At 40.3% G+C, this 114092-nt stretch overlaps 4 protein-coding genes across 12 annotated transcripts in view; 1 reads left to right on the top strand and 3 right to left on the bottom strand.

Moving 5' to 3' along the window:
* The window catches only part of sp3a (sp3a transcription factor), an 8394-nt gene extending 835 nt beyond the window's left edge, over positions 1–7559 (top strand). Inside the window, exons 3-7 of one of the 5 annotated variants that reach the window (XM_083997401.1) lie at positions 167–262; positions 1636–2863; positions 4315–4501; positions 4590–4786; positions 5589–7559. In XM_083997401.1, coding sequence (XP_083853527.1) covers positions 167–262; positions 1636–2863; positions 4315–4501; positions 4590–4786; positions 5589–5878 — 1998 coding nt within the window. In that variant the 3' untranslated portion in view covers positions 5879–7559. Of the gene's footprint in view, positions 1–157; positions 266–1635; positions 2864–4314; positions 4502–4589; positions 4787–5588 lie in introns of all 5 variants that reach the window. The other 4 variants (XM_083997400.1, XM_083997399.1, XM_083997403.1 and 1 more) reach the window with 4 other exon arrangements.
* Positions 7560–42401: 34842 nt separating this feature from the next.
* cdca7a (cell division cycle associated 7a) lies at positions 42402–45752 on the bottom strand. Its single transcript, XM_083997475.1, has 10 exons — positions 45624–45752; positions 44664–44810; positions 44432–44554; positions 44133–44330; positions 43923–44018; positions 43610–43819; positions 43375–43503; positions 43117–43266; positions 42882–43018; positions 42402–42791 (listed from the first exon to the last, which is right to left on the bottom strand). Exons 1-10 carry the CDS (start codon positions 45642–45644, stop codon positions 42758–42760), a joined length of 1245 nt encoding a protein of 414 aa, XP_083853601.1. The 5' UTR covers positions 45645–45752; the 3' UTR covers positions 42402–42757.
* Positions 45753–46493: 741 nt separating this feature from the next.
* map3k20a (mitogen-activated protein kinase kinase kinase 20a) lies at positions 46494–69130 on the bottom strand. Of its 4 annotated transcripts, none has more exons than XM_083996479.1 (20): positions 68977–69130; positions 66914–67103; positions 65880–65967; positions 61626–61727; positions 60651–60716; positions 60508–60536; positions 59717–59854; positions 58113–58199; positions 57017–57091; positions 56814–56920; positions 54520–54655; positions 51031–51075; positions 50912–50942; positions 50657–50796; positions 50484–50546; positions 50303–50392; positions 48219–48329; positions 47984–48058; positions 47678–47825; positions 46494–47498 (listed from the first exon to the last, which is right to left on the bottom strand). In XM_083996479.1, exons 2-20 carry the CDS (start codon positions 67070–67072, stop codon positions 46765–46767), a joined length of 2424 nt encoding a protein of 807 aa, XP_083852605.1. In that variant the 5' UTR covers positions 67073–67103; positions 68977–69130; the 3' UTR covers positions 46494–46764. The 4 variants fall into 4 exon arrangements, with proteins under 4 accessions (XP_083852605.1, XP_083852607.1, XP_083852606.1 ...); XM_083996481.1 differs by having other exon boundaries at positions 66914–67100; positions 68977–69019; XM_083996480.1 differs by lacking the exon at positions 68977–69130 and adding an exon at positions 67831–67967.
* A 584-nt stretch (positions 69131–69714) lies between these two features.
* rapgef4a (Rap guanine nucleotide exchange factor 4a) lies at positions 69715–112342 on the bottom strand (the record flags this gene model as incomplete). Of its 2 annotated transcripts, XM_083996691.1 has the most annotated exons (31): positions 69715–70377; positions 70473–70527; positions 70605–70669; positions 70783–70870; positions 71108–71158; positions 71244–71334; positions 71445–71623; positions 71816–71941; positions 72244–72341; positions 75987–76133; positions 76498–76576; positions 76673–76703; positions 76902–76990; positions 80224–80374; positions 80490–80568; positions 80945–81030; positions 82248–82363; positions 83048–83194; positions 83296–83372; positions 83477–83537; positions 83947–84031; positions 84130–84313; positions 84426–84543; positions 85367–85477; positions 85601–85651; positions 86719–86783; positions 93286–93358; positions 106537–106683; positions 107289–107377; positions 107505–107647; positions 112275–112342. In XM_083996691.1, 31 exons carry the CDS (start codon positions 112340–112342, stop codon positions 70250–70252), a joined length of 3078 nt encoding a protein of 1025 aa, XP_083852817.1. In that variant the 3' UTR covers positions 69715–70249. The 2 variants fall into 2 exon arrangements, with proteins under 2 accessions (XP_083852817.1, XP_083852818.1); XM_083996692.1 differs by lacking the exons at positions 106537–106683; positions 107289–107377; positions 107505–107647; positions 112275–112342 and adding exons at positions 103245–103283; positions 105251–105337 and having other exon boundaries at positions 84426–84547; positions 85371–85477.
* Positions 112343–114092: the final 1750 nt, after the last annotated feature.

Below are 114092 nucleotides of genomic sequence, written 5' to 3'. Positions count from 1 at the left end.
GACTCCTACCAGGATGAGATCATAAGGTGCTGCCTGTGGGGTTCAACACAGGACAAGAAAGTTACACACTCCAACACTTAAGTTTTGTTTTGCAATATGTGGCCCCAGACTAATGGCCACCCACTTTCTTCCTTTTAAATTTGCCCATTGTGGGTAGGACACCCAGCCATCCCCCCTCGACCTGCTAGCAACCACCTGCACTAAGGTTGGGTCACCGGCACCAGAGGTGGACAGAGGTGCTGCTGCTGCTGCTGCTGCTGCTGTGGTAAGTCGGCACCTCTGCTGGATGATCCCACACAGCTGCAGCAAAAGTGACGCCCTCAATCACAGCTGGGCAAAACTGGTGGTGGGGGTGAAGCTAAGCTTGCTTTTTGCTTTCGTGGTATAATTGCAGCCACTGCATTTTGGCATCAACAGCAGAACATAATATTGACATTTTAAATGTTGAAACAGACCCAGTTCAGGCGCCCGTACCTTTATGGCCATGTGACGAGTCCTTCAACATAGTGGCCTCTATCAAATGTTAAGTTAGGGTAAGGGTTATGAATGAAATGTATGTTATGTATACATTTATCACTGGAAAAAATCAGGGTAGCGAGACTTTCCATAGTTGATGTATTTTACCCTGCTGGTATTCTAATGCTTAGAGTTATGTTGATAAAACTGCAACATTTACCACCATATGAACCACAATTGCAACAATGAAAGTTAAGTTGATGTAGGGCAAGGTGAAATCCGACTGTTGTTGTTTTATACGTAACTCAAACTCAAATCAGAATCAGGATTTTAACATCTTGTTATTCATGTTTTTGTCAACAGGATGCTCTTCATAAAACAACACGTATTCTTCACATATGTTCAGACTGCAGTATGTGTTTTGTTTTGGAAATTAAACAAGGAGATCCACTTTAAGGCTTTCAATTTGAATAGTGGAGCTGAGTTTGTGTTGGATAGTTAACAGACACTTAATTACAGCTGTACAGTGTAGTAGAATGGCAGTGATATCTCTACAAGGAAGAAACTCAGAGGTTTCCATCTGTTTATCAACACTATTCCTGGGATGTGTTCACCCAGATGCTGTGGTTAATTTTGACTGATAAGAAACTGTCTTTCAAAATCAAACAAATGCACTGCAAATGCCTGAAAAGTAGATAAATAAAACCTTTATGTGCATTTAGGTATAACATAAACTTCCGCAGGCCATAACATTTCCCCTGTGTATCTGTGTAGCACTTGTGATGCACTGCAGGATGACAGCCAGCTGACTGAGCTGTTGCTGTCAGACATCTGTTGTGACTTGAGGTTTACAACTCTTTATTTGTTATGATTCACAATAAATCAGTGTCAACCTTAAGCAGACTAGAACTAAAAGACAGAAACAATGTAACCATAGGTTCACAGGAAATAAAACAAAATTCTTCATTTCTTCTCCCCTTTAGCTTCTACTGATCCAGTAGCTTTTGCTCATTTTGCTTCTCGCCTCTGAATATTTCTAATGCTGACTGTGTGAGCTGTTCTGTGAATTTAAAAAGCAGGCTTTACAGCAACTAGATGTCTTTGCAACAGCTTTGGATTGCTTAATCTGTTTCCTTAACAACAGGTGGGTTTTATTATGTCACTCATTTTCTTTTCCAGACATCTGATCCATCTGCTCATTATACTGGGACTGATAGATGGGAAGTGCTAACACCCACAACAGCAGCAAAGGATGAATCTGGGATGATACAGATCCAAAGTCAAGGAATATTGACGTCAAATGGACAATACGTTCTTCCTCTGCAGAGCTTACAAAGTCAACCGATCTTCGTGACGTCGGGAACGGCCGCCTCCAATGCCAACACAGTGCCTAACATTCAGTACCAAGTTATCCCTCATATTCAGACAGCAGATGGACAGCTGAGCTTCTCCACATCTGCCGTGGAAGGAGCAACTCTGACTCAGGACGCCACGGGGCAGATTCAGATCTTGCCTGACGGTAGCCAGAGTCTCAGTGTCACATCTGCAAACATCCTTAGTAACAACCAGAACCTCATGTCACAGACTGGTAACGTCCAGCAGATCCAGGGGGTTTCTATCGGCAGCTCCACCTTCAACAACCAGGGTCAGGTTGTTACTAATGTGCCTGTGGGTTTGCCCGGGAACATAACGTTTGTTCCTATTAACAGTGTGGACTTGGACTCGCTGGGCCTTTCCGGAGCTCAGACTATAGCAACAGGGGTCACCGCTGACGGCCAGCTAATTATGGCCAGTCAGCCGGTCGACGGCTCGGAGAGTCAGGTGAAGACAGATGACCACCTCTCACAGACAATATCGGTCAACGACTCGAATGCAAATCCTGAGATCTTTGTGCCGACGTCTTCCTCTCAGCTGCATGTTGCAACAAACGAATCAGGTCTGCTCACGCAAGAGTCTTCGCTGTCGTCGGAACAAGCCGACTCCAGCTCCGGTCTCCACGAGGGCTTCATCCACCAACACCAGGAGCAGAGCATCCAGGTGTCCTCGGCCCAGCCCATCATCCAGCTGCAGCAGGTGCCCGTTCAAACCACCAACGGCCAAGTGATGCAGTCGGGGCAGAGCCTGCAGAACGTGCAGCTGATCAACCCGGGAACCTTCATCATCCAAGCGCAGACGGTCACGCCGTCGGGGCAGATACAGTGGCAGACCTTTCAGGTGCAAGGAGTGCAGAACCTGCAGAACCTCCAGCTGCCCACCACGCCGCCCCAGCAGATCACCCTGGCTCCGGTCCAGACCCTGTCGCTGGGATCCAATCCGGTCAGCATCGCCACAGGACAGATCCCCAACCTTCAGACAGTGACGGTCAACTCGGTGGGCCAGCAGGAAGGAAACACGGACAACCCTGGAGGTAGAGCAGCTCTGTTTTTTAACATCAGAATACACACAGGAGACAGATTGAAAGTCACACAGGTGTTTTCACTCACGGTGAATGTGTGGGGTCATCTTTAACTTGGAACAAACCAGAGTAGAAACGCACATCACACCAGCGAGGGCAGGTGCAGAGTACAAAAAAGGCCAAATAGAAAAAACAAGGATACTCGCAACTCTGCAGGACTCAGCGTATCAATTTATTGTAGTGACGTACGTTTCGAGCAGTGAAGGTGTGCTCTTCGTCAGACGTTGGTCTGACGAAGAGCACACCTTCACTGCTGAGTCCTGCAGAGTTGCGAGTACCCTTGTTTTTTCTGTTTTTTCTATGTCATCTTTAACTTGGACATAGGTTTACTTAATGGTCTTTTTTTCTAACGTTTTCATTTAAAGATCATGCCAATTTGACATGCTGGAGTAGGGTCTGTGTTTAGCATCTTAAAAATATTCTTTCATACTTAGTCATTGCACTAATATGATGAAAGAGAATTTAAATCTGTGCTGCTCAAAGGGGCCCACTTCATCGTGACGTCCCTGGCCCCTGATCAGGTCTATCTGTCAGTCTATCAAATTTATTTGTCTTCTTAAAATTTTTAGTTATTCTCGTTGCAAATTAATTTAGCCTTTTTCAATTTATCAGCTAATAGACCCATTTCACAGATGACATTTTAACATGTCACAGTGAGAAAAGCACAAGTGTAAATAATAAAATAAATGATGCCTGAATTCCATTTATCTGCCTCAGTTTGGGGGTCCTGGTATCGTTCATGCCGGCTCACAGTCACACTGTCACGGCTTAATGAGACACTTGGACAGAGCAGAGCCACTCTTAATGTTGTTAATTACACCTGTGCTTTTCCTACTTTGACAAGTCGGAGTGTGGTGAAAACGGCACATAGTTTAGTTGAGAAAGAAAGGAAAAATGCAAATCAACAGTTGCTTAATTTGCCTGTGCAGCAGTCAAATAACACAGTTTTTTGAATTTACAGTTGCATGAATAGGAGAAGAACAACAAAGCCGTGATCGTGGAAAACCTATTAACAGCACAGACTTATTTGTCTATAGTTGTCATTGTGGTTTTTGTATCTTTAAAGCCACTTCATGTTGAATGTTTGCGTAATTATACCTATCAAAACATCATAATGAAGTTTTTGATAAAAAAAAAAAAAAAGTCCATTCATCTCCCTCTGCCACTCATGTGGACTCACAGGTGCGCAGGGTACTTTTAATTAATTATCAAAATTGTCACTGATACGTTTTCTGTCAATCAGCTAATTATTTTATTACTGTGCTTAATACGAGTCTTACCTGTGAATTGTGCTGCCATGTGTCAGTCACGCACCATTATGAAACACCTCTCACTGTTCGGGCTTTTCGGTGTGTAATTACCTGAAGCTTGTGTTGTTATTAACGTACACATTTCATTTTCAGACATTCAGATAAAGGAAGAGCCAGACACAGGGGACTGGCAGCTCAGCACCGACTCCACCTTGAACACGAGCGACCTGTCCCACCTTCGCGTCCGGCTGGTGGACGAGGACGATCAGTTAGGTCAGGAGGGCAAGAGGCTGCGCAGAGTGGCGTGTACTTGCCCCAACTGTAAAGAGTCGGGAGGGAGGTGAGTGAGCGCTATTGATTGTTTTCTCTTCAAAATCTTCACTCGTACCTACGGAGGAACTCTAACTATCGGTGCATGTCTTTATCAGAGGATCCAGCATGGGGAAAAAGAAGCAGCACATCTGCCACATTGCGGGCTGTGGGAAAGTATACGGAAAGACGTCGCACCTGCGAGCACACCTGCGCTGGCATTCAGGGGAGCGACCTTTTGTCTGCAGCTGGATGTTCTGTGGGAAGAGGTTCACACGCAGCGATGAGCTGCAGAGACACAGGAGAACACACACAGGTGCCCTTTTTTTTTTTTTTTTTGCTCCCTCAGTGTTTGCACATCAGGGAAACATCAGTAAAATGTGTTAATTTGTGCCCCGCAAAGTGTGAGTCATGTAAGAAGTAACTGCATTTGCCCCTCTCTCCCACCCCCCTCCTGGATTTCCATGTAAAATGTCAGGTTACGTTTGAAGACCGTTGTAAAAAATAAAAACATCCAGATTTCACAGACTTGGTGCTAATTTTCCAGTTGAGTTTGTTTAAAACGGTTTGTTCTGCACCGTCATTTGCAAGATTTGTTAACATCAGATTATATAACAAAAACATTTCAAGAGATCACTGGAGTCAGCTGTAGCTTTTTGCTTTTATTTTTATCTGATGGCTCTGTTGAGTCTGGACACAGCCATCTCTCAGCTCACATGATTTGTTTTAAATTTTACACAATATCCCTCAATAATTACAGTCTTTAACCATGAGCTCACACACGCTCTAAACGCATCTATTGTTTTTGTAGGGGAAAGGTCGGCATTCATCTTTGACTGCTGGTCATACAGCAGTTACCAGTGACCAACAGCGCACAGATACAAATAAAAAATATATATCTTGGATTTAAGTGACAGTTTTGCCTCTTTTTTTTTACGTTACATCTTCATTTTCTTTCATTTTATTCTTGAAACAAGCACATTGAACTCTTGTGCCACTGGCTTAAACGTATCTCCCTACTTGTGAAGCATATCCTCCAGATAGATGGCATGTTTTTGACCCGCCCCAGATGTATTCACCGTCAAACTATCTCTCAAACTCTATTTTCTCTCTGGCAGGAGAGAAGAAGTTTGTCTGCCCAGAATGTTCCAAGCGCTTCATGCGGAGCGACCACCTGGCGAAGCACATTAAAACTCATCAGAACAAAAAAGGTGTGAACTCTGGCGGCTCAGTGGTGGCCTCGATGGAATCGGCGGGGTCCTCAGACAGTATCATCACCACGGCAGGCGGGACCACCCTCATCCTCACCAACATCCAGCAGGGCTCCAGCGCCGCCCAGGACATCCTGGCCAATGCAGAGATCCCTCTCCAGCTCGTCACGGTAGCGGCCAGTGAAGTCATGGAGTGATTTACACTCCACTTATGAACTTCTGCAAACTCTCTCATACTGTATACTCCTACCTGCATTTTTATTCAAGTTTTGAAGAAAAACTAAAATTATAAATATATATATATATTTTAACACAGAAATAGTCAGTCCATGTCCGTGCTCAGTTTTCACTGAGGAACAGCTAGCGCTGGAGACTGAAAGAAGATAAAGGAGAAAAAGACATTGCAGTAAACACACAAGGAAATGCCTTATTTTGTACAATATTGTGTAGTTGAAAAATGTAGGATGCCATTTTGTTTTGAATCTACTTATTTGTTAATAATGTGTTTCTCATGGAAAAATTATTGGTAAGTTGAGCGATTCTCTCCTCATCTTTTGTTGATGGTATTCTCTGATGATGTCCATGGTAAGCAAGGTTTGATCCGTATTTACTGTCAGCAAAGACAAAATCTCTCGCCAGAGATCATTTTATCCAGCTGAAGTGATGTTATTGCTTATATCCATGCAAATTTTTTAATGTTATATATATTTTTCACTGTTATACTTGCAGTCAGTCAGTCAGTCACTTTGCAGATTAGCAAGGCCTGCTTCCCCTTTATTTCTAAGAATAACTTTGCTCACACCGACTACATTTTGCAGGTGAAAATGAAAAACAATCAAATTTTTGTATTGTAATTCCTCTTGGACATTTACTGTTGATATGATACACATTATTTGCTTATTAAATATTTTGACTGAACTGCTATTTATATCAGACTTTACATAGAAATTGCATTTGTGATATTAAAAGTCCAAAATATTTCGTAAGGCTCCATTACATGTGGTTCAAACGTGTTTTTGTCAAACCTGTTTTGGAGGACTTCAAAACAAAAAAAAACCTAAACAAAACCGAACTTGTCTTGTAATATGAAGAGAAAAAGCCATTTTTTTGAAGGTAATTGCCAAATTTGACTACAAACTCAGGGTGACTTGTGACTGTGTCATATGAGTGAAGTGAATCACCCCTGTAGCTTCGTGGACCATGGCGGGGTGTTGTGAAGAAATGTAATTTGATGGACCAAAAGCTGGGGTAAATTAAGCTGTCACCATGTTACCTATGCTTGTTGAAATCATACCTTGTATTTTTTCTTTTTGTCTTTTTTTTTTTTTTAAGATAAGGAAAACCCCTGTTGTGGAAACAGCTTTGCAGAATCATTCACCAGTATTTTGCTCCATCAGACCTGTCATGCAGTTGAAAAATCTGTGTCTATTACCAAAAGCGGTACTCTTTTAACAGTACTGTTCTCATCATGTTCATCATGTTTGTTGTTGATCCTTTTGTATAAAAAAAATGTTTTGTATTCTTCCCGAGACACTGCTTTATATGCATTGTCAGTAAATGTACATTGTTTCTGTCTTTGTGTTGATTCTTTTAATTTACCGTATGCTGCATTTGCCTCTTCTTTGTCAATTATGTTTTTTCTTATGTTTTTATTTTTTGTTTTGTTCCTTTTTATTTTACCCCCGTCCCCTCAAATGTTGAGTCGTTACATGGATACACACCGAACGGAGAATTGTTTCCCCCCTCTGCCATGTGGTCCTCTCCAGGAGATTACACTTAGGCCTTCAAGTCAGATAACAAGATGCTTCTCAAACACTCAAACATCGTCTTCTTATTATATACTTAACACTGAAGTTTTATCCTCAATCAAATCTTCTGTAAAAGTATGTCAATATAACATCAATATAAACATTTCTGTTACACTTGAATTTCCTTTGGTTTTTGGTTCTTTTTATTTCAAGATTATTTTCTTTAATATATCTTGGTTGCAACCATGTCTGCTTTTTTAAAGCCAGCCAGATTTTCAAACTAAAACCACTTAATGTAAGACAAGTTTGCATTTTTCCATGCACTTGAAACCTTTTGTTTTCTTTCATATTTGAAGACGTGACATGCAGCCAGGAGCCTCGCTGTCCCCCCACAGGGCTCACACTTTGGGTTAGTAGTCCAGTAGATGTCACTACAGCCAAGGGAGCAGGATGAGAGGTATGTTTGACCCCTTGACCTTCCCCTTATAGCTGTTGCTAAGATTAAGACAGAAGTCACTGAGGCCAACAAGAGGTGTGGACCCTCAATTAACCACAAGTTAATGTCACACAGAAATGTCAGGAACATATTCTGCTGCTGCCGGAGAACAAAGTACAGTCTCATGACTTTGAACAATCCCCACCTAAGAGGAAGCTCCTTGTCTTTATGATCAGGGTAGATGTATATTTGAGTAAAACAGAAGGGAAACTTATTAAATAAGCTGCTCTGTCTTCATTTTCGCACTATCATTTGTTAAAAAGTAGTAATTGTTTAATATTTCTGATATATGAAGCTGATATTATCAACACACGCTTGCTAAATCATTGTCTGTACCTCTTGGGCCAAGTGGGACATTTTACTAATTAGGTATTGTTGCTATTTTTCTGCAAATTAAGGCAGAATGAGGCATTTGAAATGTATTATAGCCTACCTGGTTGTAGAGCCTGTGAACATCATTAAAATGAAGGTCTATGAAAAGATTTATCTGGTGAGGCAGAGTGAAAAGCACATGCTTTTTGACTCTTGGTCCATTTACTGAAAACGAGTCAGGAAATGTGGCCTATAACGTTAAAAAGGACACGTCCGTTTTGTCGTTCCTTTCATTTGCATAATTTAATGAATCCAATTCATTGTAATGCAATACCAAGTGCACCAGGAACATAGAATGACAGTTTGAGTTAATGAAATGTGTTAACGGTATCATCATTTACTTGTATGTTAATTAGTCCAATTAATTTCCCCTGCTCGGTAATCTGAATATTGTAATAATCTTTGCTCCCCTGCAGGAATGAAATCTATGATACACAGACCTCTGGGACAATCTGCATCGAGAATCGTGGTTTTTCCAGTTGTGAAGTGTGGCAGATTTGAGAAATGTGAGCTCCTTGATTTATTATTTTTTTTAGCTTTTAGTGGAGATTCAGGAATGTTTATTCACCAGGACTTTTTTTTTTTTTTTTACTGGATTTATTCCCTGGTTGATTTTTTCTTCTTCTTCTTCTCTTTTTCTTATGACTTGCCTTAAGCCTTTATGATGCAAATCGCACCACAGATGGAAATGTATTGAGAAACGGAGGGCGACTGTCTGGTGTCAGAGCCAGGAGGATAACTTTGTCTTGCTTGACAAAGTGCCATTGCCTCGTAACAGGAAGAGGCATGGATCTTCTGGCCGTTGCAGATAAAAGCTGCCATCAGTGGGCGATCCTCCCGGCAGCTCAGCAGGTTAGAGGAGGGAGAGAGGGAGGGAGAGAGAGAGAGAGGTGGTGTGGCTGCTGAGCATGAATGACACTGTCCACAATGTCATTTCAACTGACCACCTCGATATGAGGCCGACTTTGTCAACAAACTGTTGTGGTGCTGGTAGAAGAAAGAGCCGGACCTTTGACAGCTCTCTCAGTGAATCTGGAGAGATTGCTTCAGTCTGTAGTTTGAAAATTAAAAACACACAGACACTGATGCAAAAAAGTAAGCCTTCTTGTGGCTTTGATTTGCTGAGGTAAAAACATCTCTGCAGCACAGGCTCAATACGAGTTGTTACTTGTGGTTTAAAGATTATTTGAAGCAAATTTTGGGAAAAGAACAGCGAGACACAATTCGACACTTATTTGAGTCTTATTTTGGAGAGTAAAAGGAAAGCTTTTCCAATTACGCTGCTTTAGTATTGTGTTTTTTTGTGACAGACAGGTATCGCGTCAAACGGTGCTCCGAGTTGTTTGTGTGTTTTTATTGTAGCAAATAGCTTTGGTTCTTGTAGCTGGGTTTGAATAGCAGTGTAATTGTACATAGTGCTCAACTTCTCTTCCGATTCATGTGCAAAATGCATAAATACAATAACTTTGCAGAGGGAGAGGAACACTATAATCAAGCAATAACATTTCCGACTGTATGTGTGATAGAATTCAAAATGCTATTGGGATTATGGTTCTTAACCATTGGGAGGTAATGTGAACTGCTGGCAGAAATGACTTATTTCATTATACTCTCCCAAATATACAAAATACTTCAGCGAGAGGGCTGCTTCTTCCCTATCCCTGCCCAATTTTAACTGTTTTCCTCAGTTGTTGAAGGATAGGCCTGCAATTTTGCAAAATGACTATTATTTGCCTTTCTCAAGGAATCAACAACTTGAAAGTACAGTGCAATGAATTGTTGGGTCTCTGCAGCTGCATTCATTTACAATATGTCGTTTCTGTGAGGCATCTCACACAATTTAGAGCATAAAGCCTTTATTTAATTTCTTTTTGGATACAAACTGCAAGCCTCTTCATAAGCGGGAAGCACTTTACCATCCTGCTCAGTATTTTGTTTACAGCAGGGTACTAATGGTGTTTTTCTCTTAAACCAAGAGGACATTTGAAAGTATATTTAAAAAAGTGTCCTGTGTCTCTACATTCCTGACACATTCTTGCCCTTGATCAACTGCAGAAGGCAGACAATAGCGCAGATCATTTTCCCCAGGCAAGGAAACACAGCATGGATCAACTCAATAACCTGATATTCCCTGTCTACTGAATGGGGCCAATTTAGCAAAGGTCAGCACCTTTTTTTTTTTATTCCAGAGACAATTTGGTGACCTCCCTCTGGAGCCACAGCAGGACCAGAGGAGACAAACAGAATCGTCGAGCTGCAAAGTGCTTGTGTTGACATTGCGTTAAGGTTTGGACTTCTCAAGGTGAACAGATACCTGGTGGGGGGAGCGGGAGTGGGGGTGGGGTGGGGTTATTATGCAAACCTGATAGCCACGGCCGGCAGTCGCCTAGTTGTGGGTTTAGTTTGTCGAGCATTTTCGATCGTTCTTTGATGGTGTCAGGGTGGGTGGTTAAAGTCTGAGCTGTACCCTGATTAGAAAAGTGTGGTGCATGTGTGTCGATGTGGCTGCAAATCGTCTTCCATCATCCTTTTATATGCAAAAGCAAAAGTCACAGCTTCAAATTAAACACTCTTGTTTCAGGGAGATTATGGTCTTTACTCTTTAAAGAGCAATCAATCTTTACTATCTTTACTGTAAACCTTTCTCTCAGACTGTTTACCATGTCTGTATGTAGTTTTTTTTTCTGTTCCCCCTCCAGGCCAAAATTGAATCAGCAACAATGAGACACCGCTGTCAAATTTTCCACATTATGTCGTCTTTTGTTCTCAAGGAATGTATTTGTCTTTTTAAGTGAGGAGACAATTGCGTGAGATGATGATATACACGTAGGAGAAGATTAGGATGCATCATCTGGAGCCATTCCTCACAGCAGTCGTAGTTTTCCCACTGTACAAAATAACTCTTTGTCTTTCCTGTGCACCTCAAGGTCAAACGTGACAACAGCTCCAACTTCCTCGGACTCAAGTCGGGAGAAAAAAAACTGAGTCTTCGCACAATATTTTCTTTTGGTGACAAGAGCTGGCCTCCAGTATTACTCAGCCCATTGAAAACGATTTCAGATTTGAAAGGAAGACGTTTTGTATCTGAAAATGTACATTAAACGGTGTCAACAACATCCCGGAGGTCAGACTGGAGTCCCCATGGAGACTGAATCTGGCTGCCGCGCTCGGAGACTCGACACCCCCCTGAGTGGCGGCTCCGTGATGGCTCTCAGTTTCTCTCGTCATGTCGCTGGCAGCTTTGACACAGGTAATATGCATGCAGGCTGACAGTGCCTGGGATGTGCTGCAGAGACAATGATGTACATATCATTTTCCTCCCTGACTGATTGAAGACTGTAATCTGTGCTGGACTTTCTCTCTGATTACACACGTCTCAGGGAGCAAAACAAGGACTCTGAGCTGCCACTGGGCACTGGGCTCATCCAGGGCTTTCAGCCTTCAAGAGGACTGAAGTCCGCCTTTAAGGTGAGCTCAATTTTCGTCCCATTTACACTATTGTTACAAGTGTCGGATAGAATGCATCTGGTAGATAGTGGTCAAACAGTGGCTGTCTGAAGATGACACAGGAACAGAGATGTATCTGGCACCCAAGGTCGTCCTATTCCCATCTTCTCGCACAGTGGCGAATGTTTAGCGCTCCTGTAAAGGCACTCACAAAGAGAGAAACAGAAACACTATCATGAATTTTACATTCACCAGTTTTGTGCTCTCTTAGAAAATGCAAAGTGTCTAGTACAGCTCAATAGGCCAATACTAAACCTGTCCAACACAACCACCCATGAAATACAGCCAGAGAATAGGCAGCAGGTGATTTTCTGTTGTTCTCAAGACAAAGACAGTGTTCAGTTTAATGGTCAAGAAAACCGTCCCGTCAAGGTTTTTGTCGTTCTTCTTCCGTTGCATGTCATGTTAACAAACAGGGCAGTTAGACAGTTAACGTGCTCTTAACCTGCCTGTGTAACCTTGTGAGGTGCACTTGTGTCTTTATGTAAAACCTGAGAGATCTCTCTGTTGACAATAGGTCAATCCTTTACAGAAGGTACCTAGCACATTACAAGGTTGGTCTCGGGGGAGAAGTAATGGGTTCTGGGCAATTGACCAACCTGCCATGCTTTACTGCACCTGCACTGAGTTAGAGCTGTCATCATTACCACTTCCTCTAACGTTCCTCCGCAGCAACCCAGACACTCCCACTTACAGCGATATTTCACTTCGGTGGAACATTTCACTTTTTTTTTTTCTTTTTTTTTTTTATTGCGCGTCCCTCTGTACGCAAGTGGAGGCAGTCTAGCTCTGAGATTGGAAGCAGTGGGGTAACCTCTAACATGCCCTAAAGCATAACGTTTCTAAAATAGCCCCATAGTTACCAGCTATAATTCTGACTTGAACTTTTCAGATTGAGAACCATGCTCGCCAAAAAGACCGAAATCCTACAGATAAAAACTCCCTAAAAAGGTGTCTCCCCATATTTCTCTGTGTCAAAATATGAAGAATGGGAGTTCAGTCATTTGAAGAGCATTTATCTTGTATTTTAGTGGAGTTATCCAAAATGGTTGCAAGATTGAGCAGTCTGAAAATAATTGTTATGCAGCTCTGTAAAAATGAAGTTTGAATGGTTCATTAAAATAGATTTTTTTTTTTTTAAAGGAACAAGCTCCTTCTTGTTAGTTAATCAGGATGTGCCACGAGGACAAACCTTTAATGTAATATTTATTTTCCATCTTTCCTTTACATGAGCACATTCCCTCAGAAAATTGTTTAACAATGAGCACAGCTACACACAGGTCAGGAGTCAGCACTGTGAAGGTCACACACACACATCTCACTGATAACAAAGCCATCTGAGTACTGGTCTAATCAACATCCACCATCTTTTGTCTTTTGTTCTACAACAGTTGAATTAACAGCAGTAATGGTGACGTTCAATAGCATTAGTATACGAAACAAAAAAAATTAGAAGAAGACATCTGATTTCTGACACAGTTCAGATTTTGATGAGAAAATGCTCCTTTTGTTAATTGTGTTAATATTTTCCATCATATCATATGAGTTTCATCAGCAGAGTTTTGCCATTTAATTTTTTTATCTCCAGATTTCCATCTTTTTTTGAGCACTTTGCGTTCAGGTCTGACCTCAGTTTATGTTATAAACTATACAGGTAGTTGAAATTAAAGCTTGGTGTACCTCTCATAATTATAATCCAATATTGGTTTTTATTAATTAAGAATATTTTTCCTTTAGTGCAGATACAATGTTCAGCATTCAGACATGTTAAATGACTAATATCACACATGATGAAGGCCTTGGCAAAGCCTGCCTGTAGCAACTTTGCTGTGACTTGCAGATGTTTTTCCCTCAGTTTTCACTTCCTCCTCCCACACATGTCTTATATCAGTATTTGCCGGATCCAAAACGACCAGCTTTGAAAATGAAGGAGAGGAACTTTACATTGTGCCAGAAAAAGGAATGGAAATTACGGGCAGTGTCAGATAATTGAGCTTGTCGTAAGAGACATGTTAATAACAGACGGAGATGCAGAAGACTTGTCACTCCGTACCCTGGGTGACAGACTCTCTCTGCTGTTGATGAGCTGTTTTAGAGGGGAAATTGTTCCACGCAAACACCATCGTTATTACAAGCTGGCAAGCTGCTCGCTTGTGTACCCAATTCTGCTTGAACTGACAGAATCCAATTGACCGGCACATATTCATGCACTTTATTTTCTTTATTCTCACCAACAATGCAGATAATTACTGCACCAAGTAAAACTGAAAATAGAATTTCACTGTGTCCCAGAAAACAATGCCAGAGCTGTCTCAGCAACATGTCTGCTGAAATTACCGTGACTGGGAGACCTACTGTACGACAAGCAGCAATCCAATATTACTTGTCAACTTAAAACCTACTGAAACCATATTGGCATTCACTTCTTTTATAGAATAGAGCGAAACAACTTGCATTTTTTTCATGCTGTCATTGTCCTCTCTGCAGCAAATCTTTATTCAACAAAGCACTTAGAGTTTTATCAACGTGCTCGTTGTTGTGTTATACGACCCAACCTGTTTTTAATGGGCCTCTGTTTGTCCTGTCCTTCATGTATCCATCTACTATCACTCAGCCTTAGAAGTGACCTGCTCTGTGGTCTGAGGCATAGACATTAAATATAATAAGTCTGAAATTACATTTAAACTTGTAATGTCATTGATCTTTGGATTACATCTCAATCAATGGGAGACTGATCATGTATACAGAAGATTTCAACTTTTGAAACTCCATTAAGAGTTAATTCTTTTTGAATGAGGCACAAACTTGAAATTGTTTTCTTGAAAAGATGGCAGGGTTATCTGGGTCACCTATATATGTATAAAGCACTGTTCACATCAATTCATTTAGCATGGAAGTTAATGTAAACAGTACTCATGCAGAGGAAGAATACAGTCATGTTTTAGTAAAAGGATCCACTTGTAGGTACTGAAATCATATTTAATCCCAGAATGTATTAGTTTTCTGTAAAAAAACAAAAACAAATCATCTCCTGATTAAACTCGCAAGCATGTTTTGCTTTAAGATGCATCAATTTGCATCACTAAAATCAGCCTGTAATGAAACTGTAATTTACAACTTTATGTTTTAATCCAGAGTCAGAGTCGTTGGTTGATTAATTTACTCCTCAAAACTGGCCTTTTTCGTTTCAAGTATTTTTCAAACACAGTGTTTGAACTGCCAAGAAGATCGGCCAGAAAATAATTACCTTGTTTTTTTTCTCGCTTGTTTCTGTAAAACCAACTGATATTTATAGCGGTGCATGTTATTTGTGTTATTTTCATGTTGCAGCTGGATAAAGAGCAGGTTTCAGTACGGCATGGAAATGTATATGAATGAACCCTGACAAGTCTAACTACTAAATGGGCTCATCTGTCTAAAAATGACCAAGCAAAGATGTTGGTGTGGTGTAAAAGGCACATTTGCCCCTAAGTGTTATGTCTGTGTTCCCACCATTAATCCCCTTGGGAGTTAATGCGATCAGCGGAGTAGCAAATGGGACGTTGTCTCTGATGCTCGTGCCCTCAGAGAATAGCGTCCACGGTGGGACGGGTTAGTGTCTCCTAGGAGCCAGATCACATCTGCTGGGTTCACGTCCCTCTGCCACCTCGCATACAATTCATTAATAAGGATCCTTTACTGGGGCTGTGTCAGTGTGGCATGTTTTTTGGGTTTTTTTTACTTTAACTTTGTTGTGAGTGCCCACTCTTTGGAGGATGTGTGGCTGTCATACCAACGTATAGGGACAGTCGGGTGCCGCTGTCCAACAAGTCGTCCGTTATCTGAGGGAAATGTGTCCGTCCAGAGGTGAGGGCGGCTTTGTGCTCTCAACCAGGCCACATCTCAGCCTTTGTGCCAGTAACAAGCTCAGCTCAGGCTCCAGCGAAGCGAGAAATTGTAAACTCTCCGGAGAGGCCCAGTGGAGAGATAAGGGCTTAGTGTTTGCTGGCAATGTGCATGGGGATGAATCTGATACGGCCGAGTCCCACGCCAGAATGGGAGTGATGATACCTCCCCTTCTATGGAGAGTTATGTTTAATCCCCTTTGCCAGTGTATTCACTTGCAAATATTCCTGTCACCATTAATATGTATTAACATCCTTCACACACTGTTCAATACAGATTTATCAGACTCTATTTTTCCCCTTGTGCTCACCATCGTCTCTCTGCTGCTCTTGAACCACAGCTTTTTACAAGGAGAATAGACCTGAATGTGCAGCTGATGTCCAAGCAGCAAACCTTTGCATGGAGATACTGCAGGGTTCAATATAGACTCCACTGAGTCTGCAACTAAAGCACACAGGCGAGACCAAATCCAACATAGTTTATTATTCATTTGTTCAAAAGACATTTTTTCATTTCCTTCCAAAAAAAAAAATCCATTTCACCACCCTGAGGTCTTTCATGACAGAAAGTCATTTGAATCAGAGTGTAATCAGTTTGCATCATGGTGCAAGTCTCAATTCAAGATTGCAAGTAACAGATGTTAAAAATACTTAAATGATATTATATTTGAATAAATTAAGTCTCAAATAAGCAGCTTAGTTGATTTTATATATTTTTCCTTTAGTCAATAACATTTGATATTTTATCCCATTAACCTAATTTTTTCCTTTACACGGAACTTAACATACATTTCTCTTCTATTTACCTGCTGTGCATTACTTTTTCTTTTTCAAACAAGATAAATAAATCAGTTGAACAAATCCTGCAAATTTTGTGTAACAATCATTATTGCAATCATTTTGCATTTAGGCTTAAAAAGGTTGTTAATTCTTTACATATAAGTATCTTATATACAGGTACCTCAACCTCACACTCTGTTTATTTAGATTTTAACATGAAATTTGTCACTGCTGACACTTGACTTCAGTTCTTTCTTTAATTTGACAGTAATTCTCACGTTCAGTACATGATAATCTAACAAGATAAAGAAAGTTGGATGGGATTTGTGTGAGATTTTGTCTGTGTTTGGTGGTTTAATCCAGACAAAGCCCTGAGAAGCTCATTACAGCCTGGTGAGGCCTTAAGCCTGTGCTGCCTGCATTAAAGCAGCCAAGAACTGTCTGTCAGCTTCCTGGCAGAGCCCAAATCAAGCTGTCAATTACTGGACGTGTTTATGGAAATTACATGTTTGTTAACATGCTGGAAAAATGTGCTCTCGGCTCAAGCAGCATGTGTTCGGAGAAACAATTTTGCTCGGAAATCACCTTTCAAATGGATGAAGGTGATCCTCATCAGATCACAGACACGAGAGGCATTTTAACTCTCGCTGTCCTGATACGTGTGAGGAAAAGCCCAGACAGAGAGCGCCTCAACTAACAATCAAAGGTGGAGTCCGTGTGTGACGCTGTGTTTTTGTTTATTAAGTCATTTCACTCAGTCCTAGCTGTCATTCGGCTTCCTGCCATACTCTCAAAGACTCAGAGGCACAGATTTGGTAACAAACAAAGCAGCGAGAAGAAAAGGGGCTTGAGCTCAGCCTCTCATACGTTTGACAGATGTGCAACGCAAACATTACTTTAAACACATTTTAATGAATATACAACAGGCAAATTAACCACTAGAGGGAGCAACACGCAATATGTTTTAATTAAAAACGTCAAATAGAAGGATTTAAGCAATATTTTCATTTTCATTTACATGTATTTTTACGAACTTGTCAAATATTCAACAGTTTCCACCTGAAGAAGGCTTATGGAAGTATAGCTTCACGTTAAATAGATTCGCAGCGCTGCCCTGTAAAATGAAGCTATCTCGACCGTTCAGCGTAATGTCTCCGATGAGATGTTTATGTCAATTTCCCTGTTGATTTTCTCTCACATAAAGGCCTTGATTTCAGCCTCCCAATGATCATGAAATTGAGCCAATCGACATGCATATCTCAGATGTCTGGTGGAGCTCATCTTAGACAAGGTAATTTTGTCAGAGCAATTACCATTGTAATGTATTCCGAAGTCAGGGCATTTTCTGCTGCTTAGGTGAGCCGCTGACAGCATGTTTTGATTTTTAAGCAATTGTGCTTTTCACTCGGAGATCACGCCATGGTCTGCATTTCTCCCTATGTAACAACCCGCCATGATTCCATTATTTCACATTAACATCTAATTACCTCACTCAGACCCGCAGCTATATTGAAAAGCCACTGTGAGTTCTGGGGTTTGACAAAGCTGTAAGTAAAGATGGGGTGTGGAGGGGTGTTTATGAAGAAGAAACTCCAACTGTAAGACATACCCAATTCCCAGTGGACCCGTATTACCTGTCAGGGATGATGACAATGCCCTAGAGAATGTCACTGTGCAGTGAAACTGTCATCACACAATTACTCTCGCCATTACTGGCCCTACATCTCCATGTAATGACTGTGACACACTTTACAATTCAGATTGTATTCTCAGTCATTGGCACTTAAATGCTGCACTCCGTTTTATGAAAAGATAAAGATCTCTGTAATCTGCCAGAGCTCAACCATCCCTTGAAAGCTTGTCAGGCGGCATTTTGTCGCTCACAAGAAGTTGTCATACCCCGTAGCATCTCCCTTTGTTGGGCTGGTGAAAGTGTCTTTTTGAGTGCACTATTGTGTGCTTGTTGATATGTGCTTGCCTATAGAGTCAGACTGTGTTTTGGTCCAGTTATCTACGAGTCATCACGAGAGGATCGTGCAGTGTGGTGTGTATTATTGTGTATGGTTCAAATGAGAATGGAGATCGGCAGAGAACAAGTGAAGATCCCTCAGTCATGGATCATCAAATTAAGATCTGATTGATGCTTGTTTTGTTGTTATCTGACAAACATGATCAGAAATGCTGCGCCCTCAGATTGAGATTTCATCTTTCTGGATTCTTACCTCCTAAAGGACACAGCTACAGGATATTTTGATTATTCAAACAAAAACAAAAAAAAGACACAAAAGTGCATTTGTTGAAGCAACAACGATGTCCAACTTCCCTCAACTGTCTGTGGCCCACTTGAATGTTTTAAAACTGGTCAGAAAAAGGCTAAATAATCTCCAAATACAGTTGGATGGTGCAGTTATCCATCACTCCAACAAGAATAAATAATGCACAAGTTGTGGATTAAAGCAGAAGTAAACGATCCGGTCGTTTTGGCTAACTTCTTGTCAGCCGATGGAGTTAGCAGTCCCCGCCCTCGTCCCTACGTCACCACATTCACGCGCATCCCTTGGCTGCACACACAGAGAGGACCGCCCCTTTATGCCGTTCTCTCTCCTCATTGGATAAAGGTTGTAGGATACAAGGAAAGTTTTCTCCTCGGTTTACAGCAGAGCAGAGTGACTGACAGACCTGTGTTTCAGATCAAACACTCTATATAAGTGATTGCTGTCAGAAGATATAACTATTTAAGACTTATATTAACACAAACATTCCGCTTACTTCTGCTTTAATGCAGTGGTACTCAAAGTGGGGGGCGGGGCCCCTTGGGGGGCCACCAGGGGTTCCTAGGGGGTCCTCAGCAAATTGGAGGGAAGATTACAACAAATGCAAATAACAAAATAAAATCAAATGATTGTATTTTGGGCATGTTATATTATCATAAAATCTAATTTATGATATCGCAACCCCCGACCAGAAGCTAATGCTACTCAGGGGGTCTTGCCATGGAAAAGTTTGGGAACCCCTGGATTAATACACAATATATGCTCAAACATAGACAATACTTGTTAATAGTTCAGTTTGGATCATTATTTTGCCATTAAAGGAACTCTAAAGGCAACATAGAAGTATAACAGGAGCACAATGAAACAAATGAAGGCATTAAAAGAGCAGGTACTCTACACCCAGTACAGAGGACAGTGAAATGAATGAAGCTTTGATTAAAGCAAAGAAAAGCTGAAACAAGTAGAATATGGATCAAGTCTAGCCGTGCACACTATGGTGATTATATACTAGACTTACTGCACGCGGGATAAAGAAAAACTTCACTCTTTCTCTTGTCAGTAGTAAGTTCAGGTTTTCTGGGCAGGATTTTGCCGTCCATGTGATTTCCCAGCTGGAAGTGTCAACAAGACAACAGCGTTTGCCACAGGTTTGCAAGGAGACTGTGGCGGGTGGTCAAGATCGTCGGGGGGGGGGGGGGGGGGGGGGGGGGTTAGGGACCAATGCATGCGCACTTCTGTGTGTGTGTGTGTGTGTGTGTGTGTGTGTGTGTGTGTGTGTGTGTGTGTGTGTGTGTGCACCAATAACGGAGAAAGAGCGCTATGCGGAGGTGAATGAACAGAACGATATTGCATTGGTCGAGCCAAAAGCCGAAAAATCTATTTGTGGCGGACGTAATTTATTTGTGGCGGGCCTCCACAAATGAATGAATGTAATGGGAAACACTGAGACAAATCCTTGTGGCCATTCACAAGTGATTTTACTCACCACCTTGACGATAGTGCCCAGTTTAAATCCATCTATCAACAAATCAGTGTTGTCTTTGTTTGGTAGGATCACGTCATCGTTTGGTTTGTTTTTGACTATAAAGAAAAATGCAGAATACAACCAGACTTCTCCTTTAAGTTTCCGTCACACGCAGCCGCAGGTCTGGGAACAACTGCACCACCAAGTGCAAAAAGCCAAACTGCCAGCCTGTGTGTTAGATAGCAGATTGAGTTTAACAAGCCAGATGGGTTGTAATCGTCTGATCAATCCAATGTTTGTGAGCTTTTATGCCTTTTATTATGGTTTGTTTTCCTTACGTGCTATTTCCTCTGCTGATTGGCCTTCCCTTGGGGAGGGTGCTGTGTCAAAAACACTTTTGCTGCCTGACCAGTGTTACTTCTCTCAGGATGTGGAGTCCCATTGTGTGCTGCCTGAGCTGAGCAGCACCTCCCATGAAAGTGACTGGAGCAGCAGCAGCATTATCTCCCATGCCTGTCGGCCACGCTGCTGCAGTTTCCACTCTTCCCCTTTCATAGCAGTTGTCTGGCACAGTGCTATGTGATTAATGCTGTCCTGCTTTCCTCTGTGCAGGGGTTAGTGAAGAGGAGTTTCTTCTTCACAGCTCTAGGGAGTAAAAAAAACAAACCTGTTTAGACATTTTGAAATGTCATTTGCGTCTGTTAAATTGAATTCTCATGTAGCTGTACGATATTCATGTATCTGCATTGTCAACTTGCCTCCCTTCCTACTTCGAACTTTACTTAGGCAGCAGAGTCTTACACTGCAGGCATTGTTATTTTCGTGCCACATGTAACAGCAGGCCATCTCTCCAATCATAACTTAAGAGTTGGTGCCTTGTGCAGATGTGAAGAGGTTAACTCTTTGCTTTTTGGAGCCGTTGCCTGCTTCTCTTGCTTCTCCTTTACTTTATCACAGTAATTGAGACTCTTTTCACGGCACTTCTGTTTCTTTTCCAAGATATTGTGTAGTAGTGGATAGATCCTCAACACGCTCAATCACAGAGAACTAATTTGACTGTATTGTTTGACAAGTGTTCCTTACAGCTTGGTGTGAGTGAGATGCAATCTAAGAACAATTATGCCATTTTCTGAGAACAGTATGGGGCAGGTAACAACCATTTTAGATTTTCACAGGTTAAATGTAATGACCACACTCAGAGTTTGCGGAGATTTTTTTTATTCATATGTTCAAATGTGACTGCTGTGAAAGTAAAAAAAAAAAAAAAAGAAGCTCTGTAGATTTATATACAGCATAGTTTGCTTCATCTTTACTTCTGAACTTCTGGTTCTGTGGCCTCCTGGCACATAGAAAGAGGATCCAGTCATTTTCGCATATGGTTATAACTTAATTCTCATTCTGCAGCACATCAGGTACCTAATGTTAAAAAATGGCAGGTAAAAGACCCTGAAGGTGCACTGGCATTTGAGAGGTAGTGAAGTAAAAGAGCTCAAGGTTGCGCAGGACTGAAACCCATCTGAGCCACGTCTTTGAAGCCCCTGTTGGACTTTTAAATTTTTATCACTCCCGATATTTGTTCTCCATGGCAAATTAACAGCCCTCCTTGTGCCATTCAGTTTCCTTTCTGAAGACAAGGCTTAAATTTTGTCTAACTGCCTGAATTTACTACTCTTCTATTTTTCACACGACAGAATCAATACCAGGACTGAAGAAGAGAGGATAAAAATTTATGGTATCTTGCAATTTAATGGTTGAAAAGATGCAATTTGAAAGATCATAAATTGTGAAGGAGCTTATGCTTCATTGCACTTGATTCAGTGCTTGCTGTTAGAACTTGATTTGCGAGTGTCTGCAAAGTGTGATTAACGAGGCGATCAATGTGCAGTGCAGCACACTATGGCACTCCTAATGCTCTTCATTAGAATAAATAAAATAAATTGACTGCAGCTCTGTGAAAACTCTGTAATGGTTAAAAATCAAAGAATGTCATCCCCCAAGCCACGATTTAGCTTCTCTCAGCCTGCATCCACCTTGATCACATTATCCTGACAGTCTTGTCTCTGAACCTGCAGGAGCCCTGAGACAAGCTCACGGTGAGGGAAGTAAAAGGAAGTGGTGTGTCGGCGGGGGCCACAGACTATTGCTTAGTTGACTGGTAATCATAAATCGGAGGGCTTTTGTACTGCAAGTGTTGGGAGGTGTGTCTGTGTGTGTGTGTGTGGTGTGGGGAGAGAGGGGGTGCAGTTTGTGAAGTATTAATGCATGAAATAACATTTCAAGCTGATAAACGGTTCGCAGAATGGTCAGTCTGCGCGGATTGCTCTTCCCTCATTCTTTTTCATGAAGGCATATTGTTTGTAATAACATTTACCAGGAGAATTTATTCCACTTCATCTCATGTTTTCTTGCCAGACAGCTTGGTATTGCGGCTGCGGAGGGAGGTGGCATGTCAGACCCAGCTTTAATATTCACTCCTCCTGCCCGTCCTCTTTGGATTATTGTCTTTTCAGATTAGGCCACGTTAGATTGGCCACAATATGAGCTGTCACGTGGTCGCTTTACTTGTGCCTGCAATTGATTTCTCGCTTTGTCTTCCAAGTGGCTGTTAAAATCAATTAACTATAAGTAACTAGGCAACAAAATGCGTTTGTAAACGAGCTGGTATTGATATTTGCATCTTTCTCCATTAAAAGCAAAGTATCCGCTCAAAGGTTTATGTTATGTGTCATGTCCTCTCTTTGTCTACACTGCTCCTGGGAAAATATGAACCAGGCAGCTACAGATCCATGAGCCTGGAGCTGATGAACACTCAGCGTGATGCACAACACCAACAGTAATACTGCATTTGTCAGCTAAAGCTAATATCACATTTATAACATCAGAGCAGCCGCAATAAATATTTGACTGCGTGTACGCTGAATATATTCGTTTCAAATCTGTTTCTGTTGCAGGAGCCGTTTCTCCTGCGTTGCACTCATTGCCATTGACCGATGTGTTTCTTTCCCAGGGAGAAGAGATTCATATTTCAGTTTGTATGCAGCTGCAGCTTTATAGCTCCACTGATGAGATGTGGCTCTGTGCAGGAAGATGATAGGGTTACCTGATGGAGTCGGCACGGCGACCAGCGACCCCACCTGCTCTCGTCTTTGCACCACCTTTGTGCCGCTACTGTAGGGTGAGTCACCTCTCCTGCCACTCAGCCCAACCTTTATTAGCTCTCTGGCCATTAAACATGACCTGAGTGCTCATTTTGCATGGAGACATTTAATTGCGTGCTGCTGAGGCACTAGTCCTAATAGGCTAAGTGCTGGCTCCTACGGTGACTACATGAACTCTATATGAACTGCAAAACTTTCCTCCCTCCTATAACCACCAGCTATTCATTATTGTAATCATCAGAGAAATCAGACGTTCTGATCTAATCATTTCATGTTTGTCAAAATTCACCAGTGAATCAAAGGTAAAAGCAGCATCTCCTTGCAAATATATCTGTAAGAAATTGTGAAATTGTTTACAAAAAAAAAAAACTAACTTAATTGGTTTTTAATTCTGGTTGAATCTAAAATAAGGCAAGGCAAGGCAAGGCAATTTTATTTGTATAGCCCGTTTTTACAAACAGTTTGTCTCAAAGGGCTTTACATGGCATCGTAACAACATCCTCTGTCCTTAGACCCTCACATCGACTGAGGAAAAACTCCATGGAAAACCCTTTTAACAGGGAAAAAATATACAGAAAAAATAACAGAATCTTTGAACATGATCTTTGGAGAAATTATTGCAATTGAAATTTTGTGACTTTTGTGAAATTTAAACTCAGCATTTCAAGTCAGTGTGTCATAGCTTCGAACAGAAATGCATTTAAGTGTATGTGAAGATGGCACCGTATGAAGGTGCACCCACACTGTCAAGTGTGTGTTTCGTCTGCAGAAACCACCGATGTAAAAATGTGTCTTTCAGGTTCAGGTCAGATAACAGACTCAACATGGAGGTTTACAGTGATCTGTTAGAGTTTGTCAACTTTAAATATCCCATTAAATTTTGACCACACACAGGATTAAGACTAAGTTAGCCTTGAGACAGTAGTAAGCAGAACATTGAACAAGCTGATTTTTCATTCTATAACTCTGCATCAAATGTTATGGAAGTTGTATAAAATGTTTTTTATGGAAAATGATTTTTTTTTTTTTTAAGTCAAATGAAATCAGTTTTAAAACTAGAAAATATTATTTGTGTAAATTCACACTTTAGCTCATTAATAAAATCCATCCAGTCTGGTCAGTTTCCACATAAACGGATCAAATATCAAATATCAAATATAGCAACTGGTGCTGTTGAGAAATCATTGTTTTAATCTGTTTTTGTTATATCCCACTCAAAGCAATGACAACAATGACAAAGACAGTATAAACTATGGTATATTATGAACGCTAAACCTAACTCAGTTCTAAAACCTAAAATAATAAATTCATAACAATTTACAGATGAATATTTCTCTCAGCATGATAAACTAGAGCACAAGTAATAAACTCTCTCCTTATTTTACACCTGATTTCATTACAAACCTGTGGTGTTTCCTGGATTAGACCATCCTGTAATATTCGCCTATCCAAGGCGTACCCAAAGTAAATTGAATGCTGTTCTTGAACTGTTTGGAGAATATGGATGGGCTTGGTCTCTTTTGAAAGGTATCACTCTGAAGTTTTTCCCCAAACTGAAATAATCACTATAAGTGCTACTATCATAGAGATATCTAAGTGGGAGCACACTGAATTAGAATGTTTTTATTCTCGCCTGAATTTTTTTGTTGCAATCAGATGCCTGAAGATGAGTGTGGCTGAGAATTTTAGCTGGAAAACACAATGGGACTACAGCATGAAGCCTTACCTGGCCCCAGTTCAAATTTGATAACAATCCTGCTAAAAATGAGTATTTTACACATGTTTTTCTAAGTGTATATCTAGGCGTTTTCCTAAAGTTGCCATTGAGAAACAATACATGCGCCAAAGTGCAGCTTTTGCAAAGTTACGCATGAAAATGGCAGTGCTGCCTTTTCCCAGGGACCGTGAATGCAGCACATCGTTCGTTTCGTAATCTCATTGGCTATTCAATGCTACAGTTTCCATCGGGATCGGTTCCTATTGGCTGAAGCCATTCAGCGCTGTCGGAGGGGATGTTCCTCATGAGACACAGCCACTCCATTCGCTATTGCAGGCGGCAGCCGGGGACAGGGAGCTTGTGATTGGTCGAGTGAGCTGTCAATCGAAAGGTCAGAGGGCAGCGCCATTTTGTAAAGTGAAATAAACATTGTTTTCATGTAAACGCCGGACTTATGAGGAGAAATAAACGGATTTACTGGATATACAATGCGTAATTTCATAAGATGCAGCAGCGGGATGAGGTTATCTACCGGTACAACCGTGTGTTTTGGACTAAATACTTTACTGGATTGGATTTACTGGACTTTTCTGAATGTAACGACACCAAGTTTGTGGGGAAACCCTGTGATCCTGAGCCTGCCCTGACACAAATCGTGAGTTATATCGGCTTTTTACGAACTTTGTTAGCATGTTTATAGTCTGATTCGAGTGTTGCTGTGATGATTATATTTAGGAATGGTCGGCATATCTTTAATCACAAGAGTTTTAGCTTTCCAACGATATGTGGCATGACTATTTCAAGTGACTGGTGACATCCTCTATGACACCTCCCTGATTAAAACCCCCCCGGGGGCCCGCCGGCGGGCCGTCGGTGTGACAAGGGGTTAAAGGGAGAATAGCTGACTGTGAGTCTTGTTGACTGGATGAATGCTCATTGTCCAGGTGGTCAGTTCCTGCTCACTTGTCTTTTCTTATCCAGAGGCTGTTTTAGTCGTCTATAATGGGACGTTCATCTCTTGTTCCTTGTTTGCTTGAGATTTCCGCTGCAACTGTGGGTCAAACCCCAGACATGGTGGCCACTGATATATTCCATGAGAGAGCACTGGATACCCTAAAGTAATTATTGCAGCATCCCCAATTTTTTGTTTTTTTTGTTCTCTTGATGATTTCCCTGGGTATCGCTTTTCAAATGGAGGACAATGCTTGCAATCATTTCTATATTTTTGTTTTCCACCATGAGCCAGAATACTGCTAATAATCCATGAAGGCCCCCTTTTTTTCTGAGAGGTAAACTGTAACCGAGCACAGCCAAATGGGAAGGGTCAGCGCTGAAACAAAACAGATCAAGTTTTTTTTGTTTTGAAACTGTGTTTATGGTAGGCTTCATGTTGCATGGCGTGTTTCCATGAATAATAGACGGCACAATTTATTTCCAAAAATTGCTTCAAGATCATGCTAAATTGCTCACATGAGATAAACAGATGTTGACTTGATGTGGAAATCCTTGTTTTTTTTTTTTTTTAAAGCATCTCGTAATGAAGTTTACGTTTCAAAGTTTTCATTTCACTTGAAAACAGATGCACACAGCTCAGTGTGAGGTACAACAAGCCGGAAAATATTTGGATCCACCTCTCCTCCTCGTGACTGCAGGGTGTCCAGCCTGAGGGAAATCTGATATAAGAGTAACAAGAACGCTAAACAGGAGTTTTTCTCTGAGGCACGTTTTCAGACCGAGTTATTCACTTCAATCAAACAGAAAAGAAAAGAGTTTTATTTTTATAATGTTTTATCAATGTTTTAGGCATTTTTTGTATGTACAAATAGTACGAATTACAATATTTACATAGAAAAGTTGTATGTAGGCTGCAGTCATCCTTGAGCACCGTCATACTCAGTTAGATTCACTCACTGCCTTTTACAGTTGTAAGTCTAATTCTTACTCACATTTTAAGATCTCTTTTATATATATATATATATATATATATATATATATATATATATATATATATATATATATATATATATATATATATAAACAAACAGTCTCACTTTTAGTCAGTCAAAAACTATTGAATAAAAGGTACAGTGCTCAGGGAAATGGCCTATTCGCCATAAACACAAGGGGTTGAAAAAGAAATTGTATATATATGATATAGTATTCATATACAGTAGCTATATACTGTACATATATATATACAGTATATCTTCTTTTTTAAATTTAAAATGTCCACAAATTCAGTATAGATGCCACATTAGCATGTATCTACCTGATAAAGTACACAACATGTTTCAGGTCTTGATTGAGACGACCCCGTCATTGCACACTTTGTACTGCGTATCAGCTCCCACTGTCCTCCTTCGTGCTAAGGACAGAAGCAGCACTGGTCCATTACTTCCTGCTACACAACAGAGGGATGAATATCGTTGTGTAAAATCATTGCTTTGAAACTTTAACAACACACTCCTCATCACGTTGCAGCATAAGGAGCTGGGAGGGGGCACAGGGCAGCCGAGTTGTGAATAGGCCTCATCAGCGAGGGTGAGGGTTCAGATCCTTATATTAGTTATACAGGAGTCACCCTCCCCGACCTAAGGCAAATAAGCCACTTAACGCAATTATTTGCAATCACTAAAGGTGGTATTCATTATAAAAGAATTTTTCTTTCTTGCCTCGACATAATTTCCTATTGTTCGTGTGAAAATGGCAACCAAAAGAGCGTTTGAAGTGTTACCGTAGAGAGAAGGCCATCTTTTTTTCTCTCTCTTTTTTTAAGGACTGCTTCGAAGTCTGAATAAACTTTCAAATTGTGTGATAAAACTGAGCCCTATTGTGCATTGACCCTCGCTGGAGCAGATTGTATTGGGCTGATTTGTAAATATAAGCCTTTGAGAAGGAGCACAATGCTCCATCATGGGTATTTCAGCTGTTATATATTTCATGCTATTGTAAAACCTGGACTGTTTTTATTCACCTTATCAGTGGGCATTGTGCTTGGAGATATTCTCCCTCTTTATCTGATTTCAGGCACCTATAGATGTTAAATCACAGAGAGGGAAGAGTCTGTAATAAGCTGATCCGTCACAGAGGAAGGAGAAGAGGGAGCAGCTTTCCGAGCAGAGAGAGCAGACGAATAATTATTCCAAACTTTCCCTCCAGTGTTTATCTGTACATCTGTCTTTGTTTGATTACAGTTTCAAGAACAGAAGCCTCACTCTCTTTAGCCTCCTATCTGTGTGGGGCGTAATGTGCTATTTGGTAATGCAAACCAAATATCGGACTAATTAGCAGTTCCCTCACGTTGCTATACGTTTTTTCGCTCTGCATATTTCTGCCTTCCAGATAGTAATGCAATTAAGCACAACATTTTTTTTTTCCCTCCACAAAATTGCTTAAGTAGATGTAATTAGGGAGTGAATGTTTTGATGAGGAGAACAGAACTTATATATCCATAAACCTTCAGTCAAGAACATCATACAGCAGCTATAGGAAGTCTGCATTTCTAACTTTGTGTAGTGTCCGTCATTTACAGGTTTTTCTTTTTTTCTTTTACATTTATTCCAACTTTCTTCACATGTATTCATTAAAAGTTCATTTAGTCGCTCTCATTCTGTGCAAAACACTCTAAAGATCAGCTGGAGCTAATAGGAGGCTGAGTCAGTTAAATCAAGAGGTCCTCTCTTGATTTTTGTTACATTAGAATAAAAATCCTTTTTCCGTCTCTTCACTGCTGAGAGGAAAAGTTAATCTGTGTTAAAATTGAAAGCAACTTTATAAGGTCTTATTTAACTTTGGTTAAACTTTGGGAAATATGTATATGTTTTTTGCATAATGTTACATAGGGATAACATTAGGATGGAGATTGTTTTAATGTACCGATGCATATGAGCATCTAAGTGCTGTTTTAAGGCGAACATGAAAACATATGCACCTCTACCTCACGTGTAAAACACCCAAACACAGAGAGCTCTGAAATATTTACATGAAATATTGCATGAAGAGTATTTTCATAACGCAGTTAACCATATTAATGCGTTTCTTGACATTGTTTTCCAAGGGGTTATGTGTCATTTTATATGACACCCCCTGTGAATCAGCCCCTGCTCCCATTAAACGCTGTATACCGAGCCAAGAGTTTGAGAACTTGTGGTGGCATGCGCATCTGTATGAAAACTGGTGGCAGCATGATGCGTCACAATCGCCTCTGATCAGTTACAATGGAAATAAATAATTCATGCTGGAGGAAATGAGTCTAATTAGCAGGCAGTTTGGGTCCTTTGATAAAACCGAGGACTAATTCTATGAAGGGCAGGAAGCTCTGTCATCAGTCAGCCCTGAGCAGATTAGCATCTATTATGAATGAGGGATGAGCACCCTGGTGAAACCAAGTGTGTCCAAGAGACAAACTTAATAACTCCTGCGATGGGACAAACTTCCCCCGCACCCTCCTCCCCCACCTCCTCACCCACCCCGCTCCCCCACCTCCACAGCAACACACATATATCTCCCTCTCCCTCCTCTCGTCAGTCTTAACACACTCCCATCCTGCAGGTCTATTGTGTGCAGGTAGGAGCATGCCTCTGCAAAAGAGAAGAGGGAGCCTCGCCCCTCTGTCCGTCACCCTGACAGCTGTGGAAATACATTCGCTATGCTGCATTAAGGAGCCTCCACAGTATTTAACACCACACTTAAAACACAAAAGGGGGGAATCTGGGGCACCTCTTCTGTGCTCATTGTCCACGTCGTCCATTAAACTCAACCAGCAGCAGTTGGGCAGAACGTCACGTCACTTCATCTCAGTGCGTTGTTCCAGCAACTTCTGCAGAATAAAAAACGAGCAGCGAGGAGATGTAGGTGTCCTGTGTGATGTAGATGTGAAACTTGCAAAGCAAAAAAAAACGATGCCGCGCGTTTCTCTATCTTTCTTAACAAGAACAACACAATTGAGGCCAATTAGAACTGAGTGCAGAGCCGCTGTGACAAGCAAAGGTCCCGGTATCAAGGGGGACACGCGTGGGCGGGGTGGACCTGTCAGCGCTACACTGAGGGAGATAACAATAAATAGCTAATAATGACACTTAATGAGCTTGATTAAGTTGATTTGTTATGGAAAAAGTGCAGCGAATGGTGGATGTAGGTGATGTGATGAGAGATTGATTTTAATAGATAGGAAACTCTGTTGGGGCTCTGCAGCACAATGGAGCTGCCGAGGGAAAATAAGGTACAAAGGGATGCTGAATGGATTCTCATGAGACAGATTTGAGATAATTAGATAAATTTCACACTAACATACATCATTCACTCAAGGACATGATGAACATGTTACACTTCTCGGCATACAGAGGGTTTCATATATTCTCAAGAAATGGCTGGCCTGATTATTTTCAACTTACATGTTTCCAACAAGTGCAATATGTTCATACAGTATATGAATGTCGTTAAATGCTATTATGGGAGCAGTAATGACTGCCAGATAATTATCCCTCCCACTCAGACTTGACGGCTGCTGAATTTCTCTCATTTCACCACATAATTGTCTATGATTGAATCGGGGGGTTTTATATACTTCTCTGTTCTTTCAGGCTGAGTTGACTTTCCACAGTGATGGTGGAGGTTATCACAGGCCCTACAAGTCCCCCCGAATTGCCCTGTAAACAACATGCAATGGTGAACAAAGTTTCCCCTGGCTTTCAATATGCCTCTCCCAATTTTCCTTCGAAAGCGACAGAAAGTCAGATGAAGGGAAGTTTAATTAAGTAAGAACCTGTTGAGGAAGATTTCCAATCATGGTCTTCAGAATGAGTGCATTCAGCGTATTCATCTCCAGGCGATATGCTGTCTCTTTATCCAAGTGTGCGCTGGAGTTCTCTAGAGGGACCCCAGTTAATTGAATACATTAAAGTAGAGCGCCGGAGGCTTTATTTATTTTTCTACTTTAGTCAGGCTTGTTTAAAGGAGACCAACTGCTGATGTTTGGCCCCTTCTAGAGTTTAAATGGTCTCTACACTGGGAGTGGCATGCAGGAGTAGTGGGTTTGAGGAGAGATTTGATGTAATCCACAGCCTTATTTATTCACCATGAACCCCTGAGTGAGCCTAGTTTATGTATTTGGCAGCCATTCAAATGTGCATCTTGGCCCCCAGGCCTGTGTCCCATTATGTATCTATAGGACTCAGAATAGAAACTATGAAGGTTTTATTTTCTTCCATTTAACGTGTACTGCTGCTGCTGCTGCTGAATTCCTTCTCCCTTATAATGTTTCATAACAAGATGGCTAAACTCTCATTACACAAGGCATCGCTATCAGCAGATTCACTAAAAAGTTTTTCTGTTTGGCGAAGAGAGAAATATGAGTTTATATCAGGTCTTTTGACACATACATAGACAAAATGTTGTTTTTGTCTCTGATATTGCCCTTGGACCTACAGTAGGTGACCATTTCATTTAATGAAAAAATATTTTTTACATTTAATATTGTCTGCTTTAAAACCTGTATGGCAACAAGGAAATGTAATTTTGAAAAGTAAAAGCTTATTTGACATCTTGTAAAACTGACAAAAGTGCATTGATCTGTTTATCTGATCCTGAATAACTGGGCCAAATACTTTGGGGGGGAAAAGCTCTTGGAGCCTCATGGTCTCACCAGTTTCAGGTTAGTCCATCTGAGGTGAATGAGGAATTTGAATCTAATTGTTTCAGAGCAAATACATAAGAAGCCATGACTGCAGGACTCTACGTTACATCTTGCACAGTAAAGCCTGAACCTGAACCTGGGTGGGTCAGAGGGAGTGTAGAAATGATGGAGCTGATTCTTTAACAAGCAGCTTGACTAGTGGACCTCGGGGTATTAACGTCATGTGATGTGTGAAATCCAGACGGGGGCTTTCTCCCCAGAGGACACCGAGATCAGATCCCCGGACACTACTCATTAGTCAACATGCTCTTCACCTCCATCGTCGCATTTATCACGACGACACCGAAAACTTACTTGTACAAGCACATTATATGCTCATTAATAACCTGGTACAACATTCATCTTGCTGGAGGAAAATTAATTTCCTTGCTGTGGTGCCCTTGTTCATTTAAACCAATTGTCAAAAACCCTATTCTTTGTTTTGCTGAGTAGGAGTTGCCATATCCCTTCAATCATAGTTAAAAAGGTAATGGGACAAATATTATTTTGTATTATATTTAACTGGCTGGTCATCAAGAAGTGGAAGGTGTTTTGAAAGGTCACAATCTACTTTTTTTTTTTTACTCGTGACAAACAAGAATTTGCAGCATAAAAACGACCAAAACAAAGGTGGCTGTGTTTAAAGGCGTATTTGCTGTTGGAAAGTTATTAAAATTGGCCACAGTTTAATGTAAAAATGTAAAACACTATAATTTGAATTCTGGGATGCCATTTAATAAAAAGGACTAAAGTGAGATTTAAAATGAACAAGGTGATTAAGAGCGACTGTGCTGGACATTTATATAGCAGGACTGCACATAATGAATAAAGATTCATGCTTTAGTCCCAAATTTAAATTTTTGCACAAAATGTGCCTGATGTAGGCAGCTTTTAATCACCTTACTGACAGGAGTAACTGCTTTCATTTAACCTTGACTGAAGATCATGAATTCTAAAGCATTTAATTGGATACATCATTTAACAGAATGAACAGAGCAAATTTCCACCAATTCAAAGGCTCAGATTGACAGACAGTGGCAGTAAGACCCACCACAATTAAAGCTGATCTGTATTCACTGGCCCTGTCACCCATCGCCATTAGTGATGTGACTGTTTGATCATCTCTGCAGAGAAACTTTGCTGAACTTCACCTTGTTTTGAAAGGACTCGACGTTGAATGAAAGACAAAGGTTGAGGAGGGGAAGGGGGCCCTGGAGGATAGTGACACACACACACACACACACTCAGACGTACCTACGTCTTGGACCAAAGCTCCCTCAGATGCACCTTTGGTTTAACGCCACTAACCATCCTTAAAATGGACTTGACAGCACAAAAGAAAACAGTGCAAGTCTCACACCATTATATTTATTATCTCCATCAGTGGCTTAATTGAAATGTTTCAAAATCAGAAAATAACAATGCCATCTTTTCGAGACATTGGAAGTAATGGCTTTGTCTCGTCGCTCTCTGCAGACAATTGCCCCAGTGATGTGAAAAACTGTGTCAAGTGGTACACAGTGAAATGTGCGGCAGACACTTAATTGTTTTCCTGCCTTTGACTTCAGAGAGAACAAATTCAATCTGTGTGCCAGACATTTCCTCTGTGACTAAGCCTAACCAGCCAAAGCATGTTTGGTTAAGCAACCAGCCCCAGGGTTAAATTTCACATTTTGCAATTACAGTTTTTTTTTTAATCCACAAAAATACAATGTGTTATTTAAATGAACATAGCTTTGGGATGTTTCTGGTAACCAGATCCAATATAGTGGCTCTCAAAGTGAGATCTGGGGGAGCCCTGTGGGCCCGTTACAGTGCCCTGGGGGTTCTCCAGAAAAATGAATTGTAGATTAATTTCACTCTATTTCAACTCTTTCAGACAGGGAGAAAAGAGTGTCTGTTTTTGGGTCATCAACAAGACGTCTCTATATGTATCACTGAGGCTTCTCTCTGATGTCCTGTGAAAATAATTGAGGAAAAAAAGAGCATATAGACATAGAGTAGAGGCGCTAATAAGATGCATCTTCATTTCAAGAGGATTTACTCACAGAAACACACAAAACATTACTGATTATTGAGTCTGCAGAACATCACAGGCGACAGCTCGAAAACACGCCTCAGTCCAAATGCTTTCATTTTATCCTCTTGGGAAAAATCCTCTCAAACATTTTGCAACTGGGATGACACACACCGGCCCATTCCAGCTGGAGTTGATCAACACTGACATTTTGGAACAGAAGAAAGGCATGTTAAAGGAAATGCAGATTAGGGAGACCAAATCAAATCCACTCAAGTGTTGTTCATTCTGCCCCACCACAATACAAACCATGTGTGCTGCTTTTAAGTGGTGAAAATAATCTTAAGATTATAGAGTGGTCTCTGGTGCTAATTGTCTAAGAGCTGTTTTTCTTTTGCTCCCATTAATTCTTCCTTTAAGAGCTTTCCCCCGAAATGTTTTAACTGGATTTTGTCAACTGTTAGCTTTGGAGATATTGTTTGATGGCAAATGTAATGAGGGAATCATCATTTCAACATGTGTGGTGAAACGGATCTCGCAAATGTGTGCCGGGACAGCTGTCGTAGCAGATTTGAAATGTTAAGAAGTTTATGCTGCCTCAGAGGAAAAGCACTTAGCGCCTGCTCACTGATGTGTTGTTCTCATGCTCAGTGAGAGTCTGACAACAGGTTTTGAAGAATGAACAGCTTCCATGCAGGATTCAGCGCAGATGCACTCAACTTCATACAAACGCTGCATTTGAAAAGCCTCAGATTCAGCATTATTGGTAATTTTGTCCTCACAATAGCATTATCTCAGAAGCAAACTTGTATGACTCACTTCTGTCTCTTAAAAGCACTTTCAAAGCGCTCCGTGATGTAGCTAGAGTTTATGTGTGGGGTTTGACACTAGAAGGCAGGGGAACCATGGGAAGTTTTCACTGTGCCCACATTAAGTCTGAGATTATCCTGGATGTACAATTTGGTGATGTCATAGCCACTTTGGAGCCAATCACGGTCCAATATGCAGCTTGCATGAGTGCGATGTGGAAACTGGAAACCTAACAGCACACATACACTGACAATGGACTGAGTGAAGCAGAAGAAACCAGCTCAGATTTCTCAAGGAGGAAGGTGTTGGATGTAACGTTAAGATTTTTTTTTTTTCCACGGAAATTGAATCTTGTTTTACATAGCAAAAGAAAAAACATAATAAAACACAAATTATAATTTTAATCAGAGCATTTTATATCACTCAAAGCATGCCTGGAGGGGGTCTTTAAAGTAGCCTCAAATGAATCTCACCAGCAACTCAAAGCGTTCAGCTGTGGCTCGCTGCCTCAGACTCTTTCTCGCCCATAGCTCTGCTGAAAACACCCAACACTCTCACACTGAGTCTCAACTTCAACAAGAGGGCAGCATCCATTGTTGATTTTTTTTTTTTTATGTCGCTGTGGTGCATGTGAACGCTCCCATTCTGACTGAATAGGTCAATCAGTAAAAAAAAAAAAACGGTCAAAACCAGACCATCCACACCATCCATTCATCCTACTTTTCCTCCTGACACCCCCTCGTCTTGCAAACCAGCAGAGGCCATCACTTGTCTGGAGTTAATGGTGACACAGGGTAGATCACCGTGCACAGGTGCTTTCATGACTGATTGATATTGTTGGGTTTAAGGCTATAATATTAAACAAATGGCCCATTCTAAAGGGCCCAGGGGGGTATTTTTGAAATTCCTTGCTGTGAAACAAAAAGTGAGTGTTGCAGCACCTATTGGTTTGTAAGTGGTAACCGCAGAAGTCAGTAAGGACACAGCAGTTGGAGTACAGTAGCCGTCTGAAGGTGAGGGTTTGTAATCTGTAATTATCACTATTTAACCAGTCAGTGATCCAGTCTAAAAACCATTTTAAAAAATCTGCTGTTGTCAAAAGCAGAATTTCATATTGTTATAAAGGAGAATTTACATTTCCAATCAACTCTTTTCATGCTTTTTATTGCTGTGACTCTAATGACTTTCTGACAGCTAAATTGATACAGCACTTCATCATATTGTGACCGGAACAAACTCCTTTATTCTTTATAAACATGTTGTTTTTTTGTATTTTATTATATAAAGCCACAAGTTTGAAAGAAGTGGCCTGGTGCGTGAATGCGGATTGATGTGAGGGTATGTATAATTCATGTGTTACTGATTTGTTTGGACAGAGTTACTCGGTGTATCCACTCCACTGAAAGTCGTCCCATGCTTGTCCATTCGCCTGCAGCCTGGATTCATGGCCGGCAATGAATTGTGTGTTGAAGGGTCTGAAGGAGAGAGTTAATGAAGTAAAAATTAATGAAGCACGTGAGCACCACCATCTCAAGGCTGTAAGCTCCTCCATGCCCCATTTATAATGTATGATCTCAATAAAATCAATCCAATGTACCAGTTCTCACTTAGGGTAAGAATAGATTTACAGATTACAGCCCTGTGTTCCCCTGGTCATAATTACCCCGGCACCCTCTGCCCCACCCCATCCACCCACCGTCCCCCTCCCACAGTCAAAGTGTGAATTTCATCCAATGTCTCTTTTTAAAAGACACATGGTGTATCAAAATCTTCTGACGTTATTAAGACCCCCCGGCTCCTTCTGTTGGTTTCAGAGCTGCTTATTTTTGCTCAGTGTCGCTTTTATTTGATCAACGTGCGGCGAAATGTGAGGCAAAGCTCTGACACTACTTTCTCTTTCTCCTTCACTCACTGAAGACTTGTTGAAAAGTTAAAGCAAGATAATAAAAAAAAAGGTGCATCCCAAGTTGCCTGTATTAGAGCTCCCCCTTCAGGTGTCATTGAGCACCATGTATCAGACACTACAGCGCCATCCCAATGCTTATCAGAAGCATGATGAATAATGAACATCTACTAACCCTAAGCCTTATTTCATTTTATTCTTATAAAAGTTTGTAGCAATCACTACACTGTGTTCTTTCTGACAAGCACATAGAAAATACTTTATGTCCAACACACAATGTAATTAAAATCCCCCCAATTATTCTCACTGTGTTGTTTATTATGCAAAATGTGTAGGAGCGCCCCTGAACATTTTTTTTTGTACTATTATTTACAGCCTGCTGTAGACTAATTATAACCTGTACACTCACTACATATAAAGTGTGCAGGACATTATTTGCATAATTTTAATTTGTTTCTCTTTAATCTCTCCTCTGGTTTTTCGGGGGAGTTGTCCCAGAGCTGAAGTTGTAAACTACGTGAAGCTGCCGTCCACAGTATTTTAAAGATTAAATGTCCACAATTACAGTTTAACACATTTACGAAATGTACGAACCCCAAGGGGATAAGAAGAAGATTTTGTTTTAGATAAACCCATAGAGGCTTGAGACGTGCACATGAAAAACAGAATTGTCAAGTTCAGCTGCCTGATGTGCCTACCCCTCCACCTCCATGAACAATTCTGTATTTATAATGTCATCTTATCACGCTCCCCTTGAAGGCAGCAGCAAGTGCACTTATGCCTTCCTTTGTTAGGGTGAGTTGGCAATTTCCTGTGAGATGGAGCAACTGCAGGCAGCCCTTTTCTTTGATAATGTCCCTGACACCTGGACCAGACTGCTGTTTCCATCACTTTGCAGGCAGGAACAGGAGGAAAGGAACATGTCATAAGCCTCCTGCCACCCAGAGTCACTCACTGTGCATTTAACAGCACTCTCCTCACCACACTTTACAGGATGTAGAGGTCAGAGCCAGAGGGAGATTCATGTGTGGAAAGTTGTCTTGCTGAGCTGCCTCAAAAAAAAAAAAAAAAAAGTAGGAACAATCAATATTTTCACCCCTAACGTTTCCTCTTTTTTTTCAGAATATGCACATATTTGCTGTAATAACTTAGCTTTTCAAGGTGTAGCTACCATATTACACTTAGTACCACCATTGTAAGCTGGTTAATAAGCAACAAGCCTGAAAGGGTGTTTATTACAGAGGCCTGACAGATTGATTCTAAATTATAATTAATCAGTTGATTTTGACCCACAGACTGTGATTGTGCCCTGTGAGTTTCATTTATTCAGCTTTTCTTCTGGCTCTACTACAATCACCGTAGACCTGCAGGACTCTCGAGCAAATTAACAGTCTTCACGCTACCCTGCAGCCATAATGAAAATATCAGTCAATCAAAACCCATATTATGCTGCAAAAAAATCCTACCTCATATCTCCAGACCTGCATGCAAATAAGACTGTGCAGGATAAGCACTCAACCTGTTTCCAGCTTTATGTATCAGTGGAGGGATATTTAAAATGAGCACGTCCACCTGAAGCACCGCTGTGATGAGACCTGCTCCCACGCTGAATGTTGACAGACATGCAGTAAAACAGATAATCTGGACATTAAGATGCTTTGGGGGGAAATCCTGCCTTGATTCCTAGAGGTGTGAGAGCAGGGCGTGCAGGGATGCAGGGCCCATCTGCGACCTGTCTGCAGGTCCGGTGATGTATTGCTGTGGGCTGGACAGCCACAGTCAGGGCTGTGTGTTGCTGCTCAGTGTGCCATGGCACTCAGGGCACTTCAACCCCCAGTCCCTCCTTACAGGTACCCCGCAGCCCGCCACCGTGCGCTACTCATTTACTGCTACACTGGTTTTCATAATTAGCGCCGCAAGGCCTCATTAAATCTGCTCTAATGAATAAATATTGTATTTCATAGCCTGATTACCAGATCAGCTCAATGCTTGAGCGTTGTAAACAATTACTTCCCTAAATATTCATCACCCCAAAGTGGATGATCATTGGTATTTAATACAGGACTAGTATTTTCAAGTGCATCTTTATTATACTAATAATAGTTTTTGAAATGTTCCTTTTGGAGGAAAAGAAGAGGAAGAAAGAGGAGATGTTTTGTTGGATGCTATATTTATGCTGACATAACCTGAAAATTGATACATTAATTGATATTGTATTGTTTCAATAATATGAAATATAAGTTTATACATGCATATGTATGTTATACATATTCTTCTAGGTGCCACTTCAACTGTAATTACTGACTGTCATTAGCTTCTTGTATTTATAATATGTTCCTACTCTTCTGTTTTCCTCACACATTTTACAGATGTATCTAATAAAATGGTTGTTCAGTGAAATTGTCTATGACTGGTAAAAGGAGACCAGGCAGTTTATTTTTTTATTGTTGTTTATTGCTGTGTCTAATATTTCATTTTATTTTTTATTTTATTGTGTTGTCAATAGTTGTGTAATAAACCAACACTAGATTTATAGACTTCATTAGAAAGTTGTAGCAAAGACAAAAGACTAATTATTGGATTTGTAAATCGACACAATTATTTGATTACAAAATCGTATACGAGCCATTGGCCATTCATTCACTGTTGCTTTCATCATCACCACAAATGTGATAAAACAAATACCAATAAATGGCTCAATCCTTTGACTTGAGTCATTTGATGCACTCAGGCCTTATAGTTAGTGACAAATTCAAACCTCACAAACACAGTGAAATTCAAAGAAGCCTGTGTCTCAAGCGAGCAGTAAATGTGCCGCTGTGTGACCACAGGTACATATTTTAAAATGTCTTTATTTGTCTGAATCATCATAGTCAGGGACGTTGTATAGGGGAGAAAGGTGATGATAATTCTAGGGGCCCAGCGCCCAGTAGGGCCCACAAAAAACCCCAGTAGTCTAATCTTTGTATGACTGATTTATTCTGCATAAGTCCCTGACTGATATTCATAGTAATGCTGCATTAGCATCAAAACAAAGTAGGCTAAATAAAAAAATAATACATATGTAGCCTAAGAAAAAAAGTGGAGAGTCAGGGGCCCACTTTGGTATTCTTTCAGGGGCCCAAAATTCCTACCAACGGCCCTGATCATAGTGACTCACTTTGCATTTTCTATATGTGTAAACTTCTGTCCAATCACAGTCAGTCTGAGGTGACCAGCTGACCTGAACTCTACACGACCTAACCTGTAGGTTGTGTATCTTTAGCTAAAGGGTAAATCATGGTTCAGGTTGGTGAATCTGGACGTCAAAGGTTCATTTATCAAAACATGGAATTTACATCTGTACATTTGCTTTGACAAATCTGTTGTTTTTGCTCTCATAAATGGCAGATGTATTCATTTATTTATTCATTTCAGGGGATTTAATACATGTTATACCGTCCCGTCCCTGTGTGACAGTGTTCACATGTGCTGCTTGTAATAGAATTTAAAAGCTAAGTGAAATGCCGGGGCAGGGTTACTTTGTTATCCTTCTTTCTAGCTGGGCATTAGCTTAGTGACTGTACTTTTTCCAATCATTTCCCCAGAACATGAGTTGTCAGTATTTTTTATTTCCATCTGTAAAATGCAGAATGCATCAAATCAAAGCACTGGTGTAGAAAAGGTAAATAAATGTTGGGGTAGCTAGCTAGCCCCAGTTTCTTCCACCCCATTCTGCATCTGTTTGTTTTTTTCTGATAGTGATCTTTGATGAACCCAGAAAGTCATTTAACAGCACTTACCACTGTTTTAAAGGTTTTTTTTTTGTATAATCCTCAAAAGTTCTTCCCATCAGAGAAAATATTCTGTCTACTACACAGTAAAATGAAGATTCAGTGGCTTTTTTCTGGCTTTTTTTCCTGTATCATGTGAAACTGAGTTGTTTTAATCTCCTCTATAAAAAAAAAGCAACACTGAATGAACATCAGCTGTTTTACCATTAACTGACTTTCTCACAACAGTAGTTATTGAGGTTTTTGTGGGTACACATCTTCTTCACACAGCATACCTACATGAAGTTGTATTAATCGGCACTAACACTATGTGAGAAGAAAATCAGTTGCATTTATGAGATCAGATTGTAAATTGTTGTTTAATGAGTAAAATCTGTGTGTCATGTTTACAGAGTCAAGATTATTGGTAAATAAATAAAGTTAAATTCATAGACATTAAAATCAACCCTCTCTTTTCCTATTTCCCACTTATTGCCATAACAAACGTTTGTATCCAAATGTCATCAAGGTCTCTAAAACTTTGTGGGCTGATGAAGTGTTTAATTAGTTAATTAGTTGGACTGACAGGAGAAACAAATTTGAAAACGAATTAATCATTTCTGTTCTGCTTTTCTCATGTAAAAATGTCAAATATTCGATGAATTCTTGACAGTGAAGTTTGTGAATTTTTGAGTTTGGAGAATTGCAAATGTCATTATTTCAGTGCTTTGATATTGCATAAGTTAGTTTCGCCTTGGTTTTAATTATCTTATCTCTTTTTACCTTATTTCTAGCTCCTTTTATTTTTCTAACTTGCTTAAACACATCATTACATCATGTTACATAATACTGCGGTTCTTCCTGGTCTTGATTTATGTTGCCTGATTCTTCTGTTTCTGCTTTTATTTCACATCCTTTTGTAAACCCTTGTTTTAAAAGTTCTTATATTGATAAAGTACTGTATGTATTGTTATTTGACAGATCAATTCATTATGGAAAGAATTGAGTGTTTCATGTGTTGTGTACCTTTAACGCAGCTTGGGGCAGACAGAAATGGCGATTATCATCCCCATAGGCAGCTGGTTGACAACCCAACAGACTACATCAGTCAAAGTTTGAGTCTGTGAAGGAACGCAGACAAACTATAAACAGAGTGGATTTTCCTCACAGTGATAGAAATGTTATTAAACCTCCAGCCTTCACTGTCCTTAAGATCTTCAATCACCAGCAGCATTCAGGATCTCTCCTCCACGTTTCAATAACAGTAATTACAGCTGCCACTGTTCTGGATAGAGTGATGGTCAAGTCAAAGAAAACTGATAACATGATTGTGCAGTGATTAACGCTTTAATGAAAATGTACAGTTAACCCAATAAGCACAAAGCAAAGCATCACCATAACAGATATTCCCCCTCAACGGCTCGGCATCACTCTTCCCGTTGGCAGAGCAGAGCAGCAAGACAACCTCCACCTGTCATTACAGTAAGAACCAATCTCTGCCATTGATTATTTTCTAGAACAGAATCATATAATCAGAGAACATCACGCCGCAGGTCAAACCAAGTACATTTCAAAGACGAACGACGCAGAGGTTAATTTCATGTCATTTCCTGTAGAGCGTCGTCGCACTTCTGAGCAGAAAACGCGAGGCCATAACTCTACGGCCACTTCAACCATTCCTACTTAACAGTGGAAGGCAGAAAATGAGCCAAAGAGACTGAAGCAGAGCGAGAATGTGCTTTAACAGGATAAAATGATTTACAGGTATGAGATTCCCATTAGAGTGTGCTAATTGTTTCCACACCATTAGTGACAGTTATCTAATGAAGGATATTTAACCAGGCGCTGTAGTACATCACAGAACTCCTGGTGGTGGTGGACCCCAGTCTACTGCCCTCTCTACCTGCACCACCTTAGCGGTGGAGATCCAACTCATAGCAAAAGTATTGTATTTTTTTTTTTTACAATTTTCAATAAAAACTACACAACTTGTAAGAACACAAGTTGGGGAAAAGATCCATTGCATCGGACACAAGTGTGCACAACTGTGTGAATACCTATACATTTAAAACAATGTAAAAAACAGTCTTGGACTCAAACAAGCCTGAAATATTTTTTTGCTGCCGAATGATTCAGCTATTAAAAAAAAAGTGATTCTGGTGAATATTTACATCATGGAACAAGGTAATCATCCTAAAATATTTATGACCAAAGGGCTTTTTGGACAAGTAAACAATTCATAAAAAGCTCCAGCTTTGCTCACAGTGTTAATGTTAAGGGCTCAGCCTTTAAGAACAGGCAGTAAAACATGTGGGAGAACTAACGACAGTAAAAAGCTTTAAACTGGAGAGAAGTGGCAGCGTGTACCTCCTCCAGATGTCAGTCAACGCTCAAAAAGTATGTGAAAATTTCACAACTGAGAACAATAAGTATTGTGTTTATGATGCTTGAGGCTCTATGAACAATATTTGAACTGAACACAATGGTCACGGAGCATGTCAGTCGGGTCTTCCTCCACACTTCACTTGTTTTCTTCTTCCAGCTCCTTTTTCAAGCTGCAGAGAGAAAACACAACAACTTCAGTTTGACACAACACAAATAAAAAAACCCAGATTTAAGATTTCTTACAAAAATGCCCCAGTCACCTTTTTAAGTAGGAGTGCACATTGTCAAAGCCGTGGTATTTTGCCAGGTAAACCAACACCCCCGTAGCGCAGCGGCCTTCTCGGGCGCGGCAGAAGCTGCAGTTGCAGATCCCTCGGCATGGCGGACACTGCCACTCCTACCAGGAGCAGAGAGAAGGGGAAGCGAATCAGACTTGTCCATTTTCTATGAATCATCAAACGTCTATACAACCTTGTATGTTTCAGAGGCACTCACCGGATTCAGCAGAGCATCTCGCACCTCCTCTCCGTAGCGGTTACGGAGACAGGGGCCACAGAACTGACCCCTCACCCCCACGCACTCTGGGTTACGGCAGCTTGTTTTGGTGTCGCTTGTTTTCTGGCGGCACTGGTGGCAAGTGCTTCCCTGAGGGAGAGAGAGAGAAAAAAGATAAGTTTTATCATCTTAAGCTTGACAACAAAAATGAAAATCTGTAGAAAATCTCAGCGAGATTCGAGCAAACGCGGGACCTACATTGGAGCTGTCGTAGACTTTGTCCCGCACAGTGTGGCAGATGCGCTGCAGCTCGGCCTCTGTGATGTCCTCTACAGGCCGCACCACATGAGGGATGGCCTTGCTCCAGCTGAAGTGACGGCGACGAGGCTGAACAAGAAATAAGTGCACTTAATTAGAGTGTGATTAATGTCGGCATATTATCAGAATTTACGGCAACTTGCAAGGAAGATGGACCATATGGGAGATGACTTACTGGCTCATAATCTACTTCCTCGAAGTAGCGGCTTTTGCGAACCAGGCTGAACTTGTCCTGCTCCTCTTCCTCCTCCTCCGGGGTCGGGCTGGGGGGCCCGTCCACCAGCGTGCGCGATCGTGTGTGGGGTCGTGACGTGCGCTCTGGGTTTTTCCTGAGGGTTCGCGGGGTTCGCGGGGTTCCCACGGATCGCCGAGCTGCCTGCCGGGGCTGTAGAGTTAAACACAGAGCTCTGGTCAGACACAGTCCACTTTACCGGTGTGTGTGCGCGTGGAAACAGCAAATTCAGTGTTTAGTCTTTAAATGAAATTACCGTGGAGGGAGCTGACATCCCCATCCCCATCCCCATCGCCATCCCTCTTGGGAAGAGTCCAGGTACTTTGTTCAGCTCTGCCATGAGCTTGGCCAGCTATAAATACATAGAAGTGAATTAATGAACAGGTAAAGGATAAATGGACATTTCAGTTTCCATATACATAGTTCTGTCCATATTTCAGAAATAATTATATAGAGCAAATGGTACCATTTCTTTGTTCTCCTTAATATTGAGGGCCCTCTTGTCCATGAAGTTCTCCTCCTCGGAGTCAGAGTCGTGTGCTTTGGGTTGAGGGAACGGCTCAGACGCCGGCCTCTTCTTGCCCTGCTTCTTGGTGGGGAACGTCATGGCAACCTTCAGAGGGATGGACCTGCGGCCGCGTCTCTTAGGTTCAGTGTCTACTTTCTGAAGGAAAACACAATTTACACTTAGAAACTTTTGTGGCATCTAATCCAAGTTATGAAATTTAGTTGTTGTTTTTTTCCCTTCCCTCACTAAAAACTTACCATGGATTTCATCTGCCTGTTGATCTCGCTCTCCTCAAACCCGCTGCGTGTATCCTCCTCTGATGTGGCTTCAAACACCTTTGGTTTCTCTGCCGTCCTCCTCGTCTGTCTTAAGCTGCTCCTCTAAACAGAGACACAGGCATTAGTTGCAGATGGTGCTGCAAAGATCCTACGCATCCACCATCAATTGATGGGATTATAATTATGTCGAGACTTGGTATTTTGTCGTTACCGTATTTGCAAAGCCTCCATCTGAGCCGAAGCTATCGCAGCTGTCATCAGAGGAAGAAGAGGAGGTCTCCATGGGAACCAGCTGGACGCTGCGAAAGCTCCTCAAGCTCATCCTGGTGGATGGAGGTGGATGATGGACCACCAGTTTCTATAAATGATAAAACATCATGAGTCATTTCTACAACCTCCAACAGAAAGTGTTCTCCACTGCATCAGGGAGGTTTCAGTCTTCACTCAACGACCCTCAAACATGAAGGGAGGAGGTTTATAAACTACAGGTACCTGAGGACATTAATCAAGACACGGACACTGGAGTACCTCATCAGGTTGTGTAAGCACCAACTCAACTTAAATGAATGTTGATTTCTTCGGGTGCTCTTGGTTGCTTGGTTTTGAAATGTTTAGATATTGGCTGCTATTAACTATTAATAAGCAATAATCTGAAGATTTTTTCCAACTGATAACTTGGTTGATGAAATGTTAGGAAACAGAAATAGGCAACAGGCAACATGGTCAACTTAACACCAACTTTAGTCACCGCTTGAAAACAGGAAATACTTAAACTAATATAACTGTGATTCTAATAAAAATAAATAAGCATCTTTTTCGTTAATGGATTATTGTAATCGATCAGTAGACTGTGGTTTGAATGTCTACTGACACACCCCTGAGACAAAACAAGCCAGATGTAGGTTAGTGTGTCGTGCATTTTAGATATAATCACTGTTGTATTTCAATGCAACTAACGTTACATGTTTCTTAACTTGATGCAAGTTATATCGAAATAAACAAAACCGATTTAACATTAGTTCACCGACATTGGAAAAGTTAAAACTATAGACTCTTTTATTGTGGTCCTAAGTGGAGTATTTTATTGTCAAGACGACACAACAGTGTCAACACAAAACGTTTGATCCTTGTTGATCTTCCTTTAACATAAATAAATAATAGTTTTTCTTACCTGGGAGCGCGTTGCGGGCATTTTTCTTTTAAAAGTTTTCCTGCACACAGACCAACTCAGTGACTCAGTGCAGCAGCTCTGCAGTGAACAATGCAGGACCTGCAGCTGCACGCAGCACGGGCTCTGTTCATTTCCCGCGCCACCGGAAAGTCCTGGAAGATGCATAAGAAATATAAAGTAGTGTTTCATTTCTGTAGAAAATACAATAGAGCACATCAATCGCGGGAACTCAATTTGCATTTTTGAAATAATGCTCTGTTTATTTAAGCTAACAAACTTTGCAAATATTTAAATTAATAGCACATTTGTGAAATTACGGTAGTGTGTATCTTCCATGTACTCAGGCCGTGGCGCGAATTTTTTATTTCCCGATTTGCATACAAGGCGGGTAAAAAGTTGACTCCTTTCCAACTCCGAGATCAAACTTTAACCCGGAAACTGAGTTGTATTATTAGATTAACGTTCGTCTGTTGCTTGGTTTTAAAAGCAAACAGGACAATATCCGTGAGATTTATGAAACGGATCTAAAACCTCTAAATATCAACATTTCAGCTACACTTTATGTAGGTTATAGTTTATTATGCCTGCCTGGCAACAAAAATGTTAACACAAGTGGTGAGCAGAGTAACAGTACTGGGGGTGGGGAAGCATACCAGAATGAATGAAATTATTCAATTCATGTGACCATTGCTGCAGCTGATCATGTGTTATATTTGTGCCAAAATACATACAAAAATAAACCAACCAAGGGGGCAAATCAGAAAGAATAGATTTGAACAAACAAGTCTTAGTAATGGCATTGTCCATAGTTTATTTGATTATTTGTAAGAATCTGATAAATGGAAAGTGCAATAAATAAATAGACATAAATTTTATGCAGCGTAATTGTTGAAGGCCATTAGCCCTTTAATGGAAAAAAAGAGAATAGAGAAAAAAGGACTGAATTGTCCCTTTTTTTAAAAGAATAATTACAGAATAAACTCATTTCATATTTCAAAAATAAAACCTTATTTGGTCATGCATAAGCATCAGTGTGGTTGTCTTCAAACAAGCAGTTCATTTTCGAGCGAGTAAGTAGACATAATTCATATGCAAAACCTTTTCAGTGCACGACATGTTCAGCACACAAGAAGCTGTCAGTTCACGTGTGGCCCACATAAGTTCTCCCCCCAGCGCCACGCCCTCCCCTGCCGCCTCTCCTCTGTCGACCTCTGACTTGTTTATTGTCCTGGCGTGGTAATCTTTTCTGCCGCTCCACTTTGATCCACCCTCCATCGCTGGATTTGGCACCTTCTTTATCCTCGCTGGGGTTTTCTGTCACAGACAATATACCTGGTATCATGGGTGGGCAGTTCTGTGATGTGACACTGTAACTGTTGGACCGTGGCCTCCCTGGCTGTCGCGAGGTTTTGCTGGTTTTATTATGAACATAGCCTCCTCTTGTATTGGTCCATGCTTGTCCCCTGCCCTGTTCCCTCGCCACTGCCAATGTGTTGCCAAAGTAGCTGTTTCTGCGGTGGTCTCGCATCGCTCCAGCACTGAGTGGCCGCTCTCGTTCCCTCTCTGAGGTGCTCTCTGATGTAGTGCTGGAGGGACTGCTGCCCTTTGACCCCAGCTGGAGCAGCGAGAGTTTGGCTGACAGGCCAGTGGTTGGCGAGGAGCTGCGCGAGTCGATCCATGGAGATGTGCAGACGCGGTTTGGAGAGCGACGCACAGCTGCGGCATAAGAGAACCCCTGGCTTTCATGCGCAGACAAGAACTGAGGCAGAGTGCAGGCATCAGACTTAGTGAAGGCAGCCAGAGCAGCGGTGTGCTGCTTTTTCTGGGTCACCATCTGCTTTAACCTCACGCTGTACATCCATTGGAGATCAATATCTAAAACAGAAGATACAGTAAGAATCGGTAAAAGGAAGAGCACATTTTATGTTCTATTCTGATAAATATGACTTACATTTTCTAAGAATTAAAGAGCAACTATTTTATCTGTCCTGCTTTGAAAAAACATTGCACTCTTTAGATCAACAAAGACAACATAACTGTAAATCAAGCATTACCACGGTTAGACCTGTCCTTGACGTTCCACTCGTTGGCAACTGGTGTTTCGATGACCATCTCCACAGTCTTGATCTCGTCTTGTCCGCCACTTTGACTCCACGTCATCATTAGGGTGTGTTTGGTCGACTTTGGTGACTTCACATCATTCTGAAGCGTCAAGTCAAAAAGGGGTTATGAGGATATTTAGGGTCAAAAATGTTTTGTATTTGTCACGCAGATTTTCTGTGACCGCCTACATTTCCACATTTGCATTTCAGTTTGATTTACATGCAGATTTTACATTGTTTGCAGCTGAATTGACTCACCTCATAATTGACTATGTAGTCCACACTCTGATTCTGTTGCATTCCTACGATCCATTTGTCCATCACAAAAGGTGGCTGCATTATAATAACAATAGATCATCAGGGAAAAAGACTGACAACAAATAGCACACTACGACAATCCTCTGAGTAAAATACAACAACTGAGACCAGTGAGCATTTAGCACTGATAGAAACATCAGCGTAAATTGTGCTGGAAGTGTATTTCTGACGACACCTTAGTAAACCGCAGGACTTCCCGCTGGCTGGCATTAAAGGTGACGTCTTTGATGTAGGTAACTGCAACGTCATCGCCATCAAGCTCCATGTACATTTTCCATTTGCAGTCCTTGAAAGAAAAGAGTCATAATGTATATTCTCTGGTACACTCAAAAACAAGACCTGATCATATGGAAAAAGTTCATAACTGCACTATTATGGGTGGAGAACTTGGTTACTTGGTTACATAAACCAACAGCACAGCCTAGAGGTAGTTTATTGACAGTGGCAAGTTACTGGACACAGCATCATACTGTGGGGGAGGAAAGAAACTGTAACATAAGAATATTTATAAAATAAATTACGAGGATGAAAAATTTGTAATTATTTCAAATGTAAATTGTATGCAATATCTGTGCAGGGTAACACTTTCTTTATTCTAAAAATTGGAAAACATTTGTCCCCTATCCCAATGTCCTTTACATTCTAGTGAGGACATTTTATAAAATTATTGTAGGAAAGAGATAGAAACAAATGTAATTTTCCAAATACATTCTAATATTCCTAGTCGCATATGATGTTTATTTTTTTTAATTAATCTCAGTGGAGTCAGTGTGATAATTTTTTTTGAAGGAGATTGGTGATAAGGGTGAAAACCTTTATTTTTTCCTTGTGAGTTGTTGCATGTGGCACACATCAAATCCTCACTAGGAGGCACAAATCTGAACAATTCCCCGTCCATGTTCTCCTGCATATCCGATGCTGACGAAGCAGTAATGATTGTGCCAATCCCCAAAAGCCGGGCCACAAAGCCACAGGTCACTGCTTAACCACACAGGGTTCACGGCACAGGCCAATCCATTGTGTAGTGATCACAGAGAAAGACATCAGAGGAGTGGCACTAACACACTCGTCTGTGGAGCCTTCGCCCTCTCCGGCATCGTCCTCGGGGACTGGAAGCGGCTCAAAGGGGAAGCTTCAGCAAGGCTCTGGCTCAGAAACACACCAGTGGCCCCCGCGCTGGCCTGGTGTCGGCCCTGGACGGTCGCACCGGGCCTCCCAGGTCCATACTAGTCTAATCACTCCAGCAGAAACAATGTCTGGTAATGATGCCTAGAAACCGAGTGCGTCTAATGACAACTCATACATAATTCAGCACCTTTCACTTGGCTGCACGGTGATATCCTCATTAGTAGGGGACCCTCAGTGGCTGTCAGATGGTGGCCGCACAATCGCAGGCCCTCATTTTGTCTTTGAGAAGTGCAGCTGCTTCCATGACATCGCCAGCAAAGAGGGGCGAAGAAAAAAATGCAGTGCGGGTTTGTTTTATTTAGTGCAAAAAACCTTCCAGTTTGTAAAAACAAGGCTGACACGGAACCTGACACCAGGCAGGGGAAAATAATTAGCTCTCATTTTCTCAGCCTCCTGTTTCCTTCTCCCTGCTGTGTTTTCTACCCACTAAACCACCACATGTCAGAAGAAATGGGAGGCAATTAGCAGGCTCGTTTCAGCCCTGCCGAACACACTGAAAGAGGACTATTTATGATGGGACAATGAACAGCTGAAAGATTAAATAACGTTTGCCTTTTAAAAAGAAAATGACTTCTGGCTAAATGGGCTATTTTTGATTAAATTCAAACAGCAAGTGAAGAGCCACCCTTTCTCCACAGTTTGAGACCCTAACAAAGGGCTGTGCACAAGTTGAGGTGGATGTGGTACATGGCTGAGAATGAGATGTTTATTTTTCTGGTTTTTATACATGTCTAGTGACGCCTTCAGTGGCCAGTGTAGCATCCATCATTGCGAATCCTCAGAACAAAGAGCTCCAGTGCAGGGAGGCTGATTCAAATCATGGCAAAAACATGATTCAGATCTATTCACAAAGTAACTATTTTTGCAAAACTTATTGGAAATGTTAGCATTTAATACCAACGCTGATCAAAGGAGATGGCAGACTTCTTTGTGACTGTCCCTGATCTTGTAGTTGTCCTTCACAGAGCCGGTGAAGTGCTTCATCACATGCTCACAGCTGCATACTATGTTGCTGCAGCGCGTGTATGTGTGTGTATGAATGCAAGTGTGTGTGTTTTGCTGCAAACTTACAGAATTCCCAGTTCCTGGTTTCCAGTGGTACCCAAACACCAGCTCCAGATTAACAGTTTTCTTACTTTCCACCTCCTGTTCCAGCTCATCCTGAGAGGGATGGGAGATATGTACTGAATATATGTATGTATGTACCAAAAAGCAGAAACAACTTTCCGACCAAAGAGAAGAAACTCCATACCTTAAATAGTGGTGGGAAGTGGAGGAACCCAAGGTAATCATTTGTGAGCCTTTCAATTTCACCCTGCAGAAGACAACATGTAAGATTCAAGCTCAGACCTCACTCTGTGAATTATAATGTGGGTAAAAAAAAAATAAGTTGACAGTTGTGGTTAATGGTTAACTGTGTCTTGCCTTAAGGTGCATGACATGACCTTTGGACTTGACCCCCATGTCTCGCATGTCGTTTTCTGTGAGCAGCAGCAATCTCTTCCCAGTGATGTGATTTTCTTTAAACAGGTCAGCGTACCGCTGCATGTCACATGTACCTTCCCCTGAGAGAGAAAATGAAAAAACAACCACAGGGCACAAAATAAAGTGTTTGAAGTTTCCAAAGTCAGATTAAAGAGGATCTTATAGTGTAAAACTTGACAAAGTAAACAAACACACCTGCAGAGAACATTTGCTGCATCCAGAAATACTAGAGAAAACAAATTATTCACAGATTAATTTTTAACAGTTATGTTATCAATAAGGAAGTCAGTAGGTATAGTATTATAAATACTGACCACATGCTCCTCAGTCCAGGCGTAGATGTCAAGGGTGGGCAGCAACTGCATGGAAACACAAGACAAATAGATGTAACAGTAATAGTATCTGGATGGATTCATTCATCATGTGTGTCTTTTGACACAAAACTTAAGTAAATGTTATTAAAATGGAAAATAGCCATGTTTTTCATGTCTTCAAGCTATTACTTTTCCGGTTATTGTGCTGCATGATTAAGAATAGTCTAATGGTCTATACCAAACCGAAATGTCCATCTGACTGATCTAACGTGATCTGTTTGAATGATAAGTCATTTATTGCTCATTAAATGCAATCAGGCAGAAACTTGTCGTCCAAAATAAAGATTTCATCATTGTGATTATGAGACTGGTGTGTAATGACAGAAATAATGCAATGGAAAATTGGAGGAAAGATGACTAAATGAATGAGTAATCCCCATTCACTGTCTTCTTCCCACGACAAAGCGAGCGGCGGTCTCAACACACAGCCGCTCACATACATTTCGATCATAAAGCCACTCAGCCCTGCAGCATTTCTCACCTCCTCCAGTGCTGCAGTTTAGGGAGTGAACAGATCCACACCCCGCCACTGCCACAGTGTCACTGGAGTGACTGATCTGAACATAGTTTGTTTTGAAAATATGCTGTCATGCTTCTTCGAGACATGGGATTGACAAAAGGTAAAAAATCCCAAATTTAAATTTATAACAACATTTTTGATTTTTTGTCTGATTTTTATATGTGTGGAAACGGCAGAAAAAAAGATTTTGACTTGGGTTTATTTCACAGAATTCTGGCCCCATGTGCCCTCCATAAAAACGGCCTGTGAAGAAATATATTTTACAATCTTATCAAAACGGTGGCAGTTGAACTCTGTCAAACTCTCAGTTTATCAACAATAGTAACAGAACAGCACAGTTTTCGGGAAACATTTGTCCTTCTGTGACTATTTCTTCACACTTGGGCGGTTATAAAATCAATCTACGACAAACAGGTAAGCAGAGAGAGTTGAAAGAAACTGATTTATTGACAGAACAATGAAGGATGCAGGAAAATAAATCACATCAAGAAGCTGCAGGTCGTGTGACTTCGCTGGAAGCTCAAGTGCGGAGGGCTAATGTTTCAGGATGTGGCTTGATTTCACACAGGGAAATGTAAATACTGGTGAGAGTCGGTGTTAATTGTTATGTCTGGTCTAATAACGTCTAGGGCCTGACGGCACATGGCCGTGCTGACAATGTTTGAATAGGAATATTAGCTTGTGGCAGGGAGCTAACAAGCAACAACACAGGAATACAGAGGATTACATCCTCATGAGACTAACTGATGATAACAATTTAATGGGTTATGCTCAAGGAAGCATGTCCCTTCCCCAGATGAAGCATAATACCTAACTGAACACTCATGCTAATACGATTTTCTCTACTGTAAAGTGCAGGTCTCTAAAATTCAGTGCTGTTACACTGTATATAAAATGCATCTATATAGGGAAATTATTAGCCACTAGTGCAGAAACATTGTTATTATTCTAAATAATTTCTTTTATATTTTTTTTAAAGTGTCTTTGGCCTCAGGACAAAGTCTGTCAGGAAAAGTAAAAAGTAAAATGAGAGAATGAAACTGACAGTCGCACAGCATAGTCCCTCTCCTGCTGTTTTGAACCTGGGTCAGTCAGAGGAAAAAACATGTACTTTCTCATCCCGCGTCTCAACAACTGCACTCCACCACATCCAGAACAAATTGGCCAATCTTAATGTCAGCAAAATGTCACTTCATCATAAAAGCCTCGCCTTCTCTAAGCAACTGGCTCATGAGGCTCTTTCTTCACAGCATGGCACTATACATCCAGTACATTAGGCATACAGTAAATGACATCCATAATATCCATAGGTGGAGGGTTTCAAATATATTCTATAATATTCCTCTGTGCTACAATGATCTATTACTGAAAAATACAGCGTGAATACACCTTGAACGGCAGAAGAAATAGTTTACTGAGACATGTTTTAAGCAATGATTGTTGAAATGACAAAATCGTCAGCGTGACTTAACAATTTGTTAAGAAATAGTGCTTCCACAACACGAATAAAGTGAGATCACAGTAGTTGACAGATGCAGCTGTGGCAACACCAAACATTGCAGGGGTTTATTCGCTGTCGTCTGACCAAGAGAAGCGTCCTGTCCCCACAGTCATGTTGATTTTGTGTCCTTCTCTGACACAGCTCGACTTGGAGGAGTTCTGCTTGGCCTGCATGTTGACCTGCATGCCAGAGTGCAGGACAGGCCGGCCGAGGTCCGCTGAAAACATGTCCCCAAAGCCTTTCATCACCGACTGCAGATTCACCTCCTCGTTACTGGAGGCTGTGATCTGACATGACATCTGCGAACTGTTTGATTCCTCCGTCTTTGACTGATAGAACGACTTAGCGCTTATCTTTTTTGCCACGGGTAAGAAGAGCTGAGAGGCAGGGAAAGGTGAAGAGCAGGGACAGAGGGGGTAAAAGAAAAAAGAGAGAGAGAGAGAGAGAGAGAAGATAGAAAAGAAAAGGAAGAAAGTAATCAGTTTCAATCCCCCAAATAAAGTGTTAATAAGAAAAGTGGACAATTTTAAAACCCAACAAGAGATGTGATTTAGAAAACAAGACGGTAAAGGGAGGTTAACGGAGCCGAGCAGTGGAGTAAAGGTTTGATAGAGCAAGAAAGGAAACACATGAAATTACTCCAGTGTATTTGATTCAAAGCTTTTGTAGGAACTGTGTATTGTCAAGTGAAATCCTCCAACGTGACTGCACTGTGCACCACTGTGCCATGCCGCTTCAAGTAAACCATTGTGTATCATTCACAAAAACACCAGTGAAAACAAGAATAGACAGAATTGGACTGATTGGTCAAATCATTGACGATTAATCTGCAAATGTTTTGATAATCAACTGATTGATCTTTGCATTTTGGACTGCAGGTCAGATAAACAAACTGGCCTTATGTTCATAATGTGCTTTTTTTTTTCCAACTTTCTGACATCTTGTGATTATCAGTCATATTATCATCTGTTATGTTTTGTGTGATGTTATTGCACATCAACATTTTCTACATGCAAAAAAAAAAGAAAACACAAAAGTAAACAGCAAAACCGTGAAGAGACTGAATGCTGACAATCCACTACAAATTCTTCAACCATGCACTACACCGCATGTAAATGCCGTACTGCCAATGGTGTCTACTACCCCATAATGTTCTCATAATGTGCTTCCCCCTCCTTCTCATTCCACGCGTTTTATTTTCATTTCACTGCTTTCCCATTTCCACTTCACCCCAGAGCAGGAAAAATTCTGTCCTTCTCTTAATGTGAGTGAGGAAACCAGGAAATACACGTGTGCACAGCAATGTAAAAGTGAGGCGCTGCTGCTTGTGACCACTTGACGGTGTGTGACTGCTGTCCTGCGGGGGACAAGGTGAGACAAGGTGAAGAGGAGATAGCGAGGAACTCACCGGGCTGTTGGACTGTTCGATGAGTTTGCGCTCCCACATCTTCAGACGACGCTCTCGCTCCTTCAGCTCCTGCTCTTTAGTGCTCAGGTCCCTCTCCAGCTTCTTAAGTCTCTCAAGAGTAGCTTCAATCTCACACCTACAGTACACAACAGGAAAGACCAAAAAATGAGAATATAATTTTAGTCTGTCTCTCAGTATATTCCCCCCCCCTGTCAATGGCACTCAGCCCCAAGCTCATACGAAAAAAAGTCAATCTTTACAGTTCACAAACGGTGTAAATTTGTTCGGGGACTATTTTCAGTCACAGATACAGATACACATTAGATGCACAAGTGGGTATTTGCAGCAGCAGGATGGTGTAAGTGCAACTGACTCAAAATAATTTACATCTCATCGTTCTGAAGGAACATGCACCCAGTGCAACTTGTGTCCATCATTTATGTGTTTTTATAAAATATTCATATAAGAATTATTATTAAAACCCAGTTTTCAACCCCATGTTTATTATTTTTTATAGCTGCATCATTCCATATTGGGTATCTTTGTAAACTTTCACTGATTTACTAAATTATCGTAGTAAATAGAACTACACGCAATAAAAAAAAATAGAGATAAAGAACATGATTTTAACATTGGTGACAGATTTACAGCATCAGGGCAGTAAGCACTAAGCAGTGACACATAATTTAAAAAATTACAAATGAAACTCTTCTGTAGGCTGCCCAGTGATGCTCTGCAGGTGGAGCGTGATTAGGCTTGGAGTGTGTCTGATGCTTTGAATGCCAAGGACAGGACAATAGTCTCACTTCACGTTGAGGAAGTTTGTTTTGCCCAGCAGGTGGGGCTGCACAGTGTGTTTCCCCACACTCTCTTTTTCATAAACGCACAATACTGGACCAGGCTGGCAGGAAGGCCCACCCTTACTCCACCGCTTCCTCCCTAACCCCTGACGCCTCCCCCCCTCGACCTATTTCTACTCTTACTCCACCTCCCAAACCTCCCAAAACAGTAGTTCTCTTGCTTCCCAATACATTTTTGCTCAGCATTTCCCTCCACTGACATGCCAATGTCACATCTTCTGCAATTTCCAATGCAGCTATGCTTAAAACTCTAATTTCTATAACTGTTTAAGGTGCAAGATGAGAGAGGGAATGACAACTCCCTCTTAAGGGCTGTGCCTAGACTTGATATAACTGGAGACTTCTATTGTGTATCTCTATTTAAATTAACTTTCAATCCAAGTAATTAAAAAGGGGATATTAATACAATGGTATTAAGACACAAAAAACACTGAGAGCTACTGGCATCTCACTTCTATATGGTACAATGTATTATGACCTTGATATTATGTAATAACTTTGAAGTGTCAGCTTTAATTTGATGGTTTTTACATTCACATTAGATCAACGTTATAAAGTTTTAGTAGCTATATTTATTCTATACACATACGAAAGAGAACTTAAACCTGATCATCTTCTTTCATTCTTGTTTAATGAAATGAGACGTAACAACAAACAATGAAAAACATGCACTGTACCGACACATTAGGCCTGTAAATGGACATATACACTGTCCATTTCTGCATGTTTCAGATCAGCTTCCTGAGAACAATAGTCAAAACAACAAGTCTTTTCTCTTTCAAAATAACACCTCTGTACCACCTCTGGTAAAGCTGCTTCCTGCCATGATCAACCACACGCCTCTGCTTTCACTCTGAGCCAGTTAAGATGATAGTACCACACTTCATGGGTATAAACAGGTGTTTCTATCGGTGTAACAACTTCTTCGTTTCTGTTTTCCAGCACTGAGATTCACTCCAACCTGCTCCACCTGCAGATGTCTGCCTGGACATGTTGCAAACAGCACAACTTCTGAGGAAAAACCTCAGAGTACAGACAAGCCCCGCAGAGAGGCAGACAGAGAATAAAGTAACAGCTGAGACTCAGGCTGTGCTGAACATCACCAAACCTCCAGCTGCTCATACAGGCCAATTAAACACTTCTACTTGAAAAAGATGGTGATTATTTTTAGGGCCTTATGGGTAAAGAGAGGAAGTATATCCAGATGGATGATTCTCTGGAGGTTTTCATGCCTTTATGTAGCTATCAGTGTAATTATTAAAGATCTATATGCACAATCTCAAGTCCTTTTTGTATTTCACGGCCCCCATCAGCTACATTTCCACATCATTCTTTGAAAACAGTTGCACATTTCCTTAGGCTGAGGCGGTATATTGGTGAAAAAGAGGGTTATAAATACATTTACTGGGGTTGGAGAATGGGTGATCACATTACCTCCATTCAGCCTTGTTGTGAAGGAAAGAGTTGCACTGTTGAGGAAGTTGGCTGTCGTTAGACATGGACTCCAAAGTAGAGAGGATCTGCTTGAACATTGGCCTTTCCTAAGTAAACACAAAACCATTTGTCCCACACGTGATTCAAATGAAAATATACATATGCTGCTCATACACATGCTGAGTCTTTGGTGTATTACTCACTTTTGGCTCTGTTGCCCAGCAGCTTCTCATTAGCTCAGCAAAGCTGACAGGACAGCCACTTGGGATGGTTAATCTCTGCAACACACATGATGAGATGGCAAAATGAGCTGCTGCTTTGTAAATGTACTGAAGTGGAGGGATGCTGGTGTAAAGGGAGAGCTTGACATTTTAAAAAATATGCTTATTGACTTTCTTGCAGAGAGTTGGATGAGAGGATTGATCCCACTCATGTCTCTGTTATGAAGCAGTTGCTAAAGTGAGCTTAGCATTTAGACTGGAAACAATAGGAAGCTGCTAGCTTATCTCAGTCCTGGACTCCCCTTTGGTTTCTACATGGTGACAGGAGTATAAGAAGTCATTGTTATTGTACTCAACAAACAAATGGTTGTGTTCATTATTTTTCTCCTTAACAAAAGTAAATCACCTTTTTGAAGGTCTAAACTGCCTAAAAGTCACAACACTTACATGTGATAAGAGTTTTGCACATGGGTGTGGTAATAGTGATGACATTGACTTGAAGATTTCAGTTACCCACTTCCTCACCCCACTTTAACCTACAGGTACGGAAATCGGTATGTATATGGCATGCCATAGACAAAAGGGTGTCTTGCACCCATACCAAAAACAGGAAGTCAGCCACTTTGAATTTCTGTTGCTGTTTTAAGGATGTGATACTTTGACAAACTCCTCTGATGTAATTCATTATGTCAATGTTATTATTGGTAAAAAATCAGGAATTTGCTGTAACTCAAATATAATTTCCCCAATCTTGAGTAACCCTTGACAGACAATCACTCTTCAATTTACAGGTGTTTCGCTGGTTTACACTTGATGTATAAGAATATCATGCCACAGTGGCCCTGATCAACACTGCTTGCAGCAAATCCCAGTCCAATTGTCTTTCTATTGACTCTGTATGCTATTGTATTGCCATTGTTTCCCCCCTATTTCCACTTTTTATGCTAAACTAACCACACAGTGTCCTCTCTCCTGCTCCATAATTAACATACAGGCATGAAAGTGGTATTGATCTTCTCATAGCACTCTGCACCAAAAATATATAAATTCCATCATATACTTATGAGACCTGATGTACCTCACATTTCTCGACCACAAGCCAGGCCACCTGTAGGCCTTCCAGGCCTTTGAAGGGTATCTCACGGGTGAGCATTTCCCAAAGCACCTGCAACAGAGGTCAACAGCCAAGGTCAGGAAACAAACAAATTCATTACACTGTAAAATAGCGCACATACTGTATATGTGTGTATTTAAACGCAGTGCTGAGCCAGTTACAGCCAAGGATCTACTGTTTTGCTCCCCCACATGCTGGGATTCACAGCATAAATACTGCTGAGCAGGTAAGTATGTTTTATCTGTTAATATAGCATGTATATTCATGTACTCATGCATACAAATAGACATTACAAACACTACTCTGTCGCTCTTGGAGACCAAATGCAACATACAAAACAAACAAAAACCTTCACTTGACTCATCAAAGGCTGCCATGATTTCTGAAGCACAATAACATGGCGCCCTTGAAAATATAAGTTCTTTTCAATTGGTATTCAGCAGCATCAGCAATGACAACCTGTGTTGACATCTCAAAAGAAAATGAGATCATGAAAAGGGGGCAGAAGATCCATTTTCAAACACCCACGGGTTTTACTGTATATGTGTACCTTATTTTTGCATTTTTGCACTTTCCAGCTGCTTCTCATTACATGTATGTGTGTTACTATAGAAATCTGTTCACCACAACTGTGTAAGGTGGTAGACTACATGCTTTAATCGGCAATCATTCTGCAGTAACTCTAGCGTAATAAGGCATTCATCATCGCAATCATAAACATTGTCTGTTTAGCTTGTAAGGTCTTGCACAGATCTAAGGAAACATAATCTTTTACATATGTCTTTGTAAATGCCTTGGAATTGTACTTCCCAATTTACTCTTGTATAACAAGGATTGCAATTTTAAGCTGGTTGAGGGTAAATTGTAATGTCTTCAGACAGCAACAGCACAAGAGTTTGAAGCATGAGAAAGTCCCAATAAGTGTCTAAGAGGCAGTACTTCTGCAAAGGTCAAAATCACTGCTTTTGTCCACTTAAGCACAGAAAGAAATGCAGAAATGAAGAATGGGACTGGTTTACTTGGCTTTAGTGCAATCTAAGTGTATTACACTGATTCTGAATTGTTCAACTTTCACTGTTCTTGTCGATCACTGTGATCTTTGATGTGCCTTAATGAATACCTTCTCACAGGATATGATGGGAGCTTCTTCAAATAATTTAAAGAGAAAATGACACAAATCAACTCGTCTTCAGAATGAGTCTTCCTAGATAAAACTTATGTGAACAATAGCAGATACAATATTGGGAATATTCATCATATAATTTAAGATAAGTTAAAATGGGGCTATCTAGCTCTCTATTTAGATGTATAACCTATATTGTCGAGCTGTAACACAACCACCTGCTGTGACTCCTAACCGATTTATTAGATGTCTACATTTTCTAAAATAATCTGTAGCTGGGACCCACTTTTAACACGTACGTTCTCAAGAATAAAGGGCCCATAGCATCAGCATTTGTCTGATGAATCCTGGTCTTTATAGTGTGTGAAAGAAAAATATGCCAAACAATAAACTGTACAATAAAAAAATGAAGATAATGCAAAAGAGTTTCCTTTGTGTCACTCACCACACCATAGGAGAAAGTGTCACATGTCTCAGACACAGGCAGGCTCTGAATCACTTCTGGAGCCATCCAGGGAAACGTGCCGACCAAGGACATGTGTGTTGTGTGGGACAAGAATTTAGATGCCCCAAAATCACAAATCTGTGGAAGAAGGAACAGAATCGAGTCTAATTTTGCAGCTAAATCGAAATGTTTTTTTTTCTATTCATTGCCTTCTGTGATCAATGTAGTTACTTTATGTATGCAAGACTTAACATGCAGCAATCAAACCAGCAGTGCTGAGTTTTTCTTTGCTGAAAAAGAGTGCCTGCATCTAGATGTGATGCTAACGTCACTAGATGCTATAAAAATGGTTTTCTACTGTAATCACATCATTCAAACCTGCTATTTTCATCTCTGGCATAGGTGTGCGTGTGACACCGCTCTATCATACATCCGTTACATACAGAAAGTCCCTGAAGAGGTTTCAAAATACGTTTGCAGTAACTGAACAGTTTTCCAAAATACACAAACTACACAAATAAATGGTTAAATATTGCTGAGATTTGTCATGATTTTTTGATACATCTTTTCCTTCTTAGGAGTAAGACAGCACTAGTGCTGTCAGTGGTTCCTTGTACATGCAGTGACAAGTTAGTCACTGCCCTCTTGTGTCCATATAATGTAGGTAAACCACATACAAGGTTTTAGGTCTGTATTCTATTCAAATAGGTATAGATAAAAGATTACATATCCTTTTCTGACTCACTGCAAAATGACTTATCACCAAACTCAATCATATTAAAAAAACCTACCTTGAGAACTTTGTCTGCAGCTAAAACAACTGGAAGATAAATCAGGATTTTTAGATCAATAGAAGCAGCAATATCTAACATGAAAGCAAATGAATATTCATTTTTGACATGATAAAATAATGCTGTTTAGTCAAATGTGTTACCATTCCTGGACTTCAGGTCTCTGTGGATCACCTTAACAGGTGCTTCTGAGTGTAAATAGTGCATCCCTAAAGAGGAAAAAAGAAAATACAGATACATTTTTTAGAGGGAGATCATTGGATACACCTTCATGTTGTGCCTCTTTTATGGCTCTAATAGCTCTAATTGATCATATCGGAAAGTGAAGCATCTTTCAGCTACTTATAGTGTTCAGACTCAAACATGTTTGGAATGTGGATGTGTGAGTAGGCCTTAGGTAGAAAGGTAAAAATAAAGACTGAACAAGCCTTGTTTATGTTTCTATTTTAGTACACCTACGCTGCCTACACCCTCCTGCACACACCAAACCACACAAACTTGTTATCAGTGTAAACATCAGTAATGACAACAGTTACAACTAGTGAAGGCTGAAGCTTGAAGCAAAATGTCAATTACAACTTTTTTAATACAGAGGCAGCTAAGTGGGCTTTATCTACAACTCTGATTAAAACTGCTGACAAGTTGGTTTCAGAAATATGACACATGGACTGTTTACATAAGTTAGCATAATACTGATGTTAATTAAATCTATCACTGATATCCTATATCAGTATGTAAACATTCTTGCAAGAACTGGCTTTAGGAGGATTGAATGTAGCTGGTCAAGATGAGACCTGCAAAACTGTCTTTAGGTGCTGTAGCTAAAGATGTGACAACGGACACTTTGGAAGCAGAAAATGTGTCACTGAAGAACGTATATACAGTTGTTCTTCACTTCACTTTTTTTCATCTCTTTCGATTGGTCACAGTTTCATTAAACCTGTTTGCCATTAAATAGGAAATCGGTATAAACACAGGCCGGCAGCATGACGTTTTCATTCATAAAGACACAAACATTTCACTCCAGCCTTGTTCGGTGTTCAAATTCAACTATAAAAGAGCTTGTTCTCTGTGTTAAAAAAAAACCCAACCCCAAATTTACCATTAGTCACATTTACCTCTGGCAATGTCTGCAGCCCATGTCATGATCTGTCCCATGTCCATGTCCTCGCTGTTGTCGCTGGACAGGTAATCATACAACGACCCCCCGCTTGCATACTCTGTGGAGAAATGTGATTTGATTTTGAATGATATGGACTGGACAGAGTAACAATTTGTGCCCCTAAAAAGTAAGAAAAAAAAAGTGACACAACTGTTCTCTTGAGGTGCTTCATTATAATGCACATATTAGTGTAGGATGTGGCAGCATCACGTAGAAACAATAGATAGTTGAAAATCAGACAGTGTCTTCTTTAGATCACTCTCATCACTGGCCTGTCGCTGTCGGCAAGCTCAGCTTATCACGGTGAAAAGTGGCCGCGAGGGCATCGTGTTCTCTCAGGGAGATCTGTTGTTATACTCTGGTATTTCCAAAGGTTTTATATACACTTCTAGTTGGGCACATCTTTGACAACCATGTCTTCTTTTACAAAATCCTCTTCACATGACTGTCACAAGAGATAAATGAGGCTTTGTAAATGAAGGCAAATCACCATTTTTTCTAGGCTATCTTGTGGAGTAAAGTGCTCGAATGAAGATTAGCAAGCATTATCATACTGACTAAAACAGTGGGGAACCTCTGTTTGTGTATAATAACCCAATCATGTCCAAACACAGTAATGTAAACATGCACAGGCACCAAGACAGGAGTCTAATTAACAATCATAACGCATGCCAACCGATTTTGACTCTCATGGGTCTTAATTCTGCAAGCTTCAAGTTACTGACAGCAAATGCAGAAAGTGTGCTTTGAATATAAAAGAATGCAAATACAAAAAAAAGATGACTTTACTTCACCTATGCTTGTGTCTGAACTTTGCACTTGAACATACTCAACCACATTCCATAGATAATACGACCTGAGGCTGTGTTGTAAAGCGTGCTTTCACTTTAGTCTCATCCACCCCCATAGAGTGAATTATCTTAATGTCACAGAGGAGTTTTAATTCACTCGTGTGAAACAGTCTTGCAATTAATCTAACGGGTAAATGTACCTTTACTTCAAACCGATAACTAACCTTAATTCATTAAGTTTATGAGGGCGCAGAGTGACAGGAGATATTGTTTAGCTCCTGCAGGTCAACAGAGACACTCAGGCCTCTCAGACAGGTTGCAGATAGCGGCCGTGTGAAAGCAAGACCTGCACCGACCGGACGCTGTCTGACAACAAGACAGGGGGAAATTTATAACAGAGCTGATGAATGTGGACATTGCATGGTCATGATGGCAATAAACACATTTCCATGTATCCAGAACTAATTAGATTCTGCTGTAGCAAATAAAGCCACCAACAAATCCTTCTTCTTTCACTCCTACTGCTGCTGAGGGGGAACAACACACAACAAGTTTTTCCTTGCTCTAAAACCACAAAGTCAGTGATCAAAACTTCAAATCCTCTCCTTTAATTATTAAGGAGCCATGGTTCTTTCCACAAAGTTGTTTACATTTCTTTTTATAAAGTCCTCTTCACTTCTCACACAACTGTTACACTGAAAGAATCTGTTCGGGTTGGGTTGGAATCAGGTTGTAATGGAAAACAGACTTTATTAACAGATTTTATTTCATTTTTTAAATTACCACCAAATAATTTAAGGTGTTTTAAAGAATGTGTTTTTCCTTTTTTTTTTTTTAGGATGTCAGGTTTGTGGAGGTTTTGACCACACAAAACAATTTTGAGGATGTATAGTTATAGGTATTTATTTAAGTTGACCTATTTTTCCTTCTATAAATCTAATATAAACCAGGCATTGGATAAAAACTGTAAACTGCTTTTATACGACATACACATATAAATAAAGAGCTCACTACGACCAGATTACAATCTGCTATTTGTTTGTTGTTGTATTGTTATGGAAAGTGTTTTTACTGTGTGTTATAGTTTATGTTATTGTCTTACAGTCTCAAGTTGTTGCTGCACATCAAATGTCCTGATAAACTGAAAAAGATTAACTTGGCATGAACTAACCTGACATGTTTCCTTTATTCATCTACTACTGATATTATATTTTAGCTTTCAATTTGCACATTTCAATTTACAGAATAACACTCCCAAATCAGTTTCAACCCCTTTGCCAAAACAATCAGAAAGCAACAGTGACACATGCTTTCTATTTACAACATTTCTAGGAGAAAATACACTCCATATGAATATATGGGGGAAAATAATGATTACATCAAAAGGCATAGCAGTGGTTAACCCAATAGACCGCGAGTTTCTGCATAAGTGTTTCCAAATCATGCTGAAATATAGATTAAATTCACACAATACTCTTCTGGTAAAATGCTGAGATTTAACAGTGACATACAGAAAAGCCAAATTAGATTGAAAGGATGCAGCACGATTGTTACCGTAACTGTTAGTAACATCCTCACAAAGGTAAATAAAAACCACAACCCGTCAGTGTTTCAGCCTCCTAATGTTGTTTACTAACATGAGATAAAAGACAAACACAGACAAAAAGCTAATGAAATGTAACAACACCCATAGTCATGGGGAAGAAACAATTCACAGTTTAATGTATTCAACAACACATTAGATTTAGTGAGGACAGTTAGAGACCGTGGGTTTGTGTTTATCAGCTTCATTTCTTTTTATTTATCCAGGATGTTGTGTATTGTCCACATGATGAAAGGAGGTGATTCTCCCTGTTCAGGATGTGAGTGGGGACTGGTATGACTTTCATTCAGCGTGTTCTACTGTTTTCCTGGCAGGGGAGCGATCTTTGTAGCAGTGTGGACGAGGCATTAAAAATATATGACCTGTGGGGCAGCCAGTAGGTTTCTCAAACATGCAGTGATCCCTGAATGTCACAAACCTTTTTCTAATGGCACAGTCGAACAGAAATAACTCTGTTAGTTCACCCCAAGAGGCTCAGAGGTTCCTCCTTTGATGTACAGTGAGTAAACATGTTAAGAGCCTATAACACAGCTTCCTATGTAGACCGAGTTGTTAGAACTGAACTGCTGCTCGAGACCCGATTCGGACTTTGATGATGATCTGTTGTTGTTTCGAGATACAGAGTTTGTTTTGTGTTATTGTCCAGAAACTGGGAAAAGTCCTAGGATCTACAACTGAAAGTAAGTTGGTCGTCTTAGTTTCAGTGTTGTAACTGAGATTAAGGGCAATCTTGAAACCATAGGTATATCAATCGATAATTTGATTTGATTTGAGAACATTTTGCAAGCAATTTTGATTATTGATTGTTAATTAATCACCAAGAAATGTGTTTGCTGTTTCCAGCACCTGTTTGACATCACTGTAAAGTGAAGAACAAAACTAAAATTCTGAAACATAACTCTGGACTCAGATGGGCATTTTCTATTGTTTTCTGACATCTTAAGAGACTAAAAATGCTCAGTTAATCAAATTAAACTGATAGATTGATTATTTAGTTTCTTCTATAAAAATTACATATACCTAAATCTACACATGTAGCTGATAGTAAAAGTAAACCCAGGTGAGGGTCTTTGGGCCTTGTCTTTGCCGCAGATGCCTCGGTTTGACTTCCTCTCTCTCTCAAGGTTTTTACCTGGTCCTGTAGAAAAACCTACTCTACCTTGCTAATCTCCAACTGTCCCTCCTGTCAGTGCTTAACTTTTCATGTTTCCACTCTGTACTAGAGTGAGTTGTATCATGGATCGTGTAAGGCTTCCAAAGAGCACGTGATGTCCCTAAATCCTGATTGCATACTGTATACTCCTCTTAAACTCAAATTTACGGCAAGCTTAGTTTAACAGATGAACGAGACAACGGACCCTGTGCATACATCATTCTGCACAGTGAAGCTCAAACATCCAAGTGAAACATACTTTTGATTAGAGGGGGGACTTTAAATGTCATTTCCACAGGATAACTTCAACATTCCTGCTAAATGAAAGTTTGTGCAGAGGCATCGTGGGCCCCTTGTTTTCTACAGTTCAAGTCTACACGGGCTTTAGAGGGTGCATTATTCTTCTCAGCCTCTAAATCACACACACATACACACACAAAAACATGGGCTCACAACTACTGTATCAATGTGTGCACTTCCTGAACCCTCTGGCATTCACTAATGCTTCCATAGAAACCTCTGCAGCCTTCACTGTTAAGCAAACTGTGCAACTGGTGCAAACAGATTCAGCTGCTGCGTTTTCTAACATGATGCAGTCCAGGGTCGATCCCGTATACTGTTTATCGGGTGTATCAGTATCAGTGTGAATGTAAAATAACTTACCAGTGACGATTCCATAGTTGGGAGCCTCAACGATTGCGCCATAAAACTGAATGATATTACGGTGGCTGAGGACACTGAGGATTTCAGCCTGAGCAATGTGAGCACACAAGGACAAAACATAATTAGACATTTTTCATCCTGTTTAAATCATTATAAAAGTATGTGAAGAAACAATGAACAACAGTGTAATAGTCAACAGCCATTGAGCTAGCATGCTGATGTTTAAGCTTTATGTTTACCATGATCTCCATCTCATTACTATTTGTTCATTAGCACGAAACAAAGTACAGCCAAGGCTGGTGGGTATGTCGTTAGTTTTGCACATATTTTGTTATAAAATAAAGTGATAAAGTTCAAATTAGGATGAAAGAGTTAAGGGACTGCCATCATGTTTGTACCACCTGTCATGGCTATACATCCAATAGTCGCTGAGACAGTTCAGTTCAAAGGAGAGTGCGTATAAAGACATATTAATATAATATACTGACCCAGAAAGCCTTACATGTCACCACTCAGAGAATGAACCGAAACCTGACAAAACCAATTCATTTAACTGTAGTCAAACACTACAATTAACGGAACAATTGGTTCAGTGTGAAAGGGATTACGTTATTATTTTCACAGAACAATCATCTCTCCAACACTTGAGTGAAGTTGAATGGATATCTGTGATCTTTTACCATTTCATAAAAGAAACGATGAATAATTTTCTGAATATCCTATCACCAGCCTATACATGTAATACAATTTCCCTGAAAAGATCTCAAAGATAATTCTTTTTTGTCTTAAAGACAAAGAGCCTGAGCTTTCAAAGGGATTTCAAGAACAGTCTCTTCTGTAATTGGGCCAAATACATGCTTTCATTTGGCAATAATGTTTCTCTTGCAGCACGTGTCTAAGAGTGGGGGAGTATAATGACCATGAGTGATAGGTACAGAAGTCACCACATCCCACTAAGTGGGGTAGCAATTAAAATGATTACTATACTGACAATTAAAAAGTATATGAAAAGCCCAGGCAATTATGACTCCTACCTCGTTTTCAATCTTCAGCAGTTTTTTCACAGCCACCTCTTTGTCCTGGGAGATCCACCTGGCTCGGTACACACTTCCAAAGCTGCCACCGCCACAGTTCTCGTAGAAGAGAACATCGTCGAACTTGATTTGCACGAAGGAGGCGCTTGGAGACGACATCTCATAATGACCCTCAGCACCAACTCAGCTTCTGGGGGGGGATCACAGGAAGGGAAGGAAGTCTGGCTCATTCAACAGAGTCCTCTATGGTAAAGCAAACTTGTTCCTGTGCTTCAAAGAACAGCACCACAGAAGTTGTGGGTGTGACTGCAGGTTAGACAGGACTCCGACATGACCCAAAAGAGGCCGCTTATGCAATTGGCTGATTTTGCATGTAGTGTCAGTATCCTGCTTTTAGCTCTATGCTTTACTGAACATCCTCAGTCTCGTTCTCTTTTCCACACACAAGCCTCAGCACCAGTAAGCAATGAGCTCAGGGTCCAGACTCTGTTTGTATAAGGACGATGGCATGCACGGCATGCTGTGATCACGCAGCCAAAGTAACTCACAGACTATTCCAGCACAGTCTACTGTGTTCGGTACAAGTAAGGCCAGAAGCAGGGAGAGCCAAAAAAAAAAAAAAAAAACCTGGAGAGCCCCTCATATTCTCTTTATCTTTTCAACTATAAAATGAGCTCTCCCTGCCCATGAAAAGGCCATACATGCAGTATTTGTGTAAGCCAGGGTTAGGAGGAGCATAATGCTCCCAAACTGGAGTCCACACAGATTGATTATCACTTCCTTTTGTTTGTGCGTAACAGCATAAAAGCATCTTGTAAAGAAATAATTCCATCATTACAGGAAATTGTAGAGCTCTGTTATTGTTCATAGGTTTCCCATTTACAGCTGAGCAATTATAGCTTTTAAAAGCCTGTTACCTGGGTCTCCATTGGGATTGCTATCCATCCCAGCGGGAAATGCCTCCATTGTCACAGAGGGGAGCCATCGCTTTCTGCTGATTTACTTCTATTCATGTTATACTTAGCCTCACAGCAATCTGCTCAGTGGACCAGCCCTCCAGTATTGTCCATCCACTCAAGAAGCCGGGGTTACTGGGATATGGTAACACTCCTGCACTCGCTCCTGCCAGTTTCTCACTGAATAGCAAACACTGTTTTAAGCACTGCAACAATAAGGGCCTGATGGCCATATGTCAAACTGCAGGTAGTTACTGTAATCAAAACTAAATGAAAAATTAAATCTCACAAATCCAACAGACAGACCTGTCAGCCACAACAGAAAGGTTACACTTCATCACAGATATCAATACTTATCAATTAGGCCTGTTACACAGTGGATGACAGAGGTATCTCCGAACAGTACCGAGCCCCGAGCAGCTGCTGTTGCCATGGCCACAGCTTGTCTGTTTACCCCACATATTAGCTAACTCACGAGTTAGCATCTGGTAAATAACGATGGAAAAGCTCAGTTTTAGGGCTGGAGGAAGCTGTTTTAACACTTACACACTTACACCACGCAGTGACGACACACGGTCTCTCACCTACTTTCACTTACAGGACTTTTACTTGACGCATCGTGTAAAAGTGGGGCTAACCCATCCCAAACATCTGGCTAGCGTAAAAGTCAAACGCCCCTCCTGTTCTTCAGCGGACTTGTCCGAACTAGACCCGAACCAGACCCGAATTTGTCCGAACTCGACCTGAGCCGAGTCGGATGGATACACACCTTCCCGCCTATGTGTGTTATTTTGTTTCTTACATCACTGATAAAGTTTCATTACCTCAAAACAATTAAGACAAAAGGAATGCGATGGATTACTAACGGTCTCGTGATTATTATGACAGGACCTGTTATCATAATACTATACTATAATAAACCAGATAAACAACATAAGCCTGCGCAAATGTCACACGGACTGTAAATTATTATAAACAACTTTCGGTGTTTATTTTACAGCCTGGATGTCAGGGATGCCTGTCACACAGACACCAGTATGATCATGATACTAACTCTCCTGCGCTCTCTCTCTCTCTCTCTGTGTCTGACGGTACAAACATACGTACCGACATTAAGTTCAAGGAGTTTTCGGCTTCGAGCTGCTCGTCCTCCTCGGTGCAGTAACTTCAGGTTGGAGTTTCCGGGAAAGCTCATGTGACGTTTTTTTTTATGATTTCTCCACTCACTTCGCGGTGGTTTCACCGGTTGCACAACTTCTCCCAAAGACAGCCAGTACCAACTGGGCTGGTTCCTTCCCAGTAGGTTTTCTTATGACAACAGCTCCGCCCGCTGGGGGAAAGTGGGACAACCTCTCTGAGCCCGTCTACTGCCACTGTCCTGGGACACCAGTGGTGTTCAATGTGTGGTCGGTGGACCAGTAGGTCCCCGCTTCATCCAGTTTGTATGTTTCTTTTTGCAACTCTGAACAGATTCCTATTTCTTGTCTGAAAATGAAGCTGCAAATGTATCATGTGTTTTTATTCTGCTGTTTGTTCTCATTGATTTTATTTTTGGTTTACTTTTAACTTGTCACGGAATTTAATGCTAGGGATTTATTTTGTTAAGCATGTTCAAACCTGTTTTTATGTGTAATGTGTTGTATCTGTATGTCATGCCGTACCATACCAATAATGGTGAGAGGGAATATTTATATTCAATTTGTACCTGGTAACTGCATGCGTTAATGTACAGACCCATGTTTACTGTATGATGAATTATAGACTACTACTGGCACAAATACATCTAAAATATTTAATATTTACAGCACACAAAAGGTTTCCGGACATTCAGACAAAGATAAATGTGTTTACGTAAATAGAAAGTCAAACAATCATAATCTTTTGCATGCTGATGTCAGAATAAATACATAACAAACACATAGGAATCTCACAAACTTAAATATGTATAAATATTGTTTGATACAAAAGCTATGAAACAACTGAATATCAGGAATATAATTGAGACTTTGCATTTTTAAAGCATCAGCATCACATAGTGTTTACATCTGAAATGTTACACAATAATCTGATGAATGAGACCCCCCCACAAAAAAAAAACATCTTTCAAATGTCTCTCGTTTAAGTTGGAGATTATGATATCTGCAGCACAGTGATATGAGAGGTACTTCACCCGCCAACAATTACTGTTGTCAAAATATCACAAATTACTGTAATAAAAGGCTTCACAAGTCAGGCAATGGCATCTGAGACAATGTCTCATTACATGATACGTCATTAGTGCCTCCATGTGATCGTCTGTAATGGAGTAGATTCATCAATGTAAGAACACATCATGTAGTGAAGCAGCATCCGAGTGTAACACTTCTGTCCCTGAGTGGGTTCAAGACCTGCGAGGCTCAAGTCTGTGCGAGAGCTGGGTTAGCGTCCTTTGGTTGTCGATCACGTTGAGCTGGCGAACGTAAGCCTGAACCTCTGGATGGTTCTTGCTGGTCAGAGATGAATCTGGACCTAATTACACAGGGATGGAAAGTGTTGCAGAAAAATTGGGTCAAATCATGAGGAAAAATGTCTCGTCTTTATCGGAAGATCAATTGGGAACTTACTGAACGGCTGGCTCCTACAGAATCTCACTATCTTCACCGTGTTGGCTATCATTCGCTGAAAGACAAAGGGCTATATAATCAGCAATCGATATCAGGGATAAGGATAAAAGATCTGCACCTTTAGAGCCTCACCATTTTTTCAAAATTGACCAAACTATCGATAAATGTCTTGTTGCCATCGTGAGTGAATGTCATATCTGGGAAAAAAAAACAGTAAAGTTAGAGCAAAAGGCATATCAGTTTTTAAGAAAAGCACAAAACAATGATGTCACATTAAAAATAAATGGTCATCAAATGAAATGGCGCTGACCTTTGATCAGCAGCGGCATGAAGGGAATGATGGGAGGCTCCAGCTTGGCAACTGTCAGTCGGTATGCTCTGTGGTTCCTGGACGGGTCCTGTGGAAAAGGTCACACTGTTCTGAGATCTGTCATTGCTGCTATGTTAAACGCATCCATCACAGTCCTCCTGGCCAAAGTGGATGCTGCTAAATCCACACTCAACTGTAGTGACCAGCTGACAGTGCAACAATCCTGATGATTTCTTACTCGGCGTTTGTTTGGACTAAAAAGAAAACCAATAGCAGATGGAGAAAATGTATGCCTTGCAGTAGAAAATTAGTCATTTCTGCTCACCATCAAGTTTTCAAATTCACTGTAAAACTTCTTAAATTTGCTGGGAAGTTTCTGTGGACACAAATAACAGGGGAGGTTAACGCATTACTCTCTAATAAAGACTAATTTAGAGGAGACCGAGTTGACATATACCCACCTCCCAGGTCTGACTCAGCCTGCTCACTGCCGGGTTACTCAGGCCCATTATCACGGCAAAGAAGGTGTTTAGATTCCTGTACTCCTTACAGCTTTGACAGTAAACATGAAAAAGTAGGAGAAGGGAGCAAATAAACAACAGTGCAATCAGGGTCAAATTAAATATAGACTAGAATTGGCAGTGGAAACGAGGTGCACTCACTGGGCTGCGATCTTGATGAACTTCTTGAGAAGTTGCACCCGCTTGCTCAGCTGGGAACACATGCACATCTCAGTGATAACCCAAAACTGAATTTCATTGAACCTTCTCAAGAACAGGTCCAGGTTCACGGTGGTTTTCTTGAGGTTTTGCCTCCCAAATGTGTGATAGATGAGTTCAAGCTGTAAAATACCAAAGAAAAACACAACTGATCTTCTTGTGAATAGAAAAGCAGATTAACCAAACACAGCCAAACTAATTAAACTCTTATTTATGTTATACCAGTGCAACAAGTCTTCAATTAATTGTAAAGCTTGACAACCTTATGGGAGACAAGGAATTAATGCTGAAAACACCCGGTCTCTCACTTATACCTCATGTACACAGTGGAAAAGCTCCCAGTCATAGGCGGTCATATGGTAAGCCACATCCTTAGAGCTCATCAGTTCAAAGGTTGACAGTGAACCTGTAGAGGGACCTTCCTGCTCAAGTAAAGGGGTCTAAAACAGAGATAACGCTGTTGTTAATTGTTGTTTATATTTTACAATTATGTAATTTACTGTTTTGGGAATTTTGGTTTTGAAATGCAAAAAAACAAATCAACAGAAACACGTGTTAATGAGTAAAAAATAGAGCAAATGTTGAACAGAAGTTAACAAAACAACATAAAAATAAGTGGGAAATTTATTTAAAATGTTCATTTATATGGCTGCCACAACCTCTGCATTCACTGGATTTCTCAAAAGGTAGGTGGCTGTGAAAAGCATGGAAAACCTGTGTGTTTTCTGAGACTTTAACGCACCAGAGAATCCAGCTGGTCCCTTCTGCAGGCAAACAGTCGACCATTTATGCTGAGAGTGGAAAACACGGAAACATCGTTGGGCTTGAAGATCACTTTCTCTGCAAGAAGAAAACAACATCAACAACATCTGATGAAAATATTTGAGACCTTTAGTAATATCTCTGGATATAAAATCAACTGGAGCAAATCAGCATTAATGTTACTGGGTAAACAAAGCGATCAGACTCCTACTTTAAATTTTCCTATACCTGTTGTCACTAATTTTAAATATTTGGGTGTTTCTATTTTTCCTTCTTTGGATTCGATAACCATAAATAATTATAATAAGGCTTTGAAGGATGTAGAGGAAGACTTAATGAAATGGGGTAAACTCCCTACTTCCTTTCATTCTAGACTATCGGTGATTAAGATGAATGTTTTGCCACGTGTAAATTTTATAAGTTCAATGATCCCTCTTGCCCCTCCAAACAATTATTGGAAAAAGTTGCATTCTATCATAAATCAGTTTCTCTGGAACAAGAAAAAACCGAGAATTAAAACCTCTACATTGCAAAGGCACAAATCAGCAGGTGGTGTGAACTTGCCCAATTTTGAGTGGTACTCGTGGAGCTTTGTCCTACGTCCACTTGCTGTCTGGTTAAATCCAAACAGTCAGGTTTCATGGCTCCCTATTGAGGAGAAATTAACATCTCCATATAGCCTGCATAACTTGATACATTCTAATATTTCTCATAAGCTAGTGAAACGTGACTTTGGACCAATTATTTCCTATCTCTTCACTGTGTGGCTTAAAGTCCAACAGTTTGCAAAAATACACTCAAAATTTTTTCGTCAGTCTCCAATCTTTCATAATTTTAGTCTTTTAATAGATGGGAAACCCATTTCTTTTCCCCAGTGGAGTGATAAGGGAGTAAATACACTCCAGGACATCATAGGGATACAAGGTCTCCTTGAATTCCGGGAATTACAAAAAACTTTTGATCTTCCGGGCACTTCCTTTTTTTTTTATTTACAGTTACGGGCAGCAATGCGCGCTCAAGGTGTTCCGTGGGACTCCAAATTAGAAGATCATCCTTTTCATATTAAACTGAATACTAAAGGTAAAAATAAGGGTATTGCCTCTGAGTTGTACAAACTGATTGTGGAGGCTTCATACAAACATCTGCCTTTAAATAGACTTTGGAAAAGTGACATTATAAATGCTTCCTCAGAGTTCAACTGGCAATCTATATGGTCAAATATTACTATCTCATCTAGAAACCCGAATCATCAGATGATTCACTATAAGTTTGTCCATCGATTTTATTTTACACCCCAAAGACTTTATAAAATGAAACTTAAAAGTAACCCATTTTGTGATTTTTGTTCAGGCAATACCGTTGGTACATTTTTTCATTTAGTTTGGCAGTGCCCAGAAGTTAACAGATTGTGGGAAAATATTTCAAGTATATTGTCTGTTGTAGTGGAGAGAACTATTCCTTGCTCTCCTTCTCTACTATTACTTAATGATATTTCTTCTCTGAAACTAACAACAAATAATAGCCGTCTTCTGTTTGCTGGGCTTACAGCAGCTAAGAGGATGATAGCCTGCCGCTGGAAACCCCCACATGTAATGTCAATCAAGGAATGGCTCTCTTCATACAAGGACATTGCACAGCTAGAGCTTACCACTGCACGATTACATTCAGCTAAAACACAAAATATCAGCTGTTGGTCAAACTTGGTAAAAAAAATTGAAAGTTTAATGTAAGAATTGTATTATTATTGTTTTTGTTTTCCTGGCTGTGCAGTGAACTGTTTATTTCTTGTGTACTCTGGTTTCTGTCTATTTGACTAAAACATATAAAATGTACATGTACAGATGTGCATGCAACTGACATACTGGCTATGTGTGCGGTCATGAAATTTCTGGGTTAGGGTAGAATGAGTGAGTGAATGAATGATGTATGAGTGAGTGCTTTGGGATATTATTGGTTCTGTTTTGTCTTTTTTGTTGTTATTGTTGTTGTTGTTGTTGTTGTTGTTTTTTAATATTATTGTTTGTTTGGTTTTGATTGATTGAACAACCCTGTTAATTCAATATGCCAATCGGGAGGAGGGTGGGGGGAAGGGGATTAATGGGGTAAAATGAAGATAACAAGGCAGTATTTCATTATGCTACCCCACCGATTGTGTTTCCTTTCATGCCCTATCAGTTGTCTGTTAAAAAACCAATAAATAATTGATAAAAAAAAAAAAAAAAAAAAAAAACAACATAACACATCAGGGTCGCAAAATTATTAATATTCGTTACTGTTGTTTTCTGGAAAGTGCTGCACGCCATTCATCTAATGCAAAGTCCTTCATGGCTCAGCCTGACATTATTTTTTCATAATCCCCAGTGGAGGAAGTCTACTGGCTTCAGTGGTCATGTGACTTTTCTTTGATTTGTGGTTTTTAATAAAAATGTCTTCACAACTACTGCTCGGAACTGCCGTAACATTTGGTCGTCATTTGGTCTTGTGCCAATGTCAGGTTATTGCATTACTATGTCTTTGTCTGAAACTGCTTTTTCACCTCGAAAAATACTCAGAATCTCAGTGTGGAAAAATCTTTTTACAGAATACGCTTCAAGCCTTTGCAGAGCTAATAACACTGAGGGAGGATGACAGTATGGGACAATACCCCATTTTCATTGAAGCTGCCTTGCAGCAATGGTCACTTGAACTCATAACCTCTGACACTAAGAGCCATCCCCTAACACATGGAGCTAAATGGCCAGAGGTAAGAACTGGTGTGTGGCTTCACAAATGGACTCAAGCAGTCACCAGGGTGACAGCAGTTGTCAAGACAGATTTCAAAAATTGTCAAAATGTCAAAGATTTTGTTACCAAGAGAAAAATCTGATAGAAATTGCATCTTGACAGCATGGAAATGTTGGTCACTTGTTTTTTAACAATAAGTGTTTTCCTCCATAAGTGAAAATCTGATGTTTAAAAACGCCACTCTTACATTGACTCCAGTTGTTCACATAAGAGCCGAATTCAAAACGTTTTCAAAAATTCAGGTTTTTTTAGGAAGATTGAAAATGTTTATAGCAACAATTTGCTGGTATAATGTTTACAGTACTACTGTTTACAGTCAAATGTTTTCATGCACTGTTGGCTCAATTTCTCAAACATCAAAACCCCATGTGGTATTTTTGTGGAGGGCAGTCTGAAGATGTAGTGCAGTAAATTTGGTGTCAATTGAGTAAAAATTGTGGGAGGAAAATGGCTTAATAAATTTTACAGTTTATGAAAAAAAAACAGTGATGGACTTCATAATTTTTTACTGGATTTAATCGTACAAAAGTTTCTGAAGTATTAGAGGCTACATTTTGGCGAAAGAAAACACAAATAATCAGAGTAGCAGAGAGCAGCTTCTGCTCTGTTCTTGTTTACTTGCAGGTGGTATGTGAATGATGAGTGCAGGTCCAGTGTGGACAAGTAAGAGCTGCAATAGTGCAGAGACAAAGGAAAATCTCTGCAGTAAGGAGAAGCCAACAGCCACATGTTGAATGTTAAGGGAAAAACTGAGCTCAGTTTTTTTTTCTCAAGCTGTTTTAAAGGCCATTCTTTAGCACCTACTGTTCACAGTCAGCAAACCCACAGCAAGGGGCGGTTTGATTCCCACTAAATCAGCCTGGGATTAATTAGTTTAACACCCTGCTTTGGCTCTCCCTTGTGCCGTCTTGGTTAACATGTAGCTGCCGCTGATCTCACCTCCTGCCGAACTGAGGCCGACCAGGAGCAGGTCCTCTGCTGACCCCAGTTTGTCAGCCACAGCACCGATGACCTCCCTGACTGAGGTGGCCACTGGGGCTCGGATCGTGGTGTAGGTATGGTCGCAGCAGTATACTTTGAACAGAACTGGAGTCGGGATTCAGAACAAAAATAGAGATCGTCAGTGGTGTGTCAAGCTCCACATGTTAATTCAGTATGTGTCACCAGGAACCGATTGGAAAACAAAAAATATTCAATCAGCATCTGTCACCATTGCCAAATCAAATTTGTTACACCAAGTCTCTGAGTCAAGGAGTGCCGTTTGAGCTGAAAATATCTGTGTTGATACATCCACTACATAGCAGTGGTCGTTCCTGCTGTTGCTTTAAATGTACAGAAACAATACCCACTCCAACACAAGTGTTTGTCTGATTAGGACCAATGTAAAAGGAACCCACAATAGGTTTGATATGGCAACATTAAACTTCTGGGAGACGCGTCCTTTACTTACTTTCGTCATTACTCTTAATGGGCTGACGTTTCTGAAGCTTGTCATCTCCCATACTGAACTGCCTCAGTAGGATTTTGTGCTGTGACAAAGTGCAAAGAGTTCAGAAGTGTGAACATTACAATAAAAAAAAAAGTCCATCATATTTTATTTGAAAGTAAAAGCACTGGCCTCATACCTTTTTCAGTGAGACTCTGGCATCATCAGAGCTGCAACATGAGAAAAATAAGACAAACTTAAACCCAAGGTTCTGTTGAACCAACCATGTTACAATAACATGGGGAGGGAAAATATTCACAAATATTGAGGATTCAAAGGGGTCATGGTGAGTACAAAATATTAGGAATGCAAATTGGGATCCTCCACCATGAAAAAAGAAGAAAAGAAAAAACAAAGTCATAACTTACTTGCGCTTTACAATTCTCTCAAGCTCCGTTACCTGATCCCTGAGGGCTGGAATCGCTTTGGCATCATTAGATACCGCCATGAGAAACTCCTGCAAAAGAGAACCGTTGAAGACATTTCAAAGTAGTAAAAACTGCTTTGGTGTATCTATGTGTCAGGAATCTTGTATTTACCTTTACTGCTGTTAAATAAAACTATTACCTGTCACAAAATGACCATCAAAATGTATTGCATAAATCCCTAATTTATCAGGCAGCACATACACATTTAGGAGTCAGATTAGAGACAAAAACATGGTCTAATTGCCAAGGAAGTATAATTTTTAGTCTCCAAACTAAAAGGGACAGGAAAAGTAACACAAAAATAGCCAGACCTAGCTCTGCTCTTTATTTTCATGGGATAAATGTAAAACAAGTGTCCATTTACTTCTAGTAACTGACAATATAATATACGTGGTCCTGATCAAAATGGTCCTTTAACATGCTTGAAATTAAGTGACATAATTGTGCAATTAAAAGTACATCAATGTGTGTGTGTCTTCTGACTATTTTTGGGTTTGTCTCATTACCAGTTGTACTTCTTGTTGTCTAAAAATACGTATGTCACAGCTTTTATAATAAAAATAATTTAAAGGGACAACGAGGAGTTTCTATTCGGTTATAAAAAAGTCTCACGTTAATGTGGATGAATCTACGCTACCCGCACTTGTTAATGGGCCCATTTTCGATAAATATATCGATCTGTCTCTATCGTTATTTTGTTATTATTAGTGGTGGCGGAAATGCTGGTCGAGCCGACCAGCGTTTCCTTCGTGGCGAGTTATGAGAATAACGCCGCAGAATCGCTGTTTATGGTCGGAACTATGACGGTAACTGAACCTCTTTGAATCTCTGACTTTAATTATTGATGAATGAAAACATGAGTCTGTCTTGCGCCGGTCAAAGAAATGTACGGTGCGCGCGGAGGCTCATAAATGTAGTGTGAAAACGCTTCGCTTTTCCAAAACTCCTCGTTGTCCCTTTAACTCACTGGCCTTTTTTAACCATATGTCACTTCACCTTACGACTAACTGATTTCCTAGAGAGGACACACCTTCTGACTTTGTGCATTGTTACTGTACATGTTGCTGGTCTGTACATTTTAATGCAAAAACCTAAAATACAAATAAATATCAATAATTTAAATGTTTGACTGAGAAAGGTACTTTAATTCATTGTGTATGGGAATGTCCCGAACTGGTAACTTTTGGAAAATGGTTAGTAAAATTACAGGTATTCAGGTACCCTGTGTAGCAAAACTTTGTATTTTAGGGATATACCCAGATTGCTTTTCTGTTAACTCTAAGTGTAAGACTCTGATCAACTTTGGCCTCCTGCAGGCCAGGAGGATGGTTGCTTTGTCTTGGAGAGACACTGAAATATCATCTACACAATCTTGGATTAGAGAGATGACAATGTATGTTACACTAGAAAAGCTATCTTATGTAATCAGGGCTAAAGTACAAGAATTTGAAAAAGTGTGGGCGCCCTTAATGGACTTTCTCAAGCAACAATAGATTATATGTATCTGTAGAGCTATTCTGTGTGTGACAATTTTATTTTATTTTATCTTATTCTATTTTATTAGGCCCGAGCGGCGAGTAGCACTCGCCGGAGGGACTATTGAAATCGCGCTGTTTATTATTATTCTTCCGCGACAACATGCCCCAATTTCGCCCCTTTCCCCAACTCGAAAATGCGTGAACTTTTTGCCGGACGTCCGTCCGGATCCGACATTCGATATTTTGTGCTGCTCGCGCATGTCCGACGCGAAATGGCGAAATAGCGCCCCCTACAAAGTTCAAAAAAGCCCATAGGGAATTCGGGTCACTTTGGCGTAGACGGACGAAATTCGGTACACATAGTACCATACCCAGATATACAAAAAAGCCTCTTAATGTCATGGTGAAATGTCAACAGGAAGTCGGCCATTTTGAATTGGTCGTTTTTGGCGCCAAATTAACTCGTCCAAAACGATTCGCCCGACACGCTCCAAATTTGATAGACAACATCGTCAGACCTAGCTGAGCTTATCTTGTGCTCCGCAGGTCTGTAGCTCAAAGCGCTTGGCCTCTGGCATGCCCCGAAGTTTGGCGACTGTTTCGGTGCTCGCCATGTAAATACGATTGGCTCTCATGCCCACATACTTGATCGTAGACGCTTCAAACTTGGTGCAAAAATCTATGGCGAGACCCTGAACGATCCGACATATTATTTGCCTACGTCGCTCATAGCGCCCCCCGGTGGTAACAGGAAGTGAACTAAAATTCATTAAAAATACATAGTTGACCCCATCAACTTCATTCCACTTCTAAAACATGCAGAACCAGTTGGTGAAGCTACATTATGAAGACTGTGAAGCTACGAGTAATGACGTCCCTGTGGGGGCGTGGCTACCATCAATTCCTCGCCATGAAAATACGTTTGGCTTTTTGATGGCTTTAATGAACTCGTATCATCATGAAAATTGATACACAGGTCCAGGGTGGAGACCTCTTCCATCTGATAGGGGTGTCGCTCATGTGGCCCCCTAGTGGAAACCGGAAGTGCCATTTTTTGCATCAACATTGTCCGATTTCCACGAAACTTCACATGTGTGATGAGGGGCTGACCCTGAACACACCTGCACGCATCCCATTACTGCCCCCTAGTGGACGGACCTTTAACTGCTCATAACTCCCTCATGCTTTGTCCGATTTCCACGAAACTTCACATGTGTGATGAGGGGCTGACCCTGAACACACCTGCACGCATCCCATTACTGCCCCCTAGTGGACGAACCTTTAACAGCTCATAACTCCCTCATGCTTTGTCCGATTCACTCCAAACTTCACACGAGTGATGAGGGGCGGCCCCTGAACGCACCAGACCACATGCGGTGACTGCCCCCTGGTGGATGAACGAAACATTGCATTTTTGGCCTCCTTCCAGGTTTTTTCTCCATTTCTGCTCCGCGCCACAGCGTGCCTCAGGCCCCGCGGTGGCATGGGCAGCGAGGGCCGCCATCGCCGCTTGCGGCTTTAATTTATTATTGTTATTATTTTATGTATGTATGTTTGTGTGCGTGTTTATCTTTTCTGTATGTATGTGTATGCAGCGAGGTTCACCTGCATCTCATTGTGCAACTTGTGTGGCATATGTCAATGTGCTTTGTATGTTCTTATTGGAAATTAATAAAACTATTGTTCAAAAAAAAAAAAAAATCAATAATTTACTCTACATTGATTATCAAACATGGCTGCCGTTGCTACTGGTGTCATATGAGCAGTCCTATCTAAAAGCTGACCTCTAGGAAGGTCACCAAATCCCCCTCCTCCTGCAGGTGATCTGCGTGCACTGTGGCCCACTGCTTCGCCAGGCGGATCACCCTGCGCTTGTTGTTTAGCATGTAATCCAGCTTTTCCTGTTCGGAGCCCTGCAAGGCCTGGGCATGATAGGTGCGCAGCAGTTAAAGATCAAAACAATGTAGTTGAACTAGTTGTAACTGTTTTGGTTTTCTTATGACAATTAAAAAAAACAAAAGCATTAGTAAGCAGCCTTCTGAAAGGATATTGGGCCATCAAAACTGGACACAGTCGACTGTTTGGGATGAAGACACAGTGCATGAGGACAAAGTCGTCTAAGGCTGAGTCTGTGACAATAAAAGAGAGAGAGGGGCTCATGTCAAACCCCTGTGATGCCAGAGTAAGGGCAGATCAAAGAGTGTCCAGAGCCCTGAACCACATGGCCCTGTCTCTGTCACCTCTGCAGGAAAAGGAAAACCATATGTATCCACACAAGCGGGAGTAATTAGATCAGCTCTGTGATGTGTGGCTAATTAAAGATGAGAACAAACAGGTCAGTGCAGAGCAGCAGGGCAGAGGACAGAGGCTGAGCCGGGGAGAGCAGAGGAGACAGTAAATACACCGCATGGAAGGAAACCCTTCATAGCAAATGGTTGTCATATTGATAGATTATATTAGATGGCACTAATATTGCCGTACTGAATTTTTTATACTGCGCAGTACCTGACTCTGTGAATTGAGAATCCAACCGCATCATTTCGAGGAGGTGCTCCAAAATCTTCTCCGGCGTCCCCGACATTACCTTGTATCTGGAGCAACACAGAATAAAACACACCCTTCACTAATCAAGAAACACTGGCTCTTAATGCTTAATGACACGGCTATGGCCCTCGACCGATTTGTGTTACTTGAACATGTGTCTGTGATTGCTTCATTTGATAACAATCCTATTTACAATCACAGAGTTCTTGGCCGGCGTGAAGATTGAGGGGAGACCGGGCTAAGAGCTGTCAGAGAAGCCACGAAAAAAGAAAAAAAAAGGTGGGTGGCATCTTCTTTGTGAAGGAGAATCAACACAATCCAGCCTCAGCTGTTTTCATTACTTGATAGCAGCAACACAAGAGCGAGCTACACAAGCGGTGTTGTGCCTTCCCCACTTGTGGGGGAGAGCGCGGTCTTGACACTCTCATGTGTGAGGAGCGGAGCTGATTAGAGGGTGACCCCGGACGAGTAATTGTGACTTGCCAGGCCTTCTTGTCCCCTTAAGAGCTAGACCATCATTACCATTAATGTGTTTCTCCATATTACTGCAACTGTTGAGCAGTGACAGATGCCTCTATTGAGATAACACTTGTTGGCTGCAGTTCACAGGATTGCTCTGTGCGTCTGCTGTCTGTGCCATTAGGAAACATTTTCATTTGCTTCCAGTGTCCTCCAGGGAGTTGCACTGTTTTTAGGGATTATATTCTGCTTTTTTTTTTTTTTTGTTCAGATATCCTTTGAAAAGACTAAAACCTACTATCTGAAAATAAATCAAAGAAAAACAAGAAACTAAAGCACTTCTAAATCTAATCCGTTTAACTTGAGATCAATCCATCCATCCACTTATATATGATTCAACCCCAAACCGTCATCACTGCTCCACTGTGCTGTCCTTATCCTCAGCTAACTAAGCTTATTTTTTCATGCTAACAGGTTGATTAAGATCTCTATCTATCTATCTATCTATCTATCTATCTATCTATCTATCTATCTATCTATCTATACTGTATATAAACTTCTCAGGATAATGAGATAGAATTTCAAAAGTTCACAGGATGAATGGTGAGTGTGGTTCATTTGATCACACCAGAATTTAGGCCTCAAGATCAACAACAGCAACAAGAGGAGACACTTTTCAGACAAAGAAATTATTGTTTCTGTTTTAACTACGACTCCATTTAGTTCAACAAACAACTGCCAGGTGAATGTACACTGTGATGTACACCTATTCAGCAGAGAGCAGCACAGTGGTGGGAACATTTACTTGTAATGTGAGGACGAGGTTCCCTGGGCGGAGGTTCGACTGCTGCTGAGACTCTTCTCTAACACCAGAACGTCCTGACCGTGCTCCTTCAGACGCACAGTGTTGGCCTCAACGTCCTAAACATATACACAAACACACAAACACGAAACACAGAAATCACGCAATTTCAGAGTCCAGAACTGTGTAGATTATGTTTGAGTTGATCGTGACAGTTAAACAATATGGTATAGCCATGATAATCACGATATTTACAATGAACTGAAGGATTGTGTGTAAGTTCTATCTGATTGTGTGAAGTGGACATGAGCTGTCTCTTTGGCAGCCAAGGGAAAATGGCATGTCAGACTGAACGCAGAGTTTACTCCATTACGCTATCACCAATCATCTTTAAATTGCATAGATTTGAGCCTCGCCGCTCTGAATCGGAACTAGCTGTAATTGTTGCTACTGCAGAAATAGTGGCATAACACTGGGCAGATCAGCTGGAGCATGTCTCTGTTGATCGTAATAATTCAAAGAAATGCTGAATTAATTTTCTAGCAGGTAATTTATGATGGTGGTAAAGCTCCCACATGAAAGTTTTTTACATAATCAAGTTTCTATCCACAACTAAATCAGCCTTTTATCTCTTGTTTTAAGTGACATGCATCATTGTAAAAAAAAAATGTATTTATTGCAATGAAAAAGCTTAAGGGTATAGTTGCTCAAAGGCTGCTTTATTGAGTTTTCACCAACAGAGGGCAGTAGTGCTTTTTTGCTGTTTCTGTAATAATATCAGTTGATGTTGAACAGAAACTCACTCTCAAAATCCTGTTGAAGTCCTCCTTGTCTACTCTCAGGAAGTGACAGTTGTCCTCTCGCAGGACAATGGAAGCAGCACGGGGGGCGTCGTTGACAAGTGCCAGCTTCCCAAAGTCGTCTCCTTCATGGAGCGTGCAGACAACACCCTGAGGAGAACAGCATGCTCATCCGTTACAACCACTCATCAACACACTTATCTTGAAGCACCGACACATTCTTAGGATGTTTATTTTGAAGAAACACCTACTTTTCCATAGATGACGACGTTGACTGAGCCCTTCAGAATAATATACCACGATGTGCCTTCCTCCCCTTGATTGAACACTGATAAAATAAAGAGTAATCTGGTATTTGTTGGCTTACTATTGACTCTGTTATGCATCTATGAATTAATTACACACAACAGTTTTTTTTATTGAAATACTTACACACTGTCCCTGCCTTTGCATGAGACTCAAAGATGAGCACTCCTGCCAGCTCTCTCTTCACCTGGGCAAGCAGGGGAGAAGATAAAAGACAGGAAGAGCGATATTAAAACACATTTGTTTTACTTACTGGTACAACAGGGAGCAACCAAAAAGAGTACAAGTGCAAAGAGAAAGTTTTACTTTTCTGCTATTCAGTACCCACTCATGTAAAATAGATTTTCCAAAATCAAATCTGAGTAATATTATCCATAAAAAAGAAATTCACAAAATACTTGTTTTTAAATTTGAATTAATGTGACACACAATTGACTTTACCTGCAAAACATTTCCCCAAACATTTATAAAGACTGTACATGATGAAAAACATATACATAAAGTGTGTGTTTGTATTCTCGGATCTTTTCCTTGATTTGTCACCACCCCCTGAAATCTGACAAAAAAGGAGTGAGGGGCTGAGCATTTCTACTCACAGTGGTGGACAGATGAGATAAGGCCTTTATGTGGAGCAGCTCTTCATAAATGATCTCTAAATCATCCGCTGTTCTTTCGGATGGACTGGAAAACGGGAAACACATAAACAAACTCATACCAGCATCTCACTGATTCACTTTATTAAATGATGCTCTCGAGGGTTCTGCTTTTAAAAGCCTTACTGTTTCCTCAGGATCATCCTCATGTGGGCGTCAGGTCCAATCTGTGAGAGGAGGAGCAGCGTGTCCTGCAGCTCCTCTTGGCTCTCCTGTCTCTCCTCCTCACTGGGCAAAGGGGCGTCCTCCTGTTCATCGTCCAGGAAGCGGTAGAAGAGGTACTTGTCCTGGAAGCTGAGCTCCTGGTCCACTGCGTCACAACGACAACAACACAGCACAGGCAACAAGGCTTAGATTTAAAATCTCTGGCTCACACACGTGGCCGACATGTGCACGGACGCAGGCACCACGCTGTGTCTCACCATGGTTGAGAACACTTTCCTCCAGCAGCGCCTGCCACATGCCCACAGCCTGAACACGAGAGTGGACGCATGAGCTCTGCTGCATTTGCCAGTCGACCAACTCTGTCCCGACACAACACTGCCTAGGAGAGAAACACGTTATTATTAGTTATGTATTATCGAATATTGGTTCATTCTCTGTTTGGGACTCAGTTAAATCAGTTCCATTCTTGTTTTTTCCTGTTCTTCTTCTTCTAAACAGGTTGAAGAGCTTTTATGTTTCTCTCACAGTATAAACTGTGCATAAATGGAATTAATCTCATCAAAATAATGCACAAAAAATAAAAGGATTTGATCATGCAATGAGATATTATGAAGTAGCGCACCCAAATATGAGTATACAACAAAGGAATATGCACTTGGCAGCAACACAACCAAACATAACCTTCACCTTCAGGTATAAACTGATTTGGAGGTTTTACAATAAGCTGTAAAGACAACACTGACATGTAGTATGATAACATTATCATTTATTTGGAGGCATGTTTGTGTCTATCTGAGGAGTGTAAGTCAGATATTCACTCTTCTTCAGCTCTGCTTTGTGAAAAATGACTGTGGCAGGTAGCAAACAGTGGGTTTTGATAAATGTTTTGAGAGCTGCTAGCTGTGTCTGAAAATGATGCAGATGAGAAGTGAGAGATTCAACCAAAACAGCACATTTGTGAGACCAAAACAGTAAGCTGGAGGAGGGACTGTGGAGCTTGAAGGAAGGTCAGGTGGTGATTCTCTAGTTGGTGTGAAATGTTTAAGAATAATCAATAAGAAAATAAAAGAGTTGAAGCATCATCAAATGTGTGTATGTGAAAAAGTAAAATAAATATGTAATATTAATATGTAAAAGGGATGGGGGGACCAAAGGCTAAATGCAATCTCTCCCAAATCATTTGCATTAAAATGTCCACCAACCTGTATGTTTTCAGGTGGTACTTCCTGTCTCTGATCATGTGAGGCGCCCTGGACAGGATGACGTCACGGATAATCTTCCCAGCTCGCAAGATCTTCTCCGAGGGCACCTGCACAGTAGGACTGGAGTCAAATCACAGCACAATAGAGTCCTACGGAGCACATGCACCACCTTACAGTAAATAGCAATGATCGACACCGATCTACAAACAGAAGGTCACTGGGTTTACTACCTGAGAAATGCATTTGGGGTGGGGTTTGGCTGGACTTTCAATGAATGACTTCTGCAAAATAAAATAAAACATAAATAAGTCGAACTAAAATAAAACACTTCATGGATGACAATGACATTGACAGAAAACTTAACATCACGGGAACTGGGTGAAATTAAAGGGTTGTTGATGCCAAACACAGCAGTCCAGTAATTGGAAAATAAAGACATCAGGGAAACAACATGTCAGACAAGTCAAGGTAAATAACGGGTGTTTTTCCCCTCACCGTGGGCCGCAGGATGTCTTCCTCAGCGCTCGGTTTACATTATGTGTTTATTACCTGTCAATTTTAATTGAACTCACGGCTTTCTATAATGCTCCTGAGTTAAAATAATAGTATGTTCCCAGAGTCTTGACTGATGCATTCAAGTGCTTAAATGGGACACAGATATTGTGTTGTGCGTGTTTTTTCCCCCACTGGGACCACAGGGTGGGCTGCAGGGTTGTGACATTTAAAATGCATTCTGCATGCCTCAGTGAGCAGCGTTAACTCACGCATTTATGTGAAGGCTTTAAAGCCTCATCATTTATTCACAAAAATATTAGTCCACTCAGTAGCCAAAGACGCTGGGCTTTCATAGTTATAATTTATATGTTAAAAGTAAATTCAAGCTGTTTGTTACATAACAGAACAATCTGGTAGCCATGCTGTGACCTTAGGAACAAAACAGGGAGCACCATAAATCTACTGTAGTGCCACGTTATCAACCCAGTGGCCAGGAAACAAAAACAGGAGAAAGGTGGGGCAGGAACTTCTGGATGGAGACAAGGACTCCAGCCACCTTGTTATATTTAGACCAACTTTAAGCAAACTTCACATCCCGCGCTTATTTCCAATCTCTGCTGAAGAGGCCACGAACACTAAAGGATGCTGTTACGTCACGTAAAATAGAAGCAATGACAAAATGAGTTAGAGCAGAGATTTAATCTCTAAAATTTCCAATGACACCCTTCAAGATAGGAACCAGGCCAACAGCCACTCTCCGTCTTTCATAACATGTGGTAACACTACATTAGATAAAGTTAGCCTGTAATAAATAATCAGTGTGTGTCAAGTTGTTGAGTGTCGGAGGAATTACCTTATTCTGGTGTTTGGAGACCGAAACAATCGAGTTGTTGCTTATGTTCTCTTTGTCCGGCGTTTCTGGATGGGGAAAAAAACAGAGGATATATTGCAGTGCACTAGAGAGAGAGAAAACATTACTATCAATGAGAAGTGTGTCAGCAGCTTGTCCCATTTTTATTCAAACCTCCTCTATGTAACTCTAACAAATAGTCCAACAGATCCCCTGCAGGGCCTCGTGATGAAGGGGGAAAAAAGTTCAACTCTTACTTTTAAAACTGAGAAGAAGATTCAGCAGTTTCATACAGAGAAATAAAGGTCACCAGAGCAAATAAATAAACAAGCTGCATCTAACCTGCCATAAAAAATCTGATTTAATCCTTGAAAATGAATTTCAGGAAGACCCATCTTAAAGAACAGCTCCTCTTTAACACCTCCAACACACCAACATGTCTCAGTAGGGTTTTCTTATTGCATCATTGCACTTCTTTACCTCATTTCCCTGCACATTGAATAGATGAAGTACTTCTCTGTCTCCCACTGTGCTGAAGCTTCGGCGCTGTGCTCACTTGTAAGATGTTTTGGATAAAGGCTTCTGCCATATTAATCGATGTAATGTAAATTCAAATAGATGTAAATAGACAACAAAATCATGTTTTACTGTACATTTAAATATATTCTATATAACTTTAAAGCAATGAAATAGATGCAAAACAGACATTAAATTAGCCACTTCTTCATTTCAGTGTCAGTTTTCCTCGTTGTTTAATTCTCCTTTTTTTTTACCTCTGGTTTGAATGCCATGTTATGTGGTTATCATGTATTAAAAAAAACAAGAAATGTTTAATGTCACTCTTTTCTGTCACCAGGAAAGATCTGCATACTTCACCAGAGGTCACTGTTTATTCATCCACCTTATTTTCCCTCCTTTGAGTAACTATCCACTTTTATTTTAGCTTATTGTCTTAAAGTTACAAATAACAATGGCCTATGTTACCCTTTAGAGAACATACATACCCACAAATGTACTGAAAAATGAAATGTTCTTCTTTTTGTTTATTAATTAAATGTGTTATTATACTCAAGTGCTTAACCTGGGGGTATGGCTGTTTCTGTACAACGGCAGCAAAGTGAGGGGAAAAGAAGGGAACTACTGGGGGAATACTTTTACCAGAGTTTATATTCTACATGAAAATCCTGCAGAGGAATTGTTGAAAGGGTTGTGGTTATTTCTCAATATTCAGAGCTTTAAGCTTGTACTGTACCACTCCCCTCCAGGACAAATACTCAGTCAGGGCTGCTCTGTCACAACTGTATCTGCAGGGGGGAAAAAAACTCAGCTATTCTTAGATGTGCCTCAGACTGCTGATACCACAAGACACATACACGAGGCGCACAATACAGAGAAACTGGAGCATAGCTAGAAATGTAACATTACACTTGCGGTAATCCTTCCAGGAACAAAAGCCAAGCATCAGTATCTTGATATCAGTCTGTTGACAGTTCTTTGTGTAATTTTGTCATTTGTCAGTTGTCATTTTAGTAAATATTCATCCCCTGAGAGATTTTTCTGATGTTACTATTTAGACCATGTGACCACTAGACAAACTAGGTCTGTCAGGGGAAACATTAAAAGGACAACGAGGAGTTTTGGAAAGCAAAGTGTTTTCATACTACATTTACCATGAGCACGGTGAAATTCTTGGACTGGCGCAAGACGGATGACGTCTTGCCAAGAATGTTTTCATTCATCAATAATGAAAGTCAGAGGTTCGAAGACGATCAGATACCGTCGTAGTTCCGACCATAAACGGCGATTCGGCGGCGTTATTCCCATGACCCGCCGGGCAGCGTCCGCGAAACCGAAAGTAAGGAAACGCTGGTCGGCTCGCCCAGCATTTCCAACATTAATTATAATAACTAAATAACAATAGACACAAAACTATATATTTATCGAAAAGGGAGCCATTAACAAGTGTGGGTAGCGTAGATTCATCCACATTACAGTTTTTCTCAGTCGCTTTGGTGCTATTCTCAGATCAGAATGAAAGTTCTCAGAACTATTAGTTCAACCTCCACAACATGTAGTCATTTGTCCACATCATAGTAGCAGTTTCTCCTTCCTCTGAACAAATTGCAAATGCTTTTGGGCATGTATCAGTTGCTCTCATACAATTCTCTGCTGTTTTACAACATTATCATTTGTTTATGTCATGTCAGTCAAAATGAACTATACTTTTGAACGCTGAATAGTCTTTCCCTATAAAACTAATAGTCCTCATTTCATTGCTTGAGTCATTACATACAAAATTCTTGAACTAGTTTTCAAAATCTGTCAAACTAGTTTTAAATGTTGGGAGAAGCACTGTGAATTCAATTATTCAAACATTTACAGTAAGGAACAACAGGTATGTATGGTATTGGACAGTAATTCAGCACTAAACAATCTGCACTGCTGTCATTGTGTCAGGCATTACTGTAAGATACAGTGGGACAATAACTTTTTACATTTAGACTTACGGCTTCACTAGAGAACAGATTTACTGTATTGTAATGTATTACAGCAACCACAGTAAAGATTTCCCATCTTTACAGTACGGTACTGTACTACAGCATTTTACAAGTAGGAAGCACCTTTACAGTATTGTACACTACAGTAATAATGGTTGATGCAGTACATGTACTGTACATTACTGTAATTTTACTCTGCATCACATAGGATTACAAGACAACCTCACAGAGGTGGAAGAGACTGAGCCCATTACAAACAATGGCATAAGGTTGAAAGAGATACAATGTAAGGATGACATTACTGTATCTTTGGGAATATTGAATCTGTTTCAATCGCTACAGTTGACAGAGTGATGTAGATGAAAATGTGACTGGAACGTCTGGATGTGCAGGAATGATTTACAGTACTCCGTAGGTTCAGTTACTAGCCTATATGTACTGCAACATAGTTTACGTAAAGTTGTACCCAAAGAGTGTTTCTTATGTTTGTTGTAGATGACTGTAGTGTATTTTTCCTTTGCACAATGCTGTGAACAAATCAGAATTGCAAAGAGCATATGCAGTAGAAATGTGAAACATACATATTCAGTATCTCCACTAAATACAGTAATGTGTAACTTTACTGTAGTTTTCACATGGCTGTACAAGTAGTGTATAGTGCTGTCTGGAGCATTTCCAGGTAGTATCATCACTTTTTGCATTGGAAAACACTTAGAGAATAAAGTGTCCTAATGAAAACATGACAAAGCCATTTGACTATCTTGTTCATAAACGATGGTGTCAGGACTTCTCATTTTGACGACACTGACAGTTTCATTGACATGAGTACTTGCTTTTGAGGGATGGACAATCCATTTTGAGTAAGTGACGCGCTTTTGCAGGTCATCCACTAGGTTTTGCAGTTTGTGATAATTGTTCTGAGAAATGCACTAACTGTTGTGCAAATGTTAAGAGTGATGTGAGAATAGCACCAAAGCGACTGAGAAAAACTGTAATGTGAGACTTTTTTATAACCAAATACAAACTCCTCGTTGTCCCTTTAATAGAGAAATATATTACATGATTCAAATGTAAGAGCTGTCAAATTGAAATTCTTTTAATAGCTGATATAATATGGCTAATATGAACAACAATCAAATCTAGGATACTTATTTCTTTCTCATGCTGGGTGAAGTTTATTAATATCAGAAATATTTTTGATCACCGGAGGAAGGTCAGACATACAGTAGGCTAGATAGATAGATAGATAGATAGATAGATAGATAGATAGATAGATAGATAGATAGATAGATAGATAGATAGATAGATAGATAGATAGATAGATAGATAGATAGATAGATAGATAGATAGATAGATAGATAGATAGATAGATAGATAGATAGATAGATAGATAGATAGATAGATAGCTTTAGTTAAAGTTAACTAAATAGACTAACCAACTGACCAGGCACATGAGGAAACACTCAAATCATTTACTATTACAACATATTAAATGTATTTTAGTGGGTACTAACAAATAGGGCTGTTGTTCTAATGCAGGCAGAGGCAGATCATAAAATACTAAAGGGTCACTTGAAAACCACTGCCAAGCAACCTATGTAACAGAAGACCCATATGTTTGAAGATTTTCACTGGAGGACATGTTTTTCTTTGGATCCTGGGTTATATTTACATTTTTATTTTGCTGTCGGCCATCTTCTTGAACATTTCTTGGAATGTATTTCTATTTATATGATGTGTTGTCCGTCTGTATACGTTTTGTGCTGCTTTGACAAGTTAACACAGCTGCCCATCATTTTGTATGTGAAGCTGTCATGCTGGACCGTGTGGCATCATTGCGTTCAATCAAGTGTCACATCAAGTCCGTCACATCAGTGGGGGATGTAGTGTACACAATGCATGTGAGAGGTTAAGATTAAATTAGGTAAGACCGTGGTTGCATGCCTCTGCCAGTCAGACAAGTTGCAGGACAAAATCAGTTATAATAGTTACAGGAGTGAGTTGCTGCTGTTTTTGCAGAACATTATGATGTCACGGTGAAGTTGACCTTTGACCAATTGGATAAATCTCAACATTATCCTATTTGTCATCATCAGTGTATCAACTTGTCACTTGAGGCCAAAAATGTGTGTCAGGGGTAATGAAATTCCTTCTGGGTTTTCTTTATACTTCAACTTCACATGGATGTGAGGTCACATTGATTGAACTTTAATCTAAACCGTCAAAATATGATCATGTGATCCTCGAATCCAAGTGAATGTTTGCTACAAATCTCTGCTTGAAAAAGGTCCTGTGGACCGAAACGTTGTTTGTTTTATTAAAGTCTTTTGCAAGTGACTTGACAGTGTGCGGGAGACCCTTTTTTCCTTTGCTCACTCCCTACCTATGCTCCAACGCACCTGTTTTTCAAGATTTTTTAGGTGTGCATCAGCTTCCACACCTTGACTGCTACAAATGTGAAGAAATTCCTGCAAGCAAGGATACAATGGACAGACAGAGGGATGGACCACCCAACACATACTGCCTCCAGCCCTGGATAAAAATCTGAAGTTTAATTTCCTGAGGAAGAAAAGCATGTTTCATCTGAAAACTTCAGGGCTGACAAATAACTTAACAAATAACTGCAGCTATTATTAAAAGGCCCAGGAAGAGTTGTGCTGAATGTAGTGAATGAAACAGCGCAGACTTTAAAAGCATCCACCTGTTAACACCGAAGTGCTGTAAAAGCAGAATGTGTTGTAACTAAGAAAACTATTTAAAACATGTTTAATTCATGTGACTCGACCACTACAGTTACAAAAACCACAGAGCAGCTGTGCATGTTCGGTACAGGAGAGTGCATCCGCCTCCAGCTGCTTGATGCTTGTGTGATTTCTGTCTTTGTGAATTCATGCATTGAGCGCAGTACTGTAAATCCCCTAAGTATTGTACTGCATGTTAGAAAAACACTCAGAGCCGTGCTGCTACAGTGCTGCTCCAAAGCACAAAACAGTGAATATTAAAGCAGACATATCCACTTTTAAAAGTAGAACAGGCACTACAGTGGTTAATGCAAATCCATGTTTTTGATGAGTGTGGGTCCAGATGTCACTTTAAGAAGCCATATTTGTTTGGAACATAAAATAGAGAAACATTTCTTTCAAAATCCGTCCATCATTTATGAACTTTCCTTAAAAATGCATAACACACAGTTAATCCCAATGCCAGGAAGCCATCAGGCTCTGGACTCTGTTGTTCGTCATGTTTATGGCACATGACTCTGAAGCAAGTTTAGTGCTCTGTCAGAGCTAATATATAATAAGTTACCTAGCAACAGAAAAAAAATGAAAATGAAAATATATTGCATATTGTACAAAATAAGAAACTATTTGTTATATAAAAACTGTTTGAGAAACACAAAATTATGCAAAAGAAGTGCTGCAATCTACCAGTATTGACAATAACCATGATATTTTAAAAGGGAAATATTAATACAGTGTTGGTAACACACATTTGTCTGCCATTGCATAACATGTGATGGCAGTGATTAAGCTTCATGGATTTTTAATTAGTTTATCTTGCTGACTTTTCTATATCCATTCAGTGCCACTGTTTTTTGTACTTGCTTGTGCAACATTATGGTTAGAGACTGTCTTCTCCTCACTACACTCATCTTTAGAGTTAAACTGAACAAAACACACAAACAAATTCAACATGAATTTTCACGTCAACATTTGTAGGCGTCTACACAGTGGACAGTTGAATGATGCTTTTAAGTCCAGCTAGAATTAAACTGAATTTAATTAAGTATTTCAAATCAACAACAGCCTGTGTTAACCATAACTGTGATGCGAGACTAAACCGCTCAGGTTGAAAAAAAAAAGTGAGCACACTCCTAAAAGTCTCAAGTTCAGGTATAGGTGCACGGCAACAAAACTAAGAAAAGAACAGATAGCCAGCACTCTATAACACATAAAACTTCTTATTAGTTTCTCCTTTTAATCTGTTTGTCTGTCGTGTTACAGCCTACTGCTTTCTTCAGCCCCTGCTTTAAAAAGGAGAGACTAGACCACAGCGATGCAAGGCTACTTACTGTCAGCACTGCAGCCACTTTCCATCACACCATAGGGTGGGGCGAGGAGTCCTGCCATGCACTGATGATATTTCTGTAAAAATAAAGAAAATACCAGAATTAATTCATCTCAGCCAGTAACAGGCTCCAGCTGATCATTATGTGACGAATTATGTGACGTAAACCAACATATAAACAACAGAGTGTCTATTTACTTATAGCTGCAGCTGACATTAAAGTTATTAGTAAAGCAGCGATTTGTTTCAACATTATGCCCAGACATGGGACATGCCAAAATAAAATCATCCAGGTGGCACCTGGGGAATCACAGAAGTCAACAGGGTACATAATATTTTACAATATTTAATTTCATCCCATCCTTGAAACCATACCGCTAGCATAAATGTTGCTAAAATGCACTACATCATCTTTTAATGCAGCATGTTACATGCCATGTCATAAGATAACAGCAGTGGTCATGTATTATACATCATACCATCAACCTGCGAAAAAACGAGCCCATTGTTTGTTTGTGCAGGTTTTTATAATCCATAGTTACTTTTTGTTGTTAGGCAGCATCTAGTGGCCATAGTAATTATGACTGGAGCAAAGGGGGAAGTTCAGTGACGTAGTAGAGTGCTCAAGAGTGAACACACGCAGATGAATCCATCAGTTGCAACATTGGGTTGTCTGTTTTATTTGGGAGCCTTAAACAAAGTTAAGCAATTAATTATATATAGTAACAATGAAAACAGAGATTGTTAACTATAAGGAAATACTTGTTTTAACCAAAATCATAACATTTTCCTAAATCTAACCATGTAGTAGCGTATTAGGCATCTTTTTGTTAGGGTTAACACCAAGGTCCATTACATGTGCTGCTGTAGGTATGATATATGACACTATGAATTGTATCAGAGGGTTGAAAATGACCTATAACATCTATAGTTGTTTTTAAAAATGACGTAAAGAGACTTGCATCCCAGTAAAGACCCCGATATCATTATCTTACTCCTTACAGTACAAGATTATCTCTGCCAACAAGAGGTAAACTTAACTGGAAAAGCAGATAAATCTGTCAACTTGAATGATACAGAAACACAAACTATGGAAAGCAAAGCGTCTGTGGTTTGTTTCTGGCTGGAAGTCGTTGTTGCATGTTATTTCCCTTCTGTCTCTTCCAACGAGAGATACAAGAACCCTTCTGTCAGCGTTTGCCTCCAGGACGTGAGGACAAGGAGAAAGTCATTGAGAGTTTGGGGTGTTTGCTGATATTTAATTTTCATCCTCATTAGTCCAGACACGCAAATGTAAGTAGGGTTCACTGAGACATAATCACAACAACCCGAGGAAAATACCAGAGGAGTGTTTTTTATGATTCACTGTGAAAACTGAAAATGTGAAGATAATGTAACTTAGTTATTAAAAAAAACATTTGCTGTACATTATAAATAACTCTGGCTCCATTCTATACTTAATTCCAGTTTTGAATACGTGTTTGAAAATGTTTATTGTCTTTCTTTTTCCCAGTCACGCAAATTACATATTTCAACTTGTCAAAAAGCAGTTACTCCTTCATGCAATGTGCAAGCCGCAGAGAGCCACAGAGCAAACGGAGCATGTCAGTGCAACTGTTACGTGTCTTATGCTATCACTGTGCCCCCGCAGCATCACAGTTATGTAATGAACATCATGCAGCCATATAAATGTCAGGTTTTTGTTCATGACACCGGTGCGCAAAGAGGTCGATCCAACCGTAGCCATAAGGAAATGTCACATCATGCACCTTGTGCAGGTGGAGAAGTGGTACGAGACTGCAGCGGGAGAGAGTACGCATCTTTGACAATGTGGAACCAACAGGTAGTGTCTGAAATTCAACATCATCTAAATCATTTAAATATATTCCCTGTTATCTGCTTTTTGAAATGGGATTTACTTGCTAGCACTGTATTCTCAACACTGCCTCACTCTACTACAGTAATACTGTGGTAATATTTTAATGTAAATACCTGATAAGGGGATATAGGAGCCATAAACAAATGGGAACCACATGTGGCTATAATTGTTATTGTTGTTTTTTCCTTTCCCCACTCTCTTTGTCATGTTTAAAACCTAAAAATTGTCTGATCTTTAAGTTCTTTTAGGTCCTTTACCACAACATAATCTTGAGCCAGGCTTACACGACAAATTGTTTAAGACCTAACCTAAACCGATTACGTGCGACAGAAGCTGTGTTCTGGGTCAATAAGAAACTGATTGAGGACCACTTAGTGAGTGGCCGGTTCTCTCCGCTTTCATATCTCCTGGTCAGAGGAGACTGAATGAAAGCTAGAACTCCTGAGCCATTTGTTCCTGGATGGTAATGTACTCTCAGAGGTCATGTTTTAAATTCAATTCTACCCTCTGAAGTCAGTTAATCACTTTAGCAACCCTCCTGGGGCACACAGCTTTCCCCCTTAATTATGTAGTAGTTTGGAAATGTCTCGGTGACCTCAGCTTTTAAAAACATTTCCATGTGCCTACCCCAAAATTAGAGCTGACTTCCATCCTAGATTAAAGTCAACACCATATTCATATTATGAAAATTGTGCAGAGAGGTATTTGGACACACAAACAAGAAATTAATTAATTTTTCAAATTTAATCAGTGCAGGCGACATGAAGCCTTCAGAGTCACTTCAACCAGCCTATCTGTATTTATCAACACTTAAAGGATTAAGGATTAGGGAGGAGCACTTAAACTGAACCACACATGAACAAATGAACCTAAACCCACTGAGCTAATAACGCCCGGCTCCCTGAGGGGTTGGATCTACTCTGCAGGGTGGGGATGTTGTTTTAGAGGAAGATTAGGACTGTTGTCAGGTGTGTTAAAAGCACTCAGTTTCTATCTTGTCATGTGATGATGTCTTTGCCTCTTAAGGTGCACGATACACCTGTTCTACATCCAGCAGTTCCCTGTTGGCCACAGTTATTACAGGTGTCAATTTTACCCTTGCTTGTAAATTTGCTTGCTTTTTCTCTTTGACATATATATTTTTTTGTTCTTCTTTGTCTAGACTTAAAAACAACTAATTGATTAATTGATTAGTCAGTTGACAGAAAATCAACCAGTAATTGATAATTGATGGAGTCATTTAAGTCATTTGTATATGTGCTCTGATATCTTGCAATTTAATCTGATTATGTTTACGATGTTTGTGTTATGTTTGTTTTTCGTTTTTATGTGCTGGACTCGAGGAAGATTAGTTGATGCCAAGGCAACTAATGGGAATCCATAAACAATAAACAATTTGTCAAGCAGCATGAGCTTTTCGACTATACTCGAAAAACTATAAATATTTATCATTTTATATTAAAAATATCATGACAAGAGGCTGTATTGTGAGCAATTTAAAACATTATGAATTTGTTGTTTTGAAATATTTTTTAAAAAAGAATGGAAACTTATTTCTGCTACTGGAGATCCCTGTAATATGCAATAAAACAAATGAGTTTGTTGTATTTATCAAATATTACACTTCCCCATCTTAAATCAATGGATTTAAAGAATGTGCTTTAACTTCATTGTAATTTAACCAACAATAAATTGGAAGTAGCCTACATGTGAAGCTGAACCCCTGGAATTAAAATGATGCTGTGCTCAGTTGACTTAATAGATCAACATCCTCTCATCTAATTAAAAGGAAGACAGCAAATGAGCATAAATTTCACAAATGTGAAACCCAAACTCCTTTAAATCAGTCCTATTATCATTTATCATTTAATTGACTACTAATAACAGATTATTTGAGGATTAAAATCAGTTCAGATATAGAGATAACACTGCAGATTTACTCCAATTATAGTAAATACATAAAAACTGACTTAATTTGACTATTGACTTAACAGTTTTGTTTATAAAAGGCATCAAAGATTAAATGCACTTGCAGCAGAAGAGAAGATAGCAATACTTCATGTCACAATAAAACAGCCACTGTGTGTGATTTGTGCAGCTGCTTCCCTATTGTTTGTCACTTTATGACCATAACACTGACAGAGCTTTCCTTATCGTCCCTTATCTCCAGTTGTAACGGGACGGCAGAGCAGTACATCGCTTTTTAGGAGCTTTTTGGCATCACTAAGTTGTAACGACATGTCAGCGTTTATTGGCAAAGGGACAGTCAAGAGTCAGAAACAAGCACCACTGGGACTCACTGACATCTCAGCACAAAATTTCCACAGTGCAAATGTTTACTGAGATAGACCAGAGAAGGGCTTTGGATAGACCTTAAGGGGTTTTCTACTGAGTCAGATAATCTGAAGAGCACAACGGTTTAGTCAGAGAGGTTACAGTCTCTGAATATACCTCCAACATATTATTACAAATACATTATCATTGTTATAATCATAATTCAAGTGAATTTACAAGACAAGACACCTGTCTGACAAGACAATCCCATGACATTAAGTCAGAATAAAAACTCATGTTCAACAGATCATTGGTGATAATTTCATTCTAATATAAAATCAATCATCAAGCAGACAACAGCATTAACAAAATGCCAACATACACTATTTGACGACACATTACTTCCTCACTTGTAATGAATTATGTTTTTGAAACCGATGCAAAATCTGCATTTGTTTATGCGACTTTATGATATAAAAAGATGAAGAGTTTCAAAGCCTCAGGGACTCCTTAAAGCAGATGAATAACTGTTGTAGTGTGGAGGAGAGATTTTGAATCTTTTTTGTTTTTAAGTTCAGAATCACAGGGATCAGGAACCCACAGATAAACTCAGTCTTATCTCTGTCATAACATCAGAGTGAAGACATTAACCATCTCTTATCAGTGCATTTTCAGCGCAAGCTCATCCTCAGTCTTTCATGCTTGAGCACATTATGGTATTGTGAGCATCAATGTGCATGAATGCACCCCTGTGTTCAACCCAGATTACATAAGCAACATGGTGCAAACTGTCCTCAAAGCATTCAATAATTATTTTAAACAGTGACACAAATCAGCACCACTTGCGGAAATAACCGAGGAAGGAAATTCATCTTCTTAAATATTAGAATTCCTCCAAAAACAGAAAGTTATAAAATAAATTCATCAAATTTCCCTTTTTTGTTGTTGTTGTTGTTGCTAAAACTAAAACTCTTAACATTTTGAAATTCTGATTGCAAAGCCTAAATCCAGGTAGTTTTACATCAGAGTAATATTGTGCAGGAATTTAAATCCAGCAATGTTTTTACCTACCTAAGTATTTCTCATGAATCAAATGCAAATTTCCAAAAGTTTGAGAAAGATTACCTAAAGATGCTAGCAGCGTCCCATGCAGCTTACTATGGCTGTTAATCACGTAGGTCCTCCACGCTCACTTAATCCAGGCATGTAAAATCCACTCTTAAAATTCCCAGAGTGTCACACTAGTCATAGGCAGCAGCATGGTCCAGTAGTGCACTCGCAGCCTGCACACACCGCTGTGAGAGCTGAGCGAGCGCTGCCTCAGACCAGCAGAGTGCCAGTCAGCTGCTCACTTCTTCTGAGCAGCAGTTGCTAGGTGATTACTCAACTCCAGTCAGTGAGCACACAGGAGAGCATGCTCAATCTCTCTCTCTCCCTGCATCTCTCTTTCTCTCTCTCTCTCTCCATGTATCTCTCTCATTCTCTCATCTATTGATTGATCAATAAGCAGAAATGTTTTTGTTTTTTTAAATATTGCAATAATGTCTCTGCTGCTTTCATCAGCTTACAACTCTTCAGGGAGACCCTGTCCTCAGTGGACGACAGAACTGTCCGGTCCCGACCCTCAGATGTACAGACATTATGATCTGGTGTCCTGCTCCAATCACTGAGCCACTGACTCTCAAGGACAGAGACCAGATGGTGTCATATTGTTAACCTTGTCACTCGCAAAGACACAAGACAGCTGCTCTAACCTCCCTGAGCATTTTCCCTCTAAGAAATGACCATAATCAGTGTTTATCAAAAGTATAATATCTTTACTCAATTGAGATTTGTTAAGGATTTTTTTTACGAAAGTGTAATATCAATCAATTTGATTTCTGCATTATCGTATCACCTTGGTATAACTTTAAAACTTAAATTTATATTGGTTATTTCTAATAATCATCATCATTATCTGATATAATCTAACCTGCACATTTACAATTGGCAATTATTTTTTAATTAAACTGTATTTCTTTTCTTGTCCTCTTCATTTTTTCCTTCATCCGCATATTTAAAATTAAGAGATGAAAACACGCAGATTTCAAACAAGATGGGGCAGAAACAAAGACAGTGCAAGCCAAGGGTAATTGGTGCCACTGAGTCACTGTCAAGTTTTTGAGTTAATCTTGCTTTTTGATTTTATGTTTCCTTGTTCTGTTTACTAGTGTGGACTTTTCACTTTTGTTCTTCATGCTTACATAAGTATGATTCCCTTTTCCAGGTTTTTAAAATCTCACCTATACAACCTGTTAATTGTATTTTAGTTATTTTGGTTGCTTGTTTATGTAATTGTGCAAATAAAATAAAATAAAAACACTTTGTTCTTTACTCTCCCAACTGACGTCTACAATTCCAGGAAAAAACATGAGATGGAAAAAGTCTCTTGTTTTGTATTTGGCATCAGGAATTTGTTGGAATCAGGGTTTGTACTGAACAGGTACTGGTTTAAGACTCAGATAAATTATATTTTGAATGTCTTCATGAGGGACAGCAGAAACCTGCAGTACTGGACAGAAGAACATATTTCATCTTCCTTGCTTTCTCCTCATGTCACAAATTTGATTTGAAATTTGAAACCGATTATGTGGTTAAAATGGAAGATTCAGGTTCAAACAAAGTCTTTGATACATTTTTTTCCAGACCCACATAAAAGTGCTGCTCTTTTTTGAGTCGGACTAAACTGTTAAATAAATCCTGTGAAAGCAGTTTGGCTTAAAGGTCTTGATACAAAATCAAACAAGACTTTGAGTCTATCACCAGGCAAACAGCCTTGTGAGGCTGTGATGCTCATTTTTAGACACTCAAATTGTTGAACAGATAAAAGTGAAGTAGATACAAAAGTATTGGACAGATCTAAAGGACTAAAAGACTGACTGACAGCACCGATCTGCCGACAAGGGAATCTCTATTTAACCCTCCTTTAATTTGGGATTGTTATCAATTTACCAGCCATTGAAGATTTTCACTCTGAATCACAAATATAAACCTCATGGTGGCGCTAGAGGACAGGCTGTTGGATCATCAAACAGTAGACTTCATCCTCTGTGGACCATGAATATGTGCAAAATGTCATGTCATGTCATGTCATGTCAATCTACAGTAGAGATGCTGAGATCAACATTAGAGCCGTGTAGAAACTAATACCAACAACCAGCAATGCCCACTGCTGTTTTTATCCTAGTAAAATGTACTCCTGTCATTTCACAGGTTACAGTTCAGATTGCAGGCTTTTGATGATGTAACAACTGTGTGAACAGAGATAAGGGAATAAAACACAAATGTTTTTGATACAATCTTCCTGTTCTTTGCGTGCACGTATCCGCTGTACACTTGGAGGGACTCTGGCTCTGGATGTGACATTGTACTTGGATGTTAAACAGCCAGAGTATTCATGTGGCCTTGTTTTTCCAACCTCTTCCACCCAATCCTCAGACACCAGAGGGCATGCTGCGTCCCTGCCACTTCCTGTTCATCAGCTTCCCAGGCTGCTTCTATGAACTGATAATAGTGACACACCAATCCCCCCTCCCACACTCCCTCCCTGCTCAGCCCCCCAACAGATATGCTGCGAGGGTAAACACACATGCAGAATACATACAGCCTCGTGTAATGCATTGTTTCTTCAAGCATGTGCAGTGCAGATGCCAACTGTCCTCCTGTGATGTGTAACAAAGCTTTCTGTCCACGACACATTCATGCTCACGTGACTTACAACCTTAAAATCACAAAATACAGTTGTGTTTTTTCAATCACAGTGGCCATCGGAAGCAGGAAACAAAGTGAAGAGCAAATTGATGATCAAGCCATCTAAGCTCCAGTCAGCGTGCCTGTGTGTGTGTGTGTGTGTCTCTGTGTGTGTGAGCTGAGCTTGGCTCATGTCAGCTATATTAAACAAACAAGCACAATGCCGCTCATTCCCAGTAACAAAACCCAGCCTCTGTCACGTGCATGGCTGCATGAAAGCCCTTAACATAGTGACTGTAGCAGTCAGCAGCCCAAGAAAATACATATTAAAGTTGCATGCATGAGTGGTGTCCATGGGCCACGCATGCAGGCAAAGAGTCTCTGTATGTGCACTTGTCATATGCCACAGTCACATGAAAGAAAAACTGAAACAAAAATATGCATTAGGTCTATGCATGGCAGAAAAACACACTTACAAACAGATTTACTTTAGGAGAAGACTGGAGAAAGATATATGTTGAATAATTGACACGGACAGCCATGAATAAAAAATTGTATCTTTTGGTTCATTAGGGCGAAGCTGTGCTCACTCTGGCATAGTTTTGTAAAAGTCTTAGGCCACGGGCAGGAGGACAGATCTGCGTGGGAGGAGGTGGTGCACAAGTTAGTTTCCTCAGGCTTACTCTTCCGCAAAGCAGGGTAAGTGGTACCTTCCCCTTAGCATCACTCCTTTACTGTCTGTGTCTTAATATCAGCGGGCCAAAAGAAATATGTCTCTGTTCAGCCTGGTTTTCAGGGCTGTGAGAGATGAGACACAGCTAAATGGTTCTGTGCATCACAAAATGTACTTCTACTTTAATAAAGCATGTGTGAAGTAGCTGAATTTCATTTATTTACATAGCCAGAAAACCATGCAAGGGGAGGGCAGGCCCCCCGGGAAGTTGGTGGCAGTTAACAGTCTTAAATCGGATGCCACCACTAACAAGAAAGAACATCAGACTTTTTTTCTGCATTGCTGTAAAACTGAGAGGAATAAATAAGCAAAGATGGCAGAATAAGGCAGAATAATTTGGCAAAAGTGTTGCAAGAAAAACAAATAGCAAAATACCAGAAGCGAGAGTAAAGATTTATTTATCCATGTGCTGAGTTTTTACTCAATAGACCTTCAGTCACTGTTTTGTTGCCCATGTGAGACAAAGGCAGCTCAGCACATCTAACAACAGAGGATCCATGTATTGATGCTAATGCTGTAAACTGTTGCCATGGTTTTTGGCTGAAGTATATCTGGAAACACAACTGAGAGCAAATATGTGTATGTGTATGTCATTTGGACAACCCATAAGTCGACCTGAACTGCATGAAGTGCAAACATTTTTAAAGAGGAAACATTAAAGATCCCCTCCAGACTTGTTTAAAGACATAATAAAAGCTCTCAACTTGGAATAATGACTTGTTCATGTTGTTTGTGACATCTTTCCTGCCACACATACAAAATCACATGGTTTTGAAAATTACACACCGTAATTAAAAAAAAAAAAAAAATTACATATAGACTTTCTCTTCTCAGGATGATTCCTATTATACTACAAAATCCACTTTGCACCGGGTGTTACCATGTTGCAATGGCGCTCACACATCCAAATGAAGAAACAATAAATTAAACATATTTTTAGGGGAATCTGGGCTTTGAGACAAAGGAGCGGTGATAACACCTTCAGAAAAACGACTCTCCAGTTTAATTTTGTTCCTAAAGCGAGCGAGTTGGAATAGATGTCAATGACAATATATTATTTAACCAGTACTATTCAGTCAAACTGAAAAAAGAAAGACCATGTTGAGGCAACACATCAGTACTTGACCAGTTTAAATTTGTCATTCAGAGATTACTTTTCTCCTTCATACCTTCACGGTAGAGACAAAATTGTAACCCTGCCAAGTATCTTCCAATGCATCAAACTACATCTCACTTCACATGATATCATTATATTACATAACAAGCAAATCCACAGAGATCTGAGGACAACATACAACAATCTGGGCACCAGAATCAGAAGTAAAGTAAAATCTCAGTTGGAACAAACCTTGGTGAAGAGGTTGCCCCGGGGCAGAGGTGAAATGTGCAGGGTTGGGGAGTAACGGATTACATGTAACGGCGTTACGTAATTAAAATACAAAATATGAGTAACTGTATTCCGTTATAGTTACAGTTTAAATTGATGTATTTTGATTACAGTTACTTTCTTTTTTTTAAAAGGATTACTTGGATTACTTTAGCCTACCGCACACGCAGGTTGCACTGACAGACGCTTGTTGCACTGTGGCGAAGTTATAAGGGAGAGGGACGGACAAAACCTACTAAACTCGTCGGCCGTCACTGGTGAAGTTGGCTTCATTTTGGTAGTGGCGCTATCGGGATGCCCAGCATATTCCTCTTCAATGTCCGGTCTCTGGTAAACAACATGAATGAACTGCGACAGGATGACGTTTTTAACAGGATCCTGGACTGTCATGTGTTTATGATGAGCTGCATGTTTAACAGCAACGTCAGTCACGCTGTTTCCAAAACCACACCGACTTCAGCAGAGACGTAAGTTTACAGTAGACCTCCGACCCGCAGTTGTTGAAGCCCGGACCCGACACGGACCGACACACTAGCATTAATTATTACGAGGCGAGGCCGGCCAAAATAAAAAAATAAAAAAGGAGATGACGCCCGAGGCCCAGCCCGGCCTGACGAGTCAGATTTTCGGCACGAACCAGGGTCAAACCAGCGCGTCCGGTTGGGTTGGACCGTCCATCACCTAGCCCAAAAGAACCAGGCAGCCCAGACCAGAGAGCAGAGGAGAGAGACAGCAGAGTAACAGGTGTGTGTGTGTGTGTGTGTGTGTGTGTGTGTGTGTGTGTGTGTGTGTGTGTGTGTGTGTGTGTGTGTGTGTGTGTGTGTGTGTGTGTGTGTGTGTGTCTGCTGTGAAAGATAGGCTAATTCTAGGCCGAAAATCTCAGGATACATCAGCTCTGTGAAGCTCAAGCAATATCTGACAGACAGATGAGAATAGGGCAGATGTGGTGGAAGAAGACAGTGTGGCCTGAAAGAGACACATGGTGAAGCAGAGGATGGATAGTTGATAGGCTACTTGATGGATCGGTGAAATTATGGTCTGTATGCTTCAGATACATGCTCCGGTTGTGAGAAATGGGGCTATATGTCCAAAACAGAGGCATATCCCTTCTATTTGCTTGTTTTTATTGTAGGTTTTAAAAGATAATAAGTACATTTTGATTCTGCTCAGCTTGATTGTTATTTATATCTATATGAGGGTTTTCTAATCTTATAAAAAATTAAATGTTAAGCAAGATTGGCAGAGCAGAGGTGCTGTGGTGTCAGATGTCAGTTTGATATGCACTTATGTAAGTTGCAAAGAATACAACACACATTACACACTACTTTGTGTAATTGGGGTTTATTTTGCAGTCTGTATGATCTCTGGATGTCTAGACATTGTATGTCTTTTTGCTTGCAAGCTAGACCACCTTGGCACGACAGGGGCCCCCCGCTGTACGGGCCCCCCAAAATTTTCTAAAATCACCCGTGCTTCTACACTCACAAACAAAACCTATTTTAAAAAACATGTTGTTTTTTTTTAGGGTATTCTGCATGAGTAGGAGGTTCAGAGGCTGTAGTCTGAACTGTAGAGCAGAGAAAGCTGCTCAGTTTTAATATAGCCTAAGCCCACTAATTCAATGTGTTTGGCGATAAAAAAAACATTTAAATGTGGCTGGATGACCAATAACAAATTAAACTGGGTTTGACAAATTCAAACACATAGCCTATTAATGCTTTTGTTTAAAGCCACGGTAGCCTACAGTAAGATCATGTGTAAGATCATTCAAAGCAAATTCAGTGTCCCAGTCAAAGGCGCTTAGGCAGGCGATTTTAAAGTAATCTAAAAGTAATCCAGAAAGTAATGAAGTTACATTACTTTACTTGAGTAATCTAATTACATTACAGATTACATTTTGGGACATGTAATCAGTAATCTGTAGGGGAATACATTTTAAATGTAACCCTCCCAACACTGGAAATGTGTAGCACGGTAGTATTTCCACGTGATCCTGAACACACATCCAGCCAGCGGGATTAAGTATCTCGTCACACTGCAGCTGGCCAGTGCACGGACACAGACACACAGATCATAATTTAACACGCTTGTGCGGTGCCCTTCAGTCCCAGAGGAAATGGGCTGTGTCTCTCAGGAAACCAGCCCAGTACACAGGGTGGGGGGGGGGGGGGCTGGGAGAGGAGAGGGGACTCTGCACAGTGTGACATCTCATCTACTCACCAATATGAGCAGCAGAGGAATAAAGGAATGATGCATTGGGACCTACTTTAATTTGTCCATGCACAATGATGCTGGTCTACATCTTGAGACAATTAATCAATACTCCTGCATACAGTGAGGTATACTTTATAACTGGCCTGGCACAGTAAAATCTACCTCAAAAGTATGCATTATTAACAGTTCTGTAACTTCTGAAATAATGAGTACATGGTACAAAACCAGGGAGACTCTGTTTCTCCTCAGCACTGTGCTTCCATCTAGTGGTCAAACACTGTAAATCTCCTACACCCCAATAAAAGCAATATTTTTGGACGGCTTCCAAACAAACTCGGGAGCAGAAGATTACAATATAAAAAGTGTGCAGCTCACATTATTCCTGCAGGGAGGACAAACAATAAATTCACAACCCTCAGTCTACCAAACAACACGCCACCTTGACTCTACACCACCTACGCTCTGGCTTGTGCTCATCTCAATTCGTCACAGTTTTAACATTCAGCGTGTCATTTTCAAGACTAAGACAGGTGGCTGTTCCCTGGCTTACAACAGACTCCTCCACGGTAAATGATAATATTAAAGGATAAATGTACATTAATCTGTGTGGCCTTTATTAAGCAACCCACTCTGCTGCCTAGAATGCACTGAAATGCAATGTGCTCATGGATTTTTCTACAGATTTTCAGATTACTGCTTCTTTATGGCCTCATAATAAAGCTAAATTTTGGTTCCTCCTGATGAATTGAATCAATAAAAAAAGGACGAGCCAGTGGGGACTCAGATGTCTGGAGCCAGGCTATAGTTTCATTTTGGAAAACGTAGTTAAATTCATCTTTCATTTTCTGTGTTAAAGATTTATGTAAGGTCTCTAAGCTTAATCTTCATGGTACAAAGAAACAAAACAGAACACAGTATATGGCTCATTACCTTTTCAGATACCTTGAGTTTACCTCCCAAATGTGTCACCATCTGTAATGTAGCCAAAGACTTCCTGTGGTCTGACGCATTTACATATGAAGCAGACAGTGGTACTCACCTCCCACAGAGTCCTGAACTCCCTCTGTTCGATGCGTAGGAGCTCACTGATCTCCCGTGTAACAATGGTGGCATGTCGGGGGGTGTTATCAAGGATCGACTCTCCAAACGCTGTACCAGCCCCCAGTGTGCATATAGTAACAGCATCCTATAACAGAAACAGATATGGAGAGATGGTGCCCTAGGTGAATCATCCCTTTGTTAGAATAAAATATCGATAAAAGGAACACTGTGCTAATGTAATGTCCTTATTCTTCAAGTAATAATGCTATTGTGCACTGTACTTCAGAAGCAGTGCTCTGCATTGATCAGATCACTCTCGATGGTTAGAAGCAATCACCTGAACACTTGTGTTAGACGCACACACTTCAGTCTGCAAAGAAATTACTCCAATCAGCTCCCAGACAAACTGAGACACATAAAGATGCTGCATTAAGAAATATTCAGCCATGTCCCTGAGTACAACCCACACTCCAAACAAGCTTGGATAAGGACTCTTTTGCAATGGATTACATTGCAGGAATTTCAAGTGGGGGTTTACTATTAAAATAAATTCAAGTCTGCACAGAAATATGGGAGGGAGATGGTGCATATTTGAAGTCTTCAAAAAAAAGATAAATGTGAGAACATGTTCGTATGTGATATGCTAATAGGCAAGACAGAAGAAGAAAACCTTTCCGTCTTCTAATTTGTTTTGCCATATTTCAGTTAAAACTGGGGCATCGTATGCCTGTAAAATCACATGAGTAGTACCTGATAACTTGATGTCTCAGATACTTTAACATCCAGTGAACCAGAGAGGACGGCATACCAGCTGGTGCCAATGTCTCCTTGGCGATACACTGAAAAACACAGCACAGTTTGAATAAATCAGCAGCTGATTCAAAGGAACATTGTTATTTATTCTTTCTGATGGACCATTTTGCACTCAGACATGAGACAATTTTCAGAGTTTGTGCTTTGACCCACATGTGATGCCTTTCTCCAAGCATTCATAAAATCCACACAGGCAAATCTGCTGCAGCAACCTGGGGTGAAATCTCTCGAAGGCCTTCACATTTTTCAGACGTGCAAGAATTATGTCAACATCTTCTCCAGAGCGCTCTGCTGGTCTGGGGAAATAGGAAGAAAAAATAATATACAGGTAAATTACAAAGTGCACATGAATGAGTCACTCTTGTCACCTCCAAGTAGGCTACCACACTCCCAGGGCTGAAAAATGAGACCATTACAGAAGTACAAAAAAGGCCATAAAATGTATTCACGCAAAAAAAAAAAAAAAAAAAACTAGTTCCTCCATTGGTCATTTACACTGAATCTCCACTCATTTCAATGTTTGTTTGCAACAGGAATAAACACGTGTAGCCTACAATCCAAAAACTACACTTTCTGTCTGTGTACCCGATTACCCAGAATTTTTTTTTTAATTTATTTTACACATTTGAGTTTTTATTTGTCACGCACAATTAATGCCACTTTAATTAACAGTTGGCTGGCAGCTAAATAAATAACCCACCAGCTAGTTAATTTGTGGTGTGGAGGAGTCTTTCACGCACATCATACCGATAACATGGTTAATCTGTTATTGACTGACGGAGATGTGTTTTCATGTTTTTGAGGTGAGTGAAATAAATCTTATTATTTTGTTTATGTTAGCAGTAAACAGTGAGTATTGTGTGTGGTCTCACCGGCGTGTTGCTTGTTAGCTCAACTCGTTAACTACGTGGTTAGCCTGGATGACGCACACCTGTGCTAACGATGCTAACAGAAGCTACTGGCCAAAGTTACCTGCCATAACTACCGGAGTAGACCCAACACCAGCACCGGGGGCGTCGTCCATCGGTCTGGTTTAATCAGAGGTGTAGATCATAGGCTAGATCAAAGGTGTCAGGATTGGGTTTTTTTTTTTTTTTTCGTGCTAGAAGTTGGTTGCTGCCACAAACTGATGACAGGTGTCGTGCCAAGGTGCTAGCTATCCCCTGGCCGCGGGAGCGCGCCGCTTGATTTCATCTAAGGAAACTACGCACATTTGCATTGTTTGATTCATCATTTTAGTAGTTTTATCAGCGAGGTTTTGCAAAGTGGCTCGTCTATCAAAATAAATGATTTAATCTGTAGGCTACGTGTTATTCAACGCACTATTCACTACACTGAATTGAGAACGTATAGCCTACTGAAAAACCGAGGCAAGCACATATTTGTGTTACTATAACTTGACATAATGCGTTATGATGCACTAGCCTATTTGTTGAATAAATAAACTCCCCTTTTCAAAATCAACATCGCTGAAATTATTTGCTGGCCTCATTGGATCAACATGATTTGTTTCCTCTTCCATTCAAAGTTACAGGGTTCTGACCATCAAATCATTTTATTCTGTGTATAAGACCATAATAAGTAACCTTGGTGAACATGAGCATGTTTCCTCTTTCACAGTCAAAGTTACAGGGGGAAACAAATTATTTCAGACTGTCTTTTCCGCCTGCCATGAAACGTATCCCCCATTATGTTGGACTGGTGAAGCCTGACCACCAAGTCGTTTATTCTGTGTATAACTCAGACCATTTTAAGGTGAATATGAGCAAGTTTCCTCAATTCAGTGTCAAAATATCCCTCTACTGTATACCAGAGGCATGAATCAGTTTTTGGCAGGCGAAATAGCCTGATTTTTATATTGTAATGTCAAACATTATTTGTTCCACCATTTCAATCATTTCTTTTTAGATGTGAATCTAAAATGTGAAGAATGTGAAGTCTGAAAATACATTTGTTCAATTTTGAATAATTTAGGGTATTGGGGTGACAATTCATGTTTTTCAGAAATTGGGGGGGACATGTCCCCCCCATCCTCCCCGGGATCTGCACCCATGGGTTTAATAACAAATACTATCTATGGTTGGCCCACGGCAGTGACTGTATCTGAGGGTCTGCAGGAGGGATGTGACATTATTTTCTCCACAACACTGTCGCGTAGTGGATGTCAAACACATTATGTGATAGATGATGTAGGCTATATTACAGCCTGAAGTTGCATCACAGAGTTAAAACCGTGCAATGACAATTTAACAACACAGATGAGTTCAGAGTCAGGCATTAAATTGGAAAAAGTTTTCCATTTGTAATCATGATATTGATATGGCATATTATTTCCAAGTCTGACATTGCACACTATATCAAACAAATTATCTCACAAATGAGAGTGGGCAGCTTTGGAAGGTCTGAGGATTAAAATAAAACTAGATCAGTTTAAAAACTGAAAAAGACACAGTGTACAATTCATTCTCTTACTTTACTAAATTGAAAACAATTCTGATTTAGCAACAGAAAATTTCAATTCAGTGTTTGTTTTCATTGGCTCATGCAAAAAAAAAAAAGATTATATGTAACAAAGCAAAGAATTGCTTTTAGATAAATAATTAGGTGAAGTGCTGATCACATTCACATCATCACAGTGTGTGCTTTATCCCTCTGCCCCCTCCAGTGCCTCCTGTATTAAACTGCCCCACATTAGTTACACTGAATCCAGGCCCTCTGATGTAACATGTGGGTGGTTGCACTGTAGCTTACATCAACTTTGAATCCACATCCAGCCTTTAAAAAAGTGAAGCCAAACAGTATTAATAATTCAAAAAGGGAAACAAAGTTTTGATTCACCACTGCCAAGAAGGCTTAATGTAGCGTTGAAATCAATATATTGTTGTATATTATCTGCTCTGTCTCAGTACAATAAAAGTGTTTACACTGAGTAACAGCTTGCAAGCGTGACTCTTCATCATGAATTCTCTGGAAAGCTTTTAACTTACTGTAGTCACACAGCGTTATCGCCATACTGTGCACTTCCTGATAAGACTGTATTATCACACCTGCACATGTAACGTATGAGAGCCCCTTGCCTATACTGCCAAATCGTTTTTGAAGTGAAGGGTCAAGTCTACTCTCCATTATTTCAGCGCTGGTGTACTTTATCAAACACACACTGCACAGTGAGGACAGGGAGGCAGGAGAGAGAGAAAGAGAAAGAGAGAGAGAGATGTGTGTGGGAGCTTGAGTTTCAAATATGAAGCCAAGGTGTCTATTTGGAAATCAGCCAAGTCAACAACAACAAAAAAAACCTTTCGAAAACTGCTGATGTAGAGACCGAACGAGGACAGACTGTTTTCATCCTAAGGAAGCTTGATACTATAAAACTAACAATGATGAATATCCACTTATATAAATTTGTATTAAAGATATAGAGGTATTGTTCATTTCTGCATCTGTCAAGCCTTTTATTCAAATGTAATAATATAAACAGTTTAAATAAATTTAAAAAAAGACACTCACAGTCTTTGTGTTCACTCATTTTACTACAATTATATGAAGAGTGCTGTTCACCAAGTTTTCAGAGAACGTGTTTCAAGCTCTGAAATATACATATTCATACGCTATATTTCATTGCAAAATTAGCAACATATTGATAAAGTCAAGCACAAATGCAATCTGCTAGGAAACCAGAAACCTGCAATTACCAGAGGATATTGCTGTGTAAACACATCTGGCACTCACTGCGTCACTTTGCTGTTTGTAGATGATGGACTTTGGACGTCAGTATGTGATGCACCCCTCGTTCTCTCCCTCTTCATCCTGTGAGTCTAAAGTGGTCCATTTACATTTGAGTTACATACAGTATCCCTCTTGTCTGACACACACTGCACTCTTAACCTGACACCACAGTCTGAATGTGTGGATTCACAGTATGAAACGTATACAGAATGTAGCACTTATGTACATTACCCCTAACAAGTGAATATTATTTAATCTGCACATTTTGTGCTAAATTACATGCACTCTAGTTCTTCGCCCATACACATAGATGATAGACCTCTGCATCTGTCAGTGGTGACTCAAAGGGATGATGATTCATAAATGTCTGAAATCAAATGTTCCCTTTCCAGTTTCTGAGGCTGGACATGTCAGAATCTGCTTGTTGGTTCAATGGATCTTCTTAAGAAAGGTGTGCATAGCCTACATCAGTGTCAACAACTGCTCTACAGTGATTCATGGCCGGATTTAGTCTGAATATAAATTAGAAATCAACAGGTCAAGGTTGTAAGACAACTCAAAATAGCATAGTATGCTTTAATTATGAATTTCATCTAAACCTCTTGAATGTCGAATTATAGATTGTATGTCCAGCGTAACATCAGTGTAGGTTAATTTCAGGGGAAATGTTTCTACGAGTCATATTGAAACTTTCTTTTAATGTCCATGTTTTTTCATTTGTAATCTCCATGACTGTTGTGTTCATCTGCCCAGCCCTGGGAATAAACCATCACCTAACAATGATCACTAATATAATAACTGAGATATGGAGGTTAGATTGCATTGATATATAGCCTTGTTCTAAACGTTGCTCCAACATTGAGTTTGCCCAGCCCTGAGCTACAGTTGTGCAAACTAATATTGTTTTAAACCCTCAGGTAGCAGCAGCAATAAGGTAACGCTGCTCAAAACACTGGGATGAACCCGATATGAAGGCAATAATCTCACACATGACGCCCTCGGGAGTAGTGAGTCTCAATCCAGTTGGGAAATCAAAAGTATTAATCAATGTTTTTGTACAGGTGTTAGATCACAACGCCCGAGCGCTGGTGTTTGTGTGTGTGTGTGTGTGGGGGGGCGTCAATATGTCCTCAATCCGTCGCTCACAACCACCTCAACACAGTGACATTGACGTGATGTGCACATGCATTAGCCTACCTCTTATCAAGACAAATAATCCACTCGGCAGATTCCGACGAATGGGAAGAAGTGTGCGCTGCTACCATCTTGCGATCCCGCTGCTGCTGCTGCTGATACTGCTGCTGCTGCTGCTGCTTCTGCGGAGGAGGAGAGGAGGAGGAGGTGGTGGAGAGAGAGGAGGAGGAGGAGGAGGAGGAGTAGGGGCTGGACCAACACTTTATCTGCCTTCACTCACAAACTGTCGCCTCTGCTGCTCCTGCTGCTGCTGCTGCTGCTGCTCACCTGCCCAGCATAGCCTACGGGGATTCGCCGCAGATAATAGCCTACACTAAACAAATAAATAAATAAGCTATTGTGGATGTGAAGCCAGTGAAAACCTGTAGGCTAGTTCAGTTTTAACTTCACATTCATTTGGGTCATGTTTGCCCAATGAATAAGTGTAAATCTGTCACAAGTGATTTGTCTCTCATGTGACAGTAATGTTAAATGCACTTCATCTTAAAAGTGATGTAGATACTGCAGCAGCTCATACAAGCTCATGTCTTCACTCTGCTGTCAACACCTGAGACTTTCAGCTCTCTCATAGCCTATCACAGATCTGCAGTAGTAACATTTGCAGGATTGAATTAGTCAAAAGAAAACCCCCAAAAATACGTAAACAGTGAACCATATGAAGAATACTGAAATGTGAAATAATCATCAAAGAAAAACAATCATGTGATTGAAAATGTTAACCACTTGAAGACACAACCTTCAATCTCCTTGCAGTTACTGAGCAGATGTTCAAGGTTACATGTGCACTGCAGTATAGGGTGACCTGTCAGCACAGTGAGTGACTTCTCTGCAGGATATCAGCATCGTGTTTCAAAAGAGAAACAGAGGGCATGATGGTGAGTAACCTTATGGGTTGGCTCTACACCAGAACATCCATAACCTATTATCATATTGACTCTTCACATGACAACCCATTAGGAATATGAACAAGAAGCAAACAACACAAACTAACTGCATAAATCCATGCCTAATTAAACGGTGCTTGTATAACTGACTCCAGCTGCCTGCTGCAGCACATTATACAGGGACTGATGGCTTGTCTCCTATCAAAGCGGCAGCCTTTCTATAATGGCCCTGTGAAAATGGTGCTTTATAGAACGAGGCTGCATAATAATAGGGTCATTGGTCTCTCTCAGCTACCGTGGCAACAAAAACTGCAACTGTGATGGAAAGATCAGTGGTGCAGATGTTTGTGCTTCTCTTGTTACATTTTCTTTTGTGTCACTTTATACAGAGTTTATGGTTTGTTTTGTTTTTTCTTTTTCCTTTTTTCCCTCTCTTTTGTTTGTGGTTGCAAAATAAGAGTTTGTAGGAGGTTTGGCTTGAGGCCTAATGACCATCTGAACTACAACCACTTTTATCTGGTGATAGCTGAAAGGATTATTGCACATTTTCTGTTTACAAACATTGTAAATAAATTTTGTCAATGTGTAATATGAGGCCTCTGTTTATCAGTCCGCCCACTATATAGTCAGTCTTTTTTTTTCTAAGTATATTTTTTGGCCTTTTTGGCCTTTATGGGACGTTGGGAGAGACATGAAATGGGGAGGCAGAGAGAGGAGGAATGACATGCAGCAAAGGGCCACCAGATTGGAGAGGCAAACCGGGGCCGGCTGCAGCGAGGACTGTAGCTTCTGCAGATGGGGCACCTGCTCTGCTCACTCTTCTTGTTCCACGATCAGGATTGTGAATATAGAATTTTTTTTCTTTTCTGTTTACTTTTTGTTATTTTATTTTATTTCAGGTATGTTGGGGGTTTGGGTGCAAGTTGACTGCTCTTGG

Source organism: Trachurus trachurus (genome assembly GCF_905171665.1).
Source record: "Trachurus trachurus genome assembly, chromosome: 21".
Lineage (NCBI taxonomy): Eukaryota > Metazoa > Chordata > Actinopteri > Carangiformes > Carangidae > Trachurus > Trachurus trachurus.
This window is presented reverse-complemented; position numbering and strand designations above follow the sequence as displayed.

Coding starts and splice junctions, on each gene's coding strand:
- cdca7a (XM_083997475.1), bottom strand. CDS start 45,644: ATGCCCGCAACGCGCTCCCAG. Junction 43,820..43,922: donor GGATGTCAGCTCCCTCCACG/GTAATTTCATTT, acceptor TTAACTCTACAG/CCCCGGCAGGCAGCTCGGCG. Junction 43,267..43,374: donor AAGTCTACGACAGCTCCAAT/GTAGGTCCCGCG, acceptor TCTCTCCCTCAG/GGAAGCACTTGCCACCAGTG.
- map3k20a (XM_083996479.1), bottom strand. CDS start 67,072: ATGTCGTCTCCAAGCGCCTCCTTCGTGCAAATCAAGTTCGACGATGTT. Junction 60,717..61,625: donor GGCTGCAGACATTGCCAGAG/GTAAATGTGACT, acceptor TTTCCTCTTTAG/GGATGCACTATTTACACTCA. Junction 48,330..50,302: donor AACCAGGAACTGGGAATTCT/GTAAGTTTGCAG, acceptor TTTTCTTTCAAG/GACTGCAAATGGAAAATGTA.